Source organism: Amphibalanus amphitrite, unplaced genomic scaffold (assembly GCF_019059575.1).
Source record: "Amphibalanus amphitrite isolate SeventyFive unplaced genomic scaffold, NRLGWU_Aamphi_draft 000862F_arrow, whole genome shotgun sequence".
Lineage (NCBI taxonomy): Eukaryota > Metazoa > Arthropoda > Thecostraca > Balanomorpha > Balanidae > Amphibalanus > Amphibalanus amphitrite.
In genome coordinates this window covers 1-144,179 of record NW_024882356.1, presented here as the reverse complement: position 1 = coordinate 144,179, position 144,179 = coordinate 1, and the positions used below count along the sequence as shown (strand labels likewise).

The following is a 144,179-nucleotide window of genomic DNA, read 5'->3' as shown; positions in this document are numbered from 1 at the left end:
GAGGCGTTGCCCTATCTAGCTCTGGAAATATAGAAGCTATACAGAGGAAACGCCACAACGGGAGATGAGGCTTATCAATGAGATACGGCCTACGGGTATCGTACGCTTATGAGACATCACTATTCACTATGGTATTTTGCCGCTTCTCGACTGTCGCTGTCTGTGTGCAGGTACTTTGCCGTCTGCGCGCGCGTTTCCCGCTGGTTTCCCGACTGTCGCTGTTGTGTGTGCAGCTATTTGGCTGTTTGCCGCTGGTTTCCCCATTGCCGCTGTTCTGTGTGCAGGTATTTGGCCGCTTCCCGACGGTCGCCGTCGGCCGTGTGCCGCCCGGTGAACTCACCCGAGTGTCGCCGACCGCAGGCGCGCCATCAGCTCAAAAGGTTTCGCCAAACAACTGGGCGCCGTCCGACAGTGGCGCGTCACGATCGTTATCGGCGCCGCGGCTGCTCGGCGCGCAGCAGATGGCGTGTCGCAGGGCTGCACACATTTTTGCCATCGGCACGTCGACAACATGAGCTTCACAATGACTGCCGAGCAGGGGATAATCCCGGTACGTCGGAAAAACTGCCTACAGAGTAACTGGGGCCGGGAAAACAGCACTGCCCCGCTTTATTATAAGATTAACGAATGCCCAGTTGTCATTTTTGGGAATCTCCAAATGCCAGTGCTGAATGTTGTTCCTAGTAAGCGGTTTGTTGCCCATCACCACATGTTATACATGGTAGGACATGGTCGCCGCAATTCGATTCCTTCACGACAATGTTTTATAAGTAGATATAAAAATTGTTTGTAGAAACTTCATCATAAATGCTTCCAGTTCCACAAATATGGAACAAAAAGTTCAAACGGCAGATCCTCAGATAATCGCGATAGATGTCGATCTGCAATCCAGACATTTCTGTAACTGCAGTAACCAGTAGTGGCGGAACACCTTAGTGGGGGGGGGGGGGGCTGTCGTACTGACTTAAAAGTCACCGTCCAGCACAAGAAGAAGATCTATTCTGCTCTCCTCTACACCTTCCAGCCAACTAAACTCACAATCCCCCTCCTGGCACATCCACAGCTCGCAGACACACATCTCACATCATCACCAACCAATCGCGCTGTCATACGTCATATATCTCACATCATAACCAGCCAATCATGCTCCCATACGTCATGCCCGGCCCAGCTACTTGCAGGGTGTAACTCGGCCCTGCCGGCATCAGATGCCGGCGGCTATGACCAACGCTGGGTCACCGGTTCACAGCTCGACGCTGAAGCTGACTCACACTTATACGGCTCACATTCATCCTTGCGTCACGCTACATCACCCCCTGGTTCTGAAGAACCACATTACTCTACATGTTACATGTCATTCAATCAACGCATCAACTACATCCTCTGGCACACCATCGCCATATCTTTCCGGCTCTCTTCGAACACGCGTACCACGCCGCAGCGTCGCAGGCACGAACGTTTCACTCTCGTCTGCGGACACATCGGACCCGGTCGGTGGATCGGGGTCCGGGGACTGAGCGACGCTGGGCGGCCGCGTGTCCGACTCCGTCACATCACTCGGAGCTGGCGACACACACACGCCATCACACTCGCTGTCATCAGACCACTCCACCGTTGGCGCTCGCAGAGCCCCTGGCCTCGGACATTCAGGGACGGTCAACCGATGTCGGAGGTTTCGCACATGTCGTGGGACATTATCGACTTCGATTGTCTGGGCCGAAACGACGCCTGTCACAATACCCTCGTCTGACTTTACAAAACATCGGTCGCCCCGCCGCCGAACCCACACCTTGTCCCCTACCTGGTATACACCGGGTTTCTTCAGCGGCAGGGCGTCACCAGGCTCGTCTGAGGTTCTGCGGGGCGTCACGTCAACGTCTCGGCCAGGGTGTCGAAGCACCCCGTTGATTGGAGCTGTGGCCGGGTCACTGCCATCCTTCGGTGTCACGTTGTATCGATGGACTGCTTCAGCAACGGAGCAGGACTGCCGGGCCACCATCACTTTGATGGTACGATGATGGCGCTCGACGATGCCGTTCCCGCCGGGCTCGTAGGCAGCGCGGAACCGGATGGATACGTCCCAGCGAGCCGCGAACGCTAACATGACCCGGCCACGGAACTCTGTCGCATTGTCCGTGAGTATTTCCGCCGGGGCTCCACGCTCTAGAAACACGTTCTCCAGCTCACTCACAATCTCCAGAGCTCCTGCCCGGCGAAGCCGTCGCCATATGGCGTACCTCGACGGCCCGCAGTCCACCAGCGTCAGGTATGGGTGGCCGTGCACGTGGGTGACATCCATGGCCAGGCGATCCCACGTGCGTTCTGTTCCGAGTGACCCACCGGGCCAGCGCTCCGGCGCCGGGTCAATCGAGGCACACGTCTGGCATCGTCTGACCACGTCTCGCACAGCTGGTTTTGATACCCGCCTCACCCCCAGCTCACGTCGGGCGTACCACAACGTTCTCCTCACTCCTTGGTGACCGATGTTTTCGTGGATGGTGCGGATGTCACTCGCTGAGGCACTTGTGATGGCAGCGACAGCCACCGGTTGTGCTTTGGACGAATCAGTGGTTGGCTGGTCGGCAGTCTGCAGCCAGGCGTTGGGCACCCGCGTCACCTCATCAGCACGGTTGACCGCTGACGCGACCAGCTCGATAGTGACCTCCAGTTCGTACTCGATGACGAGCTGACGGAAAACAGCCACGCGCCGTCGGATAAGCATTTCGGACTGCGCCTTGGTTCGCAGCCTTGCCTTACCCGACAGCGCGTCACTCAGCCAGCGGTGCACCGTCACCGAGTCTGTCCGGAGCGTCAGGCGACGGAAGCCCCATGCTACCGCCAGGTTGACACCGTTGAGAGCGGCATCCAGTTCTGAGATATTGATGTGCACGTCCCTCTCCGATTCGGCACGCAGCCAGGACGCGTCCTCGATGATGGCGCCCGTGTCAGGGTCAGTGAGCACGACACCGCGGGCGATGGAGCTGGCGTCGGTCCACACCACGACGCTCGTCCCTGTCACACACCACTGGCCGCGTGCCGGGTCACATGCTCGAAACCGCCGTGACACCTCATCCACCTCACGTTGTAGTTCCTCGCTGACGATCGGAGTGTCCCAGTCCGGGCTGAGGCGGTTGGCAGTCCGCTTCATCCATGCAGCGGCCGGCCGCAGCCAGCCTGCGACCGGCACATGAGATGTCAGCTGGCCGGCCCACGCGAAGACAGATCGCCGCGTTAGCACGGGTGGAGCCTGCGTTGGTGACTCCCCGTCCCTACTCCACTGGAGTGCCGGCCCGTCGCTCTCGGCGACACGAAGGCCCAGCATACGTGCACCGGTCGCGACCCGCTCCGGCGGCTTGCATGTGAGCCCGAATCGAGCGAAGTGCTCGGCAACCTCATCAGCCGAGACCACCGCTTCGTTGACCAGCAGATCATCGGCGTAAGGCAGCACTGCCTCTGCCAACCCGGGGCTCTGTGCGAGCACCTTCCTGACCACAGCCTTCATGATCAGAGGCGCGATACTGAGCCCAAAGCCGACCCTGGTCAGGCAGTACCGCCGCCCTTGCACGATGACTGTCTGGTACGGCCACAGGGCCGGGTCCACACGAAGCTGAAGAAAAGCTTTCTTCAGATCCAGGACAGCGACCCGGCGTCCGTGACGTCGCCACCTTCGCAGCTCTTCCACGCAGACGTCAGCGTCGGATGTGTGACGTGTCAGGTGTTGATTGAGTTCCCGATAATCTAACACCGGCCGCACCTTGTCCTTCGCTGCCTGAGTAACCACCATCAACGGGATCAATCCCTGTGCGGGACCGTACATCGTCTCATCGTATTCGCGCAGCCAGCCCTCACTAATCCACAGCGCCAGCTCTGCATCGAATTTTTCACGCGCACAACTCGGCACACCGTACTGAGCTATCGAGTTTCCAAGCGGGGGCGGAGCCACGCCACCGGCCCATTTCCAACGGACTGTCCACACATCATCGAACACAGCCGTGAAGTCAGTCTCGTCAATCCTTAGCTCCGGCTCCGTGTCGACCGCTCGACACACCTCCCGCTCCGGCGGGACCTCACGCTGCACCACAGCAGCCGTGTCGACCGCACGACACACCTCCCGCTCCGGCGGGGCCTCACGCTGCACCACAGTAGCCGTGTCGACCGCTCGACACACCTCCCGCTCCGGCGGGACCTCACGCTGCACCACAGCAGCCGTGTCAACCGCTCGACACACCTCCCGCTCCGGCGGGGCCTCACGCTGCACCACAGCAGCCGTGTCGACCGCTCGACACACCTCCCGCTCCGGCGGGGCCTCACGCTGCACCACAGCAGCCGTGTCGACGCTCGCAACTGGGTTGTCGCTCCCGAAGCGAACGGATCCTCCACTTACACTCACGCCCTTCAGGGCGTCAATGCCGGTCATGCCCAGCAACACGTCTACGCCCAGCAACCGGGCCGGTACGACGACCGCCCGCACACTCACTGTCGCCCCGCGCACTCCAAGGCTGATCACAGCCCGCCCACAGCACAGCACCGGGCTGTCGTTGACAGCGACCAAGCTGGCGTCACTCCGCTCCCAGCAGGACACCATGCCCTTCCACACCACTGTCTCGCTGCACCCTGTGTCGACGAGTGCTCGGCACTTGCGCCCATTTACATTGATGTCGATGATGGGGGCTCTTGGGTCACTGCGGCAGCTGGCGACGGCGGAGCCCGTGGCGCTGATGTAGCGCCGTCGCCGTGCCCGTTTGGGCAGAGCCGGGCGATGTGGCCTACCTGGTTACAGGTCCAACACCGCAGTGGTGGACGGCGACCCGTCCCTCTGGCTCCCCGCTGCTGCTGTACATATGATGGCGGCGGCTGGACGACAGCCACCGATGCAGTCGCTCTCTCCCTGGCCGCCATCGCCAACGTTGACCTAGCGACGGCGACGGCTCGCTCCAAGGAGAGAGTTTCATCTCCAGCACTGTTACGTACTGTTAGCCGCACCTCCGGCGGCAGACCTTGCAGGAAGTGCGTCGTCATCACTTCGTTGGACACTGAACCTATGAGGGATATCAGCCGCTTGACTGATCCCAGGTAGGCATCCACAGACTCGCCCGGTTGTAGACGTCGGTGATACAGCTCATACATAGCCGCGTCGGGTCCCAATGCAAATGCACGATGCAGTTTTTGGCGGACGATTGCAGCATCCCGCTGCTCGGTGGAGGAGAGGGTGGCCCACACCTCGTACGCCTGGTCCCTCAGGCGTGTGGGTATGACAGCGGCCAGTGACACACGACGCAGGGCACACAGCTGTGTCGCCTGCTCCAGCCATCTGACGACGTCACCGCTGCCGTCGAACTCCGGTATTGCCCGCAGATCGAATGCAGGCGCAGGAAACTCTGGTTCCATGGTATTGGTACCAGCTACCGGTGCACCACTGCCCTCTTCTACGTCAGACATAATCACAACACTTAGTCGAGAAGGCCGAAATAGCTTGTCGTACTGACTTAAAAGTCACCGTCCAGCACAAGAAGAAGATCTATTCTGCTCTCCTCTACACCTTCCAGCCAACTAAACTCACAATCCCCCTCCTGGCACATCCACAGCTCGCAGACACACATCTCACATCATCACCAACCAATCGCGCTGTCATACGTCATATATCTCACATCATAACCAGCCAATCATGCTCCCATACGTCATGCCCGGCCCAGCTACTTGCAGGGTGTAACTCGGCCCTGCCGGCATCAGATGCCGGCGGCTATGACCAACGCTGGGTCACCGGTTCACAGCTCGACGCTGAAGCTGACTCACACTTATACGGCTCACATTCATCCTTGCGTCACGCTACAGGGGCACTGCCGAGTTTTGGTCCCATCCTTTCCATGCAACGCCCATAGGGCTAATGTTAAAATGCCAAAATCAAAGGGGGCACGGTGCCCCGGTGCGCTCCCGGCTCTGCCGCTTATGGGCCATGCAGTAACAGCAATTCTATATCCTTGGGACCAGCCCAATGTCGAAAAGGCATTTACCTATATACCTAATACTTGAGTTTCGGGAGATATTCAATTACCATATACAGGGTGTCCCAAAAGCTAGGTTATTATTACTCTTGGTCACATACGAAAAACGCAATGGACTAAAATAAAGGCCAGTTCATAAAGTTTCGTTGTGATACAAATATGAGCCAATGTCTTGCTAGCTCTCGTATTGACTGTGTTTATGCATGGCTCCCAGTTCGGGTCGCGTGCAAGAATGGATTGCGTTTGGCATCCTCCAGCATTCTGGAGCGAGTCTCTGGCGAGATACCGTTTATTCCTACTCCGATGACTCATCCTTTATCTCTGCCAGGCTCGCTGGGCTGCCCTCCAGGACGTGTGCCTAGGGAAAGAAATACCTATAGGGGTGGGTGTTAGATGACCGCGGAGGCCATACGACGACGGTGCGATGCGCTTGAACATCACCCGATCTCGAATCCACTGAGGACACGGCGGGGTCTTCATCCTGCTGACACTGCCGCTGCTGCAGTTAATGGTATCGGCACAGCGGTACTGCGGCGAGCTGAACAACCGCTGGACAACACTCCGACACGTCTCTTCTTTTGTCGTCACCAGGATTTTCCCCTGTCGTTCTCGGGACCTCAAAGGAAATGGGGCCGATGATAGTGCCTTGTGCACTCACCATACTCTGTTCTGATATCGTGCCTGTTGCGATTATCTTATGAATGTCTCAAGAGGAATGGGGAGCTGAAAGGATCTCCTTAGGGATGCGCTCATTTACGCCCCAACCACGGCGAAGGTAACTGAGACACTCCCGCGCGGGGGCTCAATCATAAATCCTCATCCAACCCTAGCCGAGCACGGTCCTACCAAGTACACTCGGGAGCAGATTGATGTTCTAAAACTCTTTATCCACCGGGTTCCTATGGCTCAGCATTGGCAGCAGCCGCCTGGTACCGGTAGACTGTGCCGCTTCACTTACTTGGACCGCCAATGACAGTATTGTGAGATTTGATCGCGTTTGACCGCAGCGACTGGTCGTTGATCTCGGCAGCTAAGTGGATACACGCTCGCTTCGTAGGGTGACCGGTTGGAGAAGCCCGGTTCGAACCGTCCTGAGTGCCCGACTTTTTGGCTCCTAGTTGGAACGGTTTGCTATTGGTGGCTGGGACCACATATTAGAGCAACAGTAATAGTCGGTTTAAATTGGGGCGTTGGCTGCGACACTTCTCATAAACCCCAGTTCCCACGTCTCTGGACGATTGCTGTGCGAAATAATAGACACCATTGAGCTCATTCAAGGCCTTAATACTTATCCGTTATAAACAATGCAGCTCCGCAACTCGATGCACGTGTGATATAAATTCTATCGGCTGTCCCAATACCACGTTAAAAGGTGTCGTAATGCGCATGGCAAGTATGATGATAGCCAGGCGCTGTCTTTGGCATAGGACATTTTAACAATTGTTTTAGCGCAATTGTTGGTAGAATAATAGCTTGACTTGGGGCTCGAATAGAGTGAGCGGAGGATGGCCAGCACGAGGAGGGAGGGAGGGGCAGAGGGGTGGAAGGAGACCCGAGTCGTGGCGCGCGGTTGACGGCCCGGGTCCAGGGAAGGGGAGGGGACCGGGCCGCGGCCGAGGCGAGATAAGGCACACACAGTACACACGGGGAGGGAGGGATGTGCCGCAAAACAGGTCGGGCAGTCCAAACCGCGAGCTCAGAGGCGGCGGACAGTGCAGAAGGGTGGAAACCAAGCGACAGGCTGTGGAAAATGGTCCCCTCCCACCCTCCCCAATAGCAACTTGCAATCCAAAGATACCGTCCTATAGACACACTCGTCGTCGGCCTAAGTCTTGTTATCGATTATGATATGAACAATAACACGATTTGAACATACGAATGGGGCAGGAAAAAGGCTGAAAAGCGCTGAAAACAATGTTTTGCTGATACAGCCATAACAAGTTCATTGAATTAGGAGAGCGGCACATCAGTTTAAAGCCATTCAGTTGGTGGTTTAAATGTGGTTTAAATAAGCACACATTCACAACCATTTCCCAATTCGCCTCCAACGGTGTCACAGGCCAAGCATACGCTGAAATACTAGTGTGTGCGTATGGTCGACTACAGAATGATGTTCCACTTTTCACAGGCAATTATTTGCCTGGAGTGGTAGGCTGTGCCGCATCACACGGGCTAAGTTCACAAATTATAGCTTTGTCCCAATGCTCACGATCGACACGCTTAATTGCGTGATAACCGGCACAACTTAGCGCTCCGGTCAACTGATAGCTTCTGAGAAGTGGAACATCATTCTGTAGTCGACTACAATAATAGTATACATAAGCAACTGCGGGTCCCTGTACCTGTCAACGAACTTTTGAGACACCCCATGTATATAGAGGTCTGTGGATAGGCTATGGATAGGCATTAGATACCTAAGTATGAAATATTTCATATTCGCTGTATGCACTCAAAACTGTAGCGCATTTACGCAATGGTGTACTACTTTGTGCTTGCGAAGCTCCTTGGTGAGGCAACCAGCGCGGCGTGCCCATAATTTAAACCGCTTGTGTTCCTACTATGCATTATCCAACTCATAAATGTGTCACATGTCCGCACTTTTCTAATTGAATGTGGTGGAAACATTTTACATTGTACCACCGAGGCACAGAATTACTCCCCACAACATAGCTTTGAGTATGTGAAAAATGTGTGCGTTCCATTCGGGTAGAGTCCCGGCCGCTGCTGACCGGCGGCCATTGTGCCGCCACTGCAGCATGATGTCACTGCCCGTCTGCAGCTCCTTTGATCTCTGAGCGACTCGCAATCGGAGACCGACAGCAAACAACCCGCCGTACAGCACGCTACACTGATGTAATTTCATCGAGCGAGGAAATTTCAAATTGGTGCTGGATCACGAACGGCCGCTGTTCGCCCGCCGGTCGGCCGGCGCCAGGGCACAGTTCGCAGTGCACGGTGGCACTTTTGCCGCCGCAGCCGATCACAATGTCGGTCCGCTGCGGACAAAGAGCTCGGCCGCGAGTCGCCGCGGCTGCCCAGTCAGTGCCCAGTGCCTCGGCCAAGTCGCCGAAGCCGCCCTGTGCCTCGGCCGAGTCGCCGCGGCTGCCAGCCCAGTGCCCTCACACGCAGCCGATACGCCCCTCTCACATTCACAGCACCGTAGAGGCCTCTATGATATAAAACAAGCGTCTAGTAGCCCAAAACATCCACTGATATATTTCGTGCCTCGAGCGCTTGGCTAAGGTGCGATTTAACCCTCTTCAGCCACGAGTTCCCAAGTCTGAAACTACCCAGCGTTCTGGCTTCTGACTGACTCAGTTTAGGGACTTCTGGAATCTGGACTGACGCACGCTTAGGGATGACGTCCTCCCTTCCGACGAGTCCGCAAGTTTCTACAGTATCGGCCTTGCACCGTAGTCGCCGAAGAATGGACTGAGACTGATTGCCCAAAACGTGTTCTTAGGGTACCAAGATAATATTCGTTGCATACAATATCATTCAAAAATGAAAGATCAAGGTCAGGTCAGGTCACCAAAAACAAAATATAAAAAAGGTTATGTGCGACACATGTTTTATGGGTCATTTTAGGGGAGAGTGGGGTAAGATGCCCAGGGTGGGAAAGAACCCCCTCTAGCGGCGAAACAATGAATCGAACCTGGAAATTAATGTTCATAGCGTAAAGCGGAAGCCTGCCTTGTTAACTGCACAAAAATTTGCGAAGCTCAGTTGGGCAACGGCTGGCTGGTGATTGCATGTTTTTTATTTGCTGCTTTCAAAAAATATTTGGTGTCAAAACATTGTAAATATCAAAGAAGATAGATAATTTTTGCGTCCCTTGTTATAGTCGTGATACATTAACATGCGTGTACTGTGTCCCAAACAGTTTGTTTCAGGGCGTAGTTTTATGGCTAACAAATTGTACTGATTTAATGTTACTTCGGTAGGTACCTTGGGGTAAGATGCCCCCTGTCCTGATGGGGAAAGACGCCCCCTAAATCCGTAGGCTGTCCTTCAAGCAGCCCGTCAAATCATTTATTACATACTTGTGATGAGAGACAAAAGCCGATCTGGGACTATTGAGAGTCCAGTACGGTCGGGTGCTCCCCATGCCGGTCTCTCGGCCCACACAGCGACTTTTGGGGCGGCATCTGACTCTGAGAGCCCTCACGACGGCCTCTGTGGGCCCCATTATTGGCTCCAGGGCCCCTCACGACATCCTTTGAGGGCTCCCACGTTGGCTCCACGGGCCGCGCTGGCATCTGGGGTCCCCACGATGGGCTTGAGGGCCCTCAAGCATCATGAAGACCTATAAGGGCCCCACAGTGGTCTCCGAACGCCACCACGGAGGCTTGTTTGGTCGCGCTGGACTATGATGGCCCTAACGATGACCTCTGAAGCCCCTTACGACTACTTTTGAGGGCCCTTACGATGACGTTTGATGTCTACTGCAGGCTCGAAGGGACTACTGATTCGTTCAGGCGATTCACGTGCCCATTTATGTCACTTATAGTGCAGGGGGACATCTTTCCCAACGCCAGGGGGCGTCTTTCCCACCCTGTGGGGTAAGATGCCCCCTTTCACTTCTTCAGGAAAATGCTTAATAGCAAAAAAGTTATCATATTTCAGGCGCGAAGGTGTGAAATTTTTGGAGAAAAATGATGTCGGCTTCCGTTGAAACTCGAAGTTTTTGCTTTCCGATCGTCATTTTCGAATAATATACGAGTATGACATAGTAAAACCCTGGGCATCTTTCCCCACTCTCCCCTATTCATAGAATTCAAAAGGCACACTCAATAAGTGATATTGACCTCTGGATGAATTTCAGGTCGAGGTCAGGTCAAGGTCAGGTCAAATGAGGTCAAATTTTGAAGTTGGTTGTTAAGGCCTAAAAAGGTGTCTATCTGATGCAATTTGTCACGGAGAATCGAATGGTGCTTTTTTTGTTTCCGTACGAGGTCAAGAACTTTCAAAAAAATCATTTTCAAAAATTTTGTGTGTCGTGACGTCATAAAATTTTGAATAACTCCCATATTTTTGACTGATTCTTCTAAAAATTGGTATGTAGGTGCACATAGAACACTTCTCTGACATATATTCCGGTTTTTTCGATACACTCAAAATTTTGGATTTTATGATTATTTTCCCAAGAGTCAGTTTTTTAGAAAAAATGGACCAAAATCCAAAATTAAAAAAAAACGAGATAGCCATTTGATAGACAAAGTAGAATCACGTATAACCTTTTTGTTACGGCTTGATTCCTTCAAAAATGAAAATGTTAGCGGCGTTTGAAATTTTGCCGTTTTTGAGGCGAAAATGGCGAACATGACGTCACTAAAACGTCATTTTCTTTTTTTTAAACCAACGGATTTCGCTAAAATTTTCCGAAAACGTCTTATATTGATGCATGATAAGGTAGAAGCTGAAAGTTTGACGTCGCTGGCGTAACGCGTTTAGAAGTTATTGGCGAAAAACGGGAAGGGGCAGATTCTGCCCCCCAGCGGGGCGCGGGTTAACCCGCGCGCCGTAGGTGGGGGGGGGGGGGGGCTGAAACGGCCCCTGTCCTTTTCCGCAGATATCTCCCAAGTGCAGATATCACCACCTAACTTTCAGGACCCCTCCAGGCATCAATTTTACACATTGTGACCGAACATTTTTTTCCAAAGGCTATAATTGGTTGGACGCAAATGACGTCAGAATGACGTTATTTCGACCAAAAAAGTTTCGCGGGAAGAGCTGTCAGCCCTACAGCTTTGAAGATACAGAAAAATATTTAAGTCATAGAAGGTGTAAAATAAACAGAGCTACAAAACTGCTATCTCAGATTTCAAAACTTTGGGATTTCAACCCCTGAAAACAAAAAAAAAAACTTTTTTTGAAATAACTGACAAAAATCCAAAAAGTTTTTCGAATTTCGAGAACCGGAATAGATATGATAGTCCCTACCGTGTTCTATCTACATACCAAATTTGAGATCGATGCCTCTTTTTTGACCAAGTCATAGCAAAAAAACTGTTCAAAACTGATGACGTCAAACTTTCAAACTTATTTTTTCGCAATTCTAGACCACGTAGCGCAAAACAAAGACCACCATTAGACTCCCCGTGACGAGTTGCATCGAATCTTAACCCCATTTTATGCAAAATATCAAGTTTGAAATTTGACCTAATTTCACCTGACCTTGACCTGACCACCAGAATATAGCCTTAACTGGTCCTTAAAGGCTGCCTGACCCACAAAATCGCATTTGTCATGTAAAAGGGACCATAAAATATGTTGTTGAATACGCTAAATCAGCAAATCAATTATATAGCCTTTACCGCCGCACTCAATACGGTCTAATTGCACTATTCGAGCGAGAAACAAACATATCTCTCTTGAGTTCCATGTTGCCGTTTCTTGAGTGCATAAATTCACATCATACAATTTGGAGACATTAGTACAAAGACAACAATAGGTAGGTACTATGAATTTAACTTCTCTCATACTCGATCTAACTTAAGAGGTATAAACAAGACCAACACTCTCACTACAAACAATAAAGGTCGTGTCCGTTGCCATAACATAATGCGTACTTCCATGAGTCTGCGGGGTTCAAATATTGTAAATACTCAACATAAAATATCACTTACCTAACTATACTCCATATTTAATTTAGCGCAACAATCTCAAGCTCAGACAAAAACAAAAATACGGAATTCGAAATTATAAAGTCGCGTGACAATTTCCTCGCGTAGATGCTACGGCAACCCTTCTACTTGGGCGGAGCCAACACATGTATCACACTACACTTTTGTATTGTGACCCTCAGTGACCTGACCTCTGTGACCTGACCTGGTATTAGCAACCTCAAATAGCAAAATATATGTCTCACGGACAATTCCCATTGATGATTTTCAATGGCATTCCTTTTTACTCGATTTTACAACAAAATTCCTGCAATGCCAATAAACGTTGAAAATTCGATCTTTGACCTGACCTATGACGTCATCGGCTAAGCGTAGGTCAATGAAATTAGGTCACAAGGTAGTTCTATCCAACGGGGCTATCCAACGCCGTTTGAATTGTGAAAATCGGCCGGTAACTTTCCGAGATCTTATGGGGGGAGCACTCCCCCCTAACGGGTGGTAGGGTCCGCCGATAGCCTTACGGGGCGCGGGTTAACCCGCGCGGGTTAACCCGCGCCCTGCTGGGGGGTGGGGTGGTGTTTGACCCCCCCTACGGTTCTTTCAAGGTCAAGTGATAATTCATTCGACTCGTCTTGACGAGAGGAGCACGATGCTGGTAAAAGAAAGTTCGTGCAAGGCTCGAGTCAGAAGTTATTGCAGAAAAACCGTTTCCGAAAAATTAGGCTTTTTGGCAGTCTTTGCCCCCTGCAGGCAAAACCAGTGACGGTAGGTCAAATCCTAGAGAATTGCTCAGAAAGAGCGTTAATAGGGCTATCAAATGAGCTTCTCAGCAGCGCTGTAGCTTTATTAGTTTCCGAGCTGTGTGTCGATTTGTTGAAAATTGTCGACATCTGACCTACAAATCGGCAAATTTTGGCCTTCAATGACCTCTGGTGACCTGACCTGTGACCTGACCAAAAAGTGACTAAAGTGATTTCTTCCTTATTTTTGACGCTCTTTCGAACACCGCCTTCCGCGTATCGCTACGTGGCCCAGGAGCCGAATGCCGAATTAGAAGGCCCCCCCCCCCCCCAGCAGGGCGTGGAAATACAGGACCTCCAGCCGGGCGCGGGTTAATACGAGCGAGCAAAGAGAGCCAAGTCTGCCCTGACACTAGCACGACTTTCAGCCACGATTTTGTCGTGGCAAGTCGTGCCATTTTTGGGAACGAATTGGGCGGCTCCAGCACTGCTAACGACTATATAGCTCCTGTTTGTTTGCATTACTCCTGTTTGCGTATTCAGGAACTGCTGTGCAAGTGTGTTTGAACCCGACCCTTAAAAGACATTAGGTCATTGCTTGACCTTTAGCCCACGCTAAAGCAGTAATCGCCACGCTTTGAGCAGTAATCGCCACGCACTTTCAGAATGTGGATCGCTCATGATTGTTCAATACAATACAATACAATACAATACAATACACACCAGGCTGCGGGGTGGGGTGTTTGAACACACACACCCTGCGGGTTTTCGCAGCTATCTCAAAAACGACGGCGCGTAGCGCCACCGTTTTTGGCACACCTGTTTGTGCATCTTTTTCCCACATGTTGTAAAAATTTCAGACCCAGGTCGCTCAAGGTCAGTTCACTAGGTCACGTCGAGTGACCTCACCTCAGATTTTTTTTTTTTATAAATTTAGCTCGAATGTTTGAATGGACGGATTGACAGAGCCGGAGTCCACGCTAAGCAGAGCTTGTTGCGTAGACCCCGACCCCTACCGTCCGATCGCGCAATTCCGGGTAACGGGAGAATTTAGATGCCAAAGTTTAACGTGCCCTTCAAAGCCGGACACGGCCTGTCCCACTCAACTGACTTCAACTGGCTGCGGCTGCTCCCACCAACCGCAGACCATCCCCGTCAGGAGTCTTATATATCGAGCGCCGGAGCGTCTCGAACCCGGGCTCTCACTACCGGGAGTCCGATGCTCTACCAACTGAGCTACGGGACAGGCATGCTCGTCATTAGAATGCTCGTCATAGCTACACCGAGTGAACGATTGCCTTGAACCTTTTAGAGATTGATAAGAGTAACATTATCTATTAACTATATATCTTGGAATTCTGATATCGATAACCTAGGGTCAAGTCAATTTTGTGGCCTCTCCATTATAAATCAATGGGAGAAAATTGAAAAGCGTCTCTTTTGCACGAACGCCGTTCTAGACAATCTCAAACATCGGGATGCAAGTAAAATTGACACCCTGAACAGGAAAATGGCACCTGTGACCCCTCGTTATGTCCCCGAGGTCATCACAGGTCACGAATAGTATCTAACAGTTTTTCGTTAACCCGCGCCGGGCCGGTGCTCTGAGATTCCGCGCCGGGCCGGGGGGTGTCTGAACACCTCCTCCCTTCTAACTCGGCTCCTGGGCCACGTAGCGACACGCGGTAAGCGGCAATCGAAAGAACGTCCAAAATAAGGACGACAACACTTCGGTCATTTTTTGAGTCAGGTCAAAGGTCAGGTCACCAGAGGTCACCAAAGGTAAAATGTTGACTATTTCAACATTTTGGAAACTGCCGACGGCTATCTCGGGAACCGATAGAGCTACAGCGCCGCGGAAAAGCGCATTCGATAGCCCTTTTACAGACCTTTCTGGATAATGTTCTCAGATTTGACCTCAGGTCAACGGTTTAGCCTCCAGAGGGCAAAAACTCCAAAAATAGCCGTTTTTACGAAAAGCGTTTTTTCGGCAATAACTTTTGACTCAAATGAGACATACATTTCTTTTGCCAGCATCGTGTTCCTCTCGTAGAGACGCGTCGAATGAACTATAATTTGACCTTGAAAGATCAACTTGAAAATTTGACCTCAGGTCAAGATCATGACCTGACCGGAAAAAGTTCATGTTACATATCAGTCGATCCACAACGTCGAGCCGAACACATTTAAGGCCTTTTCAGCGCTCTAGCACGCTTCTACCAGAAGTTATTAGCGAAAAACTGTTAACTTCTGTTCGTGACCTGAAATGACCTCGGGGATATAACGCGGGGTCACAGTTGCCATTTTCCGGTTCAGTGTGTCAATTTTACCTACATCTCGATGTTTGAGAGTGTCAGTGTCTAGAATAGCGTTCGTGCAAAACAGACGCTTTTCAATTTTCTCCCATTGACTTATAATGGAGAGGCCGCAAAATTGACCTGACCTTAGGTCACTGATATCAAAATTCCGAGATATACATTTTATAGATAATGTTGCTCTAATCAATCGCTGAAAGTTTCAAAGCAATCGATCAATCGCGATTGATTAATCGGTGTAGCTATATCGATGTACCGATTAATCGGTGTAGCTATGACGAGGATTCTTATTTTTTCTGAGGTGAGGTCACTTGGCGTGACCTGGTGACCTGACCTAAGGCGACCTGGGTCTGAAATTTTCTTATTAATAACTTATATAGGTTAATAACTTCTGATAGAGGCATGCTAGAGCGATGAAAACGCCTTAGATGTGTTCAGCTCGACGATGCAGATCGGCTGATATGCAACATGACCTTTTCCGGCCGGGTCATGACCTTGACCTGAGGTCAAATTTTAATTTAACCTTTCAAGGTCAACTTATAGTTCGTTCGAAGTGTCTCGACGAGAGAAACACGATGCCGGCAAAAGTAAGGTCGTGGCTTTTTTTGTGTCAAAAGTTTTTGCCGAAAAACACTTCTCGTAAAAACGGCTATTTTTGGAGTTTTTGCCCTCTGAGGGCTAAACGGTTGACGTGAAGTCAAATATGAGGGCATGTTAGCGAAAGAGCGCTAAAAAAGATATCGAAATAGAGAGAGAGAGAGAGAGAGAGAGAGAGAGAGAGAGAGAGAGAGAGAGAGAGAGAGAGAGAGAGAGAGAGAGAGAGAGAGAGAGAGAGAGAGGGAGAGAGAGAGAGAGAGAGAGAGAGAGAGAGAGAGAGGCTTTCGATTACGGAATTACAATCGAGCGTATCATTGCCATGATTCATGACACTCTGGTCTTTCTGGCATTGAAGTAATAAAGTAAAATGTTTTTAGATACAGGATGTGTCCTTATTTCCCACAGCCAACTGTTACCTTTCCTGTTGCCTCACGTGATTACTATGAGAAGGCAAAAATGATGAGTAATTCTCAGGCGAGTGTCGTAATGACCTCGGTTGAGCTTTTTTTGTGCTGGTGGCCATGCCACAGCGCCCCCCGAGTCCCCAGCTCCCAGCTGAGCTCTCAGAAACTGCCGAGCTCCTCCCTTCCTCCGGTCAGTCCGAGTCCTCAATAGCGTCATCGTCAATCACTACCGTTACTGCTGGTCGTCACTGACTGGACAGAAACTAATACCTACCGGACACTCCTGGCTTCTCATTGGAGGAAAATAGCACACACGAGCCACCAGACATCTGGTGTTCGGTATAGTGTAGGACGACAGCGTGGTCGTGGCCGTGGCTGTGGTCGGGTGACACCGTTGGTTGCAGGGTCCCGTTATATACTGAACCATAGATACCAGTAGAACTGTTATCTATGTTGTCTAGTTCCACTGTTACCTATGACTGTACCCAGTTGGTTATTATATTCCGCTGCTCACCGTATCCCGTTGGGGATTGTACTTCGTTTGTTATCGTATCCCGTTGTTAACCGTATCCCGTTGGTATTGTATTCCGCTGCTCACCGTATATCCCGTTGGTTTCTGCGTTCCGTTGCTTACTGTATTTCGTTGCTTTCTGTATCTCGTTGGTTAGCCTATCGCGTTGGGAGTGTATTTTTGTGATTATACATAGCTGCTGATCATATTCCGCTGGTGATTGTTTTTTTTTGTGATCGCAATACGTTACTGATCGTATTCCGCTGATTGTGTTTTTGGTGATTGTAATGCGTTACTGATCGTATTCCGCTGGTAATTTATTCCATTCGGCAGGCGCAATGAGTCACCGGAGACGGAGTGGCGGAATACATTCGACCGTGATGTCACGAAATGTGTCGCGCCGAGGTGTCACAGTTTGTGATGAAGGCTGTCCGGCACTCTCACCACGCCTACAGCTGTGTGCGGGATGACTGGCGCAGACTGTTTCCGCTGCGGTCTGCAGAGCTGGAGGCGATTCTTGGGAAATGGGAACTTAGGATACCTAGACATTATACCAAAACGTGCCTAACTTCTTCGAGGACTGAGGGCACTTTTTGTGTTTAAGTTTTTCTTTTTCGTCCGGCAGGGTATCTTGCTCTTCCTTATCAATTTGATAAAAAATTCCTGCTCATCCTTAACCAATCAAGGTGATCTGAAATGTTTTAGGCTATTCTAAAAACGTCTCGACTCCCGACAATTGTCTATATATGTTATGGCTCTCCCATGACACTCTCTTATTGAAACAACAAGGTTCCGAGACCTCAAGAAAGAACCGCCCCTGCCGCAGGGTTCGAGACCCTAGGTCAATATTTTGGGGTCGTTTAGGCACTGGTGCACGTCTTTTTTGGTAAGCCATAGGGAACAGAATGCATTTCAGAATGCCGCATTTGCACGCAGGAGTTCCGAACCACAATGAACTAAAAAAGCTTCTTTGAAACTCTCGATATTCACCGAGGACGCAGCGATATCCAGGCTCCAACAGGCCTTGGCCAGAAACGTAATAATATCCCAGACTAAAATGTTTCTTAAACAAGTGATACGCCCCTTTAGCTGTTTTGCGAGGGCGTGAAGCTCTGCCCTCGCGCCTGCCTCTGTCACCGATGAGCTCCCATCAGCAGTGAGCCGATTTACCTGCGGCCAGCCGCGACCCATGCTGACGTCACTGGCCCGACCGAGACGCCGTGCGAATACATAGATCGCCAGCGCTGCTTTACCTTCGGCTTCTTTCTGTATCAGCTATGATGTGCAGTGGAGGGAAGTCCAAGTTCGCTGTCAGCACCAGGAAATGTGTCATCAGTGCACTGAAAATAGTATTATAAAGCTCCAATGAATTATCCAGACATTATTCAACGGACTTCCCTTCAATTATGTGTGGGTACACGTTAGTGTGTAGGCGTGACATTTGCGCCTCATAACATGGAGTGCATAACATGGCGATGAGACACTGGCCCCGAACCTGACTATTAGAGTTTGCCCTAATAACTGCTTAAAACAATGTTAGCAAGGTCGAAGAATTCCCTTAAGAAGCTTACATGGTCTATTGCTCATGTAAAACGCAACGAATAACATTCATAGGCATGTCCTTACAGGCATTTTCTTCATTCGGAAACGCTATACCGGACAAATGGTGACTAAAGTCTAAAAAGACGCATGCACATTGCACACAGCTCTGAAGTTCTGCAATATTTATTTATTCATTACACATAAATTTTGATGAGCTCATAAAATGTATCTGAAGTGCTAGATCATGTACAGACTTGATAATGTTCCAGCACAACAACGTCTCAGTCATTCAAGGCTGCAAAAACACAACACGCGATGCAGCAATTAAATGCTGGATCACAAGTAAGCTATGTAAGACGCATGCCATGAATGTTTTCTCGTTGCAAACACCTGTTTTTATCGTGGATTAGCTTTTTCTGATGAGTTGCATCGGGTGTTCAATCAGCATAGATCACCCAACAAGGACACGGCATGTCCTTCCCGACCAGCCCGCAAGGACACGGCGCGTCCTTCCAGATCAGCCCGCAGGGACACGGCGCGTCCTTCCAGATCAGCCTGCAAGGACACGGCGCGTCCTTCCCGACCATCGGCGACTCGTGGTGACTCGTTCCCGCTGTGCACGCCGCGGGCGGCCGCCTCCCGTGCCATCCGCCTCCCGTGCCGTCCGCCTCCTCCTGCCGCCAAGTCTCCCGGGCCTCGAATTTGTCGCTTCCTCAGACCACGGCCGGCCTTGCACTGGCCGGTCGGCGGAGCAGCGCCGCAGGAGAAGACTGCCCGACTGCCCGACTAGCTGTGGCACGGGTCAACACGGGTCATCTGTGACAGCACGGGTCGGGTGCGAGCTCATGTTGTACATACAGTGCAGCCCAGCCGCCAGCCGGCGGCAGAGCCCTTCCCGAGCGGCGCCTGGCCACCGAGGACGCGCGGCGCCCGGCCCGCCCAACTCCCAACCACACAATACACCTGTCCCGGTGACCGGGCCCGGCGGGGACAGCCCGTCCGGCGCCGTACCCGGTCACTGGTCAGTGGTCACTGGTCACTGTTTAGTGGTCAGTGGTCAGTGGTCAGTGGTCAGTTGTCACTGTTCAGTGGTCAGTGGTCAGTGGTCACTGGTCACTAGTCAGTGGTCAGTGGTCAGTGGTCAGTGGTCGCTGGTCAGTGGTCACTGTTCAGCCGCCACCAGTACCTGTCCCGGTGACCGGGCCGGGCGGGGACAGCCCCCCTACGTCTGCAGCGCGGCGCCGCCGGCCACCCATCACTGGCGCACATACGTATGTATGTATGTATATGTATGTATTCACATCGTGCAATCGGTCCATGAACACATGGCTATTATGATTGACATGTCATAAAAACGGAACATCGGGATTCAGTTGCACAACTAACACACACACTCACGCACACACACTCAGCTCACATCACATTTGTACATCGCGCTACTCGTTTTGTTGTTTTGCCAGAAGATGTTTGCGGAGTTTTAGCCTGAACTCTCGCGTTCCCATGTTGTGGAAACTCGGCGGCAATTCATTGTAGCCCGTGACGGCAGAAAACAGAAATCGTCGGCGTCCCGATTCCGTCCGTATTACAGGTCTCTCCAGCATGTCAGCCTGTCTGGTCACACGGCGGTGAATGCTACCCCGGGTCACGAGGCTACTGTACAGGGTTTCAGGCTGGCAAGCTGACAAAATCTGTTTTAACATGGTCAGAGAGTGGTAGAGGTGCAGATTTTTTGCTGACAGCCACTTCAGCGTTCTCAACACGTCACTGATGTGGTCGTATTTGCGGCGGCCTGAAATAACGCGTGCGCCGAAGTTGAGCAGTTTCTGCAGTCTCGCCATTTGTGTGGTGCCGCACACACCATATACACTAATACAGTAGCGCACCGATGAGACGACGAGTGCCTGTACAATGGTAGCGAGCGTATCCGGTGGAAGCGCGTGCTTCTGTGGCTAAGTCCGCTTAGTAAGCCGGTGCATCGTCTCACAACGTCGTCCACATGTGCCGAAAAAGTCATATTTCTATCGAAAACTACGCCAAGGTTTTTGACAGTGACGGAACCGGTAATCGTAGCCCCCATAAACTGAACCCGTGTCGGAGGCATCGACCGGAGATTTTGACCTGTTCCGATGACGAGCAGCTGTGTTTTGTTAGCGTTAACCTTCAGTCCATTTTTACGAAACCATAATGACAACACTTCCAGGTTCCTCTCTAGTCTAGGGACCAGTTCACCGTCACTGGGCCTACCAAACACTGCCATTTGCACGTCGTCAGCATACTGCACGAGACAGCGGTCGTGGGCAATATCTGCATCGAGGTACAGCGGCATGTCCGCTGCGTAGACAGCGTACAGCAAAGGACCCAGCGCAGATCCTTGATACGTGCCTATCGGGTTCAGTAGAGGCCTCGAGAGCGTACGACCCCCATCCGGTGTGCTTATGAGGACCTGTTGATAGTGTCCCGACAGATAGCTCTCGAACCAGCGCACATCGACATTATACTGCATGAGTTTAGTGAGCAGCCGGTCATGTGGAATAGGGTGTGTCACTAATCGCAATGCAAGGTGCTCCATCGATTTTATTGTGCTCCACTCATGTGGAAAGGGCGTGGCACTGTTAATTTCCCGCAAATTTTAACCCCCAGGCGGCGCCGAGCGAGAGAAGTTTGCCCTATCTCACAACATAGGCGACCCTAGCGCCCCTGGCGGCTGTTTGCGAAACTAACAGGCCGTTGACTGTATGGGCTTATCCCTGCTCTCTGTAAGCGCGTCTAGGGACAAATAATAGTATGGGCAGATTGCAGAGAGTGCAAGCTAATGACGAATACCTATAATGAATACAATATATTGTCACAGGGGCCCAGGAACATTCTTCAAGTTGGGGTGCAAGCCCAAAATACCTGACATGACGCATATGAAATAGTAGCGTAGTCAGGGGGTCCCAGGAGGCACGTGCCATCTAGTCCCCCCCCCCTATCGCATTCAGAGGACCCTCGGGTCGGAGGGGCTCTGTGGCACCAGTTTACCGCTCAGGGTCTATGCTGGCCATATTTCGATTCAGAAAGAATAGGGCTCGTAACAGCACCTCGCGAGTCCAAAGAAGCCTCACTAAATTGTCCATGAGGGTTACACGCCGGCTTCTGAAGGCTACTGGCGGCCTTTGAGGGCCCTTTACCGGCCTCTTATGGCCGCTAGCGTGCCTCTGAGAGTCCTTGCCGGCCCAAGAGGGGCCATATCTAAGGCCTTACGCCAACCTGTAATCAGTAATGGCCTCACACCAATGTCTCTGACGGCCCCCATTACGACGACTGTGAGACTGAGGGCCCTCACTGGTGCTTCTGAGAGCCCACCCGGCCATAAAGACCCCTGCGGTACCAACTGACCTCTGAGGGTCCACGCTGACTATATTTCAGCTGAGAAAGACCTCACAGGTCTCGTAAGAGCACCTCATGAGCCCCTAAGTAGCCACACTAAGATCTCCGTCAGGGTCTACGCCAGCTTCTGAGGATCCCATAACGGAGACCGTGATGGCCCTCAGCAGGGCCTCTGAGGGTTCACAACCAGCACCTCTGAGAGACCCACACCAGTGGTTCTAAGGGCCCATAAGGACACCACTGAGGGTCCCCCAAGCCAGTGCCACACCATTTATGCAACCCTATATTGGTGGCTCTGAGGTACCCACACCTGCGCCTGTGAGGGTTCGGCAAAAGCATATCTGACGGCCACTTACCTGCAACTCTGAGGGCCCTACACCAGAGACTGAGGGCCGCACTGGCGTCTCAGAGTACCTTGTCGGTATCTAAGGACCCCACAGGGCTTCTGAAAATGCCGCCGGCCTCTGTGGGCCCCTTGCCGGTCTGAGGTCCCCCTCCCCGGTCGTTGAGGGCCCCCTGCCGACTTTTAAAGGGTTCGCACCAGCAGCTCTAAGGGCCATACACCCACATGTAACGGACCCACACCAGTGTCTCTGAGGGTCCACAACGGCGTCTGTATTCTGTGAGGACCCTCACCGGCGCTTATGAGGGATTCACACTAGCACCTCTGAGGGGCCACACGGGCGTCTGTGAGGACCCCACACCAGTGCCTCTAAAGGCCCCTAATTGGAGGCTCTGAAGGCCCTGCATCGGTGATACTGAGGGTCCTACCAAAGGCACAACACAAGCCATTAGTCTCCTTCTGAGTCCCACACGCCGCCCTCCCACCATAGGCGGCGGAACGGGGAGGGCACCGGGGCACCGTGCCCCCTCTGATTTGGGCATTTTAACATTAGCCCTATGGGCGTTGCATGGAAAGAATGGGACCAAAAGTCGGCAGTGCCCCCCCCCCCCCTCCACTTAATTGAAGGTGTTCCGCCGCTACTGCCTCCCACCGGAGCGAGTAAACCTGTATCAATCAACGACTTTACCACCGTTGTACGTCATAATGTTCTCATCACGCCAAATCAAATACCATCCGGAACCAAAATGGTCCAGTATAAAATCTGACCTACCAAAGTTATGATCAAGTTCAGATAAAATCAAAGTGGGATGACAATAGCAGGTGTTCTTAAATCGATGCCGAATCAGCAGAAACCATGCACATGCAAGAGAAATACCTTGTGCTTATGTTTATATAAAAACAGACATGTAGGTCCATAAAAGGGAGCAGAGATCCTTCATCGTTGCATCAATGTTGAGGGGGCGGCGCCCACTCGGCTCTCAAGTTGGAGGGAGGGGGGTAAGCGCCCCCACTGCCCCCCCCCCTGTTCCCCGGGGTCTATGCAGTGAACGACGCTACTGAAAAACATGTGACACCTAATAGCAGGCACTATAAACATGCGCTCGTACGTATCCCGTCAGACCAGGACGGGAATCGGGGGTAGTATTATGCAATATACATTAACACAGAACTATTTCGTGCTTTAAGATGCATAACATCACATTTTCACCAACATTCTGAGTGCCAGACAAGCCAACAGCAAGGCGTCATTTCGGTAAAATGCATTTAATGATTATCGTAAGCTCACAAAGCATAGCGAGCGTGTTAGTTCAAAACATTGCCGCTAGGGGCGCTGAGGTCGCTAATGCTGAGAGATAGGCCAAAGTGTCGGCGGTCGGCGCCGCATGGGTGTTAATATTTGGGGGAAATAAAAAATGTCACACGGTTTCTACGTGTCTGGGGCACGATAAAATCAGTGGAGCACCATGTTTTGCGAAAAAAGTGCCCAAAATGACACACCCTAATGTGGAATCACGTCAAAACATTTAGACATGTCTAGCAAACACAATAGCGCCATACCTACAGTCATACAGCAATGCGCGCAGTTGCAGCTACTAACCAGGGATCTCTGCATGGCAGTGGGTCATTGGCGTTTTTTACATTGCTGCCATTGCGAACATTATTGTCACGTCTTCTAACAGGACATTCTGTTTGAGGAAAACCGACAACAAAAAACGGGCTGGTCAGGGAAGAGCGTGTCAATTGTTTCCGATTAAGCAAATGAAGCCTTTTTGTTTTAATCCCAAAAAGACGCTGTGGGAAGCAAAAGTTGTTGGTAAAGATTCAGTAAAGTTTTATATAACATTTAATAAGACAGTTATTCAGAGAAGGACCTCGGCGCAGGTAAAATGTCACATATCACAATGATAAAATCCTGTAAAAATGAGGTGATTAGTGGGAGTTGACTCACGACTGAATACAGTGCGGTATTCCCCGGGGGCCAGCCGGACTGGCGGGCGCCACGGCCCGGTCGGCTGAGGCGTCACGAGTCACGACCCCGGTCCACGGCGCCCGGCGCCGCGCTCCCGCGGCGCCCGGTCCACCGTCCACGTCTGGTCAGTTAGGTCTGGTCGGCATGTCTGGACGGCTGTCGGTATCCGCTGTGAACCCTGTGTCCGCTGTGTCTGTCAATGTCCCCTGTGTTCGTCTGTGCCCCTGTGTCCTCAGTGTTCGCTGTGTCTGTCAGTGTCCGCTGTGTCCCCAGTGTCTGTCAGTGTCCGCTGTGTCCCTTGTGCCTGTCAGTGTCCCTGTGTCCTCAGTGTTCGCTGTGTCTGTCAGTGTTCCCTGTGTCCGTCTCTGCGTCCGTCTGTGTCCTTAGTGTCCGCTGTGTCCTCAGTGTTCGCTGTGTCTGTCAGTGTCCCTGTGTCTGTCTGTGTCCGCTGTGTCCGTCAGTGTCCCTTGTGTCCGCTGTGTCCGTCTGTGTTCGCTAGGTCTGTCAGTGTCCGCTGTGTCCCTTGTGCCTGTCAGTGTCCGCTGTGTCCGCTGTGTCTGTCAGTGTCCCCTGTGTTCGCTGTGTCTGTCAGTGTCCCCAGTGTCTGTCAGTGTCCCCAGTGTCTGTCAGTGTCCCCTATGTCCGTCAGTGTCCCCTGTGTCCGTCAGTGTCCCTTATGTCCGCTGTGTCCGTCTGTGTTCGCCATGTCTGTCAGTGTCCCCAGTGTCTGTCAGTGTCCGCTGTGTCCCTGTGGCTGTCAGTGTCCCTGTGTCTGTCAGTGTCTGCTGAGTGCTGTGTCTGTGTCCGCTGTGGCTGCCAGTGTCCCTGTGTTCGCTATGTCTGTCAGTGTCCCCAGTGTCTGTCAGTGTCCCTGTGTCCCTGTGGCTGTTAGTGTTCCCTGTGTCCCCTGTGTTCGCTGTGTCCGTCTGTGTCCCTCTGTGTCTGTCAGTCCCCCCTGTGTTCGCTGCGTCCGCTGTCTGTCCCAGGAGACGCTGTCCGTTGCGTGCCGGAGCCACCTTATTGATCGGTACCCTTCGACACAGCGACATTGGCATGTCCATGAAGTCGGCATACGAGCCCCTATTTACGGCGCGCGCGCGGCTGCCGGTGCCGGTTTTCGGAGTTGTTCACCATGCGCCACACAGCGACCCCTCCGACAGCGGCGTCCGCCAGTGCAGGCCCCATCTGTGTATATGCAACATGTCCTAATTCCTTTCCGCGCAGACTGATGTATTTTTTCCATAACGCGAGTGACTGGGGGGGGGAGGGGTCTACACTCTACAGAGCCCCTCTCCTATCTCCGAAACCACTAGGGTCTGATTTTCGAAATTCAAACAGCATTCGATATCCCTGAAAAAGTGTCGACCAGAACCTTAGTTCATGTATCTTGAAGCCACCAATGAGGTCACACAGTTCAGGTCAAAGAAGAAAATATCGACATTTGGACATGTTCACTCTTCGGGCACTGGCCACCGCCAAATAAGTCGTATCAAGTTCATATTTGTTTTACACACTCATGGATGCTAAAGACACCCTGTGGGTACCGAGCTTGTACTTACATAGTTACATGGTATGTTTCGGGTCAAAGCTAGGACAGGCGAGATCACAACTGATCGCGGGAATTGCAAGGTTGATCTAGGGCGCCATGTGGCACATGCTCTATGGCCCATGCTGGCCATATAATTCGAAAATAGTGTCGTCTGTGCGTTCCCAAGCTACTTTCAGCTGGTTATAGCAAAGGTCAGGTCGAGATGTTCAGTGTTCACGATCAGGCAAGACAGGAAAAATTTTGAGGCTCAAATTTTTCAACAAAAATCTGCCTATAAGATGCAGTTTGAACTCAGAAATACGATGGTGCTATTTGTTTTGGTGCGCGGTGCTTAAAACGTGCTGAAGATTCCATTTGAATTGATACCTAACCTAATGGTGATTACTAACTGACCACGTCAAAATGTGAAAGAGGATAGCTTGGCCATCTTGGAAGATATCGGGTATCTTCCTAGAGTAAGATCATCAGTAGGTATGTGTTTTCTTTCAAATGCTCCGTTTTTAAGCCAAAAATTGGTGAAAATTTATTAACTACATTTTTTAAAGATTTTATACGCATTAAATACAAATTTTTTAGAAATTATCAATCCGAGATGGCAGTTTGATAGACCTGTATAATCTTAGTCCTTTCATGCAAAGAGATTGGTTCTAGCTAAATAACAAAGCTCTTGAGAGTGATTGCCGTAAGTATGTTTTGCATCAAACCTGCACAACATGCCGTCACTCTGACGTCATTTACGACCGACCTGAGGTAGCCACAACGTTTTACTTTGGACACGAGCTGTCAAATTGATGTAGCCGAGGTTCCTAAAATTTTCATGCCGATACGTTCAGCGGTTTTTAGGTATTGCAAAAAAAGCGGGAGTGGGAGGGAGGGGGTTCCGTAGAGTCATGTGCGGTTTAAATGTCCTTCCCCAGTCATGTGCGGTTAAACAACAACGTCTCAAATCAACTCATCTGATCAGGTTGCGTTGAATGAATCTTTAGATAAGATATTTCATGTGACTAGGTAGGTATGCATTGCACATACTGGTCATGGTGGCATACGTTTCAGCTGCCATCATTTGGTCTTATCGAGAGGTCTTATCGAGACAGCACATTTTCGTAGTACGAGTCGGCCATCCCAATGCTTTGCTTTGCGCATTTGACAGACTGAGAGGTGTGGTGTCCCGAATATTGGCCATCACTGAGGAATATGCTAGCGGATAACAATGGGTTTTCCTGCATGTGCAATTGCATGGCTGGAGAGTGCACAACTCCCACTAACAGAATCAGTAGCTGTAAACTGAGCTTAATCATGGATGGGAGCCAACGGCACAGCTAGTTTTAACTCTAAATGATTTGTAAGACGACTGTTTGCACTTTCGGCGCGCCTGCACACCGTGTTCGGACGTCGATGACGATGTCGATGTTGATAGATCTGCTGGATGTACTGCGTGGCCTGTGGAGGTGCTGCCTCAGCACGCTGCACGTCTCGCTGACCGCCGACCCGCGTGCCGCAGCTGACCGCTGACAGCCCAGCCGACCGGCGCCCCTGCACAGCCGGACGTGTAGCACAGCGACAGCGTGTATTCATTCGGGTGATCACACACAGTACATCAACACTGATATCAATATGTAAAGCTATGGAGGAGCGCGGTCGCCCCTGTGACGTGGGAAGAGACGGCGCTCCACTCCCAGTCACTCGCCGTCACGTAATATCATATGCCGCCCGCCCTGACGGCCGGGCACGCTGCAACACACAGGCGACAAGGCAACGCACGTGAACTCGCTACATCCCACTTGGCAAACAAAACGATAACAAAACAAAACAAAAACACGTCAAAACGGACCTGTAAAGGCCAGAGTTGGGGACACAGCGCCGGAGTACGGGCCGGACCGGTCCGCCGGAGCGGCCGGCGGCCGGAGGACGGACTGTACCGGACCCGGCGCCGGAGGACGGACTGTACCGGACCGTATCGGACCCGGACCCGGCGCCGGAGCACGGACTGTACCGGACCGTACCGGACCCGGCGCCGGAGGACGGGCGCTGCCGACTCCGGCGCGACTCGGCGCTCCCCACTGGCTGACGGAGACACTATCACTGGTCGGAGCTGGCCGGCGCCGCGCCGACCTCAGCCGGGGATGGCGCACACACACGCCACCGTCACGCTGGTCTTGGTCTCGGTGCCGTCGCGCTGCTGCGTCACGGTGGTGTTGAAGGGCACGCAGCGCAGCTCGGGCCGCTGCCGGTGACACCGACAGCCCTCGGTGGGACAGGTGACGGGCGTCAGCAGGCCGCCGCTCCGCTCCAGTCGCACCGTCTGACACAGTGGCGTCAGCTCGTCGGCCGCGCCGGCGCCGGCGTCGGCCGGCGGCGGGCACAGCTCGGGCAGCGCGGCCGCCGCGGCCGCCACTACCAGACAGGCGGCGCCGAGCGCCAGGCACAGGCCGCCGCTGGCCGCCGGACGGGTTTGCGCCATGTCGCCGACAGCAGGAGGCTCGGCACGCTACTACCGGCCGGCGCGCGCGCGCGGTCCCTTTATAAACGGCGCCCACTCGTGACGCACAGGCGGGACGAGCGCGGCGTGGGCGCAGCGGCGGCGGCGGCGGCGGCGGCGCGACCAGCGACTCCACTCCGCCGCCGCCCCGCGTCACGCCCGGTTCCGCTAAATGGCGCACTCGGTTAGCTGAAGACACCCCCGCTTCGCCCCGCCCCGTGAGGTTACATAAGTTCGCCGGAATAGCCATGGGTCACCCGCCCACACTCGGTCAATGGGAGCGACTGAGCGGGGACTTACCGGGATGGGCCGCTTCAAAACAGTTCACTGACTATGGGTCTGTTCCAGTCGCACTTCCTAACGCCTCTAAACTCCTCCAAGAGCAAGATAGAGGAGGTTGGAGCAGGGCCCTCCTTAGCTTTGTAGGGGCTAGAGCTGCCACTGGAACAGGGAAGCAATCTTGGAGGAGTTTAGAGGTGTTATGAAGTGCGACTGGAACAGACCCTATCTCACCTCGAAACAGCTGATTAATTGGCCTCGTGACGTAGTGACGTACTTTGGTTCACAAAAAGCATTAACAAGTAGCTGCCAAATTTCAGCGGAAAATATCTACCAGTTTTGAAATGTTAGGTATACCTACTTCTATTATCTTGGGCGGCGTTGTTCCTATGACGACATAAGGGTCTTCCTTCACGAATATTTTTTTTTTCATAAATTTTGCCCCAACCTTTTGATTGGATTCACAAGGACAGAGCCCGCGCTAAGCGAAGCTTGTTGCGTTGATCCTGCCCTCTACCTTCCGATCGTGCAATTCCGGTTCTATGGCAGAATTAAAGGCCTGGCTACACTATGCGTTTTCTGCGTGCGTTTTTTTTTTGTTGTTGCAAGTTTGCGTGTTTTGCGTAATATCGTTCTAGAAAAAAAGGTTATTATTAATTTAACTTATTTAATATTTAGGTATATTGAAGTTAATAAAACGTTTATGTTAATTAAAAGTTTATATGAAAAACATATAACAAAAACGTAATGTCGTTTCTTTCTAGAATTATATTCCGCAAATCACGCAAACTCGCAAAAAACGCACGCAGAAAACGCATAGTGTAGCCAGGCCTTAAGAGTCCAACCCCGCGTTCGATATCTCTCGGACGGCGAAGATTCTACGCCGTCCGGCCAATCACGTTCCACAACCGCAGCCGAGCCCCCGCTGACCTTGAACGGGATTGGCCGGACGTCGTAGAATCTTCGTCATCAGAAAGACATCGAACGCGGGACAAAGTTTAACGTGCGCATATAGCCGCGCACGGCCGGTCCCCTCACTGACTTCGCCTGGCTACGGCCTGCCACCAAACGCAACCATGGGTCTGTCAGGAGGCCCATAAATGGTTCTGTTCCAGTCGCACTTCCTAATACCTCTAAACTCCTCCAAGATTGCTTCCCTGTTCCAGTGGCAGCTCTAGCCCCTACAAAGCCAATGAGGGTTCTGCTCCAACCTCCTCTATCTTGCTCTTGGATGAGTTAAGAGGTGTTAGGAAGTGCGACTGGAACATGCCCAATGTCAGGCGCCCGTCGCGCTTCGAATCTGGACTGTTTTAGCCGGGAACGCGTGCTCTCTCACCACGCGAACTCCAACGCTCTACCATCTGAGCTACGGGACCGGCTACGGGATATTAGCCGTTTTCACGACGGGCTATCCGGCGAATGCACCTGATTTGACCAAATCTGCACCTAATTTCTTTTACAGTAAATGTCTTCATTTTATGAATTTATTTCAGTGTTTTAATCGATGATGCTCTCTGATAATATGACAAAGCAGGCATATAAGCAATTAGTGCAACCCTAGCTGATAGCTGCTGAAAGACACACTGAACCTGATTTGACCAGATCTGCACCTAATCTGTACCAGATGTGCACCAAACGTGTACCAGATGGCCGTCGTGAAAACGGCTTATGTCCATAGTCTCTGGATTTGGAAGTAAGATATCAGATTCTCTTAGAAAATTGTCAGTATTTTTTAACTTCTCCGCCATCCATTAAAGGTAGAATATGACTTTTTTCCACAAAATCTGAGGTAGGACCATATTCTGATAAAACACAACAAGTTATAATCTACTATTATAAATCTTAAAAAGTCCGCCGCCGCCCACGCCCACGCCGCCGTCGGGGTTACTCCCAAAAAGCCTTATTGCGGCGCCGTCGGTGGACGCAGGATGGTGAAATTTTCACGACTCGTGGGTCACGTAAATGAACAGGTCGTATTAAATTTTGGGCACGATGCGTCCGGGGGTGCGCCCGTGGCGCGTGCTCATGTGCGCCATAGGGTTAGCATTAGAATCGGCAAAAACAGGCTATTGCTCGGGAACGGTAAGGGCTACGGGGGTGAAATTTTCGCTGTAAGTCGATCGCGTGCACTCATTTGTCGTATTAAATTCTTGAGGGGGTGGGTTCAGCGGTGTGCACGTGATGGGGCCGCGACCGGCGCCGAGCAGAGGGCACGTGCTTTAGGCTCAGTTGTTCGCTTAAAAACTGACTGGAAATAATCAGAGCCGGAAGGTCATTGACCTTTGACAACGAAGGCCGACACAAGGCACCGCTCGCCAAGGGGATTCGCCAGTAAATACGATAAATTTGTTTTTGCAATATCTCAGCCGTTTCTGGGCCGATTTAGCTGAAACTTGGATTGTCGGTGGCAGTGTAGGGTAGGGTAGGGTAGGGTAAAGTAGGGTAGGGTAGGGTAAAGTAGGGTAGGGTAGGGTAGGGTATGGGTAGGGGTAGGGTAGGGTAGGGTTGGGTAGGGGATTGTAGGGTAGGGTAGGGTAGGGTAGGGGATTGTAGGGTAGGGGTAGGGTAGGGTAGGGTAGTGTAAGGGTAGGGTAGGGTAGGGTAGGGTAGTGTAAGGGTAGGGTAGGGTAGGGTAGGGAAGGGTAGGGTAGGGTAGTGTAGGAGTAGGGTAGGGTAGGGTAGCCGTAGGGTAGTGTAGGGGTAGGGTAGGGTAGGGTAGGGGTAGGGTAGGGTAGGGTAGGGTACTACCATACAAAACACTTGAACACCCCGCACCTATCACCAACCCCTACAGTTTAATTAAAAAGAGCTACCCAAATCTATCCAAATAATACATCTTAAAATACAAGTCAATCACCCAAACTAATGCACCCGTAACATAATATAAATCAAAACATACAGTTATCGCGTAAACCTGTACCTCTAGTCTATATTATAAATCCTAAAAAGTACCCCGCCGCCGCCCACGCCGTGTGCGACGTAGTCACTTTGTAGCGCTTATTGCGGCGGCGTCTGTTGACCTACGGCCGTGAAATTTTACAGCGATGTGGGCCACCTTTACACGTAGGTCGTATTAAATTTTGGACATGATGCGGCCGAGGGTGCGCCCGCGGCGCGTGCTCGCGTGCCCATAGGGTTAACATTAGAATCGGCAAAAACACGCTATTGCTCGGGAACGGTAAGGGCTACGGGGGTGAAATTTTCACTGCAAGTCGGACGCGTGCACTCATTTGTCGTAGTAAATTTTCGAGGGGGTTGGTTCAGCGATGTGCACGTGGTGGGGCCGCGACCGGCGCCGAGCAGAGGGCACGTGCTTTAGGCTCAGTTGTTCGCTTAAAAAACTGAGTGGGCCGGCAGGTCATTGACCTTTGACAACGAAGGCCGACACAAGGCACCGCTCGCCAAGAGGATTCGCCAGTAAATACAATTAATTTATTTTTGCAACATCTCAGCCGTTTCTGGGCCGATTTAGCTGAAACTTGGACTGTCGCTGGTAGTGTAGGGTAGGGTAGGGTAGGGTAGGGTAGGGTAGGGTAGGGTAGGGTTGGGTAGGGTAGGGGATTGTAGGGTAGGGTAGGGTAGGGTAGGGTAGGGTAGGGTAGGGTAGGGAATTGTAGGGTAGGGGTAGGGTAGGGTAGGGTAGGGTAGGGTAGGGTAGGGTAGTGTAGAGGTAGGGTGGGGTAGGGTAGGGTAGGGTAGGGTAGGGTAGGTTAGGGTAGTGTAGGGTAGGGGTAGGGTAGGGTAGGGTAGGGTGAGGGTAGGGCAGGGTAGTGTAAGGGTAGGGTAGGGTATGGTAGGGTAGGTTAGGGTAGGGTAGGGTAAGGTAGGGTATGGTAGGGTAGGGTAGGGTAGGGTAGGGTAGGGTAGGGTAGGGTAGGGTAGGGTAGGGTAGGGTACGTTAGGAGTAGGGTAGGGTAGGGGTAGGGTAAGGTAGGGTAGTGTAAGGGGGAAGGGTAGGGTAGTGTAACGGTAGGGTAGGGTAGGGTAGGGAAGGGTAGGGTAGGGTAGGGTAGGGTAGGGTAGTGTAGGGGTAGGGTAGGGTAGGGTACAGTAGGGTAGGGGTAGGGGTAGGGTAGGGTAGGGTAGGGTAGGGTAGTGTAAGGGCAGGATAGGGTAGGGTAGGGTATGGTAAGGTAGGGTAGTGTAGGGGTAGAGGTAGGGGCAGGGTAGGGTAGGGGTAGGGTAGGGTAGGGTAGGGGTAGGGTAGGTTAGGGGTAGGGGTAGGGGTAGGGTAGGGTAGGGTAGGGTAGGGTTAAAATTGAGTAACATCCTAACTTATTAAGGGCTCGAACAACTCGCATGCATCACCATCATATAGTTCAATTAAAAGCAGTTACCCAGTTCTACACAAATAATACCAATAAAAATGCAAGTTTCTATACCCAAACTAATGCATCCGTTTATCATACATATCAAAACATACAGTTATCGCGTAAACCTGTACCTCTAGTGTAAATTAAAACCATTTTGCTCATATCAGTACCTTGCCGCCAATATCTCATCTTAAAGTCACGTAAGCTGGGAGCGCTGAAAATGGCCGTTGAACAAGTATTTTCTTTTTAAAAGTAAGTTCTGAAGACTGAACAAGTAAGTTCTAGACCTCGTACAGGAACAAAAATAGCACCATTCGAATCGTCGTGTAAAAAGCTGCTTCAGATAGAAACATTTTTGGGTCTTAACAATCAACTTCAAAATTTGGCCTTACTTGACCTGACCTCGACCTGACCTCGACTGAAATCATCCAAATGTGGTGCTATCACTAATTGGGTGTGCTCATTGAATTCTATAAATAAAATGACCCTTAAAACATGTGTCTCACGTGTCCTATTTTATATTTCGATTTTAGTGACCTGACCTGACCTTGACCTTGACCTTTGCATGGCATTGCATGCAGCGGATCTTGTCTTGGTAGCCTAAGAACACGCTTTGGAGAAACATTAACAATCCCAGTCCATTCTTCGCCAACTATGCTCCAAATCCGATGATGTAGCACCTTTCATTTGTACCCTTGACCTTACCTTCATCTCAATATATTCCTGCCCGGGGCCGGGATGATTCAATAAATGTCACCGAGGTTTTTTAGCGAAAACTCCGAGGGCCGTTAGGCCCGAGGTGATTTTGCTAAAAAAGCGAGGTGACATTTATTGAATTCCCGGCCTTAGGGCTGGAAGGTGTTTCCCATACCTGCCAAAAAGCTCACAACTATATGATAGTGACGTCAGCAGCCGTGTGGTTCAACGTGTTTAACCCACTGAACTCTAATATATACTGGAAGGACCATTGGTGGCTTGTTTTTGTCTATCGATTTCCGCCATGTTGTGTATACCAGAAATATAAATTGCATTACGGTAGCAGAGGTGCAGTTTAGTGAGAGATACACTTCTCAAAAGTGCTGCTGCTTCATGCTTGCAGTTTGATTGCAGCGATCAACTTTTCAAGACTTTGGTATACACAACATGGCCGAAATCGTTAGACATTCTGGCCCATATACGGCCAAGGCGAGTGCTTCCCCCTGGTTTAACCACACCCCTTGAACCACACGGCTTGTAATATTAAAGCATTGCATTAAAATTTGAAAAGTTTGGTACAGTGCACGTGCCGTTTAAATGCCTGGATGTCTCGATTTAATCATGCAATGTAGCAGGTATGGGAAACCGCTGACCTACTTAGGCAAAAAAATGGCTCCAAAGTTCCGTCTTATTGAGAGCTTTCGACTGCTGCTTTCCCCGTCTTTCTACAACCATCGGTTCGGAAGTTAGACAGGGGGAAGCAGAATCCTATGACCCCCCCCCCCCCAGCAGGGCGAGTATGGCCGAGTAGCACAGCGGGGCGTGGGTTAACCCGCGCCCCGTAGGGCTATCGGCGGACCCTACCACCCGTAGGGGGGGGGGGGGTTCGGCCCCCCGGAAATTTACCGGCCGATTTTCAAAATTCAAACGCCGTTCGATAGCCCCACCGGGGAACTACCTTATGACCAAATTTCATTGACCTAGGTCAAACCGATGACGTCACAGGTCAGGTCAAAGGTCGGATTTTCACCGTTCACAGGCATTTCAAGAAATGTGTTGTGAAATCGAGTAAATCGGTACGTTATTGAAAACCATCGATGGTACATTGTTCGTCAAACACATACTTTGCTATCTGAGGTCACTGATACCAGGTCAGGTCACAGAGGTCAGGTCACTGGGGGGTCACAAATCAAAATATGAAAGTGTCGTGTGATACATGTTTTATGGTCCATTTTAAATGACAAATGCGATTATGTGGGTCAGACAGCCTTTGGGGCCAGCTTAGATCACTTTCTGGTGAAGGTCAGGTCAAGGTCAGGTCAAATTAGGTCAAATTTCAAAGTTGATATTTTTGCATAAAATGGGTATTGATTCGATGCAGTTCGTCACGCGGAGTCTAATGGTGGTCTTAATTTTGCCCTACGTGGTCTAGAATTGCCAAAAATTGAGTTTGAAAATTTGACGTCATCATTTTTGAAGTTTTTTTTCTCTATAGCTTAGCCAAAAAACGAGATATCGATCTGAAATTTGGTATGTAGATAGAAGACGATGGATACGATCACATATATTCCACGTTTTTTGCGAAACAAAAAGCTTTCTGGATTTTTCTGCTAATATAAAAAAATACTTTTTTGATTTTTGGGGTCAAACCTCGAAAATTTCAAAACTCCGAGATAGCAGTTTCGTAGCCCTTTTAATTTTACACCTTTTATGTTTGATCTTTTTTTTTTGTATCTTCAAAGCTGTAGGCCTGACAGCTCTTCTCGCGGTCTTTTTTCGGTCGAAAATGGCAAAACATGACGTCATTCGGACGTCATTTGTGGCCAACCTATCATAGCCTCTGGAAATGTTTTTGGTCACAATGTGTAAAATTGATGCCCGGAGGGGTCCTGAAAGTTTGGTGGCGATATCTCCAGTCGCTTAGGAGATATCGACGGAAAAGGACAGGGGGGGTCGTTTCGGCCCCCCCTCCCCTACGGGGCGTGGGTTAACAGACGCCGGCCCCTAAATGGCTAATGGTAGGATAGACTGGGGCAAGACGCCCCGCCGAGGTACAACGCCTCACCGATGTTTCTCGGAACTGGCCAAGTTCGGAGGAAACTTCTGTTCTATAAAACGTTTATACACTATACCTAACCTATACACGAGCCATTGATCAGACCTGAAGGAAGCTTTGGTACCTTTTGTTGGAGATATAGCCAAAAAATAATTTTCTGTATTTCATTGTCTGATCATGCATCAAAACGCTATTTTATGGTGCACATAAGCGTAACGACTTTTATCAATTTTGAAAACTATTGTCTAACGTTTCTAACGCCGGGCTCGTTCGTGTTATATTAAATCTGGCTCGAGCGCACAGAGCTGTTCTCCGACCGATCAGCGTGGTGGGATAAAACGCCCAGTAAGTAGGCCGCGGGGTAAACAGTCCAGAGCTGTTCTCCGACCGATCAGCGTGGTGGGATAAAACGCTTAGTAAGTAGGCCGCGGGGTAAACAGTCCAGAGCTGTTCTCCGACCGATCAGTGTGGTGGGGTAAAACGCCCAGTAAGTAGGCCGCGGGGTAAACAGTCCAGAGCTGTTCTCCGACCGATCAGCGTGGTGGGATAAAACGCCTAGTAAGTAGGCCGCGGGGTGAACAGTCCAGAGCTGTTCTCCGACCGATCAGTGTGGTGGGGTAAAACGCCCAGTAAGTAGGCCGCGGGGTAAACAGTCCAGAGCTGTTCTCCGACCGATCAGCGTGGTGGGATAAAACGCCTAGTAAGTAGGCCGCGGGGTAAACAGTCCAGAGCTGTTCTTCGACCGATCAGCGTGGTGGGATAAAACGCCTAGTAAGTAGGCCGCGGGGTAAACAGTCCAGAGCTGTTCTCCGACCGATCAGTGTGGTGGGGTAAAACGCCCAGTAAGTAGGCCGCGGGGTAAACAGTCCAGAGCTGTTCTCCGACCGATCAGCGTGGTGGGATAAAACGCCTAGTAAGTAGGCCGCGGGGTAAACAGTCCAGAGCTGTTCTCCGACCGATCAGCGTGGTGGGATAAAACGCCTAGTAAGTAGGCCGCGGGGTAAACAGTCCAGAGCTGTTCTCCGACCGATCAGCGTGGTGGGGTAAAACGCCCAGTAAGTAGGCCGCGGGGTAAACAGTCCAGAGCTGTTCTCCGACCGATCAGCGTGGTGGGGTAAAACGCCCAGTAAGTAGGCCGCGGGGTAAACAGTCCAGAGCTGTTCTCCGACCGATCAGCGTGGTGGGATAAAACGCCTAGTAAGTAGGCCGCGGGGTAAACAGTCCAGAGCTGTTCTCCGACCGATCAGCGTGGTGGGATAAAACGCCCAGTAAGTAGGCCGCGGGGTGTAAACAGTCCCGGTGGGACCTTTTACCTCATGTGTTGTTTGTACCATCCACTTCCTAACGTTCGGCAGCTAGCGAACAGTAAATTTATATGCATTTATGTGTATCGCATTAACAGCTGAACAGTAATGCTAAGGTGTTGCCTGCGAGTCCCGTGGGTGCCTCTAGTGGCCGAAGTAATGTCCCGGTGACTGTTGCCTCGTGACCGGGGAGGAGAGCCGCGTTCTGAAATTTTACAGCCGAGTGGGTTGGGCTGCGCACGCTCGCCAAGTATCAGCCCGGAAAGACTATCAAAGTTCGCGTCCTTCACTTGCAGACCGTTAGTCCCAAGTACGCGCCCAGGTGTTGAATAGTTGCGGACAATGTCATACGGGACTTATAGGCTGAGTCTCTTCCAGGGCACCGTGGTCGCAGAAGCACCATACTAACCGGAGCCGCCATCTGGGCCCTCCCATCTGCCGCCGGGGCCCTGTCGGCTGCCGCCGGGGCCCTGTCGGCTGCCGCCGGCCCGTCGCTCCTTCCGGTGTGGCCGGCAATAGCGCGCCGCCGCCGCCGCCGTTGCCGCCGCCGCTGGTCCCATTGTGTGGCGGCACGAGCAGGGCGCGCTCCACTGGCGATGGCCAGTGGCCACCGATACCAGTCCGCGATGGTATCGGCCCGCGACACTGACACCGGAAGCCTGCGCGGGCTCCAGGGTGACACGGCAGCTGCCTGCCGGCCCCCAGTGCAGCCAGCCACCAGTACCGCTCCAGGAAGGGCTCTCATGTGCACCGCAATGACAAATGTAAATGCATGTTTCATGGGAGGTGCATAAATGTGTGTAACTGAGCGGTACATGATGACATCATGCTCGCCGCCGACCACTGAACGATCTTTAAAAAGGACGAGCCTCATTAATATGTACATTTGCATGGTGCCTGCTCGGTGTCGTGTTTCCGGTTTGCACCAAACCGTAACAGAACGAGGTAAATGTTTGCCACTTTTAACGTAGGTGAAAGCTTACAGAGGTCCAATGCTCTTTTCACTTCCTCGGTTTACATAGGCATTTCCACGCGGTGTAGAATGGAGAGGTATCATCGTTAAAATGTTAAAAAAGGTCATCGTTAAAAGGTGCAGATTTGGTCAAGTCTGGTATACATTCGCCAGAAAACCCGTCGATCTTCACGAAGGCCACTTGGGACACATTTGGTTCACATTTGGTGCAGATTTGGTCAGATTAGGTTTATTGTGTTTCATAAAAGCTAGATATCAGTTTTGTTTCCATAGTTGCTTACATACCTGATTTCCCAAATTATCAGACTTCTTCGAAGCACGTAAGAATTATGATACCTATAAAGAAAATAACCAAACTGCTCATAGGTAGATAAATCTTTTAAGCGTATCGCCTATCGGCTCGACGTTTAAAAGATTTGTTCTACCTACTCGCGGTTTAATATATAATATTAACTTTCTACTAATAAAAACACGCCGGGTGAACTACTAAATTAGGTTACTAGTTAGTTCATAAGGTCTAGGTATAGAATATCCTAAAACATTATCTTAAAAAGTTATGGATGTTTATCCTATCCCGCACCGTAGGCAGTGTTTACAATTGCTTCACGTGATAAGAGAGAAAATGATCAGATGTCGTTTTACTGATTTCTTAAACGTCTAGACGATTAACAAGCTGTTAAACGTCTAGTAGACATTTCGTCTAGGCTGAATTAGGTCGTATGTTTTACATGGAATGTATTTTTTACCTTTAAGCGCCCGAAACATATCGGCAGTACGGGATAAAATTATTAAACCACTCGTAGGTAGAAAAAATATTTTAAACGTTCGAGCCGACCCGTACCGCCAAAAGCCGTTTTCACGACGGGCTATCCGGGGAGTGCACCTAATTCGACCAAATCTCACCTAATCTCTTTTGCAACAAATATCTTTGTTTTATGAATTTATTTCAGTGTTTTAATCGATGATACTCTCTGATAATATGACAAAGCAGGCATATAGTTTTTTTTTGTACATTTAACACTGGCCTTTTACTGACATGTGCTACTATGCTACAGCCTGTGTGTCAGACCGCTTTTTACTTTTTCTTCATTCGCTTTTATGTAGGGGAAGCCGGGGGAAGCCCGGCATAGTAAGCTCTTTTTCATTTTTATTACATACCATACGTGCTGTATAAAATGTTGATATCCTGCTAGCTAGCTAAGTTCATTGGCCGTGTCTCCCCAAAAATTCGGTTTCGTGGAATCAGTATAAGGTTGAGAAAATCGAGTTTTAAAAAAGTGTTGATTTTTCTGGGGTAAGCCCGGCATAGGGGTAACGCCGGCCACCTCCCCAGCGCTTTACAACGAGTTGATGAAACCTTTATGTGTTTTCCAAATATTAACGGAAAGTGAAATATTAAGGTACTGATTAGCTCTGGACATCTTAGAGTTTATGTCACTACTGGTATTTTAGCTAGCGTCTACTACATATACAGTACAGGTCGATGAAAATCGTGATGCAAAATTGACAAAAAATGTGTATTTCAAAATTCCTTAAAATTTATTTTTCTTTTTACCTTAATGCATCATATTGCATATCATTCGACTCTGCTGATGAAGAAGAACACAACGACACCATTTTTGAAGCTCTAGCTTCATTGTCTGTCGCGTTAAAGCTGCAAAAACGTAGTTTGACCCTAGTTGACCTTAAGTGACATGACTGGCTTTGTCTATGATAACATGTTTATTTTCGAAATTTATCTTTGATCTAGGTGTAAACCAAACCTGCTCAGTACCTATTATCTCATGGAAAACAGTGGTTTAGTGGCATTGCTCTCGGTTGGGGGTAAGCTTGGCCACTCGCCCGGGGTTACCCCAATGTGCTAATTTTTATTTTAGAACAGCGATATTCGAAAAAATGTCATACTTAAGCCAGCCTGCCTCGTCACCCCTCACTACAAACACTTAAACGGTCCGTACATAACATTCGTATAAATATTAGTACTGTATGGTATAACATTAACAGTGCATGATATCTCATTTTTTAGCTAAAAACCCTTAAAATTTTGCGCTATAACTTTAACAATATGCAATTTTTGTCAGCCTTAACTTTTTTGCTGGCGTTACCTTAGCTGCCACGCTGAAAGGACAAACAGTTGAGCATTTTATTACGGAGCGAGCGAAGCGAGCGGAGTCTTACGTAGAATAACGGAAATTTCTGAGTATGAGCGGCCGGCCGGCCGGCCGGCCGGCCGGCCGGCCGGCCGTGCGGACGCTTTTGCGAGGCTTATATCTCAGCAACCACTTGACCGATTTACATGCGGTAATTTTTGTAGGGTAGCTTCATTCCTTCTACCAAGTATTGGACTATTCCCGATGCATGTGGGTGACCCCTTATGCACGTGCCACGTGCAAAACGAAGAGGTGTCACTTTTGTAATTGTTGCAATATTTCGGTAACTACTTGGCCGATTGCGCTGAAAGTTGGCATGTAGGTAGGCACCCACTAGGCACTGCATATCCATGTGCCAGAGTTGGGGTGCCGCTGCACGTGCGCACGTGCAGGGGTCGTTTCCAGATCTCGAGAACGGCTCGACCGATTGCGCTCAAATTTGGTACACAGTTAGGGACCGGTTACTAGGGTGCCGTGCACAAGTCAGTTGGGACCCATTTTGCACGTGCGCACGTGCAGGGTGCCGCTTCCAGATCTCGAGAACGGCTGGGCCGATTGTGCCCAAATTTGGCACATCGCTAGAGACCAGTCAGTAGGGTGCCCTGCACAAGTCAGTTGGAGGTACCCCCTCGAAATTTCGCACGTGCAAGACTCACCCGCTCGCTCGCTCCGTTAGTCGCCCCAAAAGGCGCTATACTGGTTGTTACGGAGCGAGCGAAGCGAGCGGAGTCTTACGTAGAATAACGGAAATTTCTGAGTATGAGCGGCCGGCCGTGCGGACGCTTTTGCGAGGCTTATATCTCAGCAACCACTTGACCGATTTACACGCGGTAATTTTTGTAGGGTAGCTTCATTCCTTCTACCAAGTATTGGACTATTCCCGATGCATGTGGGTGACCCCTTATGCACGTGCCACGTGCAAAACGAAGAGGTGTCACTTTTGTAATTGTTGCAATATCTCGGTAACTACTTGGCCGATTGCGCTGAAAGTTGGCATGTAGGTAGGCACCCACTAGGCACTGCATATCCATGTGCCAGAGTTGGGGTGCTGCTGCACGTGCGCACGTGCAGGGGGCGTTTCCAGATCTCGAGAACGGCTGGACCGATGGCGCTCAAATTTGGTACACGGTTAGGGACCAGTTAGTAGGGTGCCGTGCACAAGTCAGTTGGGACCCATTTTGCACGTGCGCACGTGCAGGGTGCCGCTCCCAGATCTCGAGAACGGCTGGGCCGATTGTGCTCAAATTTGGCACATCGCTAGAGACCGGTTAGTAGGGTGCCGTGCACAAGTCAGTTGGAGGTACCCCTCGAAATTTCGCACGTGCAAGGCTCACCCTCTCGCTCGCTCCGTTAGTCGCCCCAAAAGGCGCTATACTGGTGAATAATTTAGCCGGAAATGGGGTGGCCGGGCTTCCCCCGCGCCCGGGCTTCCCCCGGCTTCCCCTATATTTGTAGCGGGTTTATCCGAATTGTATGACGAGGGCTCATAATAGCCACTTCTTGTGGACGAGTGCCGATGCTGTCAAATAAATAAATAAATAAATATAAGCAATTAGTGCAACCCTAGCTGATAGCTAAGTTAAGAGACACACTGAACCTAACTTGACCAAATCTGCACCTAATCTGCACCAGATGTGCACCAACTGTGTACCAGATGGCCGTCGTGAAAACGGCTAATATTGTTCTGACGCTGAAAGGTAAAATACATTTTACATAAAAATATGACATATTTTGGACTAGACGAAATGTCAACTAGATGTTTAAAATTTTGTTGATCGTCTAGACGTTTAACAAATCAGTTTAACGACACCTGATAACTTTCTCTTTTTGCACGTGAAGCAATTGTAAACACTGTCTACGGTGCAGGATAATCGCAGATAATATGAGCTAGAGCATTTCGATTATCGGCTGAAAACTTAGGTAATAATCGCATGATCACGTGACACTATCATTGTGTATGCTCCCTGTTCAGGCATTGTGCCAGAGAGCTGCAAAGGGTGCCTTCTACTGCCGGCACCTTCCCTACTCATGTCTTATTTCTGGGAATTCAGGTAGTACGCATTTATGTGTGGAATAGCTGATCACCAATCGGCTTTTCCATGGCGCCTTTATTGCAAAACTCGTCATGGTGCTGTGCAGTGTGCATCAGCAGATGGCACAGCTGTTTGGTGTCAGTGATGTGCGCGTCCTCGGTAGCGGGAGCCACGGACCGCGCCGAGCAGAAACGAGCAGAAACGAGCGGGAGCCACGGACCGCGCCGCGCCGAGCAGGCCAAGAACGCTCACACGAGTCGCGTTCTTGGCCTGCCTGTGTCACCGTTCGGAATGGCTGGTGAGCGTTCAGCAGTAGGTGCCGAGCGAACAGCAGGCGTCTCCGCTCCGTATACAGCAGCGCCCTGCAAAAACTAGCCAGGTACATAATCACAGAAGGTGATGTAAATATTTGCAGGCATGCCGTCAATCACCATGTGATTGTACAAAACTGCCAGCTCCCTTAGATCGCTATCAAACACGTTTGACTCTATCGCTCGCTGCATCAGCAAATGTGATTAGGTGGTAGTCTGGCCACTTTTCATTTTATGTATTTTTGGCATGTTCACAAAGGTCGAGTGCACTGATCACAATCACACCACTGATGCAGACTTCCCGTTAAACATGCCCCTAATGACTGAAAAACAGCAACAGAAAACTCTACACCATGTTCACTGAGTCAAAAATGAATGCTCAATTACTATAAAACCAGTAGGTATATGGACAATGGACATTCCAATACGTACGAATCAGTAGAAATAGGCACCATGTCAATTTCATCAAAACTCTGAACCTTTACTTCGTCGCTGTTGGGTGGAAGCCTTACCTACGGAAGACGCAATTTCGTCAAATATCCAGTGTCCTCGGGCTACCATATCAGGGGTTTCCTATATTTATCTCAACAATTTGAATTTATTTTTGAATGAAGTGCGCTCACTTGCAAATGGCATAACTGATAGGATGTTCGGGGTAAATCCTGGCAATTTCTCTGTAATACTTTGTGCATGCTGCTTAGCAGACATTGGATCCCAGTAATCAACTTGTAATCTCAGTGGATCTCGAAGTGAGTTGAAGGTCCGAATTTATGATCCTATTCATGGATCGCACGTGGAAAATATACAGTACCCATGTCCTCAGCTCACGGCCCAGTGAGTCGCACGGTGTGGGCATTATGTTTCGTAGCCACTAGCCAGGCCAACTCTTACTATTTTAGTAACATCTTATTTGTTAGGGCGGTGCTTTGTTTGTATGAATATGAGTATGAGTATGAGTATGAGTTTATTGTAGAGACTATCCACGCTGTGGCTATTCTGATCTCACGTCAGATGATACATTACTAAAACACAGGATTAAAACACATAGGGTGAATAGGTCAAAAACGCCCCCATTAAGCGCGAAACCTTCTGACACTCAACCCAACACAGATTACTCAAACCTTTGGGCACCATCATGTAGCTCATTCTTTTTACTACGCTTTGAGACCAAGAAAAGACACCTGCGTGTGGTATTTAACTCTCCAAAAAGGTTTTCGCGTACCCTTACAAAAGGGCGTTTTGCCCCACACCCTGGGTAATACGCCCACACCCATGTGCAAAGCGCCCCCACCCCATCCATCAACAGAAAATGACGAACATGGCAGAGCTTGACGTCATTCTGACGTCATTTGTGGTTAACCTATCATAGCCTTTGGAATAAAATTTTGTTGCAATGTGTAAACTGGATGCCCGGAGGAGTCCTGAAAGTTTGGTGACGATACCTGCAGTCGTTTAGGATATATCAGCAAAAAGGACACGGAGAGGCCTTTTCGGCACCCACCTACAAGGCGCTACCCTGCACTCTCACCACCGTGCAATACGCCCCCCTATCAGAAAACTGGGGGCGTCTTGCCCCATGCATCGAGTAGGCGTCTTTCCCCATCCGCTCCATTTACGGTCAACAAAATATTGACAAAAAAACGCGCCACTAACGCCGCAGCATAATAAATTCAACAGAATGACAATAAAACACAGTTTTTAGTGGTGTGCACAATAGCAAGTTTTGTGATATAAAGAGGGCATCAAAATATTAGGAATCTTCTGTAAAAACAACAAAAACAACACCTAAAACCAACATCAGCACCTACCCACGCTGCTCCTCAAGACGCAGAACCGGAAATAGAGACCTACGTAAACAAGCAGCTGACTGTTCTGAAAGACAGTATAAAACACCTATCCGTCGATAAGAAATACGATTTTCTTAGGTGAGGCGTTTAACCCAGGGGTGCGTTTTCCCCACAGTTACCCTACCTAAAACACCAGGCTATTACATTTTAAAGGGAGATAATGACCTTTTTCCACAAAATCTGAGTTAGGACCATTTTCTGACAAAACACAACAAGTTATAATGTAAATTAAAACCATTTTGCTCAATTCGGTATCTTGCCGCAAATATCTCAACTTGAAGTCACGTTAGCGGGGAGCGCTGAAAATGACCGTTGAATAAGAACTTACATCACTTTTTGGTACTTGCATGTAATTTTGTAAAATGAGCGTATTCCTTACATTTGATCTTCATCACATCTAGTTAGTTAATGGTCGTCTATAGTGCCTTCAAAAGATATTCATGGTTTGGGGGTGGTTTATGTCTAAATTTACGCAACTATTTTTCCTGTTCATCATCTGACGCCATATGCTGCTATTTTAGTAGCAACGACTCAATTTTGAATCGGTCCCGCCGACTGCACAATAAAAGAAGATAGATACAACCACGGTGACTATAAATAGATACAACACTTTTGCGGCATCACTGAAAAACTTATGCAGTACTGTTATCGAAATTTTCATAACACCGTTCGACAAACCTGAAGTCTTTTTGAAATAAATATGCTTGTATTTTTCGCTTCAGGCTCTGACGCCAAAATAATGAATTTCGTAGTCGCAATCGCAAGATTTGGCTGCGTTTCTGGCGCATGCCGTTCATTTGTGCCGCATGCCGCATGCCGAAACAAAGAAGAGTAGGCACTATGTACCCCCGAATTAGAATCTAATTAATTCTAAACCGAATTAACTCTAATTCAAATTAGAATCCTTACAACCAAGCAACGACAAGGCGATAACATAAACAAAAACCCAAGCGTCGCTGTTTGAAACAAAAGCGCCATATACTGCGACTTTTTTATAGAGAAGGACAACGCATTTCGGTGGGTGTTACAAGTACTGCAAGTACTGCTTCTTTTTTGCAAAAATAAAAACCTTTTTCACATACGAAAATGTGCTAGGAAATTTTCATAATTTATAGAAACTACAGTAGAAATAGTATAGATGTCGAGTAATTTTTATTTAAGAAAAAAGAAAGCTCATTATCTCCCTTTAAAAGTAGAGTAAATTAAGCAGTAGGTAAACACTATAAACACGTTAAAACACCAGATAAAAGAAGATGAGGCCTATGAGCGAGTGAGTGAAATGAGTGGAGCACTACAGTGTTGTCACATTTTGATTTTCTGACCGCCGCCTTGAAGGCGCAGAGGGTGGGCATGCCACGGACAGACTGTGGAAGTCCATTCCAGGTTACCGCCCAGCAGTATGAGATGGCTCTCTGGCTCGATGACAGTCTGCAGCGCTGCACATGCAGGTCGCCGCCATCGGAGCCAACTCCGGTCAGTATGGCAATGCATGGTGCCCTTGGCGTCGCAGTAAAGGCAAATAAGAGATTGAGCCATGTTTGATGAGCCTTTTCATGCGTATGGAGTACAGTAATGGTTTATGCTTTATTGTCAAGGGCTCCGCCACCGGGGGGGACGGGTGGGACATGTCCCCCCCCCAACCAAAATGTTGGGTGGGATATACTATCTTTTGTCCCCCCCAATAATCGGCTCTCCCGCTGGTAGATAAATCGACTCTTGTTCCTGGCACCGAATACAGAACATAGGTGCAAAAAATCTCCGAAGAAAAAACTGTCGTCGATAACTATATTGTCGCTGTGCTTTTAGTCTTTTTCTGTTATGGGGGCCACGGATTTCAGTTTTTTAGCAGACCATATCGACAGGCGTTTTCGCGTTAGGTATATCAACGTGAGTCTACTGACGAATGTTCGCAATCACACGTTCCATTCCGATGATGAATCCAGTAGGTATATCCAGCAGGTAATCCAGTAGGTATATCAGATAAGGATCTCTCAATCAATTAAACGCTCAATACGGAGATTTTTCTTTCGGGTAAAAGCGTTCGTTCTTGAAACTTCCATCGGTCAAATAAGAATATCGCAGAACTGTAGGATGAGAGAAGCCAGTGGCGGATCCAAGGGGGGGGGGGGGGTCACATGGGTCATGGCCCCCCTTGAGGCCCGGGGGCCCAAAGACCTGCCAGGGGCACCACCGGCCTATCAGGGGTATCACAGTCCTGACAGGGGCACCACAGGACCGCCAGGGGCACCACAGGCCTAGCAGGGACACCACGGGCCTGGTGCCCCTGGGCCCTGACAACTGTAACGCCCCTGACAAGCCTGAAGTGTCCCCGGCAGGCACGTGGTGCCCCTGACAGGCCTGAGGCGCCCCTGCAAGGCCGGTGGTGCCCCTGGCAGGCCTGTGGTGTCCATGGCAGGCCTGTGGTGCCCTTGCTAGGCCTCTGGTGCCCCTGACAGGCTTGTAATGCCCCTGGAAGGACTGTGGTGCCCCTGGGCCCTGACAAGCCTGAGGTGCCCGGTCATGACAGGCTCGTGGTGCCTTGCTAGGCCTGTGGTGCCCCTGGCAGGCCTGTGGTGCCCCTGACAGGCCCAAGGTGCCCCTGCGAGGCCGGTGGTGCCCCTGGCAGACCTCTGGTGCCCCTGGCAGGTCTGTGGTGCCCCTGGCAGGTTTGTGGCGCCCCTGGCAGACCTGTGTTGACTGGTGCCCCTGCTAGGTCGCTGGTGCCCCTCACAGACCTGTGGTGCCCCTGGGCCTTGACAAGCCTGAGATGTCTGGCTATGACAGGCTCGTGGTGCCCCTGTTAGACCAGTGGTGCCCTTGCTAGGCCTGTAGTGCCCCTGGCAGGCCTGTGGTGCCCTTGCTAAGCCTCTGGTGCCCCTGACAGGCTTGTGGTGCCCCTGGAAGGACTGTGGTGTCCCTGGGCCCTGACAGGCCTGAGGTGCCCATGACAGGCCCGTGGTGCCCTTGCTAGGCCTGTGGTGCCCTTGCTAGGCCTGTGGTGCCCCTGGCAGGCCTCTGGTGCCCCCGCTACCCCTGCGCCCGGAGAGGACTATGGTGCCCCTGAAAAGCCTGAAGTGCCTCTCGACAGGCCCTTGGTGCCCCTGGGCCCTGACAGGCCCAAGTTACCCCTGCGAGGTCGGTGGTGCTCCTGGCAGGCCTCTGGTGCCCCTGGCAGGTCTGTGGTGCCCCTGGCAGGCCTGTGTTGACTGGTGCCCCTGCTACCCAGCTAACAATTTGCCGTTGTTACAACGTCGTTTAAACGTTGTCAAATGGTTACCACAACGTCCCGATTTATCGTTGTGACAACGTAATTTTGTAGACTCCAGACAACGGCGTGACAACGTCATCCGACCATGCATTTGAATGTCATCACAACGTTTCTGTAACGTGGCCGTGACGTCCCAAAACTGTTCTTACAACGTCCCGCCAACGTTATGAAATGTTTTCTGTAACGTACCAACAGTGTTTCTGGAACGTTGTCACCACGCTTCCGCAACGTGACTACAAGGAGTATAGAACGCTTTGGTAACGTCTCTGCGACGTTTTTATCACGTGCGCACCACGTTGTCGCTACTTCGCATTGCCGTCCCTGCGACCCTGAGTAAACGTCCTAAACATTTTCGCAACGCCCTCTCAACGTGTTCGCAACATACTCAGAATGTGTTTCCGACGCTCTCTTCCCGTTCTCTAGACTTGTAAAAAAGGCATGTAAGAAGTGTATATTTCAATACATCATACAGGTCAATTTACAACAAACAAACAAAACGACGGCGGCGGCATCGGTGATGGGGCATGGGGCCCAGGGGCGCCCCCATGGGGGCGTGGGACGGAATTGGGTTCTACCGGCTCTGACACTAGCCGCTAGCACGCCAGAACTGGTGGAAGTTCACTTCTTTACTAACCCTCGCTGGGAGGATCACTCGGCGGACCGTTAGGCACCGGCTCATTTGCGGCCTCGATGTCCCCAGGCAGCTGGCAGTGCCCGACAAGACGGTCTGCGCACCCCCCGTTCCGGTCGCAGCTTCCGGACAGCCACTTCGCTACCGCATTGCCGACGGTAGGCCTGCCGCAAGGCGCGCTGACGAGTTGCAGGACGTCTGCGGGAAGACATGAGGGAAAATCAGACATTCAATTCATGAAAAAATCACAAAAAAATACCTGCACCACTTTCCGTAACAGTGCGACAGGCTAGATCAAACTGAAACATGTCAACACCTTAGAGGCTAGAGCTACAATGAACTATAGCCTAGACCGCACGATATTACAAGGCACAATCTTGCAAATGCTACTCGTAAATGGTACTTTGACTTACCAGTCAAAACAACAATCGCATCAAACGCAGACAACTGGCGCTATCTTTCATCTTCCAGCTATCTCAGCCGCGCCCGCCGCCGGCCCTCACTGCTCGCTCGCGCCGCGTAGACTGCGGCTCGGCCGGCTGGCTCTGAACGCCGGCCGGTGACACTGACGTCACGGCCCCTCAGGCGAGGTCAGGGCGCGAGCCACCGTTCGCCTGAGTGGCGGCCCGCGTGGCTTGCTGGCAGCCGCGGATAACAGCCGCGTTTACATAGGGATAGTTGCAAGCCTCTAGCTCCGCCTGTGATGTTGCAAAACATGCCAATGACGCTTTGCAATTTACACTGTGATGTTGCAAAACATGCCAATGACGCTTTGCAATTTACACATGTTATATATATATATATATATATATATATATATATATATATATATATATATATATATATATATATATATATATATATATATATTAGAGAGAGATAGGGAGAGAAAGGTATCGGAATTTACTTGTAAAAACACCGCTAATTATTCAGTACCTATAATGTCAAGGTTGTGAAAAACCGTTTTAACAACGTGTTGGCGACCACCAGCTGACAACGTGAACAGTCCAAGTGTTAAAATATGTCAAATTTAACGATGAAAACTGAATATGCGCATTGAAAGTCAAAGGAAATGCATTATATGGCCATATATGTCACCATGCATTATCAAAATATAATGCTGCAAGTGCGCGGTTGCTGCAACGTACCAATAAAACGTTGTCACGACGTTTTACCACGACTTTCGGACCAAACCATGGCTTCACAACGTTCAGAACGTTGCTACAACGTAATTAAAACGTAATTTCGCAACTTACCGAAACACGACGTTGTGACAACGTTGTAGTAACGTTTCCTGTTAGCTGGGTAGGCCGCTGGTGCCCCTCACAGGCCTGCGGTGCCCCTGGAAGGACTGTGGTGCCCCTGCCCCTAGGGGTGCTCATGGGCCCAACAGGCCCGTTGTGCCCCTGACAGGCCTGTCGTGTATACTTGCTAGACCTGTGGTGCCCCTGCTTCCTGGCAGGCCTGTGGTGCCCCTGGCGGGCCTGTGGCGCCCCTACAAGGCCGTAGATGCCCCTGACAGGTTTGTGGTGTCCCTGGAAGGACTTTGGTGCCCCTGACAAGCCTGAAGTGTCAAGGACAGACCCTTTAGACGCCAGGTTCAAGTTCGTCGGACTGACAACGATTCGCTTACCTGATAACGTTCCTGGTAAGTACTCACTACTCAGCGTCCACAACATATATACACATGGCACATTCATATACTTGCTTACAATTGGTAAATGTGGTTGTGGCTAAGAGTTAAGATAGGTACTGACTAAAAATAAAAAATAAAAATAAAAAAACTGAAAATGGGGGCACCACCAAAATGAAGTGGACGAAATCCGTTGAGTTTTTAATTTTGGCCCCTACTTGTAGGTAGGGGCACCACTTCGATTCATGACCCTCCCCTTGGAGTTTTCCTGGATCCGCCCCTGAGAGAAGCTGTTTGTTTCCAGTGTTTGACAGGTTAACCCTCGTTCTTATGGTGGGTCGGATTGACCCACCCCTCAGTTCTTCGCAAGTAACTCGCGTAAAAAGTGGTTTATCGTCACGAAACTATTATATTTCCCGGGAATTTTACACATCCTCTGAAAATTTCGTGATCCTAACCCCCATGGACCATGACTTTTGGGCCTGTGGCCTATTTTTCCAGACCATGTCAGGCCGAAACACCGATTCGGTGTATATTAGCGCACATTATCTATACGTTTCCAGACTTGTTATGTCATAAAACCGAGCCAACATGCGAAATGACGGTAGACACATGCATTATGGTACGTGTCAAGGTCACGTGAATATCAGGTCAAGGTCATTACCGTTAGATGACTTTGGTTCACTTTTTCGAGTTATGCATGTTATTCATTTATATTTATTTTGCACCAAACATTGGCAAATTCCCGACAGCTGATAACAAACAATCATCAGAAATGACAAAATCGTCATGTGTCAGCAAGGAGCTTAGGTCACAGGGGTTACGGCCCCCGGTGGGACGTAGCAGGTCAGCAGTCGTAGTAGGCGACGCGAAGCTTGGCTGTTGTCCCTCATCAAGAAGCGGATGCTATCTGCCAGTCCGTCTGGGTCGCGCGATGGCGTCACCCTGTGACTGCACGACCGTCCGGCAGCTGCCTCGAGCACGGCAGAGAAGTCGTTTCCGCACATGCGGGACAGTTGGAGAAGAAGAGAGTCGCCAAGCAAATCGGGGCACATGGCCAACTTCGTCAGGCCCGAGAGGAATGCCTGCTGGAGACGGTGTTCGGACCGCAGAGCACCACTTGCAGCCCGGAAGCATGCCGACCGAATTAGTTCATGTGCAGGGGCTATACCGGCAGCAGCGAGGAGCGCTGAGTGGTGGCCGCGGCGAGGCAGCCCCAGCGCCTCGCCGCGCCCACCGCCGAAACGCGCCCGCCGCGTTTCCTTTTATAGGAAACTTTTTGGAAATGATGTCGAATTAAGCATACATTTGAACATTGAGAACTAGTTTTGGTACCAATGCAACATGTTACGAAGCTGTCTGTGGTGGTTGACACCTTCTTTGAATAGCCGGCGGGACACGCACTTGTTGATCTCACCTAAACTGACCCGACCCTCGCCAAATGCTAAAAATGGATTCAGATTCAGCGCAAAACTATGAGCCAGATACCATTAAAAAAATGAAGTTTGTTTTTCAAGTTTTCTTTTTCTGTCTGATGTGTCAATATCATAAAGGTGCAATCTAATATTGGGTAATATTGCATAGGTCAGATGGCCTATCATTTCTCTATTATTATTTTTTTTAGTTAAAAATCATCGTATCAGGGCTATGACGAAAAACATGTGGCCTAAATCCGATGAGAAAACTGGATTTGGGGGTACCCTAGGTTTAGAGGAGACACTAGGGCGATGGGCGAAGAGCAGACCGTCCCCCCCAACCAAAAGTCCGTGGCGGAGCCCTTGTTTATTGTTCTTGCCTTTCAATAAGAAAGGAAAGCATGTTTAGTATTATCCATTAGGGAAGCTTACGATCGGTTCCGATAGGACGGCCAATGACAGTTATAGGTAATGATGAAGAAACTACGAAAAAAGAAGTGTAACATGTTGCCCCATATCGTGTATCAAGTTGCCCCACAATTTTTCAACTTACCCCAAAAATCTTGCTTTGGTTTTCTGAATTTCACATTAAAGTGAATAGTCGTAAAGAAGTGAAAGTTTTCATGTGCTTTCCAAATTGATTCAGCTAGCATGTGACCAAATTTGGTGCAATTTCGTTGATTAGCTTGGCCACTAAGTGCAGAAGACCAAAATTCAAAAAGTGTAACGCATAGCCCCACTCTCCCCTACCTACAATGATAGTATCTTCATATTTCCCGAAGGTGGCCCTTTTTCTTCAAAAAGTGCTAGATCTGCGCTGACGTCACAAATTCTAAGGTGGCGTTCAAATGCATAAGCCCCTTAGAATCTGAAAACTGCTGACTTTGAAATGGAATTAAAGCATTTCTCGATGTTGTGAGTGCCCAAACCGGTAATTGCAAGCCAGGGACCCCAGTTTGTCTATCTCAACTCAAAGCTAATGTTAAGGTGGGATGGTCACTTTAAATGAACGGTATGTCGGCGCTGATCAGCGTGCAGGTCTACTGTCGGCTCGTGTCGCGGGTCGGGGGCTCACCGTGGCGGCCGGCGGCCCGAGACTCACCGGGCGGCGCGGCGCCGCGCGCGGCCCGAGCAGGCTGCGTGCCCGGGTGCACGGCATTCCTGCACAGCCCGCCAAACAGGCACAAATTGACGGGACATTTTTCGGCCGCCGGCGACATCATACTCGTTGTTATTGCACGCCAGCCGTGTGATAGCCATTTAGGTGCGGCAGCGATGTGGGCAGCCGGACCGCATTCCTTTCCCGGCCGAGAATGCAGCTCCCGTCTGTGAATACCCTTCTGATAGACCAATCGATATTCGCAATGACAAACTACCTCTTCTACGGCCTTGAAAACTACGAGTAGGCTTACGTTCAGCAGTTGAGCAAGGCGGTACATTCAATATTGTATAAGAGGTGTTGATATTTTCGAATGAGGTGTAGCACTTTCTTTGAGGGCTCCACAAGTCCACAGTATGAAAGATCCCTTTGTAAGAAGTGGCCAATGGGCGTCTTTTTATTTTCCAACATGATAAACATTCCACTAATAAAGTGTACCTATCTTATACTTATCGGTAAAATGTTAGGCATAACATAACATTCGACAAAACCTACAATAAAGAAGACAATTAACTCGCGCGTAAAATGCGGGGTGGGGTGTACGTACACTGTACAGCATTTAGAGATTTTCACGAGTATTTAAAAAAAAAATGTGGCACTTGCGCACGTTTTGATGTATCCTTTCCGGATAATTTCACACTTCAGTTATACTCAAGAGTGATTGCTCTAGCCACAGCTCAAGTCAAAAGCCATAAATTTACAAAGTAAGGGAATGTAGTGTAATTTCACCCATTTTTCTTCTTTGCTGTTTTGACGCCATATTACAGGGAACTCAAAATTAATTCATATACCAAATGTGAGCTTGATCTCTTGCATTCGTCCAGAAACTTTGCAATATCTCGTGATACATGCTCATTAACCCACGCCCAAGTGTGGGGGTGTTTGACACCCCGTCCGGTTTTTCGCAGATATCTCAAAAACGGCGGCTCGGAGCGTCGCCGTTTTTGGTACACCTTATCATACATCAATTCTACACATGTTGTGAAAATTTCAGACCAAGGTCAGTCAAGATCAGGTCACCAGGTCACTTGAAGTGACCTCACCTCATAAAAAGTTTCAATGTCTGCCGACTGCCATAGCTACACCGAGTGACCGATCACTTTGAAACTTTCAGCGATTAATGAGGGTAACAGTATCTATAAAATGTATATCTCGGAATTTTGATATCGGTGACCTAAGGTCAGGTCAATTTTGCGGCCTCTCCATTACCTAATAAGTCAATGGGAGAAAATTGAAAAGCGTCTGTTTTGCACGAACGCTATTATAGACACTCTCAAACATCGAGATGTAGGTAAAATTGACACACTGAACCGGAAAATGGCAACTGTGACCCCTCGTTATGTCCCCGAGGTCATCTCAGGGCACGAACAGAATCTAACAGTTTTTCGCTAATAACTTCTGATAGAGGCGTGCTAGAGCGCTGAAAACGCCTTAGATGTGTTCGGCTCGACGTTGCGGATCGACTGATATGCAACATGACCTTTTCCGGTCGGGTCATGACCTTGACCTGAGGTCAAATTTTCAATTTGACCTTTCAAAGTCAACTTTATTTCATTCGACGCGTCTCGACGAGAGGAACACGATGCTGGCAAAAGTAATGCCATGGCTCTTATGAGTCAAAAGTTATCGCCGAAAAACCGATTTTCGTAAAAACGGCTATTTTGGAGTTTTTGTCCTCTGGAGGCTAAACCGTTGACCTGAGGTCAAATCTGAGAACATTACTCAGAAAGGTCTGTAAAAGGGCTATCGAATGCGCTTTTCTGCGGCGCTGTAACTCTATCGGTTCCCGAGATAGGCGTTGGCAGTTTCCAAAATGTTGAAATAGTCAACATTTTACCTTTGGTGACCTCTGGTGACCTGACCTTTGACCTGACCCAAAAAATGACCCAAGTGTTTTCGTCCTTATTTTTGACGTTCTTTCGATTGCCGCTTACCGCGCGTGTCGCTACGTGGCCCAGGAGCCGAGTTAGAAGGGGGGGGGGGTGTTCAAAGTTCAAACACCCCCACACCAGGTCGTGGAAAATCCAGACTGACACTGGGGCGCGGGTTAAAGAAAGAATAATACAGGTGTTACACCAGAACGTATTTTTCCGTTCCCTGGCTAATCGGATATTTCCGTTTAGGCTGAATGACTCATGTAAAAAGGGTAATTGATCAAATTACCCCATGGGTGGCTTAAGATGATCCACTCTCCAGGGCGAGTTGATCAATTGGCCCTGAAAGAACCGTTTTAAGACCGATTTTGAAACGCATCGCAAGGTATGATTCCCGGACCTATATATTCCCTACTTTAGGTAGAGTAAGATAAAGATTAGTATATTTAATATTTCTGACATTTTTTAGGAATTACAGGCTTTCTTAGTGTTGAAACTTTGTCTGATAGATATCGAAGAAGGCAATAAAATTTGATATGTCAAACCTGTTGATTTAAGCTATGCTTTGAGCCTTTATTTGTTTGCAACACAATTGTGACAGGCTTATTTTTTGTAAACATTGATTTGAATGAGCTGTTGGGGTAATACGCCCACTTTGGTGTGGAGCAAAGCGCCCATCATGAGCCAATGGGACTTATACAGTGCGGATAATTGCGAGCATTTTGGACTCAAAAAGAATGGCGGGATACCTTTCTAATGCTCAGGATTCTTATCCAATATGCGATTTTCTGGTTAGTATCGTCTGGAACAATTTATTCGCAAGATCTGAGCTTTCCTCCCCAAGACAGTGAGAGGCGTTGGCTGAATAAGGACTGGGGTGGCGACAGCAGTGTTTAAGATGTTTTTGATAATGTAATCTGTCGAGTTGAGGTCTAACGAAATGAGGAATGGATGAATGCTACATTATTTTGCCAGAGTATCAAAATTGTGATGAAACGTTCAGGACTGGGCGTAATGCCCCACTCATATGCGCGTTATGCACCACGGGTGGAGCAAAACGCCCGATCTGTAGTCCTCTCAAAACGGACGGCACATATAAAAAAAAGACTGTGGATGCCACACGTTCCGGACGTGTTATTTGAAGAAAGCTTAGGTAATGAGCTACCAGATCAGCTAACTGGTTGTTCTTCAAATTTGCAAGATGGGGAGATACTGGGGCTGGAAAGTTAGTGTGAGCGCTTTGCTCCACCCTACCCTATCGTTATTTTAATCTAAGTTTGTAATGCCGGCAAATAGCAAAAAAAGTTATTTATAAGTTTTTAGGGCATAATAAATCACACTCAGAAAGTTTCTTTAGATATCAGACTTAAAATAGAACGAAACTAACTTCTTAACAAGCATGTAGGGGAAGCGGGGGTAGCACCGCCATGTGGGAAACACCGCCATCCTCTCTATCGGCAAAACTCTGAATTGTAAATGTAAACACCCGCCATTTCGGTGTCCGAACGGAAGCGGGACGCCGCGTGAGGTAGGTTTCGCTAAGATTTATTTGATTTTGAGATCGCAATTGCCCATTTTGTGAATTTCAAACCATCGCTGTAATCATTTGGCATGTTTGAGCAGCAAGTAAGTGGTCATTTCAAGTCAAAATGCCTTGATTTTTACGTTAAATTTGAGGGCATGAAGTGCTCTTTGTTGAGAAAGGAATTACAGAAGCATAGGCGTAGGAACAGGGGGGGCCAGGTGGGCAAGTGCCCACCCACTTTTCGAGGTGGGGGGGCCAACCATGTGTTTTGGCCCACCCACTTTTTACTCGAGGCCCCTCGTCTCGATTTGAGAGGACGTCGTCACCTTCCAGAATAAACAAACTCGGTAAAAATAAGTTCCACGAATCCCCACGCACGGACTCCAAGGGGCCGTGATGGATCCAAGGAGGCCCTCTGTTCATACTTGTCAGTCGAAGCCCCTGAGACTGATGGCCTGAGAGGCCCTAGTGGATCTGAGGCGGCCCCAATATCCACACTGGTCTGGGGAGGCCCCTGACACTGGCGGTCTGGGAGGCCCCTACACTACATACACTAGTCTACACTAGTCAGAGGTTTGAGACTGGTGGTCTGGGAGGCCCCTCCATCCACACTAGTCAGAATAGGCCCCTGACACTGGCGGTCTAGCCGAGGCCCCCTACCTTCACTAGTCAGAGGAGGCCCCTCTATCCTCAATAGTCAGAAGAGGCCCCTGAGACTGATGTCTGGGAGGCCTATCCATCTACACTGTAATCAGAGGAGGCCCCTGAGACTGATGACCTGAGAGGCCCTTATAATCACACCAGGCAGAAGAGGCCCATGATACTGATGGACTGAGAGGCCCTTCTATTCATACTGGCCACAGGAGACCCCCAAAACTTTCGGTCTGGGAGGTCCCTCAATCCGGCACCAGTCAGAAGAGTCCCCTGAGATTGATGGCCTGGGAAGCCCTTATATTCACACTAGGCAGAGGAGGCCCCTGAGACGGATGGTATGAGAGGCCCTCATATTCACACCAGTCAGAAGAGGCCCCCGAGGCTGATGACTGTGAGGCCCTTCTGTTCATATAACTGGCCACTGGAGGCCCCTGAAACCGGTGGTCTGGGAGGCCCTCTATCCACACTAGTCAGAAGAGGCCTCTGAGACCGATGGTCTGAGAGGCTCTTATATGCATACTGGCCACAAGAGGCCCCTGAGACTGATAAGTCAGAGAGGTCCACTCGTAATGAATCTGAGGGGGCCCTCTATCCACATTTACACTTTTCTAGGGAGGCCCCCGGGACTGATGGTCTGAGAGGCCCTTTTATTTATACTGTCCACAGGAGCCCCCTGAGATCAATGGTCTGAGAGGCTCTTCTATTTATACTAACCAGAGGAGGCCCCCCCCCTAGGATTGATGGTCTAATAAGCCCTTCTATTTATACTAGCCAGAGGAGGCCCATGAGACTGATGGTCTGAGAGGCCCTTCTATTCAAACTACAGGGTCTTTCATAATGAATGTTACTTTTAAACATTTAGTTAGGAGCTCTTAATTTATCACTTCCGCGTGAATTTTATATGCGTATTGTTGCAAATTGATTAGGGTTTTGTCCCAAAAAATAAAAAATTCACAACGCCAATTTTCCTTCACGGAAAAGCAGAGTATGTCGACACCACTAAAACGCATTACGGATTACGGTCGACGGACAAGTCTTCATCCATTGGCTCTCCCCTGGGTCAACACCGAACGGGGTGGCTTACCTCAGGCTGCTCAAGGAATGCTTCTGCCTCAGGTCAGGGACAAGGTTCAAAGAGATGACCTGTGGTTCCAGCAGAATGGTGCCACAGTGCACACCACGGCAGCTGTGCGCCAGTGGCTGATCGAAAATTTCGAAGAGCGCGTTATCAGCCGCCTCACCGAGCGACCATGGCCACCACGGAGCCCTGAAATCTCCCCGCTGGACTACTGGTTTTGGGGAGTCGCATTGGCAGATCTGAGACAAAACCCTCCTGCAGCCATCCACTGCGAACCACAGTGGAGAGGCTTGCTGGAAGCCTGGACCCAGACGTTGTGAGGCGCGGGGTGCGACACCTTCGTCAGAGGGCCGAAACGTGTGCCTTAATTAAGGGCGATAGAGTGGAAAAAATCCTGAGAAGCATTAAAATGAAAGCTGTGTGTGTAAAAACGCTAATGTGTTTCTGTTTCATGTGATGGTACATATTACATGAGGAACATATATGTCCTGAGAAATAGCCCTTTCAAAAGTAACATTCATTATGAAAGACCCTGTAGGCAGATGAGGCCCTTGAGAATGATAGTCCGAAGAGCCATGCGGCGGCAACTGGCCGTGGCCATATTTTGGCTCGGTAGGGCCCCACAGAGCTCATGAGAGCACCTCAAGGGCTCCTAAGTAGACACGCTTATCCCCATAAGGGTGCCACGCTGGCTTCTGAAGGCTCCTTGTAGGCATCTAAGGGCCCTTTCCGGTCTCTAACGGCTCCATCCGCCTGTGATGGCTCCACATCAGTGTTTATGAGCGCCACACAGCGGCGCCTTTGAGGGTCATACTAGTGTCTCTTAGGGCCCTATATCGGTGGCTCTGGGGGCCCCACACCGGCGCCTCTGTGGGCCACCACACCTGTGCATCTCAAGGCTCTATAGGTACATCTGAAGGACCCACACCGACACCTCTGAGGGCCCCATACCAGTATCTCGGAGCTCTGAAGGCCCCACACCGGTGACTCTGAGGATTTACCGGCTCCTGAGAGCATCATGTTGATGTCTAACGGCTCCACAAGGCCACTGAAGGCACCACACAAACTCTCACTGAGCTCTAATGTCCATGTACCGGCCTCTGAGGGATTTAAGCAGCGCATTCATAGCCCCACACCAGCAATTGTAAGGGCTTCACAATGAAGTATCTGAGGGTTCCACACCGGTGTCTCTAAAGGGCCACATACCGGCATCTCTGAGGGCCCCATACCGGCGTCTCCGAGGGTCCACATCTGGCGGGCACCCATCAGCGACTGAAGGTCCCACACTGTCGACTCCGAGAGCCCCATCTGCGTCTGGGAGCACCATGCCGTCTCTAAGAACCACAGCGACTCCTCCGTACGAAAGATGGGCGTCTGGATGCCAAAGGGGAGCGGTTCTGAGACAGTAGGGCACCTACGTGCAATAGAGGGGCGCCTGTGAAGCCCATAGGGGCGCCTCAATGCGAAAGAGGGGCGCCTCTGAGGCCTACATATATGGGCGTCCACATGCAATAGAGGTCTGCAAATTGCAATTGATCAATGCCATGGGGGTGCATTCATAAGAAACAGGGGCGCCGGCATGGCAAAGAGAGGCGCCTTCAAGTGTCCATAAAAGAGAGACGCCTATGATAAGCGCACATTGTATGCGACAACGGGGCGACTGTTGGACATATAGGGATGTCTCTGATGACTATACACAGGGCGCTTATATGCCAAAGAGGGCGCCTATGAAGCTAATGGGGGCACCTGGGAAACGAGGAAGACATTTGTGTAAGGGTTTTCAGGGGTCATGCGCCGTTTGCGGCAAATATGTAGATTTAAAAAAAAAATCGGAGGGGGAATAAGTTTTAAAAATGATGCGGACTTTCCGCACTGTTCGCTTAAGCGGTTACGCCCCAGGGTAGGTACATCTGCCCGATCTCAGAAGCTAGATTTGGAGGTCATACTTGAAAGCAGCCAGCAGGACGAGGCAAAAGTTGGAGGCCCCTGAAAATAGGAGGCCCCCTGGAAAAGGAGGCCCCTTGACAGGGTGGCCCACCCACTTTTCATGACGTTCCTAAGCCCGTGTACAGAAGAATCGCGTCCCGGCTTGTTTTGCTGTCGGGGCGTTGTCGGTCCATGACTGTGAGTGGGGTAACACCGCCATGCTCGGCGGTGCTACCCCAAGGGGTGGCAAAATGGATAAAGCCGCAATGATGATTCACTCAGCTCAGAGAAGAGCTTTAGTTAGGCCGCAAACGTCGTCTGTTTTTTAACCTCACGTTTGACTTCACTGGATGTTTCGAAATAAACGTGAATTTGTCATGCTTTGTATGCATATTGTCCGCAACAAACAGTCTGATCTGTGACAAACTAACAACCAACTCTTGTGTGTCTTATATGAGTTTGAGTTACTATTTCAGACAGCAGTAACGCTTCCAAGGGTGGCTGTCACCGTAAGGCCGATCTATGGATAACATCGCCATCAGTGGCGGTGCTACCCGCACATTTTTTGGAGGACGAAAAATGCAGGACTTGTTTTCGACGTCTGTAAAGTAGCGAAATTTTGTAATGGAGCGCTGGAAACTATGCCAACATGTAGGAAAACATTCCTACTTTCACATGAATGCAAAAGAGCTTCGTTTTTACTACGCATATCAGCTCGGTGAGCAGAAATGCTTAAAGGGACCCTCCCACCTTCAAAAAAGTTAATGCATTGGCATGAAAGTGATGTCGCTCGGTTCAGAAAGAGCAAAAACGAATATCTACCAAATTTCATCGAAAAATATTCACCGGTTTTCAAGATATTAGACTTTTACTTTTGTTTACTTTTTGGGATCTCCGCTGTTCCTAGCGACTTTATTTGAAAGTGTGGCATTTGTTGCGCGCAAAGCAGCATATACCACCGCGTGCTACAAAACGTTCTAGTCAAACATTTAACGGACGTTGGAAAGCCTGATGACGTCATCAGATTCCCGTAATGGTTAAGAGATAGGGACCACGCTGGTCCCACCCTGCAAGTAAAGGGAAGAAATTTCTTGAACACCATAAAGCTGCGGGGGTTGCGACCAGGATAAATGGTGGTTTCTGAGCCTGGCCGCAAACTTGGCTATCTCAACTCAAAACTAATGTTAAGGTGGGAGGGTCCCTTTAAGGTGGCGGTGCTCCCCCCGCTTCCCCTAACAAACTTAGGAGGTTTCAGGCATAAATAAAATTTAAGCATAGTGTTGGCATTTGCGTTAGAACATGGCTCATCTTGCCCCACCTACGACTAAATTCACATAATTATACTTACAATAAAAATAATTTGATTCGAAACCGTCAAGTAGCCAACAAGAAACTCTGGCGATATGTAGGGTGCCCAACAAAAGAAATGGCAGCCTGGTTCGCTTTGCATAAGCAGCAGGAAAAAAAGTTGCAAATCTCGATAGTTTTTTCATGGGCTAGAAAAGTTGTTTTCGTTCCTAGTTATGAATAGTTACCATGAGTTCAACCAGATTTACCACGAAGGGTTGGAACACTAATGTCGACTTGCATGGCAAAACGGTATAGATTTAAAGGAAATAGTTCACTTTCACGAAATTATTTTTTTTGCAATGGATTTATGATTTTTTATGTTCAAAATGATCAGCAAAGAAAATAAAACCTATTCATAACAAAAGATTATTTTCTATATTTTGATATAAGAAGAACTTTTCAGTTTCTGTAAGGCACAGGCGATCCAGTATGAAAAGAGCATGGGTTCCGAAAATTATTCAGAAACTAGAGAAATTATCGCGGCCACCGGCATTTGGGCGATCTGCTGCTGCTGAATGTCCTTATTGATCAGTACGAGAATTTCTCTTGAGTTCTCGTAGATAATTTCACTAGTTTCTGAAGAATTTTCGGGACCCATGCTCTTTTCATACTGGATGCGAATATATGCAAGGCACACATCCTCAACGCAATACACCTTTTTCGGGACGAGAAATAGAATATCTTTGCCTAGGGTGATCGTTGGGCTGTAAAAGCTCCTGATTTATGCTCGTCTCAGCCCAAGCTACGGAACTGCTATTCCAGTTCAAAACCCATGTTAAAAAGTGAACTATTTCCTTTAAAGGGATTATCAGGGTTTAAAAATTGAAAGGAATCGGCATAAATTTCCAATCAATGAACTCCCCAGACTCTGCCGATTCTAAATATATGCATAAAATGTAAATCGGTACCAAAATTTGCGAGATATAGCCGTTTCAAAATTGACAAAATTGTACTTACTCACGCAAAACAAGTACTTGGGCGGCCAAGTTGGCCCATCACTAAAATGTAAACAAAGAGCAGCCTTGGGAAATTTCGCCAAGGCCGCCGCACCGCACTGTCGATTTCCACAAGACGGGCCTTGTCTGTTTTGTTTTTGTCTGTTGTTTTTAGGGCCTTGCAACAAGATTTCAGTGCTTGGCATTGAATTTGGATATGAACAAATTGAAGATTTGCTTTTCAATAAGACAGCAAGAGTTATCAACATTGCCAAAGTTATTATTTTGATTTGGGTGTGATTTGAATAGCTTGAGCTTGTTTGCTGATCATCAAATCTTGATTAATATCATTTAAATGTCAACAATTTTCAAGGGTAAATTTGAGTGTTTTATTTCAATAAATTGAAATGTAAGTGCATCAGGCACAAGAGCTAAGTTGAAGTTTCAATCTGATTATTTTGTCAAGAGTGGTCAATCTAATGTAACGTCTTGCGAGAAAGCTTACCTAAGTGACTGAAGAAAGCGCTACCTACAGTTTTTCAAGATCTATGTTGATCTGTTTTTTCGAACAACAGGTTGTACAACATGATGTTGTGACATGACCTCTGTGTCCTGTACGTCTCCCCTGCTGCTGCAGCAGAGCCCCGGCTTCAACTATAGTTTGTTATGGGTGGGCTCTCCGTGAACGTCTTGGTGCGTTTCTACATATTGCTGCTGTGAAAGGACGGTACATGAAAAAATATGTAACTTGTATGTTTTTTATTGCCCTGGTACCTACTTAATGTATATTTTTGTTGTTTATGAGTGATAAATGAATATATTTTGAGGAAAATTGAGGCATTTCAGTTTTAGTTTGTGGAACAGAACAGAAGAAGCTGCTGAGTGCGGATCATGCTTCAATTGAGAGAATCATCCTCAGTTATCTACATATAGGCATGCTTTGTAAGCTCCTTGCATTTTGCCAGCTTCTACTTGCTAGTCAAAGTTGTAAGAAGGGTTAGGGAGAACAATTGGTACACATGCCACCATGTGCAATCACCAAACGAATGAACGTGAGGGCCAAGTCCTTCACACAGCATGGATGCTGATAGGTACTGCACTAATGTATAATGTTCATTATGTTCATATTAGCAACTCACCCAGGCAGCCTGCCTTGTGGTATTTCTGAGTTTAAGATTTTGTAAGACTCACACTAATCATAAGGTAAATTATATTGATATGTATGGATGAACAATGTGCAAAGGGGTCGCACGTGCCTGCTCAGTGCTCAGCCATGGATGCACGTGCCTTCTCAACAATGGGCGTGCTTGCAGACATCTCCATGGACGAACAATGTGCAAAGGGGGGGGGGGGGGCGTGCCTCCGCGGCCGCCTGTTGGCTCAGCCGCTGCTGCTGCTTGGCGCCGCTGCTGAGCGCTGCCGGAGACGCCGCTCGCTGCCGGAGCTGCCGGAACAGTCACCGGAGCTGCCGCCCGCTGCCGGAGCTGCGGGAGCCGGGCCCGCCGCTCATCTGTCAGGACCGCCGGCGGCAGCACGCCCGTCTGTCAGGGTCTGTCAGTGCCGGCAGTGGACGCGCGCGGGTGCGGGCCGGGTACGGACGCGCGCGGGTGCGCGCCAGGTACGGGTGCGCGCCGGCTATGGACGCGCGCGCGCTTGCGTGCCGACGATGGGCGCGCGCGCGTGTATGCCGACCATGGCTGCCGCCCGCTGCCGGAGCTGCGGGAGCCGGGCCCGCCGCTCATCTGTCAGGACCGCCGACGGCAGCACGCCCGTCTGTCAGGGTCTGTCAGTGCCGGCAGTGGACGCGCGCGGGTGCGGGCCGGGTACGGACGCGCGCGGGTGCGCGCCGGTACGTGCCGGGTACGAACTCGCTTGGGTGCGCCCCGGCTGTGGACGCGCGCGGGTGCGCGCCGGGTACGGACGCGGCGTGCTCGCCGGGTAAGGACGCGGCGCGCGCTTGCGTGCCGACGATGGGCGCGCGCGCGTGCATGCCGGCCATGGCCGCGCGCGTGCGCCCCAGCCATGGACGCGCGCTAATGCGCGCCGGCGATGGGCACGCACGTGCCTGCTCGGCAATGGATGAGCGACGAGCGTGCCTTCTCGGAAATGAGTATACATGCAGACATTTCATGGATGAACGCTTTCAATATGTTCAATGTGTTGAGACGGATCTGAGTAAACTGGAGAGAAACTAGGATAGTTTTAGTCCTGCTCAACTAGTTCTGCCAATAAGTACAAACACCACCTTGCTGCCAACTGCTTACCAAATACCGCATCTGTTGTACCCTTGCATGATGCATATGTACATACAGAAAAAAATACAGTCTGTTGAAATCTGAAAACATACACTGCTGAGCACTGTGGATGAATCTGTATGAACCCTGTGGCTCAGCGAAACCTTCTGGCCCAGGTTATAATTGACAGTGAATTAGGAATCAATCCTTGCGAAGAGAAAATAGATCATTGTGCTTTAGATGAGCATAATGAAGAAGCGTTCCTGAAGTTGAGTTAGTGACTTTCCATCATCCATGCCAGATGGCCAAAACACACCATTTCAATACTGTCCCAAAAATATATTTCAAAACACTTATTGCATGGCTATACACACCAGCTTACTCAGTCACCACACTCAAACCAAGGCCATATAAGGGTAGTAGTATAGCAGGCGTCACACTTGTTTTTTTTTTTTTGCAACCATGAACGAACGAAGAGAGGCGCTGTAGGTTAGGTTTGGTTTGGTAAGGTTTGGTGAGAAGGCATCTCTGGGTATAGCGCATCTCCTTGGTTGCAAAAAGAAGTGTGACGCCTGCTTTATGACTACCCATATAAGTAGACTCAAACACAGTCTACTGATACAAACGTCACTGGTCTCAAGTCTGCGCTCAATGCACCAGATGTACACTACTCACAATACGTCAGGACTCAACGTCAGCCACCAATTTTCTACATCAAAATTCACATCAGGTTTTCAAAGTAACAATGTATGTGCCACTTCTGTACTTTGTGCTACAAACACAGAATAAATGATATCAGTCAGCAATGCATTGCTCATTGTCAGCCAAAGTCTGCAAAGTCAGTCCGCAGGCTTTGCAAGTAAGTGCAAAGTCTGCGGAGATCAGTTGCTTTACACACCACCAATATCATGCTGCAATGTGCTCAAAACATGCCTATACACCAACAACAAAGCACATCCATGAAGCACCACTGATAACACTTAACCTCAAAGCACACAACATGATAATTTATTTATTTTGAGTACCTACAGAAACAGAATGTCTCAAGGCCACTCGTGCTCACTCCGAAATCTGCCAGTCGCTCAGCCTTGAACATTGACATTATTTCATCTGAAATCTATTTTCTTCACTTGATCAAAGTTGATCTGCGTCATACATCTTACAACGGATGTCTCGAATTATTGGTAACGTTCAGCACTTAGCATTAAAAATGATAGGTAACTTTGATTCAATACTAGTTCCATCCAAGCTTCTTCATTGCTTGAGCTATATCACTTTCAAGTTTAATTACTTGAACTAAGACATTCTTGAATTACACTCGGGATGAGCTTAGTTTGAACGCACACAACACAATTTTTTAATTTGAATTATTTTGATAACCCACAGGATATCTAGAATGAGAAGCTGAGAAGAATGAGAAGAATGTTGTGTTCGTTGTGTTACGGACCTATGCTATATTTCCCTATTTTGTCTTGGGAAAATATAATGGAGCATGTTGTAATCCATTATATTTTCCCTAGATCCATTATATTTTCCCTAGATCCATTATATTTTCCCTAGAAATATTTAGAAAAGTCTCCGCTAATGTAAACCCTATGGGCGTTTAGAGATGGACCACCAAGTACTCGCAAGTTTACGCGGCTGGCAGCCGCGAAAACTTTGGAGGCCCACCATTGGAAAATTAGGCAATTTTGAGACGAATGACGTTGGATTGGGGCTTCAGTCACCTTCTTCTACACGTTTCACTGAGTAAGTCCGAAATTTTGGAAAAAAACCCTGATAATACCTTTAACCCTCGCCGGCCGAGGGGGGGGGGGGCGGGTGCCGCCCCCCCATAGGGTTTTTTCGCGATAGCTCCGAACACGCCGGCGATAGAGAGCTGAAACTTGGCATACCTGACCTTTGATCCAAGCCGCATCTTTTGACACCAACCGCATTTTTGGGTCAGGTCAGGTCACTGACCTATGACGTCATAAGTGAACCTCTGCACGGTCTTCAGATGTCGCAACTTCGCAACGCCCTCACTGCCAGAGGAGATGTCACAGGGAAATGAAACTTGCAGGATCTAGTATCCATTATGAGTCTCACAACTTGTATATCTCGGATTTTTCCTAAAGGTCATATGAGGTAAGGTCATTTTCGTGACCTCACCATTATAAGTCAATGGGGAAAAATCCAAACTGCTATTCTGGCGCCGGGAACGATCTCCAACTATCTCAAGCACACAGAATCGTGGTTTGATGCACTCCTTGCAAGGTTAGATGCGTCACTTTTGCAATGTTGACCTTGCGTGACGTCATTTATGACGTCATCAAGGTCATATTAGTTTTTCGTCAATAACTCTTGATCAAATTGAGCTAGCGAGCCGGGAAGGCCACCAATGGGCTCAGGAAGACCTACCGAATCGAATGATATGCGACATGACCCCTTTCGACCAACTTCGTGACCTTAGGGTGCTGACCTGACCTTGACCTGAGGTCAACACCCCAAGTTGACCTGACCCGAACAAAAAGTATATCATTCGACGCGCCTGAGCGAGGCGAACACGATGCTGCCAAAATCGCGGCTCTGCGGCCATTTTCCGCGAAGTTATTCACCAAAAACTGAACCGTACCTTTGGGCACTTGACCTGACCTCAGAGGTCACCGGTTGACCTAGGACCTTAAAATCGAGTACCAATCTCTGCGTCTCGTAACGGCGCACACGCTCGTTTTTTTCCGCGACGCGCTAGCTCCATCAGGGGCGAAACGGCGAGGGGGGGGGGTCGTACCCGCCCCCCCCCCCTCGGCCGGGGCGTATGTAGAAAACCAATAGGTCCGGCGAGGGTTAAGCCATAAAGGCCAAGAAATCGGCATGGATCATCAGTGCTCACACTCAGACTGCACTTCCCCTAAACGACATGGTGCTGGCAAGAGATTTAATTAACCATAGGCGCGGGAACCGGGGGGGCAGTGGGGGCAGCTTGCCCCCACAACTCTGGGGCCGTGGGGGCGGTCCCCCCAACTTTGAGACGGAATAGGTACCCCACTTTTTATGCAAATGTTTCTCTTCTTTTTTGTTGAAAAAGTCAAGGGATGGAAAATAAGTGGCCTAAAACCGGTGAGAAAACTAGATTTAACCCGGCAGGCGGTGGGCCTAACAGCCACCTTCCGCGCGGTGGGGGGGGGGGGGGGGGCACTTTTTTCCCCCCCCCGTATCTCCGAAACTACTGGACGGATCCGGAAAATTCAAACGGCGTTCGATAGCCCTGTCAAATTTGTCGAAGAAAACCAAATTTCGTTGACCTCGGGGTCACCGATGACGTCACAGGTCAGGTCAAAGATAAAATGTTTCACCGTTCACGGGGCTTCTAGCGAAAGCGCTATAACACCGAGGAAAACGCATTCTGTCGAAAATCAGCGATAAGGCGTCAGTTGTCTAGTACATATGTTGCTATTAGAGGTCACTGGTCATACCAAGTCAGGTCACAGGTCAGGTCACCAAAGGTCACCAAGGGTCACCACATGAGACCAACTTTACTAAAGGTTATGCGAAGCATGTTTTATGGCCAGTTTTTCATTTCCAACTCAATGGTGTTAGTTATAAGACCATCAGGTACGGTTTAGGTCACTTTCTGGTGGAGGTCAGGTCAAGGTTAGGTCAAAAAAGGTCAAATTTCAAAGTTGACATTTTTGCATAAAATGGGTATTGATTCGATGCAGCTCGTCACGGGGAGTCTAATGGTGGTCTTTGTTTTGCGCTACGAGGTCTAGAATTGCTAAAAATTGAGTTTGAAAATTTGACGTCATCAATTTTGAACAGTTTTTTCGCTATAACTTGGCTAAAAAAAGAGGTATCGATCTCAAATTTGGTATGTAGATAGAAGGCGGTAGGGGCTATCACATATATTCCATTTTTTCGAAACTCAACAAACGTGTTGAATATTTTGACTATTGTATGCAAAAAAATCTATGTTTTGATTTTTGGAGGTCAAAATCCAAAAAATTCGAAAAACCGAAATAGCAGTTTTGTAGCCCTTTTAATTCCACACCTTTTATGTCTGGAACATTTTTATGTATCTCTAAAGCTGTAGGCCAGCTCTTCCCGCGAAACCTTTTTTTGGGTCGAAAATGGCAAAAAGGACGTCACTCTGACGTCATTAGCGGCCAACCTATCATAGCCTTTGGAAAAATTTTGGTCACCATGTGCGCCAGCTGCTCCCGGGAGGGTACTGAAAGTTTGGTGACGATCAGCGCAGCGGTTCTCGAGATATATCGAAAAAACTAAAGGGGGGGCAAAAAAATGCCCCCCCCCCACCGCCTGGAAGGTTAAGGGTACCCTAGGTTGATGTCTATCGTGGTGTGCCCCCCTCCCCCCAGTCTGAAAGTAGTTCCCGCGCCCCTGTAATGAACTTTTAGCGACTGATAAGGACGACAGAATAATTATGTAAGGCATATTTTATGTGGCTGAATCGTGAACTGAATCAGCATAAAGAAGCAAAATTCGTATACCTATATTCCATCACGGATCTTTGTCAACTGATCACTGTTGACAGTGATCCGTTGGCAAGGACCACGGTTGACAAAGATTCGTGATCGAATCGAATATAGCCGAAATTTGTTAATTTGTTATTACTCGTATATTCTGATTCAATTGAGGATCCTATCACTTAACCCTCGCATGTGTGGGGGGGGGGGGTCGGATGGACCCCCCCATGGTTTTTCGCGAATAACTCGCGTAAAAAGCGGCCGATCGCGACAAAAACTTTCAGTACCCTCACATTGATCAATTTTACACCTACCCTGAAAATTTCATGACCCTGACCCAAATGACCTTTGACCTGTGACCTCTTTTCCGAGACCATGTTTGGCCGGAATCGCGATTCGGCGTACGTCGGCTCGCATTAGCCGCGCGTTTGCAAGCTTTTCGTGGTTTCAAACGTTCAAACATGTGATATGATGTTGCTCCCATGCATTAGGGTGGGTGTCAAGGTCACCTGAAGGTCAAGTCAGGTCATTGACCTTTGGTGACCTCGGGTGACCTTGGTTCACTTTTTCGAGTTTTACATGTTTCTAGGCTAGTTTTTGGAGCTGAATTCGAATTTAGCAACCATTTGAACATTTACGAATTAGTTTTGGTGCCTTCGTAACATGTTACGAAGCTGTCAGAGGCGGTTGTCACGTACTACGAATACCCGTCACGACGCCTACTGGTTGACCTGACCTGACCTGACCCGACCTGGTCTAAATGCTCAAAGACATCATCTGTGATCAAAACTAACACGATATTCGTGATCAGCACCCCGAAAAACCCCTTAGCAGCCACACTTTACGACTTTCTAATAGGTCCCGATTTTCCCGACTTTGGGGTCATTGACCTGACCTGGAAGGTCAACCAATGACCTAGGACCTTAAAATTGGGTATCATCGGCTTCCTCTCGTCACGGGCAACACGCTCGTTTTTTCCGCGAAGCTCTAGCTCGATCAGGGGCCAAACGGCAAGGGGGGGGGGTCCAACCGACCCCCCCACACACATTAGAAGCTGGAAAACGCCGCACACATGCGAGGGTTAAAATGCTCTCACAACGTTTAATTCTTTGAAAAAGGACGACAGAATACATTAATTGTATGTAGGCAGCTCTACATAGAATTATTCTTTAGTGTACCTGATGTCATGAGGTCAATTTAGGGACCTATCCGTTATAAGTCAATGGAAGAAAATCAGCTACACCTGTTTCGGAGGAAAGTCGCATTCCACCACCGGCTACCTATGGATTTCAATTGAATGCTAAAATGAAACATTGCACCTATGACGCCCCTTCTGGGTCATGTAAAGCCATGCGAGGTCGCCAGCATTTTTCAATAACTTTGGATTGAGACGTGCTTGCGCTTATTAAACCTTTGACAAAAATGGAGAGCTGATTTTGACTGATCCGGTTACCGTAAATTAATCCTTGCTGGTTTTATACACATGTGACATGTATTGGGGGTAGGTATACGTTTGCGCCTTGTGTTTAACCCTGATCCTAGAAGGGATGGCGAGCCTTAGTCCCAGTATCTCTATGGGACATTGGGAACGGAGGTCCATCTATAAGACTGCAGACAGCTGTGCTGGAGGCCGGTTTACCGATGGTCCAGGTTGTGTAAGTGAGGACCGACCGGCGCGGCCACTGGGGCCCGACAGGCGATCATGGCAGTTTACTGTCACATCCCGGCATTAAACTGCCACACACGGCACGGACGGCTGCTGAGCTTTGCGCTCTCTGGCCTGAGGAGATAATACGGCGGCGTTCAAAGGGCTTATCGCTGTTTATGTACTGTTGTTTGTGTGATGGCCAGCCACCACGGAATAGCGTCATCAGCTTCCCCCTCCAAGCTGCCTTGCTGCCGACGACTGGCTTCATCGTTGTGAAGAGCAGACGGCTTCAGATGAGCCACAAGATCGCCGTTACACTTAGCATATGCGATATAGGCACTACCATGGCATGTGCCATATGATATAGTACATACCATACACCCGCTTTGTGTATTACAACACGAGGCCCATTTTGATAAAAACGAATGAGTCGTGGACATCAAAGGCTTCAAGATTCCGACTCTATGTAGACTCAGAAACGTCATTGCTTTGACCCAATCCATTTTTAAGGTGGTACTACAGCGAATGTCATATAATTTTCACCCAGCTGTGTATCGCTGACGCAACATTTTCGTATCAATGCGAACCGAAAAAAGTAATCGCCTGGTCAGGAGCTTTTCCAACTCGGATCAAATGTCTCCGACAGGTTTAAGTGCCGTTTTTTTTCTGCCACCATCAATTGTTATGGTGAATTCAGCGAGTCAAATGGGATTAACAGATTTGGGAAAAGTTGCGGGCACCGTTTGTGTTTGATCCACAAATTCCTGGTCGGGTTCGCTAGGAGAGCTTGCGGTGAGATCACTGATCAGATGCGATCTAGAAAAAGCAGAGCCGCCGGATAGCTACAGAATGCAAAGAGCTGTTGTGTTAAAACAACGCCTCTGGTCACTGCAGCCTCTGGACGACCGACAGTTTACCCGTGCCCGGCTGCCGTATTTGGAATAACACAGACGACCAGGGTCATACATGATGCACGGGGAGGGTGATAAAGAGTAGAGACAGAGGGCAGGGCACAGGGCGGGGACGCAGTGCAGGTCAAATCCGCAGCGGCTACGTCCCAAGTTTCGCGAATAGCTCGGGCAAAAATCGGACGACCGCGACAAAACTTTCAGTACCCTGGAGCTGATCAACACCCACTCTGAAATTTGCATAACCCTGACTCAAATGACCTTTAACCTGTAACCTATTTCTCGAGACCATGTTTGGCCGGAATCGCGATCCTGCGTGTCAGCTCACATTATCCGCGCGTTTTCAGTCTTTCCGTGGTTGTAAACGTTCAAGCATGTGAAATGATGTCGTTCCCATGCATTATGGTGCGTATCAAGGTCACGTGAAGGTCAGGTCAAGGTCATTGACCTTTGGTGACCTTAGCTTCTATTTTTTTTTCGAGTTTTACATGTTACTAGGATAGTTTTTGGAGCTGATTTCGAATTTAGCATCCATTTGAACATTTACGAAGTAGTTTTAGTGCCTTCGTAACATGTTACGACGCCGTCATTGGTGGCTTACACCTACCTCCTATGGATAGCCGGCAAGACGCCTGCTGGTTGACCTGACCTGACCTGACCCTACCTGGCCTAAATGCATGAAGACATCATCTGTGATCAAAGCTAACATGACATTCGTGACCAGCACCCCCGAAAAAAACAGCAGCTTCTCTTTACGAAGTTCTAGCAGGTCCCGATTTTCCCGACTTTTGGGTCATATTGACCTGACCTGGAAGGTCAACCTATGACTTAAGATCTTAAAATTGGGTATCACGGGCTTCTTTTCGTCACGGGCAACACGCTCGTTTTTCCGCTCTAGCTCAAACAGGGGCTAAAGGGCACGGGGTCCAACCGACCCCCCACCCCCACCCCCTACAAGTTAGACACTGTGGCTAACGCCGCATGTATGCTGCGGCTCCATGCATGCGAGGGTTAAGATATAGTATATACCCTGGTCCCAGTGGTCCCTGCGACAATAGGGACATCCTGGAGCCTACCACAGGGCTGAAGTATCGGTACACTCGGGGGCAGATTGATGTTCTACAACTCTATCCACCGGGTTCCTATGGCTCAGCATTGGCAGCAGCCGCCTGGTACCGGTAGACTGTGCCGCTTCACTTACTTGTCAAGCGGCACAGCCTACCCACACCGTATGACACCGGTCTGGGTCGGTGGCTGGAAGATGATGTGGGCCGCCTGTGACGTCAGCGCAGCGGTGAGGGCCGAGCCCGGAGGCATGGCTCGGGTCGGCGCGGCGCGGCGGCTGGCGAGGGCTGGGGAGTGAGGTGGGGTGGGAGCACGGACATCGCGCGGCTGAGCGAGTGTAGTTAACTTAAAAAGCAGTTGTTAAAATGTCCTATCCCCAAGACAGCGCCTATCATCATACTTGCAATGCACATTACGACACACTTAAGCGTGGCAATGGGACAGCCGATAGAAGTTATGTCACTCGTGCATCGAGGTGCGGAGCTATATTTTGTATAACATATTAGTATTTAGGCCTTGATTGAGCAGATTGGTGTCTATTGTTTCGCACGGCAATCGTCCAGAGACGTGGGAACTGGGGGTTATGAGTAGTGCCGCAGCCAACGCCCCAATTTGAAGCGATTATTACTGTTGCTCTAATATGGGGTCACAGCCCCCAATAGCAAACCGTTCCAACTAGGAGCCAAAAACTCAACCACTCAGGGGGTTTCGAACCGGGCTTCTCCCACCGGTCAATTCACGACACGAGCGTTTACCCACTGAGCTACCGAGAATGGTCCTCGTCTACAGTCACAAAACAAAATGACATTTAGCCGCTGACCGCCAATGACAGTATTGTGACATTTGATCGCGTTTGACCGCGGTGGGTGGTCGCTGGTTTCGACAGCTCAGTGGATACACGCTAGCGTCGTAGGGTGACCGGTTGGAGAAACCCGGTTCGAACCGTCCCAGGTGCGCGACTTATTTGTTCCTAGATTGAACGGTTTGCTATTGGTGGCTGCGACCACACATTAGAGGAACACTCAGAGCTGCTTAAAGTTGAGACGCCGCGCTATCCAAAAACTCCAGTTCCCACGTCTCTGGACGATTGTTGTGCGAAATGATAGACACCAATGAGCTCAATCAAGGCCTTAATGCTTATCTGTTAAAAACAATGTAGCTCCGCAACTCGATGCACGTGTGATATAAATTATATAGGCTGTCCCAATGCCACGTTTAAGTGTGTCGTAATGTGCTTGGCAAGTATGATGATGGCGCTGTCTTGGGGATAGGACATTTTAACAACTGCTTTAGCACAATAGTTAGGTAAAATAATTGGCGCCTTGAGACGCAAAAGTTACCTACACGCTCAGCCAGAGGCGGATCCAGCTCAGAGCTTTCGGGGGGGGGGGGGGCAAACCATAACAATTTATCGATTCTTTCCATGCCTCGTCCATAGGCGTAATGTTAAAATTATGCCGTTTGGGAGGGGCAAATGCCCATTTTGCCCCCCCCCCCTGGATCCGCCACTGCGCTCAGTCGCGCGATGGTCCGTGCTCCCACCCAACCTCACTCCCCAGCCCTCGCCAGCCGCTACGCCGCGCCGACCCGAGCCATGCCTCCGGGCTCGGCCCTCACCGCTGCGCTGACGTCACAGGCGGCCCACATCGCCTTCCAGCCACCGACCCAGACCAGTGGCATACGGTGTGGGTAGGCTGTGCCGCTTGACAAGTAAGTGAAGCGGCACAGTCTACCGGTACCAGGCGGCTGCTGCCAATGCTGAGCCATAGGAACCCGGTGGATAAAGAGTTGTAGAACATCAATCTGCCCCCGAGTGTACATACGTAAAGAATAGGCTTCATATCGTTAAAAAGTACATGCGTCAACAACTTCGGTTTTCGAAAGCGGGATTTATGAAACCCGTCGAACCCACCCGTGTAGACAAACACGTGCGCGCAGTGCCAGTATAGCAGCTCGCAGTGCCGGGAGGGAACACAGTAATGGCGAGCAGTGGCAGCGCAGCCACCCAGCTCGGCGTCACGTACGGCCATTCACAGGGTCGGGGGTAAATCGGCGCGCCGTCGAGCTACACGCCCGGCGACCAGCGGGGGTAAATCGTCGCGCCGTCGAGCTACACGCCCGGCGATCAGCGGGGGTAAATCGGCGCGCCGTCGAGCTACACACCCCGGCGGTCAGTGCACGCCGTTCCCCGGACTCCGATGCGGCGTTCGATAAGGCGGCTGCATTGTTTGGACTTTGGGCTAATACTACAGTGCACGGACCGGCCCTTTCGACTTCCGATCCACGAAATAAAATACAGCAGTGTACCAGGTGTTTAAACCCATTCACCATTTGACAGGGCGCTGAGGAACAATGGCTCCGTGCGGCACATTCACAAGAAATACCAACTGTCGCCAGAAAACTCCGTCCCAAGTCGCTCGGAACACTGGATGATCCCGATCGAGCCCAGAGCAGCTGGGGATGCCTATCTGCAATCGCGGAGGTGCCGTGCTTTCCGTTCGGGCCTGAGTGACACGACTGCTCGCCTCTGTGGCCTGTGCAGAGAGCGCGGCACCGACGCCAGTCTCCTGGGGCTCACCTCACATGCCTCATACGCCGCCGGATATTCCGTGGCGAATCGTTTCGGAGAAGTGCCGATATCGGTTGGCTTGCATGTCGCCGGAGGCCAGCTGCAGGTGGCGCCGGTCCGGCTGATGTGGGATGAAAGCCGGCCGCATCGGCGCCCATCGCTGGGTTCGGCACTCCCCGCTGCATCCGGTGACCGGCGCGGCGGCCCGGGCGGGGCGCAGGTCCACTGAGCCACCGAGCACGAACACGGCGCACTGGGCCGCGCCGGCGACACTGGCGGCGCAGCGGATAGCCCGCCGACGGACAGCGCCGCGGCAGCCCACTATGCCTCCCTAAACGGTGTCCCAGCATTCACAGAACATTGCTGATCAGCGCGCAAGATAGGGGAAACATTCAGCTGTTTCTTCTTGTAACATTCAGTTGTTTCTTCTTGTTATCGTCCGATGTATGTACAGGGTGGAAAGTAATTAATAATTATGTGAACATACTTTTTGTCTTGTAGCAATAGAAAAACGGTGGTACTGGTGACATGAAAATTTCATCTGTTTATACATCTTTATTTGTGTAAAATGCTCTAACAAGGAGTTCCGGCACGGCTGACATAAGGATATCAAGCACTGCTGGCCAAAGCTTAGCCAACGTCTTCTGGAGCCGCCAATGGCGGCAGTTAACTCGCGCATGACTGGGGGGGGGGGGGGGGGCTCTACACAGCCCCTCCCGTTTTTCGACAATATCTACCGAACAAAATCTAATTTTGAGCGCAGTATCGTTAAACCAACAAGTGAAGTGCATGACGTTCAGCCATGCAGCGTTAACTCCGACTCCGACTCCAGGCAGAACTGTCGACTCCGACCGACTCCAACTCCGACTCCCACTCCGACCCCGCAGCCCTGGCGTTTTACTGGTTTTTAATGCATATTTGGAACGCACAAGGAATCGTTTCAGGCAAGATAAGAACATCTCCATTATGAACATCAATATCATGATATGCATTTTAATAGAACCAGCCGGAGTCGGAGCTGGAGTCGGAGTCGATTTTTGAAGCCGGAGTCGGGGTCTGAGTCATTCCAAAATCCATCGACTCCGCAGCCCTGGGTTCGGCATCCTTTCAAACATTGCCAAAGCAGCATTACTGGAGTAAAATTTCATAATTATGACGACTTTTCGTCTTTCGAACACCGCGTGGCCCAGAAGTCAAGTTGGAAGGGGAGATCGAACCCGCGTGGAACCTACGAACCACGCGTCACTTACACTTCCGGCTCTTGTTACGGCCGGGTCACCGCCCGGGCGTGGAGCAATGCAGTGGCGGATCCAAGGGGGGGGGGGGTCACATGGGTCATGGCCCCCCTTGAGGCCCGGGGGCCCAAAGACCTGCCAGGGGCACCACCGGCCTATCAGGGGTATCACAGTCCTGACAGGGGCACCACAGGACCGCCAGGGGCACCACAGGCCTAGCAGGGACACCACGGGCCTGGTGCCCCTGGGCCCTAACAGGACTGTAACGCCCCTGACAAGCCTGAAGTGTCCCCGGCAGGCACGTGGTGCCCCTGACAGGCCTGAGGCGCCCCTGCAAGGCCGGTGGTGCCCCTTGAAGGCCTGTGGTGTCCATGGCAGGCCTGTGGTGCCCTTGCTAGGCCTCTGGTGCCCCTGACAGGCTTGTAATGCCCCTGGAAGGACTGTGGTGCCCCTGGGCCCTGACAAGCCTGAGGTGCCCCTGACAGGCCAGTGGTGCCCTTGCTAGGCCTCTGGTGCCCCTGACAGGCTTGCGGTGCCCTTGGAAGGACTGTGGTGTCCCTGGGCCCTGACAAGCCTGAGGTGCCCCTGACAGGCCCGTGGTGCCCTTGTTAGGCCTGTGGTGCCCCTGGCAGGCCTCTGGTGCCCTTGCTAGGCCGCTGGTACCCCTGCGCCCGGAGAGGACTGGTGCCCCTGAAAAGTCTGAAGTGCCCCCCGGCAGGCCCGTGGTGCCCTTGACAGGCCCAAGGTGCCCCTGCGAGGCCGGTGGTGCCCCTGGCAGACCTCTGGTGCCCCTGGCAGGTCTGTGGTACCCCTGGCAGGTCTGTGGCGCCCCTGGCAGACCTGTGTTGACTGGTGCCCCTGCTAGGTCACTGGTGCCCCTCACAGACCTGTGGTGCCCCTGGGCCTTGACAAGCCTGAGATGCCTGGCACGGCTCGTGCCACAGACCTGTGGTGCCCCTGCTAGGTCGCTGGTGCCCCTCACAGACCTGTGGTGCTCCTGGGCCTTGACAAGCCTGAGATGCCTGGCACGACAGGCTCGTGGTGCCCCTGATAGACCAGTGGTGCCCTTGCTAGGCCTGTAGTGCCCCTGGCAGGCCTCTGGTGCCCCTGCTACCCCTGCGCCCGGAGAGGACTATGGTGCCCCTGAAAAGCCTGAAGTGCCTATCGACAGGCCCGTGGTGCCCCTGGGCCCTGACAGGCCCAAGTTACCCCTGCGAGGTCGGTGGTGCTCCTGGCAAGGCCTCTGGTGCCCCTGGCAGGTCTGTGGTGCCCCTGGCAGGCCTGTGTTGACTGGTGCCCCTGCTAGGCCGCTGGTGCCCCTCACAGGCCTGCGGTGCCCCTGGAAGGACTGTGGTGCCCCTGCCCCTAGGGGTGCTCATGGGCCCAACAGGCCCGTTGTGCCCCTGACAGGCCTGTCGTGTATACTTGCTAGGCCTGTGGTGCCCCTGCTTCCTGGCGGGCCTGTGGCGCCCCTACAAGGCCGTAGGTGCCCCTGACAGGTTTGTGGTGTCCCTGGAAGGACTTTGGTGCCCCTGACAAGCCTGAAGTGTCAAGGACAGACCCTTTAGACGCCAGGGTCAAGTTCGTCGTACTGACAACGATTTGCTTACCTGATAACGTTCCTGGTAAGTACTCAAGTCACTACTCAGCGTCCACAACATATATACACATAGCACATTCATATACACTTGCTTACAATTGGTAAATGTGGTTATGGCTAAGAGTTAAGATACTGACTAAAGATAACAAATAAAAAAAAAACTGAAAATGGGGCACCACCAAAATGAAGTGGACGAAATCCGTAACCGTTGAGTTTTTAATTTTGGGTATAGGTAGGGGCACCACTTCGATTCATGACCCTCCCCTTGGAGTTTTCCTGGATCCGCCCCTGGAGCAATGAACTATTTATTCAATTTATTCCCTAACATTACAGTGCAGGTTGAGCTGTCCATGAGCTGTCCTATATTGAGAGTAGTTACACGAAATGCTTATGGCGACATAAGGTGTTTTTTTTTGCTATATTCTTCACTGCTATATTCTTCACAGTCATTTCTAGCACCAAAACAAACCCATCGCAATGCGTAATCACTTTCAATTTAAGCTTACGGTCCACCCACCCAGCCAACTTTCTAATACTCGTAGTGCAGCTTCGCCTATCCGTAGACCGTAGCAGCATGATCCTCCGAGGGTAACCGTTTGAGCGACTGGTTGGCCTGTCCCTCGCGCCGTGGCTCTCCCGTGCCAACGCGATTGGATCAGTAACTGCTCGCGGCGCACCATTCGGTGGTCGGCATATGCCCCATTTCTTCCTCGCATCCTCTCATCTCATGGCCCTAAAATGGTTTGAGGTGACCACCGGCCTAACCCAGCAAAAAGAAAAAAACAGATAAGTAAATAGTTTTACTGCCACTGACCCCTAAATTTCGAAGCGTTCTTTCCGACAATCAAAATACTTAGGCATTCTTCCACACATTGCCTACCTATAACATACACATATTGTCGATTGGATTTACAACCAAACTGTTGCCATGCCGATTGCCATTAAACATTCACCTCAAGACCAAGCTGCCTGGCCCACTGTTGCGTTGTTTTTGACGTCTGAAGTGGAGCACCTCTATATGCCTGAGCAGTGAGCATAGCGCGACTTCTGGACTTGCAGCAGTTATGGTTTTTAAAACGGAACCGTTCATGGCCGTTTGGTTCAGGGCATCAGTTCTAGTCTTTTTAGAATATTACCCCAGTGGCATTCTGCATTAACGGTCATCTTTCGGGGCACCACCTGAAGTTGAACGAGTGCACAGTGGATCATAAGGTCTCGCTTCGATTTTTTGACGGATGTTTAGCCGTCTCCGCTGCTATAGTGCGTTGCTGAATGCTGCCAGCTGACGTCAACGGCAACGCACGGCTTTTTGGGGCGATTCAAATGGCGTAATACCTCAAACAGATATTGGTAGGACAAGAGGCGTTCCAATAGACTTTTTTGTTGAATATGTTATTATTTTTGACTGGCTTGTCGTTTGGTCGTTTGGCAACCACCCGCTCAGCGACTACGTGCATTCTCTGTTTTGGCCGCGCACAGGCTTGTTAGTCAGGTTATCTCTCGCTCTCTCTCTCTCTCTGGCTGCGCTCGCCATGGTATAACTGCGTTCTGCAGCTGCCCACTGCTAGACGCTAGCTGCTAGCTTCGGAAAGAGCCATGTCGAAATCCCGGAACCAAGTTCAGAACTGAGCTCGATTCACCGCGATTGCTTATTGGCAGTTTGGGCTAACAACGGAAAGCGCTCCTTGCCGATTATGGATTGAGCATTGAGTCGAGTCGTGACCGCTCACCAATGGCATACGGTCGTCCAGTTTAACAGCCAAGGAACGTCGTAAAAACGTACGAGCATGATGCCCGTATCTCATAATAATTTATCGCAATAGCACCTACTGTTAACGGAAAATAGATGTTCGGTCAATCCTGGGACACCGGACTTGCCGTGCGCGCGGGGGTGAGCCCACGCGCTGAATACGGCCACCCGACTGGTCTCCGGCAGCAGTCGTCGGGCCATCACCAAGGCCACGAGCCATGTCACATTTCCGTATCGGCCTGCGCTGTTACATGAACCACGTAAGGAGCTCAGATGGTGTATTTATTGGCAATGGCATCGATAGGTCCGGTGTTCGCTCGTCCAGAGTTGAGGGAAAACCGCAGGCGACAGCACTATGAACTTATAGCCAGTACCTTTGAGGAGATGACAGCATACTTGGACCACTGACAGCAGGGACACCTGGTCACTGGGACTCCAGTCCGAGGGGAATCCTTACCCGGACGTCAGAGGCCAAGGCAGCACCGTGTCGTGCCACCCTCACCGCAGCTGGCCCGACCCCCATCACCTGTTGTCTTTGTAACTCGACTGGGACTCCGGAGTCGGGGCAGGACTGACTCGACTGTGACTCCGGAGTCGGGGGCGGGGCTGACTCGACTGTGACTCCAGAGTCGGGGGCGGGGCTGACTCGACTGTGACTCCGGAGTCGAGGCGGGGCTGACCGTCCCACGCGCCTCCCCGGGGGCTCTGCCGGCGCCCTCTCCGGCTCGGGCCGGGCCCCACAGACGCGGCAGGGCGGGCCGAACTCCCCGGAGCCCACGACCCGGCCCCAGCGTCGGTCACACGCCGTAATCGGCCAGATGCACGGCTGGCGTGTTCGCACGCCATTTGGGAGCCGGTCACCGGGCGCAGACAGCCACGTCGTCCGCCAATGGTGCGACAGTCAAGTGGCTTTGATTTCGCAGTACTACGGGCCGGCGACACGTAATTGGCAATATGGTTGATACCGCTTCATGCAAGCCCCCAAGATGGTCGTCGGCCCGGTATTCCGCAGAAATGCAGCAATATGGACCACCAATTATTTAGGTCAGCTAGCGACTTCCCGGGCAAGGTCGACATTTACCTTGCCGAGCTGCTAAAAAGCCGATGTTTATAGCCGCAGTCGATGCAGCAGGAAAACAATCGCACACCTAGCCGGTGGTGCGGGCACACCTCGGTGGCTAGAGCCGTTATAGCGCTAATTATTGCACCTAAACACGCGCGGTGGGACTGGCCCCCGGCCGCTCGAATCCAAAGGTCACTATCTGTATGACCTTCACAGACTAGCGCAGGCTGACCATTCCACCTCAACATAAGTTTTGAGTTGTCAGTTGAGATAGCCAAACTGGGGTCCCTGGCTCACACTTACCGATTTTGGCAGTCACAACATCGAGAAAGGCTTTAATTCGGAGATATTTAATTACAAAGTTGCAGCACTATTGATTCAGAGGGGCTAATGCATTTGAATGTCTCCGCTGAATTTGTGACGTCAGCGCAGACCTACACCTAGCGATTTTTAAATCTTTGGTTTACTAAGTACTTACATCTTTCTAAAGCAGTGGTGGTATATGCTATATTTGCACGCAACATTTGCCGCAAGTGTCGCACTTTTAAGAAGTACCAAATTATTGCTTTCAAATGACGTCGTGGGAACAGCGGAGGTCCCAAAAAAGTAAACAAAAGTTTAAGTGCAATATCTTGAAAACCGGTGAATATTTTTCGGTGAAATTTGGTAGAGATTCGTTTTTGCTCTTTCTGAACCAAACGACATCACTGTTATGCCGATCCATTAACTTTTTTAAAGGTGGGAACAGGGAGGGTCTCTTTAAGGCTGGATGTTACCAGGAACTCCGGGAAGGACCAGGAGCTCCTGGTGCGTGGATGGAGAGCGACCAGGTGATGGGTCCAGCTCCTGGTCAGAATAGACCACACTTAAGGAACATACTCCTCCAGCCAAACTGAAAATCCCAGCCCTACAAAGCTCTTGCATGACTGATGACACCCCAGTAAAGCTCCCGTTAAAAAGCAGCACCGAATACAGAATGGTCGCCAACAGGTACGAGCATTCCTATTTACTGAAACTGTAAAAATACATAGCTTTCCAATACATCGCGTGACGCTGGGCCGAATTATTTATCAAAACATGTCCACTAAATGCCGTTCAGCTGGGAACAGTTTAGTACAAAAGAATGTGACCATCAGTTATGCCGGAGTTGGCGGCACTGGCGTGCCTGGCCTTCCTCAGCCTTCACGAAGAGAGCCGCTTGCGGTCACGGGCGCCCGAGTATGTGACGGGCGGTGAGTCAGCTCCGCGGCGCCGAGCCGGCAGCTGCAGCCGATCTGCTGGCCATTGTTACCGGGTCGCCAGGGCAGCCGGCCATCCGGGAAAGCCCCGGCGGCGGCCTCCGCGGCGCGGCGCGCACCGCAACACGCCGCGCCGACATCCGCCTCCATTTGGCCCTGCAGTAAAAAGGTGCCCGCGCCGTGACGCACTGGCCGCCGCCGGGGAAGCACCGCCGCCGCGTCTCCGGCGCCCAGGAAAACCGGCACGGCTACGCCGCGCGCCCACAGCCGCCAGGAATGGCAGCTATTTAGAAAACAGGCGGAATGCACTTGAACAGTACCGTGATGTCACAGGGCCACAGCGAGTCGCCGAGTGACGTGGGCCGAATATTTGTTTCGCTAGTTTTTCAGTCGGCGTAGACGTGACGGCCTGCGGTCAACTGACACTGGAAACTGATCTCCGTTACGTAAGCAGATGGGAGCCCCAGGGGCTCTGTAGTACAGTTGTAGGGTCTTACTGCAACACGGGAACGAGGATATGTATTTTGAGTTCAGGCCTACGAGGGTCCATGTCCATCAGATTACTCTATTTGATCTTGAGTAACGATGACAATGCAGGATATTTCCCAGAACGCTCATCAGCGAAATACAACATTGAAGGGAAAGAAAAGTTGTTACCGTGCATTTATTTACGTCATAAATGCACAGAGTACCTGGAAATCGATGCATGAAAAACAAAAACATTAATCATCACAGCAGTTTTGTATGGGCCAACTCAGGACCACGAACTACACTGCCACGGGTTTATAATCCCAGGGCGAAAACAACCGACCAAAACCTGGTCACGCATCAACACTGCACCATATCGGACATAAAACACCGCCCCTCGGTCATATAGATCGCTCCGACACGGACAGACCATCGAACCCGGGACCCATGGCGAAGGCAAACCTTCCGGGCTGAGCTCCTCAGTCGTGGCACGGCTGCGGAATGTGTCCGTGCTGGTGCGGCGTGGTTTCGGCTGCTGTGGCCCTCCGGGCGCGGCGGTGCTCAGAGCCGGCCGGCGGCGGCGGCCGCTCGCTCGATCTTCTGCTGCCGCAGCTGCCGGTAGGCGGCCACCACGCGCTGCCGCTCCTCCTCCAGCGCCGCCCGCTGGTGCAGCGACTTGGGCGCCGTCGAGCTGCGCGCGCCCGCCTGGGCGTCCGTAAACAGCCGCTTGAGCAGCAGCGACTTGCGGCCCGGCTGGCGACACAACCAGAGGCACCGGGCGCGCGTGCAGATTATATCAATTCCATGTTTTACGTTACACCCCGCGACCTGGTGGGGGGGGGGGGGCTATTTTTTGCCCCCCTCCAGACTTTTCGATATATCTCCAGAACCGCTGCGCCGATCGTCACCAAACTTTCAGTACCCTCCCGGACATCAATTTTACACATTGTGACCAAAAAATTTCCAAAGGCTATGATAGGTTGGCCGGAAATGACGTCAGAGTGACGTCATGTTCTGCTGTTTTCGACCCAAAAAAGGGCTTCGCGGGAAGAGCTGTCAGGCCTATAGCTTTGCAAATACAGAAAAATAAAAAATAAAAGCTGTAGAATCAACAGGGCTACAAAACTGCAATCTCGGATTTTTGAAATTTTTGGATTTGGACCCCCAAAAATCAAAAAATAAATTTTTTGGATATAATGATCGAAAAATCCAAAAAGTTTTTTGAATTTTGCAAAAACCGGAATATATGTGATAGTCCTTACCGCCTTCCATCTAGGTACATACCAAATTTGAGATTGATACCTCTTTTTTTGGCGAAGTTATAGCGAAAAAACTGTTCAAAATTGATGACGTCAAATTTTCAAACTCAATTTTTAGCAATTCTAGACCCCGTAGCGCAAAACAAAGACCACCATTAGAGCCGTGACGAGCTGCATCGAATCAATACCCATTTTATGCAGAACTATCAACTTTGAAATTTGACCTTTTTTGGCCTGACCTTAACCTGACCTTGACCTGAACTTCACCAGAAAGTGACCTAAGCCGTACCTGATAGTCTTATAACCAACACCATTGAGTTGGAAATGAAAAATTGGCCATAAAACATGCATCACACAACCTTAGTAAAGTTGGGCTCATGTGACCTGACCTGTGACCCTTGGTGACCTGACCTGTGACCTGACCTGGTATTGTCAGTGACCTCTAATAGCAACATATCTACTAGGCAACTGACGCCCTATCGCTGATTATCGACAAAATGCGTTTTCCTCGGTGTTATAGCGCATTCCCTAGCAGACCCGTGAACGGTGAAACATTTCATCTTTGACCTGACCTGTGACGTCATCGGTGACCCCGAGGTCAATGAAATTTGGTTTCCTTCGACAAATTTGATAGGCCTTTCGAACGCCGTTTGAATTTTGCGGATCCATCCAGTAGTTTCGGAGATACGAGGGGGGGGGGGCAAAAAATAGCCCCCCCACAAGGTCGCGTTATAAACAGACCCCACCAGGGCGCGGGACACCTTACGAAAACCGCACTATCGCTTTCATAAATAAAAAAGTTTTAAGGACTGTCGAACTGCCTATAACTCACATATCACTGAACATTAACCGGAGAATTTATGCGCCACGAAAGTTCGTCTTTGTTTATCAGGATATATAATGAAGGTCAACTGAAGCTCGGACTCGATATAGCGAGAACCTGTCTACCAACCTATGTACTAATAACACGAACGACACCACGGCCTCTGGACCGCCCGGAGATGACTTACCCTGGACCGCTCGTCATCTACCGGTGCCTTCTTGGGCGCCACCTTGAGCTCCGGCGGCCTCTGGACCACGTCACCGAACTGCACCCGGTCACTCAGGTGGGCAAAGGCGTCCTGCGCGGCGGACACGGGCGTCAGAGGCGTCCAGCGGACAGGACACGGGCGTCAGAGGCGTCCAGCGGACACGGGCGTCAGAGGCGTCCAGCGGACACGGGCGTCAGAGGCGGGCACGGGCGTCAGAGGCGTCCTGCGCGGCGGACACGGGCGTCAGAGGCGTCCAGAGGACACGGGCGTCAGAGGCGGGCCGCGCGGCGGACACGGGCGTCAGAGGCGGGCCGCGCCGCGGACACGGGCGTCAGAGGCAGGCCGCGCGGCGGACACGGGCGTCAGAGGCGGGCCGCGCGGCGGACACGGGCGTCAGAGGCGTCCAGCGGACACGGGCGTCAGAGGCGTCCAGCGGACACGGGCGTCAGAGGCGTCCAGCGGACACGGGCGTCAGAGGCGGACACGGGCGTCAGAGGCGGGCCGCGTCCAGCGGACACGGGCGTCAGAGGCGGGCCGCGTCCAGCGGACACGGGCGTCAGAGGCGGGCCGCGCCGCCGGGAAAAGGCCACACCGCTAGATCCGACGATTGCAGCACGGTGTCCAATCCGGTCGCACGTGTCCATAGAGGGCACGGAGTGTACGATACACGTTAACATACAACAACGAAAAAAATATCTCGTATCTCCCTCATCAACTCATCTGTTTAGGTGACAAGTACTAAAAGCCGTCACACCCAGCTGCTCACTGTGAGTGTACGACATATCTTGACAGCCCTTTTAGGACAGTTTGAGCTGACAGACAGCAATGCTCAACAGAACAGCTGATCAGGAGCAAAGCGATTTCAATGATTTCGGTTTTTATGCTGGCACAACTCCCCTCCGATAGGCGCTGGAAACATGGCGCGACAACTGTAGCTGGCCAGCCACTCTGACTCAGAATCAGGTATAGAGTGATGCCTAAAACGCAGGCGTCTGACACGCGCCATTTGAAGTTAGCCTAGTAATAATAGCACGCACACCGCACGGGGGTTTTGCCGAATAGTTTTGTTGTAGGCTAGTCGACAAACCTAATTTAGTAGCGAATCGGTTCCATTTGCCCAAATTTGATCTGCACATCGAATGTGTCAAATAAAAAAGAAAGTTCTTAAAAGAAGCACACGTTTGGCTCTAGCAGGCACACTAACTGATGGTTTTCGCCCGGTAAACAGCTACGCCATAATCTGGTGACCAAAAGCTGGGGCGCTGAGCCGTCAGTCAGGCAGTAGCGCGTATGGTCACCGTCTGCTGAAGGCTGGTGCATGCCGCCGTGAACATTGATAACGATTATGAACGGAACGCGCATAAAATCTTTGACGACGTGCATGCCAATACTCGACAAATTTTTGACCAAACGTTTAAAGGTAGTGTGCCACCTTTGAAAGTTTTCCCATTTTATTTTTCCTAGGATAAGAAGCTTCTGTTTTTACCTAATATCGCAAAAGAAATCAAAAACGGCCTGGAATTTTCGCCTAAAAGTTTATCGGTTTTTCGATATGTTTAACAACTGTAGTGGGCTGAGCTGCAAACAGGCGTCGGCAACAATCGCGAATGCGGCGCACATGTGACAATAAGCAAAGGTCATTATAGAGTTACGACGTACGGGAATGAGTTATCAGCTGTCTAATCGTAGACAACACAATGTCGAGCCTTAAACTGTAAGCCTGTATTGGTATTGTTTCTTTTATTTGGCTGTCGAACATTATTTATGGTTTGAAATATGATTTTATGTAAAATAATTGATATGAAAAAGCCGTCTCTTAAGTTATGACCCCATTTCACCACACGCAAGTGGCAGAAATGACAATGATCAGCTGACGCATTTTTCTTGGCCGAAGTCAGAGCGCGCAGCCCGACGCACCACCACCGCACCACAAAGTATGAGCAGAAGCCGCGCCCAAAGCCAGGGCCCCGGTAACGTGAGGTAGCCGAGTCGGAGCAGCGTGCGCTGACCCAAGCCGGGGCCGCAGCTTTGGGCGCGGTCTAGCGCATCCCCGCGGGCAATCACATGCCACCGGGAGGACGCGCGGCCCCGGCTTGGGTCAGCGCACGCTGCCTCGACTCGGCTACCTCACGTTACCGGGGCCCTGGCTTGGGCGCGGTCTACCGCACCACCTAACAGGCGTGTTCGAAACCGCAGGAGATGATGATGAACGGGTTTATCGAAACTTGATTGGATGAGCATATCGGTAATAGCGATTTCAGTGTGTGCATTTATTGTTCATAGTGGTGTGAAATGTGGTTGGGGTACGACCGACAACCCGTCGGGGCGAGTTTCGCACTGGGGGCGCCGCTTGAGCCCAGCTACGACCCCGCCTTGTGATACGCAAAGAGACACCTTGTGGTTGCTAAGACATTCGCAGTACAATTAATGCTCTGTAAATGACTTTTATTTCGGGTAAAATCCTTCCATAACTCATACTGGTATCGGTCATGTGATGTGCAGATCGACGTGCACCCACGACGCTGCGGCGTCAGCTGGCCGGCGCCCGCCTGTGATCTGACAATCGGTGCCCCTCCCCTCGGGGATCGGACACCGCGGGTCGGGCGGCCTCTGCCTGGGCCGGCGGCCCCCCCCCCCCCCCCCTGTGGCGCCGTCCCTGTCTGACAGCCGGTGCCCCTCCCCTCCGGGATCGGACACCGCGGGTCGGGCGGCCTCTGTCTGAGCCGGCGCGGCGGGCGCACTGTAGGCCGGCAGCCCGAAAAAGCGCTAGAAATTCCCCCAAACTGACTGTCCGCAATATGAACAAAATAGGTATCATTTAATCCCAAATTGATCGAAGAATACGATTCCGATGCCATTTTTGCCCTAAGGTCGAAATTGAGGTGGTCAGTTGTCACCAAACACAAGACTATTTAGACTCGCTAGTGGCCACCACATTTGCCGATTTTAATGCTAATCTTTAGTTGATATTTATTAGTTGACCAGTTGTCGTTTTGAACGCAATTTTCTGTCAGACTAGTTCAGGGCACTGTTGTTCACTGTACCAACAACATTCTTACATATTGCATGGCTTTTCTGCAAGATAAGCTAGCTTTTTGCAAGCAGCTGCAAGACCTAAATAAAAATCATATCTAAATTTTTAAATAGACTTTTAAAAAAACGTTATTTCGAGCAGCTAAAAATAAACATCTTATACTAGCCGCTGATTACTCATCTTTCGTTCCATATAGGTACTTTGCTGCTTTTCCCTGCTACTTTTCGAGATATGCGCCAGTAAACCTCATGATGTAGGGGCAATTGTCACCTCGCCGCTCTACTGGATGCCCGGCGCTCTTTATAGCGCTGGAAGTTGTGAAAAACTAAGGCTTATAATCTGAATAAAATATATGTCCCTGAGCTCAGAATTGATCAACGCACACAATGCTGTCAAAATTTTTGGGCCAAACTAAAAAATTCAGTCATTATTAACCCCCAAACACAAGTAAGTGATAATCAACAACAACTTGCTCTTAAGTTAGACTTTTTGAGAAATGTTATTTCGAGCCGCTAAAAATGACCGTGCCATACAAACCACTAATCATCTTTCTGTCATGCCCTATTCGCGATTTTTGCTAATGCCTGCTACTCTTCGAGGTCACGTGACATCACCATTAAAAGTAAATGGGGAGATAAGGAAACTGTTGTTTTTGCGCATGGAATGATCTCAAACTATCTCAAGCACACGGAATCGTGATTTCATGCACTCCTTGCAAGATCCGATGCTTTACTTTTGCATTTTTGACCTTCCGTGACGTCATTTATGACGTCACTACGGTCATAGGAGTTTCTTGTCAATAACTCATGATCAAATTGAGCCAGCGACTCGGGAAAGCCACCAATGGACTCGGGAAGACCTCCCGAATCGAATGATATGCGACATGACCTCTTTCGACCAACTTCGTGACCTGGGGGTGCTGACCTGACCTTGACCTGAGGTCAACACCTTAAGTTGAACTCACCCGAACAAAAAGTATACCATTCGACGCGCCTGAGCCAGGCAAACACGATGGTGCCAAAATCGATGCTCTGTGACCATTTTATGCGAAATTATTTACCAAAAACCAAACCCTACCTTGGGCTTTTTGACCTCACCTCAGAGGTTACCGGTTGGCATGGGACCTTAAAATCGGGTATCAATCGTTCCGTCTTGAAACGGCGCACACGCTTGTTTTTTCCGCGAGGCTCTAGCTCCATTACGGGCGAAACGGCGAAAAGGGGTCGTACCAACCCTCCCCCCTCGGCCGGCCGAGGGGGGGGGGGGGTCCGACAACAGGTCCGGCGAGGGTTAAGCAGCCCCACTTCGTTTTTAGCATGTTTGCTTGTCGCTGAGATCAACAACTCAATCACAAATAATTTCTAGCACTTTTCCGGGCCCCCGGCCCAGTGTGGGGCGGCCGGCGCCGCGGTCTGGAGCACAGGGTCGCTCCCGTGCCTTCAGCACTACCAACAATGGAACCAGCCGGGAGCAGCCATCAGCTGCTCACGCAGGTCTTCAACGAAAATGCACAGGCAGGGTAGTGTGGGGCGATTTGAACATATTTTTTACGTCTTCTCCGTTGTACCAAATTTCAGCTCAACCCTAGATGAAGAAAAACTGCTTCAGTAGCGCAAGTGTCACTTGCTTTCACCATGCAAGCCTCATTTTTGGACGAGCGGAGCATACCTTGAATGGCATAGCCTCTTTTCTCCACCAAGTCACGGTGTGTTCAAATTGCCCCGCCGTGGGGTAATTTGAACATACTGCCTTTACCTGTCAAAAAAAAAAAAAAAAAAACGATAGTCTCGCCAGCACCGATGTTGTTTGACCCATAAACAAATAGGCAGAACAATTCTAAACATACCTTCACTTGAAAAATCAACACAACAACAAAAATTACAGTTGCAGAGTATCAATATCTGCACGCTACACACCGGTCAGTTGACAGAAGTCGCCTCTCTTCAATTAACAGAACGTCTATCATTTTTGTTCGGTAAAAACTCTCCCAACCTTACTGCATCTGTTATAGTGGTGCCAACCGAAACCTGGACATTTGGAGTTCTGATTTTGTCCAATGTCCAATTCGGAATTAGTTGGACAAAGGTAGCAGACTGGACAACATTGGACGATGGCTTGCTACACTTCAGCTCATTTTATAAAGTAATCGTGCATAGCATTCATTGGCGAATGGAAAGCTTGTTAAGCTCTCAATATAATGAACACTTTCCGGCTGGTAAAATTACATTATAAGCCATTTAAATGACAGTTTTGAGTGTTGATTAATGCGTAACTTTCGGACATATTTGGACAAATAGCTGACTTTAACATTTTTGAACGGAAATCAACGAAAATGACTGACACTAGACGGATATAGACGTATATTTTTTTATAAAACTGGCATCACTAATCTGCTACTGCTTTGGGTCGAAAATATTGGCAAAAAAAAAACTGGGAGCGTTGTTTTTTCGGAGCTATCCCTGTCTTCACTAAAATCCTCACACTATGTTCAAATTACCCCACGCTAAAAGTTATTTTGCCATATTTAAAAACAGGTTTCGAAAGCAAATTTCTTGGATTGAAGGCAATGATTAGGTCATTGTACAACAAAAGCCGTTGCGTATTAGGCGCTAGCAATGCAAGATTTTGCGCTGCAATGAAGTTGCAACGACGTGTTTTGAGGCGTTTTTACTTGCGAAATTGATTTTTTACAATGTGCGTCAACATCTTCATTCCCTGAAACTTTAAACCCCGTTCATATGATAGCCCTTTTAGATACGATAATTTCCCTCATTGGTCTTATTATCGTGCCACTTACGGATTTTCCGTAATTTTGTGTTTTTCACACTATGTTCAAATTACCCCACCCTACCCTAATGGACTGCTTACGGAGGCCTTTCCGCCAATCAGCGTTGGGTGTCTCGAGCGCTGATTGGCTGGAAACAGACGCGTCATATGTGGGTGACTTTTTTGGCGTTCAGTGGGCGCGTTATTTATTAGACGGCAGCCTACGGAGAGTGACACGGGGAATTGAAGGTCAGCGTTTTATTGCTTCGTACATGTAAAAGAAGGTGTTTGTCTGGGTATTTGAGTAGCATTTAAAGTGACCATCCCACCTTAAAATTAGTTTTGAGTTGAGATAGCCAAAATGGGGTCCCTGGCTTGCACTTATCGGTTTGAGCACTCACAACACCGATAAATGCCTCAAATCGGAGATAACTATCTAATTTCAAAGTTGCAGCACTTTGGATTCAGAGGGGCTAATGCATTTGAATGCCCCCTCTGAATGTGTGACGTCAGCGCAGATCTAACGATTTTAATTTTTTTTTTACTAAAACGTTTGGTAGCACGCCGTGGTATATGCTGCTTTGCGCGAAACAAGTGCCGCACTTACACCTGCCAAATTATTGCTTCCAAATAAAGTCGTTAGGAACAGCGGAGATCCCAAAAAGTAAACAAAAGTAAAAGTCTTATATCTTGTAAACCGGTGAATATTTTTCGGAAAAATTTGGCAGATATTCGTTTTCGCAGTTTCGCTCTTTGTGAACCCAGCGACATCACTTTCCAGGGGCGGATCCAGAAAATCTCCAAGGGAGGGGCCATTAGAAACCAGGAGGCCCCCCCCATAATCCCACCTGTTGGAGGCCCCATCTTCCCACTTGTTGGGCCCCCCCCAAAAAAAACTGCGTCTATTGAGCTTATCTAGCTGTTCAGGCAACATCTCAACATCTGTGCAGGCTTGGAGGCCCTCTGTGCAGGTTAGGAGGCCCTGTAAAAGTGGTCATCTCTGTGAGTATAAGAGACCTCCAAGTTATGAAAAGCTTTACCAATCTTCTAACAAAGAAGTCTTCTCAGCTAGTCTTCTAAGAAATAACTAAGTGGGTAGGTTAAAAAAAACTCATCGGATTTCGGCCACTTTATTTTCAGGAGGCCCCCTTTTCAGCTTTTTAACTTTTTAACTTTTTATTTTATTTTTGAAAAAAAATCGGCCAAGGGGGGGGGGGCCATGGCCCCCATGCCCCCCCTTGTATCCGCGCCTGTCACTTTCATACCAATTCATTAACCCGCGCCCCGTAGGGGGTGGGGGTCGAAACCCCCCTGTCCTTTTCCGTCGATAACTCCTAAACGACTGCAGTGCAGATATCGTCACCAAACTTTCAGAGCCCCTCCGGGCCTCAATTTTACACATTGCGACTTTTCCAGAGGCTATGATAGGTTGGCCGCAAATGACGTCAGAATGACGTCATGTTCCGCCATTTTCGACAAAAAAAAGTTTCACGGGAACAGCTGTCAGGCCTACAGCTTTGAAGATACAGAAAAAAATGTTCAGGACATAAAAGGTGTAGAATTAACACTAACAGCGCTACAAAACTGCTATCTCAGATTTTTTTTTTTGATATCGGCCCCCTAAAATAAAAAAGTAAACTTTTGGATATAATACCCCCAAAAAAAAACCGAAAGTTTTTCGAATTTCGAAAAACCGGAGTATATACGATAGACCCTCCTACTTTCTATCCACATACCAAATTTGAGATTAATACCTCTTTTTTGGCCAAGTTATAGCGAAAACACTGTTAAAATTGATAGCGTCAAATTTTCACTCATTTTTTTTTTTAGTAATTCTACACCACGTTGCGCGAAACAAAGGCCACCATTAGACTGCCCGTTACGAGCTGCATCGAATTTATACCCATTTTACGCAAAAAGATCAACTTTGAAATTTGACCTAATTTGACCTGACCTTAACCAGAACATAATCTAAACTGGTCCCAAAGGGTGCCTGACCCACAGTGTACACTGTACAGTAGGTCTACAAAATAAGTCCTCTCCGTATCCGGGCAGGTGGCACCTGAGTAGCGCTCAGGCGCTAACCGCCCGCTGGTGACCCGCATAGTCGCATACGGAGAGGGCTTATTTTGTAGACCTACTGTGCAGCCCTCAGCAGACTGCGTGGTAGGTGCCTTGTGTGGCAACAAAATGCAAATGTTTGTTTTTGGGGCAAATATAAACTTTTTTCCGAACTAGAAGGAAAATGAATACGGTGATGATGCTAATCTAAGGCGCGGAGTCTTGCGCGTCTTACTGTTACAATTTGCGAATGACCGATAGCTTAGTATTTGCATTATTCTCGTTTTTGTCGAAAAAAAGAATACTTCCACGCAGTTTGCAGAGGGCTGTGTTAATGTCGTAAAATGTCGATCAAGTCTTAGTATACAGTAGGCAAACTTTACTCTGGTGTTCACAAAGCGGTTCTCCGCTAGGTTAACCCGCGCCGTGCTGGTGGTTGAACTTTCCGCCGAGTGCTGAGTGGGGGGGGGGGGGGGGGGGGTTCACGCCCCCCGTCTACCTCGGCTCTTAGGCCACGTAGCGACACGCGGTAAGCAGCAATCGAAAGAGCGTCAAACATAAGGAAGAAAACACTTGCGGAGATCCTCTCGTCGAGGCGTCATTTTTAAGGTCAGGTCAAAGGTCAGGTCACCAGAGGTCAGCAAAGGTCAAATTTGGTCCATTTCAATAATCTTGGAAACTGCCAGCGGCTAACTTGGGAACCAATAGAGCTACAGCGCCGCTGAAAAGCGCATTCGATAGCCCTTTTACAGACCTTTCTGAGTAATCTTCTCAGATTTGACCTCAGGTCAACAGTTTAGCCTCCAGAGGGCAAAAACTGCAAAACAGCCATTTTTACGAAAAAATGTTTTTTCGGCAATAACTTTTGACTCAAGAGAGCCACGACATTACTTATGGCTGTCAGGTCATATATATCAAAAATCCGAGATGTACATTTTATACATACTGTTACTCATATCAATCGCTGAAAGTTTCAAAGTGATCGTTCAGTCGGTGTAGCTATAGCGAGTCTTTGAACTTTTTCTGAGGTAAGGTCACTTGACGTGATCTGGTGACCTGACCTTGAACGATCCGGATCTGAAATTTTCACATGTGCGGAAAAGAGGTATGAACAGGTATACCAAAAACGGCTTGAGATATTTGCGAAACACCTGAGGGAGGGGGGCGTAAAAACGCCCCCCCTCCCCCCAGCACGGCGCGGTTTAAGGGGTAGGGGTCACCTTGGAATGTGTGTCATTGTGTTTTTAATATCAAATACAAACTGAGATGCTTACCTTTTTCTCCGCAAGCTTTTCCTTTCTTTTTAGCTTCATCGCCTTCTTTCTGTTAATCTTCTTGGGAATTTCCTCTCCATCCTCCCCTACCCTCCTTTTTTTGTTCCGCTTCTTTTCGTTGTCACTTTCTCGGCTGATCATTTTTGTTTGGCCGGTTTCTGGATCGGGCATGATATCCACATTATACTTGTCTTCAAATCGCGACTGGTGGATACGTTCCTGCGAAAAGAAAATAGAACTAGCAGCGAAACACGAATATGATTGAGGAGAGTTGATGGAGCGCGATGGCTGAGCTGCGCTCGGTCTCCGCTCAGTCCCGGTACGGACGTCAGCAGACGAACCTTGAGCGGCCGCGCGCGTCACGGCCCCGTGCAGAAAGCCGATCCAGCTGCAGCGGGACGCGCCGCCGGCAGTGGCACCCGGCGCCACCGCAGGCCACTAATCAGACCCTCACGTGCACGGCGGCCACCTTCCGTGAAACCGACCATACAGCACATCAGCCGCCACAGGTCGGCAGCGTCAGCAATGACCCACAGTGGCGTCCCGGATCAAGGCTAAAAATATCGGGTGCACATGGAACGCACTGCCGAACACCTGCTATACCACGGAAACGTGCGGGTGGCCAGACAGTTTGCTGACAGGCACCGGCTATTATTTTTGCGCCAATATTTCCCGAGCAGTCTGAAATTTAATCAGTCGTAATTTTACACGGGCACTTACAATAACCGACGTCACGCAGTGTCACTATTTTCATGCCTTCAAGTCTACATGAGGTCACACAGAGTGTTCATCCCTGACCATGGGTCAGAAGTAGAGGTGGCAAAATGTGGACCCGGGGACCCGGTCTATGGACCCGGTCTGGACCCGGATGGGTCCAGACCGGGTCCCCCAAAATATTTGGCCGGGTCCAACCGGGTCCTTCCATGGACCTGTACTAGTTACATGGTAAATCTAAATTGGTAATTGTAATTGGTAAAAATATTGAGCTTTTACAAACATCTTTGATTAACTTTTATTAATTCCAGTTCCAGTTTAGATGTTCCAGCAGTTAGGGCAAGTTATCTGGTAACATACTGGTCAGTGGTCAGTCTTGCTTCATTTCCCTTTTTTCCACCAAGTGCTAACAACTAACAAGAAACAATTCAACAAATATTTCACATGAACAAGACACAAGACCCAATAATACCTACTGGGAGCTGTGGCTGGAAATCTAATATTGATAACACAGGTAGGCATTGGTGTTTGGTAATTGGTAAGTATGATTGGAATCCATTAGCAGTGGACCAAAATGAAATTTAAGCGTCTTGCTGATGATAAACTCATACCTCAGAGATCTGGCTGATTCTGTCAATTTATGATACACAAAGTTTGAGATGATTTCTTAGTTCATACTTCTTACCTGCCTTTTTCAAATATTGAATGGGCATACCAAAATCAACATGCCAACCAGAAATCAATGTTCAAAGTTCAACCTTTAAAATAAGTGCATTAAATAATACACTCAGCTTCGTAGTTAGTTATATCACAACCAGATCACCACAAAACTGACCATGCGGCAACCCATGCGGTGTGTTGTTAATTGTTACGAAAACGGCGCATTCGTGACAGATGTGACACTTTAGTCTTTACGCACGCTAAACTACTGCATGAAGTTTTCAGTTTTGGAGCGCGTTCGGTAAGAAGACAAACTCTCCACACCGGCACATACTCAACGCCCGAAGCAATATAGATATAAAAACTACGCCAAAAACCAGCATTTAACGTCAGGCTAGGCTCATGAGTCAGCCCAGGACCCGTGGTCTTAACTTTTCCCCCAATCTCGGTACACTACATAGCCCTACTATGAAGCTAAGAGCGAAATGTAGTTTTCCATCTTACGAGTGTTTTCCTCTTGTCCACCTCCACAGACTGTTAGACAAACCCTTTCAGCACGTGAGATCTTTATTTCTTTGGGTACGTTTGTATGATGCATGCATCACAAATGACACAGCCTCTCTCTATGTATCTAAACTACTTTCCATGCTCCAACATTGCAGATAACCATTCACTTCTCCAGTCACCCTCACCACTCACTACACGACAGAACGAAGGGTAAAATAAAGGTAAAACAAACGTTAAATGTGATTCGTGAACAATAATAAATTAACAAAAAGCACTTCAACCCTTGGCTAATGCACCAGACACATCACAAAGACGATTGTCAATCGCCATACACTTTGCTGAAAGGCGCAAGCAGTGAGCCGCGCCAAACAGACTCGTGAGACTGAGAAAGACTTTCATGACTAAATTGAATGATACTCCAGCATCTAATCCCTCTGGTCTCAACCGACTCGACTCTACCGTCTTGTTACTCCAAGTCGACTACAGTAGCCATGCCCATGTTCGAGCTCACCAGGTCCCGGTTCTGTTTGATGAACAGCAGAGCGTCGACACATTCGGCCGAGAGACGGGCGCGACGCTCGTCCAGCGTGCGCCCTGCCAACGAGTTGGCTCGTTCCGAAGCGGTGTTGGCGGCTGGCGCTCCTAGCTGCCGTCGTGCGACCCTTGACAGCATGGGGTAGACGTTTGAGTGGGTGCGCCAGAACTGGAGGACGTCGTCCACTGCACCAGGGTGAGTCTCCATGTAGCGGTCCACTTCCCGTGCCGCCCGGCACTTGCTGTCGCTGGGCGTTGCGACTGCTTCCAGCGGGAGCGGGTCATCGACATCCTCCAGCTCCAGCTGGACGAGGACCCTCGAAGGGCCCGCCTCCTGCGGTCGGCGTCGTGGCTGCTGCCGCACCGCGTCTGCTTCGGCCGCTGCCGCCTCCGTCATGGCATTTCGTACCGCAACCCGCTGTGGCTCCTGAAGGAAGCTGAACTGTTTCAGTGTTCGGTACTTTGGATGGAGGGCAGCGCAGAGAAGGTGCCATGGCGATACGGACACCTTCTCTTTCACAGCCTCCAGAAGCACAGATTTGAAGGCGGCCTTCATCCGGCTGTCCTGCGCCTCAGGACTGAGATGACGCATCGCCAACTGGTACACGACGGGTACCAGATTTCCAGTGGGCGTCTTTGCGCTCTCCAGCTGAGCGCTCACGGAACCGAAAAATGACAGCACTTCCGTCAGGTCGGTGATCTCAGACGGAGAGACGACCATAAGAAAATCGTCCACCTCTTGCCTGTGTCTGAAGTCTTTCAGCTCATCATAGATGGCAAGCACAGACTCCAGCATGATGAGGTCCGAGTTCCATCGAGTTGGAACACTCTGTTTCACAGCTGAAGAAAGTGCCTTGTTGAGGCCACTTTTCTTCGCGAACTTCACCATCCGCTTGGTGCTGTCCATGATCGTGCGAATTGGACAATCTCTTATGTCTTCTTTTGTGGCCTTTGTCACCGCCAAGTTTATGGCATGACAGACACATCCGTCCCAATCGTGCTCTTTGAAGGCAGAGATCATGTTGGCTGCATGGTCAGTTGTGAAGTGCACGTGGTTTTTGTACCCAAACTCATCCAGCACTGCCATGGTTTCTTCACGTATGTTTACAGCGGTGTGACGGTCCTCACTCATGCGCATAGCCATGAGCCGATCGCACATATTGAAGTCACTGGTGAGGTACTGCGCAGTTACAGCCATGTAGGATTTGGTGGTATTTGTGTCAGTCCAATGATCCACCGTTACTCCGACACTTGGCTGCCCTTTCAGCTCGACTGATAGTTTGGTGCGCAGGTCCTCCGCTATCTGCTTGACATATGCTTTCACAGTGTTTCGGGTGGGGAGGATGCCCTCTTTTCTGACATCAACTGCACCGAGCTTTGCACCAACTGACACAAACGCCTCAGCTTGAAGAGCAAAACCCTCACCTTCACAGCTGCTCAGAGGACGTATATCATACGCCGTTGCCAACGCCACAGCACGAGCCACGTTCTTCTTCATCTTTGATTTCAATCCGTCTGGTACCTTCTTTTTCAGATAGCCGGAAAGCGAGAGTTGCCCAACGGACGTCTTTTGCTTCTTGTCATGCATGGAAAGGTGCTTTCGCAGAGTAGTGGTGCCAGATCCATCACCTCCAGTGGTGAAAGACAACAGAGTTTGACACTGCATACAGCTAGCAAACCCTGCATCTTGCCCGTCGACTTGCACTACACAAAACTTTTCCCATACAGAGGACCTTCCCCCCTCTCTAGGAACAAGTTTTACTCGATCGCTGTCCTCTCTCAGCAGCTTTTTTACGTCGTCGGCCGAAACCTTCGGACGCTTCGCAGGTGGTTCACTCATGATTCACTAATCACTTCCCAGTTTCGTTTCCAGCACTCATCTGAGGCTTGCACTAGCAGTTAGCACTGCCTCGAGCGCAGCCCAGACTCCTGAGTGTCCCCAATTTTCAAAACACGCTTATGCGTGACGTCTGTGACGCATGTGTTCTTCATCACACCATGTGGCCAATTTTGCCTAATCAGATGACATTTCGTGCAATATCAACTTTTGTAAGAAATCAACGCAAAATAAGGCCGACGCAGGCCGTCTCCAGTAAAATAAATCATTTGATTTTTTGTTTTTGCCAAACACCAGCATTTGTGTTTCAGATTTAAATTTAGAAATCACAAATTGTGCAAAATGTATGCAGAACAGTAGGCCATTTAGCATCGGGTATCCGCACGGAGGAATTGTATGCCATTTTCACATATTTGAAGCTATTTTGGGAAAGTAAATACTACGACAGTTTTTACCTAGATTTACTTCTGGATATGGGCGACTAACACTTTGGCGATCATCACTGTTTTGCAGTACTTTAGCGCCGATCTGACTTTCCTCGCAAAGCAGCAATTTAAAATCCTTGAATTCGTACACGTGTCGCGGATTCTGGAAAGTACCTCGCGAAATGTTTCTTTTTTAAACTTTTATGGCTAGGGACTGGGGCTCATAGTAACAATTTTTTGTAATGACTAATTTTCTCATACGTCGAAGCGGAGTATCTTTTCCCAAGAATATTTTAATCCAGGTATGTATATTGGGCTTGTTCTGTGCTGCTAACCTTGCTCCGTTTTGACTCTGGTATTGTCTGCAGCTGTAGCAGGGGGCTTTGCATGAAATTTCATGGTTCCTACTTCCTAGACATTCATATATGTTGCGTAGTATGCTAGTTTTGTTTTCAGCAATTGACAAAACCTGTGACATGTTAATTTCAAACTGACGTTGAAGCATGATACTCTGAGTTCTGACTCTGGAGTCTGGGCTGAAACCCGCTAGCAAGCCTATTTAGTTAGGCCAGGTAAAATAAAGGCAGGCAAGTTAGCCATTATCAAACACTTCCATCAATGTGTTATTATTTTCTACTTCCTGGGCCCGATTTCACCAAGTGAATATATTCCATTACGGCGGCGTACATATTCACTTTTGGCATATTATGACATATTCAGTTTCACTAAACTCCGTACAGGGATACTTATTCAAGACAAAGACAAAGTATGACTGCATAAGTCCGTTGTTTTTTGGCATGCTATTACATTTGAGGTACTTCTGGTACGCCGATCTGCTTTTTCAACAGCTGTTTGCCGAGTTTGCTGGCATTGAAAGTATGCTACTTTTTGTGGCATACTTTGAGAAACAGCTTGGCATACATCAATTTTTTTGTATGATAATGTTACAATTTTAATGACTTCGTCGATGCAACGTATGATAAAAACATGCCACAGGCTACTCAAAAAGTTTTTGATGTCATAATGGTTATTTCTTGCTGGATATATAGGGTACCGTGTGTCAGGGCTTATATTGAAATTAAACCCCAGAAGAGCTATTTTTATAAGGCTTATCTCATCGTGGCATCACTGCGATTAAAATCACCCCATCATGCAGAAACACAAAAGGGAATTCCTTTTTTCATTCGCATTCCCGATTACATTGAGTTTTCCACTTAAAAAAAAACGACAGTTCACATTGTATTTTGATAACACAAAAGGCCAAAAGCGTTACAAATCTATCTCACCGTGATTATTACACCGTGCTCTTTATACAGCGTTTTACCGAAGAGAAAGTAAATAGCTGGCGAGGGCGAGAGGAAGGACTGAAGTCCAGTCCAGCAACGCCTTGTTGACATGCCCAGCATGTTGCATCACAAGTCACAACGCATTCGTTTACATTCGTTTTCATCGCCCACTTTTGCTATTTCTTTGCAGTACCCATATGCTGTCCAATGTCCATATTTTTTTTTGTGTGTGTTGTGGCCAAATGATTCAATTTATCACCGGCTTCCCGCTTTCGTTCAGGTTCAGTCTGCCGAATGATTCCGAAATATTCTCCATATTTGAAGTCGTCGGTAGACCCTTCGATTATTTAAAAACTTGATTCAAGTAATATTTCAGATAACTTGTCGGCTAGTCGGCCGTGCTCCTTGCTATCGTCAGTGATCGGTAGTTAGATAGGTATAAGATAGGTGCCTCAAGTAATGCCATTTCTTGTTCGACTTTATTTATATTTGCTTTGAACCACTCCAGAATTGCGTAGAAGATGTGAACAAATATTGAAACAATATCTAATGAGAAGTAACTTGGAAGAAAAAATTAATATCAATTCAAAATCCAACAAAACCCACACACGCCAGTAACGTCAACTGTGCTGCGCGGCTTGCTGCCGATTGTTTACATTTTTGGCTTTGGAATGTCGTGCTCCCAGCAAAAATCAAGAGCATTATTAGCAATATTTGTTTAGGTACTTCCTCTTGTATGATCAGCAAATTTAATTCTTATTAGCGTAGCTAGAAATTTTTTCCATAATATTGTATATCTGAGCATTTAAGCTCGTCGACTTTAAATACGGAAAAATATAGTGACTGCATGTCCCCGACAAGAAAAGATATATGCGCGCGCTTCCAAAGTACGTAAAGCGGGCGTATTGAATATATTCCTGTGGCGAAACCGAATAGTATTATCGTCGTACTTTGTCGGTGTACTTTTCCAAAGTACACCAAGAATATATTCACTTGGTGAAATCGGGCCCTGGTTCCTAGTACCTACCTAAACCTACCTACATTGATATTCTAAAATCTGACCTGAATCTAATTCTGATTCCAAAAGCAAATTTGAATGTGAACAGCGAAGTAGGGTGACCACTGACCTTGTCATGATGTTTCTGCTTTGCAAATCGCAACTCATGCCTGTGCAATTGGGAAGAAAGCATTTTATACCTGCCGTGCCACTGCCCTCAAATTTTGTTTATTAAATTTTGATTTTTTTTTGGAACGGGTCCATCTGGTTCCAACTCTGACATAGACCGGGTCTGACCGGTTCCACAAATGGGTCAGTCAGACCGGGTCCGGGTCCGGTTCCCAAAATTTTCCAGTTTTGCCACCTCTAGTCAGAAGTGAAAATAAAGTTTCGGACATTTCTTAAGCCGCTTTCCATGATCAGACGACCGGGAGTTTCCTTGCAGCAGTCCGAGGTTCGAGGCGCGACGGGCGCCCGATGTTTGTGAGCCTTCTGGCGGGTATGGTTGCGGTTGGTGGCAGGCCGTAGCCAGCTGAAGTCCGTGAGGGGACCGGTCGTTAACCCGGCAGTTGCTGGGGTATTTCGCCACCCACCGTTTGCTGGGGGGGGGGGGGGGCGTTAAACGCCCCCAGCCGATAACTCGAGAACCAATAGGCGCAGCGAAACGTACGAGGCGGCAAACGAAAGAGCGCAACGAGACGCTTCAGATGAGTACTTTAAAGTTGAATTTTGAGGTCACAGGTCGGGTCAAGGTCAGGTCAAACACCTGAAATCGGGCTTTCAGTAGCATGGACTTCAGGACTTCGCAATGGGCGCCTCTCGCCATAAACTCTGTCAAAACGGTGCACAATCCACCCTATAAGGCCTACAAGAGTTTCAGCTCCATATAGGGGTCAGTCAAGCATAGGTCAGGGTCAAGGTCAGGTCAACCGGGTAGGCACATATCCCTGAAAATCAAAACTGATATTCGCAGCCTGTGACACATGTTTTATAGGTAATTTGGGGCGTAGAACACGATGGTGACATTCATTTTATCATATGTGTACGTGTTTGGCTCAAAAACTTCAATTTAAGAAATTCATGTATCATGGTCGTGAAGTAGTCAAGAAAAATTGCCAAGATTCAGTTCAAGATTTTGGAAAATGCGGAACGATAATCAATAATCGAAGATATGCATTTGATTGATCATGGTATTGGCAGTCTAATGGCGTTTACGGCATGTCTGTATGTCTATTCTGTGATTTTATATGATTTTTTGAACATATGCCGTTTTTGGTCGAAAACTCAGAAATCATGACGTCACTAAAACCTCGATATCTCAAAAATTTTCCGACCGATTTTTTTGAAACTTTGTCACAATAAACTTCAATCAATTCCCTACAGGTACCCAAAATTTGGCGCGCCTGCGGCGCGCCGTTTTTATGCTATGGCCCGGCGAAAAAAGTGGGGGCGTTTAACGCCCCCCCCAGCAACTCGCGGGTTAAAGGGACTATCCCACCTTCTAAAATGTTGTTAAAACCAGTTAAATTGTGCCCGACTTTATAGATTGGATGACCAGGAAAACGGTTCTGGCATTTATTTTTCATTAAACATCTTAGGCTTCCCATATTCCAAACACAAACTTTCAAATGTGTGACGTCACAGCCCAAAATTACCTCCTTCCCCAGGCCACATTACTGTCATAAAGCTGATTCTTTTTGCTCTGTAGGCACCAAAACAAAGTTCAGACCAAGTTTTAAGCGATTTTTCAACGAACAAACCCATTTAAATCAGAATGACTAAACGAGGTAACGTCACACTAACGGTCGCTCCATGTTGAAGATAGGGCCTTGCACAAGGCCCATTTTCAAATGAAGGGAACGAATTTCTTCAACACCAAGAGGCCGCGGGGGCTGCAACCTAGATAGATAGTGGTTTCTGAACCTCGCCGCAAACTTGGTTATCTCAACTCAAACCCCATGTTAAAGGTGGGATAGTCCCTTTAATGTGCGCACGTTTCACTTCGGACAATAAATTCGGTCATATATCAGGAATTGCGTGATCGGAGGGTGGAGGGCAGGGTCAACGCAACAAGCTCTGCTCAGCGGGGGCTCTGTCCTTGTGAATCCCTCCATTCAAATGGTTGGGATTAAATTCATTAAAAAAAAAATGCTCTACACAGTGGCTACCTCGAATCTTCGAAAAAAAAACTAAGTCCTTGATCCAAAACTTTGATATGGGAACCAATCAAAGTTTACTTATTACGAGCGAGCGAGCGCAGCGAGCGGAGCGAAGTCTTTTCAATATACCTACCGGAAAAATCTCAGTATGAGCGGCCCGGCCCGGCCCGGCCTGTAACGCTTTTGAGAGGCTTATATCTCAACAACCGCTGGACCGATTGGCCTGCGGTCTTTTTTGCTGGGTAGCCCCATCCCTTCTACCCCGTAATTGACTACTTTTGATACATCTCAGTGACCGTCGTGGCACGTGCCACGTGAAAAGTCAAGGGTGTTCAAGCTGTTTTGCAAAAGTAGTGATTTTGAGAGGCTCATATCTCAGCAGCTGCTTGGGTGATTGTCTTGCGGTAATTTTTGTAGGGTAGCTGCATCCCTTCTACCAAAGGTCGGATACTCTTGATCTATGTGAGTGACCCCCACTGCACGTGCAAAATGCAAAAAGAAGAGGTGCCAAATTTGTTCCCATTTCAATAACTCGGTAATTACTGGGGCGATTTCGCTGAAACTTGGCATACAGGGAGGTAGGCACTCACCAGGCAATGCATTCCCATGTGTTGCGGTCAGGGTGCTACTGTACGTGCGCACGTGCAGGTGGCGCTTCCAGATCTCGAGAACTGCTGGGCCGATTGCGCTCAAATTTGGTACACGGTTGGGGACCGGTTAGTAGGGTGCCGTGCAAGTCAGTTTGGATCCCGTTTGCACGTGCGCACGTGCAGAATACCGCTTCCAGATCTCAGGAACGGCTGGGCCGATTGCGTTCAAATTTGGCACACCGCTAGCGACCGGTTAGAAGGGTGCTTACTGCTTTGCACTAGCCCGTTGGAAGTACCCTCTCGCCCTTCCGCACGTGCAGGGCTCACTATCTCGCTCGCTCGTTCTTCGCCCCAAAGGCGTTTTACTGGTATTAACTTAATATACTTTGATTTATACTTTAACTTATATAGGTACTTTGATGAATGGACTTTTCCCATACCTATAGGCATATGTGTACCTATATTATCGTGAGCATTAACAGCAATGCATGCTGTATCTTAATGAGCGGCGGGGCTCCAGGGCTCACGTTTCGGAAGGCTTTCATTCGAGACCTCCCGGGAATGCAAAGATGAAATTTGACGGACACGTTACCGCGCCTCGCTTGAAGGAGGGGGGAGGGCAGAATCTGCCCCTCCCGCTTTTCGCAAAACATTTATATGGATGGTTGTTACATACATCCCACATTCTACCACGTCTGTGTATGAATTAATCCTATTGATCCTTCTTTACTCTTTTTGGGACTTATTTGAATGGCAATTTTCCACTCTCATCGCCTTTTTGGCGACGCATTTTCCTCATCCACGCGCCAACATACAATTTTGAGACACTGCAGCTGATGCAAGCCTGCTGATGCAAGAGGTTTTATGTTCATATAGAACCCCTTTGCTACTAAGGGACACTTAATGGAAAGGGGAACCCGACAGATGGGTTCATATAGCCACCCTTACACACCGGCACCAATGTTACGAAATGTGGCACTTTGCAAAAGTGACAACTGAGCCCTGGGCCACTCCCCCCCCCCCCTGAGCCTTTTGGCGCCGGGGACCGTTGTTCCGTGTCCTGGGCCCCTCGCCCCCCCCCCCTGGGCCTTCTTGACGCCGGGGACCGTTGTTCCGTGTCTGCTCCGGCAGTTGAGTGGCCTCCGCCAGCCCGTGGTCGCCGTGTCATTATGCCCTTATCGATGGTCGCCCATTTGTTTATTTCTTTCGGTCAAGTTTTTGAGCACCGGTTACTGGTTCCAACAAAGTGGCTTATGTCGCATTGAAAAGAAAGTAGTACCTATTTGACAGCAGGCTAAAACGCGATTAAACGGTTGTGGTCACGCTGGCGATTAGCCACGGTTGTGTGCGCCTCAGTCGGCCGGCAGCGGGCGAGAAGCAGCAGAACGGCACGGCCACACCGGCCGCTGTTCGGCAGCCGCGCTCGGTTCGATCGGTAGCGATCCAGCTCCGTCGAAGCCGGGCGCGCGCTCGCCCCAGACAACAGATATCCCATATCACTGCCTGAGAGTGTCCCTGTCATTTGTCAAAGGCATGTATTCACCTGATCTGCTAACGCTAGTCGAATAAACTTATTTGTCCTAGAAAATCAAATTGAAAACTTACTAAAGTCGAGAGCATGACCTGACCGGAAAATGTCATGATGTATACCAATCGATCCGTAAAACGTTTTCATTGTGTTTTATCACTCTAAAACACCATCAAAAGTTGTTGAAAACTGCTATTTTCCTTTCATGACCTAAGTCCTAAGACGACCTCAGGCGTCTAAGGTGGGATCATGGGTGCAATTTTCCGCCTCAATTTGCAGTATTAGCGTATGAAAGGATTTTTTTTTACAGTGTTTAGCATGGCTTTCGTGCACAGGGTGTCCTATACGTTCTGTAGCACCTACTCTTCACGTTACTGGCCAGTACCACCACTCAGAGAACAACGAGAAATATGATGCCACTATTGGCGTAAGGCTTTATATGTCTCATATAAGAAGCAGCCCTTTTCACCACCCCCCCCCCCCCATGTTATGTCAGAGACGGCCCCGGCTGGTCGATCCCACACTAATTTTCAATCATAAGCATGGAGTGGTGAGAAACAGCCAGGGGCGCGGGAACTACCTTCAGACTGGGGGAGGGGGGGGGGGGCACACCATAATAGAGATCAACCTAGGGTAACCCCAAATCTAGTGTTCTCACCGGTTTTAGGCCACTTATTTTTCATCCCTTGGCTTTTTCATTTAAAAAAAATTGCAAAAATGTGCGATATTCCGTCGTAAAGTTGTGGAGGCACCGCCCCCACGGCCCTGCAGAGTTGGGGGGGGGGGGGCAAGCTGCCCCCACTGCCCCAACCCCCCGGTTCCCGCGCCTATGGTGAGAAAGCTCACAAGTCGGGAGTCGGGAAATCATGCCGACTACGTGAAATTGGCTCATTTGAGGGTGGTGAGAGACAGATACTATAGTTCCTTTTTTCAAAATGTGTTTGGCTCCAAGTTAATTATTGAAGTTCTCACGTGAGTTTTGGCAAGTTCAGCGTCTGGCTAAGAATTTCTTACCGCTAAAATGTTCAATTTCAAATTGATCTCGGTAAAGACATGAAAATTGTGTTTTCAAAAGTGAGCATACCATGATGACGTCACTTGTGGCAGATGGCACCAAATGTATATACGAAAGCACAAATTGTCAACGAATTTCAGCCTCCGTTTCGTCGTTTCCATCATCAGGACATTTAAATCCTTCTCCTCCACGCCGCCACCCTCAGTCCAAGCAGGACAGACACATTTATCTCATGCGGGCTGCTCCCTTGGAGCGGCGTCGCTGCTCTCGGGTTAGCACATCCGTGGTCGGGTTCAGCGAGTATACCTACCCAAAGGACAGGCTGGTCGGCCTGTCCTTTGGGACGGGCTCAGTCCCGGTGACTCGCTAGGGTGCCTGCCCAGTGCCCACACCAATATCTCCCACTAATTCTTATCATCCTTCAGGCTCTGAAATGGCCCTGTCAGACTAGAAAGGCCTAACCCAAAAAAAAAAAAAAAACGAATTTCAGGAAAACTTAGTTTTTCACTGTTACTGAGGTCCGAATCTAGTAAGCGGTTCTGTGAAAGGCAGTTCTAGTTATATATTGAATTACAATGCAAGATCCACAGCATGACATCACCGATTCACCAGTGTTCTAATACCTAGCTCCATAACGCACACATGGAAATTATCGGGAAGAAAAGACAGAAAAGACATGTTGAAATTAGATGACGTTCGATTTTTTCAGGTTCAGTTTTTGATTAAGTTTAGCGTTATGAGGAAAATCATTGTTAACCCGCGCCCCGTAGTGGGGGGGGGGGGGGGATCACGGCCTTTTCCGTAGATATCTCCCAAACGGATGCAGATATCGTCACCAAACTTTCAGAACCTCTCCGAGCATCAATTTTACACATCGTGACCAATTCATTTTTTTTCCAGAGGCTATGATAGGTTGGCTGCAAATAACGTCAGAATGACGTCATGTTCTGCCATTTTCGACCCAAAAAAGGGTTTCGCGGAAAGAGCTGTCAGCCCTACAGCATTGAAGATACAGACAAATGTTCAAGACATAAAAGGTGTAGAATTAACGTGGCTACAAAACTGCTATCTCGGATTTTTTTATTTTTTTTATTTTGACCCCCTAAAATGAAAGTCATTTTTTGGATATAATAGCCAAAAAATCCAGAAAGTTTTTCGATTTTCGAAAAACCGGAATATATATGATGGTCCATACCGTGTTCTATCTACATACCGAATTTGAGATCAATACCTCTTTTTTTGGCCAAGTTATAGCGAAAAAAAACTGTTCAAAATCGATGACGTCAAATTTTCAAACTCAATTTTTAGCAATTCTAGACCATGTATCGAAAAACAAAGACCACCATTAGACTCCCCGTGACGAGCTGCATCAAATCGATAGGGGAAGTTGGGGGAACGCCGAAGACTTTTTTTTCTGACGCCCGTAGCACGCAAGGTAGACAACATAAGCTATTCTTGTTGGCGTCATTCGAGAGGCCAGTCTTTTGCCTTTCAAACATACCAGGCGCATTTGATGAATTCGCATACCGTTAAGCGCACAAACTAAAAATATCAAAGAAGTGACTTTTTCGGCGTTGCCCCGGACTGCGGGGAAAGCCGAAAATGGGAGAAATGATCTACGGGGAATGCCGACATTGATGTTTTGCCATTTTATCTCAAACTTTATCCAGAATTCATCAAAGCTGACACGCGTTTTAAGAGCTTGAGGACGCGGTGCACACTGGAAGTTATAATTGTGTGATATAATAAGAAAATGCCAGGTAAATCATTCCTTATAGGTAACAGGCCGTTGTGTCGGTTGAAAGTGTAATTTGTGTGACTAAAAATACGCGTTGCTATTCTACAGCAGTAAAGTCCACTAGCGTGCTTTTAACACGTGCGTAATCGCACGTTTTCGGCATTACCCCAGCCAGCCATACTTTCATTTGCAGGCCCATAACTTTTCAACGTGCTGTATAAATTTCAAATAGGCAGCACACTTATGCAAAGACATGCTAAAGATTACTTGACCGAATTGGCCAGACAAACGGTAGCATAATGAGTAAGAAATGCAGCTTCAAAGGCGCATGTAGTACAAGGGAAACGTACCTTGAAAACGCTCTTGGCGCCCTCACAGTCGAAGTATTCCGAATGACGACTCGTAACAAACATGCGATAATTGTAGTCACTTAAGCTTCAGAGCATCACTGACAGGTGGCATCCATGTCTTACGGTTTTCGAAATATCTCGAATTTCGGCTTTGCCCCAACTCCGGCATTGCCCCAACTTCCCCTACCCATTCTATCTAAAAATATCAACTTTGAAATTTGACCTAATTTGACATGACCTTCACCAGAACGTAACCTAAACTGGTCCCAAAGGTCGCCTAACCACATTATCGCATTTGTCATGTAAAATGGACCACAACACATGTATCACACGACACTTTCATATTGTGACCCTCAGTGACCTGACCTGGTATCAGTGATCTGAAATAGCAAAAGATGTGTTTGACAGACAATCCCCCATCGATGATTTTGAATGGTATTCATTTTTACTCGATTTTACCGCACATTTCTTGAAATGCCTCTAAACGGTGAAAATTCGACCTTTGACCTGACCTGTGACGTCATCGGTTAAGCAGAGGTCAATGAAATTAGGTCACAAGGTAGTTACCTGTAGGGGCTATCCAACGCCGTTTGAATTTTGAATATCGGCCGGTAACTTTCCGAGATCTTAGGGGAGGGGGGGGGGGCGACACGCCCGCCCCCCCCTACGAGTGGTAGGGTCCGCCGATAGCCCTACGGGGCGCGGGTTAATACTGCATGAGTCATTTGACCTTATCCTCAATTCTTTAAGTAAACTGTAATGGCAAAAAAATACAATACAAAAGCGATATATTTCGAGCACTATTCTTTCTCAATCGGTTCGCAAGTTAGTATAAGTGCAGAAAACGTCTCACTTCAAAAAAAAAAAAAAAAACATTTCGTCACATTTGCCACTTTCCAGCCCGAAATATCATCTATCGCGTGGCAACTACATAAATTGCCCTCCCATACCAAAGCACACGCTATATTACCCTTCATATCCTACACGTATTAAAGATGAACACCGGTATGAATACCCATATTCATAAGCCTCTATCAAATTCACGTTCAAGTTTCACGTTCACGTATTCACGCTCAAGTTGTCTGTCACCCTACATATTCACCGCCCACTATGAAAGACTTTTGCCACGACACTGTGTTGTAGCTGATTTTTGGGCCTATGCTCACGAATTCGAATGGATTCTGTGATTTTCCTGTCTGCTTCATCCCTACATTCATGATACGAGCTGTTAACCTGGTGTCATCTGGACAGCTTGACGGATGTTTTTGCGCTACATGGTTTTTGCGCTACAATGTCGTGGCAAATTCATTCGTGGGCCGTGGCAAGCTTTAAAAGCTATTAAAAGCTAAAGATATAGAGGATTCTTCATGGCTCCGAGTGGAAGATAAGGATATCTTTTCCAAGCGGGTTGCTGAAAAACCGAGCGACGAAGGAGCGAGGTTTTTTTGTAACACGCGAGGAAAAGATATCCGATCTTCCACGAGTGAGCCATGAGGAATCCTATATCTTTCTACGTTGAGGTTTATTCTTAATTAATAAAATATTATATTTAAATGCATTCATCTATGTAAAAATAGATTCAGAGTAGTTTGTTCTTTTCATAAGTTTCATCCATAAACAATTCATTAAAATGTCGTTCGGTTATTGACCCATCATCACATGAACTCTTGATTTTTCGCTATAAACCCTCGAGACCTTATCTTTGCATCTCAGAGGGATGCAGATATAGCAAATTCTTATCTTTGCATCTCAGAGGAGTGCGAGATAGAAATATCCCTGCACTGTAGACCCAATGGCAAATAAACCTCAACTAGAAAGATTAAAAAAAGCTTATCATGGATTCACTATATACTGAAGGCACGGCAAAGCGGTTACCGTAAGGTGGGGCTATTTGGGACAGTGGGGATATTTGAGACAGTATGCAGTGAAATCGGTATAAAATGAACACAGTTTGATTTTTTTTTCTCATTTTTGCTGAGGTTGCCGTGGAACCGAACGGTGAATTACTTGAGCAAAAACGACAAAGGAATCTCAAACGGTTTCCACTTAATAGCGATTTTACTATTATAGACCACTACATACTGTCTCGAATAGCCCCACCTTACGTAACGGTACTGTTGAACTTAAGCGAACTAATGTTCGGTGTAAAAATATTCCCATTTCCCACACTGCAATCTAGTTTTCATTGGAAAGATTCGGAAGCGTTTCGGCTTCCTTCGTCGGTGTAAAGAGCCGCAATGTAGTAGAATAATCGCAAAACTGACTGTTAGACGAATTTCATCTTTCCTTGGTTGACAAAGGAAAATTAAACGTTCCGATAACTATGTAGAAGCAACAAAAATCTAGGGAATGTGGAGTGTGAACATTCAATAAAACATCAAACATTAGCCGCGCACTCTGCAATCTGCATAGCATTAAGGTACCCAGTGCAGATGTGTGAACACTGAACAATGCAGTGCACAAAACGAACGGCGGCGTATTGGCAGCCGCTACTCCGCCAATAATGGACATTTGCTCGTGCCCGCCGGAGCTGTTAACAGGATCGAAATCTGCCTCTCAAGATCGGTCTACCTTCCATAAATGCACCTCGCACAATAACGAATTCCATCTGAAATGCGCAGGCCGCGGTAAGATCGGTCCCAATAATAACGAATCGATACAGGCAGATCTCCCGAGGTATGGTAAGCTGACCACAGAGTCATCCAGAACCAGAGCCGCTGGCAGCGAGCAACAGGATCAGCGCGACACACACGGCAGTTCAGCTGTAAAACACGCCGTATCGGACAGCGAATCGCCACGGACAGTTCTCGGCAGCAGGGACGCGGAAACACGCGAAAAACTACTCACAATGAACTAACGGGGCACAGAGCAGTGGGCATGCATGCACAATTATGACGTGACGGTGATGCGACTTTTTCGGGAGCCCACACGACCAGCTAATAACAAAGAGCGTGCCCGTCGCCGCGTGACTGGGTGGGCGCCGACTGAGCTCTGCAGCACACCTACCTTGGTCAGCTTCTCCACGCGGCGCAGGAATCGGCCGTCCGACTCGCCGGGCCCCTGCTCGAACAGCGGGATCGGCTTCAGCGGCCGCGTCATGCCCCTCTCGGCCGCCTCCGGGCGCACAAAGTCCCGCGACGAGACGCGGCTGAAACACGCGGCACCGCTGTTACAGCGAGTCGGCAGTAGTCAGTGATGGGGCCAGTTGATAGCTGATTCCCTACAGACCCCGCCACCATCCCGGTAGGTCACCCCAGGAGTCAGCGGTCGACGCCGCGGATCGGGCGCCGCACCCACCTCGGCTCCACCTACCCGTTACTCAAATGTTTCCTTTTCCGGGGCCGGCTGGTGACCTTTTCTCCATTGGCGATGCGGTCCACCAGGCTCATCATGGACTGCACCTTCTTCGGTACAAACTCATCATCCGGGTCCGCTGGCTTCTTGTTGAAAATCTGCCCCCGCTCTCTGAAACACGAGAGCAGACAATGGATGAGTGATGATGGCCCTGTCACCCATCCAAGGCGTGACCGGGCAGCGAGCTGTGGCCTTTCCCGTTTGGAGAGCGGATGTCCGCCGTTGTCCGCGAGAGGAGCCTGGCGGTGGGCTGGGCAGTGTCCCGTGGGAGCGTCCGGGGGGCCCGGCCGGCTGGCGTGGCACGCGGACCGCGACGGAATGGACGACACCGCCACCTACCGCACGGTGGGAACCGACCGCCACGCCACCCTCCGATCGGCACGGCAAACGGCGTAGCTGACCGGCCCGTCACAGTATATATGTTACAGTTAGTATGCGAAATCCGTTAGTTTGTAACGCAACTAGTTTCGTTGCAAACTACCTGACCGGCCAGGTAGTTTGCAACGAAACTAGTTCCGTTGCAAACTAACTGACCGTCCAGTTAGTTTGCAAACTAACTAGTTAGGATGCAAACTACCTAGGTACGTTGTAAACTACCTAGTTACTTTGCAACGGAACTAGGTGTGTTGCAACGAAACTAGTTGTAATGCGAAATCGACGAGGCAGTGGCTCTATATGTCGGTTATATTCAACTTTTATGTAAATTTTAACAACACAAAGCTGTGTTTTTCTAACGGGTGACACTAGACATAAGACGGGTGATCACATTTAGGACAGAAACAGTGAATTAACCGGATTCGACTACATAACGTTACGATCACTAGCGGATCCAGAGTGGGGGGGACGCCCGAAATCGCTCCGCCATCCTCGCAGCGCCCGAAAGTGACAAATATTTACTTATGAGAATGAAACGAAAACTGAACAACTTTTATAATCAAATACTTGTTTTCACTGGCGGATCCAGAGGAGGGACAGTTCCGGGGGGCATTTTGGTATTTTGATTTTTTTTTGCGACACACACTTACACCAGTCACCACCGCCGCTGCACAGAACAGAACTGAACTGTATTGTCCCTTGTCCCGTGGTCCGGGGTAAGCGTGCAATCAAGAATCTGTCTCACCGGCCGACTCCTACCACGCGACTTGCCTAGCCAGGTGACCTAGCGGTGCCGGGTCATTCGGTAACAGCCAATGATCAAAGGGCAGGTTGCGTGACAGACTGATCGTTTGTGGAGGTAGGAGCTCGCGGCGGCGCGGTTCTGGAATATTCCGAAATCGGCAGCAGAACCTTTACTTTCCGCTTATGTCTTCGCATTTATGGTGATCACTAGCGGTTCCAGAAAGATGGCCTTAACCCGCGCGGGACTGGGGTCTCCAGCCGAACGCGCGGGGCTGGGGGTGGGCAAATTTCCCCCCCCCCCCCTGTTATCTCCCGAACTAATGGTTCGATTTGGAAAATTCAAACGCCAATCGAAAGATCTCATCACGAACAACTTAAAACATGCACTTAATTTAAAGTTTGAGCCTTGAGGTCAAGGTCAAGGTCAGGTCAAGGGTACAAATTGCAAGTTTCTACAGTATCGGCCTTGCACCGTAGTTGCCGAAGAATGGACTGAGACTGATTGCCCAAAACGTGTTCTTAGGCTACCAAGACAACATTCGCAGCATAAAATATCATTCAGAGGTCAAGGTCAAGGTCAGGTCAGGTCAGATCAGGTCACCAAAAACAAAATATAGAAAAGGGCATGTGCGACACATGTTTTATGGGTCATTTTATTCATAGAATTCAATAGGCACACTCAATAGGTGATATGGACCACATATGGATGAATTTCAGGTCGAGGTCAGGTCAAGGTCAGGTCAAGTGAGGTCAAATTTTGAAGTTGGTTATTAAGGCCTAAAAAGGTGTCTATCTGATGTAGTTTCTCACGGCGAATCGAATGGTGCTATTTTTGTTTCCGTACGAGGTCTAGAACTTCCAAAAAATTCATTTTTCAAAATTTTTGTGTGTCGTGACGTCATGAAATTTTTAATAACTCCCACATTTTTTAACCGATTCTTCTAAAAATTGGTATGTAGGTGCAAATAGACCACATCTCTGACATAAATTCCGTTTTTTTTCGATACACTCAAAATTTTAGATTTTATAATTATTTTCCCAAAAAAGTCAGTTTTTGGAGAAAAAAAATTGGCCAAAATCCAATATTTTCCAAACACCGAGATAACCATTCGATAGACAAAGTAGAATTACGTATAGCCTTTTTTGTTACGTCTTGATTCCTTTAAAAATGAAGATGTTAGCGGCGTTGGAAATTTTGCCGTTTTTTAGGCGAAAATGGCGAACATGACGTCATTAAAACGTCAATTTCTCAAAAATTCTCCGACAGATTTTGCTCAAATTTTCAGGGAACGTGTCAAATTGATGTAAGAAAGGGTACTGAAAGTTTGGCGACGTTGCACGACGCCGTTTTTGAGTTATTGCAAAAATTCGCGAGGGTGGGTAAAATTTACCCCCCAGCCCCGCGCGGGTTTAACGTTGCGGGAGACATAATCCCAAAAAGTGTCTCCTTATTCCAAAAACCTTTCGGATTTTGATTCCAATAGTCTAAAACAAGTATTTGATTATAAAAGTTGTTCAGTTTTCGTTTCATTCTCATAAGTAAATATTTGTCACTTTCGGGCGCTGCGTGGATGGCGGAGCGATTTCGGGCGTTCCCCCCCCCCCCACTCTGGATCCGCTAGTGATCGTAACGTTACGTAGTCGAATCCGATTAATTCACTGTTTCTGTCCTAAATGTGACCACCCGTCTTATGTCTAGTGTCACCCGTTAGAAAAACACAGCTTTGTTTTAACAACCGTTGTTAAAATTTACATAAAAGTTGAATATAACCGACAAATAGAGCCACTGCCTCGTCGATTTCGCATTACAACTAGTTCCGTTGCAACACATCTAGTTCCGTTGCAAAGTAACTAGGTAGTTTGCAACGTACCTAGGTAGTTTGCATCCTAACTAGTTAGTTTGCATCCTAACTAGTTAGTTTGCAAACTAACTGGACGGTCAGTTAGTTTGCAACGGAACTAGTTTCGTTGCAAACTACCTGGCCGGTCAGGTAGTTTGCAACGAAACTAGTTGCGTTACAAACTAACGGATTTCGCATACTAACTGTAACATATACATACGCATGGCAGGGTGGCGCTAGTGAGCCAGAGCCGCCGAGGGCGGTCAAGTTTGAGGGCCGCTGGATCGCCTGACCCTTGGGGCGGGGCGGGGCGGGAAGGGGAGGGGAGGGAGGGACGGACGAGCAGGCGGGCGGGCGGAGGGAGGGAGGCAGGAGAGGCACTTAAGTAATAACCCTTACGGAGGCGTCGCGTCAAACTATGGTGACCGCACGCAGTTTCACCAGGTATCACAAGTGACCTCTGAGTGGTGTTTCGCTGGACGCTGCTACCACGCTGCTATCGCATTTCGCGAGCTGACGTCACACTTGTGGTAGGTAGTGTTGGAGCAATAGGCTTGTTGATGTCTGCATGGAAGCCCAATCTGACACGTGTGATAGCAGCGTGCTGCCATCATCGGTGAAACACCACCCTGGTTTCACGGGCAGTTGAGTGGATGAAGATAAGAGAAGTTATGCGAGTCCAGGTCGATATCACCATGATGCCACCTAGTAAACTATTCTATTTTTCTTCCTATAGGAAAATATTGGTAGTCGTAAAGCAGGCGTCACGCTTTCGCTTTTGCAACCAAGGAGAGGCCTTCCCGAAGATGTAGGTTGTACGGCCCTCCAGCTAAAGAGTGGTTGGTTAGCCTATGTGCTTTTGGCATAATAGCTTTAAATGACAGAGACACTCCTGTAAAATGACTCAATAGAAATGAGAAGAGGGTTTGTGCACACATTTCGGCAGTGGTTTTCAACAGCCATTAGACGTATTCATCAATGCAGATCGATTATTGTGATGTTGGCAAGTGGCAACCAACCACTAAATACCTGGAGGGCCGTACATAGGTCCTCTAACGATGTGCCGAATCTGAGCACAATCGGCCTAGCCGTTCTCGAAATCTGGAAGCGGCACCCTGCACGTGCGCACGTGCAAAATGGGTCCCAACCGACTTTTGTACGGCACCATACTAACCGATCCCTAACCAATTGTACCAAATTTCAGCGCAATCGGTTCAGCCGTTCTCGAGATCTGGAATATACCACTGCACATGCGTACGTGCAGCAGCACCCCAACTGTGGCACATGGCCTAATGAGTGCCTACCTACATTCAGCGCAATCGGCCCAGTAGTTACCGAGATATTGCGGTTGTTACAAAACTGACACCTCTTCGTTTTGCACGTAGCACATGCATAAGGAGTCAACCACATGCATCGGGAATAGTCCAATACTTGGTAGAAGGAATGAAGCTACCCTACAAAAATTCCCGCATGTAAATCGGTCAAGTGGTTGCTGAGATATAAGCCTCGCAAAAGCGTCCGCACGGCACGGCCGGCCGGCCGGCCGCTCATACTCAGAACTTTCCGTTAATCTACCAAAGACTCCGCTCGCTTGGCTGGCTCCGTAATAACCCACGATGACTCTTTAGTGCCCTGCCCACGATATTGGTTGATTAACGGCGTAAATGGACATTGTTAGTTGTGTAAAATTGATGTCCGGAGAGGTACTGAAAGTTACAAGTCGAAATTCGCAGCTGTTTCTGAGTTTTCTGCGAAAAGCCACAGGGGGCCCTTTGGGCCCTCCCCCCCCCCACAACGGGTCGTGGGTTAATCTACGAAAGACTACGCTCGCTTCGCTCGCTCCGTAATAATAAACATTGAAAATATAGCAAATATCAAGCCACTAGCCAGTGGCGGATCCAGGGGGGGAGGCGGTCACATGGGTCATGACCCCCTTGGGGCCCGGGGCACCACAGGCCTGCCAGGGGCACCACTGGCCTAGCAGGGGCACCACAGGCTTGTCAGGGCCCAAAGGCACCACAGTCCTTCCAGGGGCACCATAGGCCTGTCAGGGGAACCACCGGCCTCGCAGGGAAAACACCGGCCTCGCAGGGGCACATTGGGCCTGTCAGGGGCACTTCAGGCTTGTCAGAGGCACCACAAAGAGTTGTCAGGGCCGAGGGGCACCACTGGCCTAGCAGGAGCACCACAGGCCTGTCAGGGGTACCACAGGCCTGCCAGGGAAACCACCGGCCTCGCAGGGAAAACACCGGCCTCGCAGGGGCACCTGCAGCCTAGCAGGAACACCACAGGCCTGCCAGGGCCTCGGAGCCCCACAGGTCTAGAAATGATACCACAGCCCTAGAAAGGACACTACAGGCCTGTCAGGGGCACCATGGGCCTGTCAAGGGCTATGGGGACCTTAGACCTGTCAAGGGACAGGGAAACCCCAGTCCTTCCAGGGGCACCACAGGCCTGTCAGGGGCACCAGTGGCATAGCAGGGCACCAGCCACCACAAGCCATGAGAGGCACCACAGGTCTGTCAGAGGCACAACTGGCCTAGCTGGGCCACTGGGGCACTACAGGTCTGCCAGGGGCATGGTACCACAAGCCCAGCCTGGGAACCATACCTAAGCCTGCCAGACCCAGGGGCTGTAAATGCCTAGCAGGACTGACCACAGGCATTTATGCTTGTCTCTTTTCATGATTTGTTGACAAAAAACTAGACATAGCATATTCACATATTGATGTACCTACTTGCTTAAAATTGGGACGCCGGTGAAAACAGGGCGCCGGAGGGCAAATTAGTCACGTGACATTTTGAGCTTCTCCCCCTTTGTGGGCTTTCCACATGCTAAATGTCACGTGTGAATTTCACGAACCTTGATCAAATCGCCCCAGGCGCCCTGTTTTCACCGTCATCCTAAAATTGGCACGTTTGGTTGTGGCTAAGACACTGACCAAAAAATAGAAAACATAAAAAAGGGCACCACCAAAGTTACATGAGCATTTGTTCTGTTGTTGTTGCTTGTTGCAAAAATCTGGGTATTCTCTTAGCAGACGTCACCCGAGCTGCCATATCCAGTTAGGTAGGTTGGTAGGTTAGGTTGTAGGTTGGTAGGTTAGGTTGTAGGTTGTAGGTAAGGTTAGGTCAGGTTAGATGCACGTGAGATGTGGATATGGCAGCTTGGGTGACATCTGCTAAGAGAGTACCTATTTCCTGGATCCGCCCCTGTATCAAACAATAGAAAGCTAGGCTGAGGCACCAACCTTTCTCTCCTAATCGCATAAGGATCCTTGATCTTGTTTGCCTTCTTTCCATGATTGCGTTTTGCCATTTCTATAGTAAAACATCAAAAACACATTCAATATCTGAATTCCTTCACACTCCAGTCAGACCCATAAGCTAACTAAGCCATGGATGTCAACAACCCAAAAGCATGATTAACTTCCACCGTCGGTAAACATGTGGACCCACTCTAACTCGAGGCCCATAGACCCAGACTGAGACCCGCTGAGACCCACTTATGCACCCCATACACCCACATGAACCCGCATCACACGCACACGCGGCCACACGCGGCACGCGTATTTACAAATTGCAACCGAGCTCCGCCGTAGGGTATTTTATTTCCGCCGTAGTGTATTTCACTTGGGGGATTTTCTACCATACATCTGCCTGAGCTTAGGGTAATTACAATTTGTCGGCGACGTTAAAAAATGATGCACTTTTTTCGCAGTATAGGATATCGCATGTGCATATTTCTGCCTTTTTGGGTGCGCTTTATGATTTATCGGTTTTTCGTGAGTAACTCGCGTAAAAACCGTCCGATCGCGACGAAACTTTCAATGCCCCCGATTTTATCAATTTTACACCTACCCTGAAAATTTCATGACCTGACCCAAATAACCTTTGACCTGTGACCTATTTCTCGAGACCATGTTTGGCCCGAATCGCGATTCGGCGTATGTCGGCTCGCATTAGCCGCGCGGTTGCAGTCTTCACGTGGTTTCAACCGTTGAAACATGTGATATGATGCTGGTCCCATGCATTAGGGTGGGTGTCAACTGTCAAGGTCACCTGAAGGTCAGGTCAGCTCAATGACCTTTGATGACCTCGGTTCATTTTTCGAGTTTTACATGTTTCTAGGCTAGTTTTTGGAGCTGATTTCGAATTTAGCAACCATTTGAACATGTGATTTAAGTTGGTCCCTTTGTATAGCCTACATTGCATCCTGATTATTTATCTGTTGTCTAGGGGATTATATTCTTCAATCTTTTACTCTATGTGCTGTCTAGGGGTATTACTGATGAAAACGCGATCGATATGTGTGTGTTTCTGGTTCCTTTCCCTCCTTCGTTCCCAACACCATCCACCATACAGACGTGAACATGAGTTAAAAGTAGATATATTGAAATGAGCCAAAAGATGAGGTCGAAACCAAAATGTCAAAAGGAAGCGATCGAGTCATTAAACGAGACAAGGCCGAAAATCAGTCCTGCACGAATAGCCGTTGCATTAGCACAGGCTGATATCGAAGAAGACGGAAGAGTGTTGAAAGAAGACCGAAAATCAGTCCCACTCGAGTTGCTATCGCACTCGAGTGTGCCGATATTGGAGAGGCCGGAAGAGTGCCGAAAGAACAGCCTGCTGCCGCCAAGCCGAGCCAATCGGCTCCCTGGTCAGCGTCATGATGGCGGGCAGGCTGAAACACAAACAGCGCAGTGAGACCGGACAACGGCGGTCAACGGTCACCAAACAAAAAGCCGAAAGAGATAACCGAATGGTTAGCCGAAAGACAAAACAAACAGTTCAACCATATACCGAATAGTTCGGCAAGTTAAACGGACTTCCTAGAAGACGTCACGTCACCTTGTCCCCACAGCACAGCTCCAAGAGAGCTAGCTGGGGCAGACCGTCCGGTCTGAGTCATTCTTACGTAGGTACTTACTTGTGCATGTTGAGTGGAGTGTTGCAGAGTGGGTGTTGTCGAACGTGGTGTGGACTGTGTGAGGAGTGTCTCGCTGCTGCGTCTGGCGCCCGTTTTATACCTCTCCGACAGTCGTTTGCCCTTGGTGTGTCGTCAACCCATTTTTCACGATCTAACCCTCGCCGAGTGTTTTTGCTGTGGGCGAACGGTGGAGGTCAGCGAGATAGGAGCCGAGCGAGCCGCCGCCGGTTGGTCGGCCTTGGCCTCCGGGCCGACTGACGGGGCGCTTCCCGTCGCTGGAAATAATGAGTGTCGCCGATTAGCCGCTCAGAGCAGATGGAAACGATATTTCTCACATCCCTCCCATTTTTATGGCGAACGAAGAACTGTAACCTTAGGGGGTGAACGGGTATACGTACGTAATAATAGACTTACAGTCTGACTGGGTCAAACCGAGTTTGATTTGTAGACAATGGCAAATGCGGCGTCTTAAACTGTTTTAACTGTTTTGTGCCTTTCGACAAATATGACAATAGTGCAAAATACATGATCACTTAATAGCTTGATAGTTAGAGCACACGACTTTAGCTTCAGCTTTAGCATTGTTGCACCATGGTAGTGCTGCTGGATACAAAATCTTGGAAAAAGGCAATCACTGCACCTTTACATTTATATTATCCTGGGAACCACATCTCCTTGCTACTGACCTGTGGACTGTTTCTGGGATGGGAATTTCGTGGTTTACCGGAAACGATTTACAAAGGAGCATGTCGTCAGTCGTGCAATGTAAAGGGTACGCTTGTTAACGATTCCCAATACGGGCTTCGACTTTAAAAAAACTCACGAGTGATAACGTGATGGGTCCATCCGTCTGCTTTATGGCCGCCACACCTGGAGGAGATAAGTTACAACCGACGGGCGAGTGATCGTTTGCCTCCGTTAGAACAGAAGGATGCGTTTCCGACTTCTGGCAGCACTCAGCATCGCGGTGTTGGTCCTAAGGGCTCGGGTGAGGTGTTGAGGCTGAAGTCAATCTGACATGCCGAGAGATTGGTGGTGCTTGTAGACCTTTTGGTATCTCAGATACCTGTGTAGGACGCACTCTGCTGCTGGCTCCAATGACCTGAGGACATTGGGAGGGACCAGACGATGCGAGCATCGCAGCACACGAGCAGTTTGTCCTATTGTCTATGCCGGTTCTATGCCCGCGCATCTTTTGGTCTGCACAGATCCATGTCGCTGGATCTAGTTTCAAGGCAATGCACAAGATTGTTGCTTCACCACAACTTATACCTCGAGCACCAACTGACCCTTATCACGACCTTCATGCATACGCTGAAGCAGATTGTAGCAAACTCGTCTGCTTGACTTTAACAAGTGAGCACATGCCCGTTGGCTTTGATCTTTTGATCTCAAGGGTTGTTCTTACTTTTGTTCGTGACCCGACATCACCGTCGCTGGTCACTCACGAGACGGTGGCGCTCCATGCAGGGTTGGATAAATCCATCAGGACCTCCACTCGGCAGCGCGGTGTCTGTTGCAGACAATACAACGAAAGTCAACCACAGTAACTGGTACACCTTCCATTCAATATGACGTTGGCTCTTCGTTCAGCTTTGGGATTGCCAAATGATTCACATGAGTGCTGAACGAGTTCACATAGGATTGCAGGTTCTAACTGCATAGGCTTTCGGATTCATATTTAAATCGTTCCACAGGAAAAGGTGTGATCAGTTTGCACAGTTGATGCTACTCCAGAATCTTGCTATAAACATTAACCTAAGTGTTACTCGAAAGTCGAGACAACGAAATCAATCCAATATTTCGTTAATTTTGCATTGTCCCTTACCGTTGCGGTTCTGCTCGGTTTAGCTTTACCGGCAAGACCTTCCCTCGGGACGTTTCGTGCCTCGTACCTGCGCTGAAATCGAAACCTTTCGGCTTCAGTCAGCTCACTTGGTAACTGCTGACGGCCGAATTACTATTTTTCTTTGCCTTGTTATATCAACTGCAAGACCCACGCAGTAATTCACGATGAAGCAGGACATCAAGCATTTATGTCTATCTTCCTACTCTGGAGATGAGCCACGGGATGGACTCCTGAAGAGTTTTGCACTTGCTGTGACTTGCAAAGTGCAGCTAAGCAAGGATTCGAGTCGTACTACCTCCTGCCATGGAATGGAGATAAAACGAGACGAAAACCACTTTCCGTCTTAAACACTATCTTTCCCTCTGCAGTCACCTGAAGTGTACTCACATATCAGCCGTTTGTCGGGTTTGCTGTTTCTGCAACATCTGTGCAACGAAGCACAGCAAACGAGTCACCTTTCTTATCGACGCTGCAGTCAACTTCTGAAACAAGTAAACTGTCGATCGGTTTGCTGCTTCTGCAACACCTGTGCAAATGAAGCAAAGCAACCGAGTCATCATCCTAAGACACCTTTCCTATCGATGTCATCTTCTGAAACAATAAAGCTACTGGTCAGGTTTGCTGTACCTGCAGCACCTGTGCAACAAAGTCGAGCAATCGAGTCGTCATCACCCAATAAGACACCTTTCCTATCGACGTCACCTTCTGAAACATATAAGCTGTTTGTCGGGTTTGCTGCTGGCCTCTCTCTTGTAGTCGCCGGAGTGTTCGACTCTTTATACTCCGGTAGCAGTGTATTTGCGGTGGGGTTTGCCGCCTTACACGCTCAAATGGTTCCGTTTTTCACATACTAGGAACACCTCCTCAGCATGGATTGTCGCTTGTGCCAGTGACCTGCTGCTCCCGTCACTGCACGCCCAGCCCTTATGCCTAGAGCGTAAGCTGACCGAGAATTCCACCCATACCCGGCCGGTGTATGTTCGGTGGGCATGGACCCCCAGAGGACCACCCTCTGCCATGCTACTCACTCTGGTAGATAGGTGGGGCAGGCCCTATCACCAGTTCTCCTCAGCTCCTACGCGTCCGGGCAGCGACTGCCGTCCTGCTCCACGCGAGCAGACGGTCCGGTGACGTCCTCCTCCAAGAGACGTCTGTAGGCTGCACGTCCTACCTAGCACTCGCCCTTCTCTCAGGGACGTAGGCAGACGGCACGACCTACTCAATATTAACGGAAACCACATTTCTGGCCCAGCACATCACCCGCCAAATAACAAATGCGTTTACCATTCTGTCAATACTTCCCAACTGGACGGGAGTATCACCAATGTTGACTGGGATTATCTTCACAAATCACAACCCTCAACTGACTGATGAGATGACTGTCTGTTTGAACCGAAGCAAAGTTAAAAGTATATTGCCATCCAATGTTAACCCGCGACCGCCTGGGTACGGAAATAGCCCAGGCGGTGCCGGGTTAACCAATAATGACTAATTAATACGAAATTTACCTATCAACTAGGGCAAAGTGTCTAACACAGAGAGAATTACTTCACCCGAATTCGACTTGCCGGAAACCTGCCACGCTCTGAAATGTTGAAATTCCTGTGTAAGAACTGATTAGATGTAAACGACGTTGTACTCTCACAAATAAATGACATCTCAAACTGTGAAACATTGAACCGATCTTATTCCACTGAACCTTGTCAACAACTCAGCCATGAAACAACTCCATGAAACAACAATTAAAACCCAAACAACAAGTAAAACCACAAAAGAATAACTAATCATGTCAGCGAGGCATCAATCCACTCAGTCACAATGACACTTCGGACTGTGTCAGGGCCATGTAAGGTTATGTCAGCGGACCTCTGAACTCCGGAAACCTTGATCATGGGATACTTCCGCGATCTTGAAAACACTGATCAAATCGCATATCCGGTTTGGCGATCAGATGATCGAACTCGCGATGTTTTACATATCTGTGGATGGTTATTGCCCCGAACACGCTAGCTGACCACTGTGCTGCCATGCACCTGGTCACTGACGTCCTATGGCAACTACCCCAAAGTTCAATGACACCAAGTCGGTATCATCAGAACGTGTCATGACAACGAAGTCAGTGTTGGCTCCCTAAAGCCAAGTCAGTAACATCTGAGCATTAAAGGTCAAGACAAATCTCAATAACACCAAGTCGAAGTTATCAGATCAAACCTACGGACCAGCTCAACAACACCAAGTCGGCATTATATGGGCACCTTATACCTTACCTTACCTTACCTTAATGTTGGCGGGACTATTGGAGGCCAGAGGCCTATTGGACCCGATCTCGTCGAGCTCATGCGGTACTCTTTGCTCAAACTCAGTTTATGGTAGGGATATCGTACATACGACTCGACCAGTGTCTGTCAAGGAGGTTCTTGAACCCATTCAGGGTCGGTGCGAGAACCACTTCAGCCGGCAGCGAGTTCCAGTCGTTGACCGCACGTACGCTCCAGTGGTTTCTTCGTACTCTAGTCAGAGCTCTTGGTTTGGCCACCTTCATCGTATGACCTCTTGTGCTTGCCGATGGAGCAGCCTGGAAGAAGTCTTCTTTCTTCAGGTTCAGAAGACCAGTCATGAGCATGTAGAGCATGATGACGTCTCCTCTGCGTCTTCTGTAAAGCAAGGACGGCAGCCGTAGCCTGCGCAGCCGCTCCTGATACGGGAGATGCCGGATTTCAGTGACAAGTCGCGTGGCTCTGCGCTGGACTCTCTCCACCAGTCGTTGATCTTCTTTGTTGAAGGGGCCCCAGATGATGTTGCCATACTCTAGGTGAGGTCGGACCAGGGTCTTGTAGAGGACTGGGAGAGTCTCGGAGTTGAGTAGCTCAAAGGAGCGTCGGATGACTGCCAGAATCTGGTTGGCCTTGCTGATGGCAACAGCAGCATGCTTCTTGAACTTCAATTCCTCGTCGATGAAGATGCCCAAGTCTTTCTCTTCTGTCACCGCTGAGAGTGGCTCCCCCAGAAGCGTGTACTGGAACCGTGGGTTACCTCTCCCGAGGTGAAGAACCTTACACTTCTTCAGGTTGAAAGGGAGAAGCCAGGTCGCTGACCAGTTCGCTGCGGCTACTAGGTCGAGTTGCAACTGGGCGCCGTTCGCGTCAGTAGGAGCCTGAGGCGGTTGCGACTGGTTTGGGCCGTACAGTTTTGCGTCGTCCGCGAACATGGCGATGTGGCTCTTGACACATTCTGGGAGGTCGTTTACGTAGATGACGAAGAGCGTCGGTCCCAAGACCGAACCCTGTGGGATGCCGCTCATGACAGGGTGTTGAATCGAGGTTGTTCCATTGATCGACACTCTTTGACCTCGGCCAGTAAGAAATGCCTCAATCCACTTGAGCACCGGGCCTCGGATTCCGTAGCCCTTCAACTTTGCAAGCAGACGCTTGTGCGGAACAGAGTCGAAGGCTTTTCGAAAGTCCAGGTAGGCAATATCAATATGCTCTCCATTCTCCAGCTGCCGAGTCCAGTCTTCCAGAGTAGAGAGGAGTTGGGTTGCGCACGACCTCTTGGGAAGGAAGCCATGCTGGGCATCGTTGAGCTGCCCGGTCTCCGTGAGGAACTCCATGATTCTGTCTCTGACTATGCCCTCCAGCACCTTCGAAAGCACGGATGTCAGGCTTACAGGTCTGTAGTTTGCTGGTTCCAGTCTGCAACCACCTTTGAAGATTGGAACAATAGTTCCCAGTTTCCACTCGTCTGGAAGAGAGCCGCTATCAAGGGACTTCTGGAACAGAGAGCAGACGGGAGAACTGATTGCGGTCGCGAGCTCTCGCAGGACCCTCGAAGGAATACCATCAGGACCAGGGGAGGTGGAGGTTTTGAGGCTCTCTAGTCTGCGCTGAACCAGTGCAGGACTCAATTCAACACGCTCTAGTGTTCGTCCTTCCCATGGAGACGCCAGGTCAGGCATGTTCGAACAGTCCTCCACGGTGAAGACACTGGCAAAGAACTCAGCAAGCACGTCCGCCCTCTCCTGATCTGAAAGTGCTAACGAGCCATCAGCCTTTCTGAGGTTTCCAATGCCAGGCTTAGTTTTCAAACGTGAGTTGACATATCTCCAAAAAGGCTTCACGTTGTCTTTGAGCGCATCAACCAGAGTCTGTTCAAACCTCCGCCTCAACCGCCTGGTGAGGCTTCTCAGGTCGTTACGCGCGCGGACAAAACGATTGTAGCACTCCACGTCTCGAGTTCTCACGTATTTCTTCCAGAGCTTATTTTTCTTATTTCTTAGAGTCCGGGCTTCTCTTGTTACATAGATGTTCTTCCTCTGATGGGATCGATGAAGCGGGATGTTCTCTGTCATCATCACCCTGATGGTCTCGGAGAAGAGCTTGCAGTGTTCTTCCAGCGGGACCGACTCTAACGAGGCCCACGACACGCTTTGGAGGTCATTCACCATCTTTGCATAATTACCCTTGCTTAGGTTCAACTTGGCTGTGTGGTTGCCTGCTCCAGGTGTGTAGCAGTGCAGCTCGAACCATAACACCTCATGGTCGCTGTTCCCGAGAGGAGGGAGGTGAGTGATTTCGGATATCATGCCCTCCTCATTAGAAAATATCAGATCCAGGACGTTGGGGGTGTTACCATGTCTGTAACGTGTTGGTCGCTTGACATGCTGGATGAGGAAGCTGTCTCGAACCGCCTCCAGAAACGCATGGGCCGGGTCAGACGGTGGACCAAGAGACATACAACAGCTCCAGTCAATAGAATTGAAGTTGAAGTCCCCCATAATGACGAGGTGAGATGGGTTAGCTCTTGTAACTTCAATGAGAAGGTCGCAAAGCTTCGTTGTGGACTGACAGTCGCTGGAGGGGCTACGGTAGATGCCACCTAGGATGAGCTCATCGGAGCCCCCCAGTCGTACCTTCAGCCAGAGTTGCTCTGAGAAGTCATTTGAAAACTGAACTTGGGTCACACATAAGTGCGCAGCCACAAAGAAGCATATTCCTCTCAATCCTGATGACCCCAATCGAGGAGCTGTTGGTTCAAAGCTGGTGAATGTCACATAACCAGGTAGAGCTAACTGGGAAGGGCTGATGGGCAGGGACTGGGCTTTGGGAATGACTTCTGTTATCACTATGATGTCAGGTCTAGTACCGGCGATGTACATACTCAGTTCATCTCTCTTGTTCAGGAACTGATCTGCATTCGTGTATACACATGTTAAGCCTGCCTGGGCCCTCCCCGTCCTGCCCTCAGTCAGTCAGGCCGTTCTTGGATTGGCTGCCGAGTTGCTCGCCCCTGAGGCTGCTTCAGCATCAGCATTCACAGCCGGCACAGGCCCGTGCCAGCAGCAGAGGCCTGACCGACTTCAGGTTCCGGTTCCACCTCCTGTTGGATAGATTCTTACGGGCAACCTCTTAATGAAGTTCAAGAATACCAAGTCCTGTATCATCCAAACATATTTTCAAGTCTAAGGAATCGAATGGATGTAATCAATGGCACATATCTGGGCATTCATTTATACCTCCTATGAAGTTAGGTAGCCATGTGCTGTCATGCCAACGATGCGAACGAATTAATTTACGAGGCATACGACCGAATAGCGTATCGCCAGAAGGCAAAGTAAGTAGACCCACAGAAGTAAGACTAACCTGAATCAAATGAACTTCAAGCGATGGCGACCTCGATGGTGTGTCCAATGTAGGATGTCGATGCATCATGCGAACCAACAATTGGCCTGACGAACCCAGTAGAGTCTGGAACTCGAGCCATTCGCCATCAAATAAAGGTAACTGGAAATACACAAATTTGACCAGTCAATTCATGTTTCACGAACACGGTGAAACGGAAAGTTTACGAACCACGAGCAGCAAGCTACACCAACGAAGATCCACGAATCATTCTGGAACAACAAAGAACCTGAAAACTTTACAAGCAAGAAGGGTTTATATAGCCTTGGTTCAACCCAGGGGGGTTCGCTCCCGTGCCTTCAGAGGGCTGTTCACGGGCCCTGTGTGCGGTCGGACCGCACACAGCCTCCAAGCTCCGCCCACTGCGTCCCTACGTCAGCCTTCCGTCACCGCACACAGCGATCGCTGTGGCCGGTCGGGACTGGCCACAGCGGACCGTCCACCGCACGCAGCCGTGACGTCAGAACCGCCTACCCATCCCCTACCCCCACGCCTGCTGGACGCACCGCACACAGCGCACGCAGCAGTGTGCGGTGCCCGTGAACACCCCTCTGCATTACGAAAAATGGCAACAACCCGTGAGCAGCATCAGCTGCTCACGCACATGTTCAGGGAAAACGACATGTAATGGACTGCTGACGACGGCTCTCTCCACCAATCAGCGCTCGGCATCTCGAGCGCTGATTGGCTGGTAGCAAACGCGTCATATGTGGGTCTCATTTTTTTGCGATCAGTGAACGCGTTATTTAATACACAGTGGCCTATGGAGAATGGCACGCGGAACTGGAGGTCAGTGTTTTATTGCTTCGTACATGCGAATGGGGGTATTTGAGTGGCATTTGACACCATTTTCGAAATCTACAGTGAATTTCTGATCGACTCATGTATATATTTTCATGAATTTGATAGTATTACTGCTACATATTTGGTGTTTTATGTTGGTGTTGTTTCTCTCGACCTTTGTCTTGAACTTTTATCACATCTTTTCTCGAAAATGCTTGCCATAACCAGGTCTAAACTGTATCTGTATAAAGGGAATATGTGTTGAATATGAGGAGAAAGTAGTAATGACCATTCTGCCTATCAAACTGCCAGAAGGTGTTCTTGTAAGGTGATTGAAACTGCAGTACGGGTTGCAGATGTGGGTTGACATTAGCATTATATTATTGTTGTAACCCCACTTGCTCTAATAAAATGGCAACATGGGGTTATGTACCCACTATTGCACAGCCTGGTATTAAGCTGGTTGATATGTGGAGGATAATGAAAGCATAAAAGCTTTTCTTAAGTGAATAGGAGCGTTGCGTCTTGTAACTAATGTCAAGTCATTTTAAATCAAATGATTGTGTGTGATTGTAACTTTTACTTCAATTATTATTGCTAGTTTTGACCTTTTTAATCATCAAGTTTTATGTGTACCAATTTCATATGCCTGTGTAATGTCTGGTGCGACTTTGTGCAGTGTGGTGTCTTGAAACAAACCAATTTATTTTGTACCTTTTTGTATTTCAACAAATGTAGGTATGTCAAAGGACAAAAATGTCATGCCTATTATCATTGACACTACTACAGCTAACTTTGCCTATATTCCTTTTCAGAGGCATTCAATTCAATCTGCTTTCCAGTGCAGTACCTAGGAGGCTGCAACTGAAACTCGCACAAAGGCAATCAAGTGTCACTTCATCAGCCTACAGTAACAGCCCATCTGTCATCAAGATATGGATGAAGGGGCATAGAAGAACAACTAGTTCAAACATGAAAAGATTGTATTTTGTTTTGGACTATTTCTTAGCATAACATAACAGTACACTTGCTGCTTTTTTATGTTTGCCCTGTGTGCAGTTTTGAATAATTTTAACCATGAGATGCTTTTGTCAACTATTATCTTTACACAAGCTTCCTTTGTCATGCATATGTGTAATTTTGAGTTTACATGCATGATGTAGGCACATTTCCCTTGGCTTCATAAAAGTTAAAACTACTTGCAAGCTTTGGTTATGGACATTGGTGCTATATATGATGCTTCAAATGTGTCCAGTAGTTGATGAGAAGAGGAGTAGGACAGCTGATAGCTATTACCAAAAGTATGTGCTTGTCTGCACTTCGGGCTGTTTTACTTCCTTGAGTTGAAAAACCCTCATCTTTTGTTTCTTTCCGGTGTGCCCATTGTTTCCGTGGTGCTATACATAAACGTCAAGTTTGAAGTTGGTATCCAAGTGAGCAAAATGTGTATTATTTCAGTCCGTCTTGAATCATTCGTCTTGAATTATATCCCTAACTGACATCCTGTTATTTGTCCTGCAATGTCTGTGCCTGTGTCCGCCCCAGGGTTGTGCTCGACTCAAAAAAATTTGCCGACTCGACTCATCATTCAACCTCAGAAAGCCCTGACTCAACTCTGACTCAAACAAGGAGCTGATTTTTTCCCCTTGACTCGACTCATGACTCAAGCGGCTCAATGAAAATATGAGTCGACTCAAACTTGACTCAAATTTTTTGTTGAGTCAAGTGAGTTGACTCAAAATTGACTCAGACAAAAAAGCCGTTGAGCGGGGGGGGGGGGTGAAAAAGTCCGGCAGCAGGGCCAGGGCGAAGTTATTAAGCGGGGGGGGGGACGGGGGGGATGAAAAGCTTGTTTCTGGAAAGTTGAGTCAGCTGACTCATGTTCCTAAATGTTTGACTCAACTCAATGTCAAAAGTTATTTTACTGACTCAACTCTGACTCAACTCAACGCCTTAATATTTTTGTCCGACTCAACTCTGACTCAACTCAACAGCTCAACAATTTATCCGACTCGACTCAAATCTGACTCATTTGAGTCAGAGTTGAGTCAAATTTCTGACTCGACTCATGAGTCAAGCACAACCCTGGTCCGCCCTTACCTCCGGCTCCAGCCTCCAACCAGCCCTGCTGAGCTCTGTCGCCGGCGCGGTGTGTCGCAACGTGCTGTTTCTCCACTCCAGCCGACAGCTGCTAGGAATCGTCCTGTGCCATGATGCGCCATGCGACACAGCAATTGTAAGCTGCAGGTCACATTCGGACTGATTGGCTCCGCGTATGTGCATCCGGCCGGGAGCTAGTCGATATCAGGGACGTGGGTCGGACTGTTGTGGCGGCGTACACTGTGCTGGTTGAAGTTGTATTTCTGTTAGTGAAAAGCATTAATACATAACCATGGCTGCAGCCCAATGTTATTGTGGATTTCAGAGGGAGTGGCCAGTCAGGAGGGCCCCATGTGGGTATGGATCCAGTGTCCAGTGGGATTGGCTAAGATTTCCGGCGATTGATAAACGCTTCTATGATAGTAAACCTATTGAGTTATGAGGGGAGGTCACGTGACGGACCTGACCTTACTAAACTCTTGTGAAAACACGACACATACGAACGGTAAGAAACCGACAGCTCTTCTTTCTGCCAAGTGTCATCTTTCTGTGAAGGATTTCTTGGCACTGAGTGTTCAGAAATGGCGTTGTTTTTGGACTGTGCAGAGGCTCACGAGCGACAACATAGGTCAACAACCTGACGTACCTTAAATATGCGACTTGTACCATAAGATCCAGCTTGATCAAAAGATAGGACATGTCAAATTTCATCTCTTTATCTCAAAAGAATTTTGAGCTATCGTAAAAACCGCCAGTGTGGCACCATATCGCCTCCCCGCGCGGTCGGAAGGTAAAAGTTCGCCGGCTCTAACTAAACAAATAGTCGTCGTATCGCAAATTCATTGACGGCGTTCGAAGCGTCGTTCAATTTACTTTCGAAACATATCCTAACATTACCATTTAACTGCCTAGCGCAATCACCAACAAGCAAAAGTTCCGCGCATCCCTCCTCATACAGTGTTAGCGGCGGCCGGCCGCCGGCCGCTGACCCACATTCGCGTCATCAGGGAATGCCGCAACTAATTTATTGTTTCCAACTTTTTTCCCGGAGCGTTCTACCTGGTTTATATAGCCTTGGTTCAACCGCAGCCGTAGTGCAAAAACCCCTGCCCACCTTACCCCACGGCGAAGCTCGGTTGCAATTTGTAAATACGCACGCGGCACACGATTCTGCGCCTGACAACGTCTTCTGCACTGTTAATGTCTTTATATCGAATTCCAGTTTTCTATAGACACCGCAACCAACAAATAAAAATGACGTCATTAATAAAGGAGTTTGATGTGTAAAGTAGTAAAAAAAGGAAGAGATCACTGCAATAACTTTTGTTTCAGCATACAAAACTGTAGTATTCAAGCTCCAAATGTTGAAAGTAATTTTATGAATTGGCTGATTCTCGAAACAATTGCAAAATCATATGCTAAGCCTCCTAGTTTCTATGACGCATTTCAGATATCTCTACAGGGTTTCGACACCCGCAGCGAGACAAATGAGGCCCCTGAGAAATCCGGATTTGTATGATTTGTAGTGGATTTGTATCAGCAGAAGCGACGGGAGACAAAATACAGTTGCAAATGATTGGGATCTTCCAATTTTGACCAGTGTAATATATCCAAATATCACCATTTGGTAGTTATTTTTTTCAATATTTGCTATAACCCTGGTCGCTGGGACTCTTGAGTAGATAAGCATTTGTTTCAGTTTGTTCCTTCGTCCCAAGAAACTGGGGCCTCTCCTTTTATTGATGTGTTATGCCAAAATTAGATTGGGGTTGGGCAATCTAGGCTTCTGGAGTAGGAAATGAAGGGATCAGCCATTCAATTTTCAGGGTTGGTCATTATCATGTATGGGCATAGAATCAATTTTTTATTCACTTTGGTGTGCTCTTTTGCCTTCTAGCGACTGGTATAGTTTGCAAAAGGAACATATAAGTCATAGGTGATATTTTTATAATAAAGTACAAACATGTGAGCTTGCAAACCAATTAATTTAAAAATTAAGTGGGCTTTATATCAACCATATGAATGTCGAAGAGGGGGAGCCACTGCCCAGCCCATCACGTAACAGCCACCATGAGAAAATCACATCAGGTGTTATATGTCACTCTAAGGGCTGTTAAGCTGTGCAGCAAAAATGAAATATGCTACAGCAAATATGCGACCATCCCAAACACAGGCACATCCACCATTAACATGAAGTGCATTTCGCAACCCATGTGCTGACTCAGCTGGAACCACTTGCACTTGTCCTATGATGAGCTGCTGAGCTCTGCTAATCAAGAGGAACACATTAACACCCTTTTTAAGCTGGGCCCTGTTTCACCGGTGATAGCAGCACGCTGCATTTACACGTGTCAAATTGGGTTTCCATGGAAACATCAACAGGCCCATTGCTCCAACACTACCACAAGTGTGACGTCAGTTCGCGCAATTTGATAGCAGCGTGGTAGCAGTGTCCCGTGAAACACCGCCCTAGTTACCTACATGGTTCTGTTCACTGTGTGCCAAATTATTTGTGAGCACATTACTTAACCCCAGTTGACCCTAGCTGGCCAAACATTTGTGAACTTGCACGATCTTGCACCAAGAAAAGAATAGAAGAATTTTGTCAAATATTGTTTTTATGCTAATCTGTCAATTGCAGAAAATTTGGAAACTGATACTAAATTAACCTTCGCCCCAGTGGGGGGGCATATGTTACCACCCTGTCGCGTTTTTTGCGTATAAATAAAAAACTGCGGCGCGTAGCGCCGCGCCGCTTGGCATAGCTTTTTGTACATCAATTTTGGACAATGTGTGAAATTTTTGACCCCAGGTCATGTCAGGTCAGGTCACCAGGTCAAGTTAACTGACCAGGCCTAAAAAAAGTTTGCAATCATGTCCAGCCTGCAGTGTTTGTCAGAAAGGTCTTAAACTTGGTGGATTACATGATGTTATCGGCGCCTACAATTTGTATATCTCGGATTTTTTATATCCGTGACCTAAGGTCAGGTCAGTGGCGTGACCTTACCATTATAAGTCAATGGAGAAAAATGAAAATGCCTCTAGATCCGTGTGTACACATAGGAATAGTCCAAATATTTCAGAATCATAATGATTTGGGCCACTCATGATGACCTAGGTGTCATTTTTGCTGATAGCCTCTAGAAAGGTCATCCGAGGTCATTTGAGGCTACAAACAGATTTTTGCCAATAACTCGCGATTGGAAAGAGATAGAACGCTGGGGATGGCTTCATTGTGTTTGTCTTGTTAAGACGCATCGAATGATATGCAACATGACCTTTTCCGGTCAGGTCATGACCTTGACCTGAGGTCAAATTTTCAAGTTGACCTTTCAAGGTCAAATTATAATTCATTCGACGCGTCTCGTCGAGAGGAACACGATTCTGGCAATAGAAATGTCGTGGCTTTTTTTAGTCAAAAGTTATTGTCGAAAAACACTTTGCGTAAAACAGCTATTTTTGGAGTTTTTGCTCTCTGCAGGCTAAACCGTTGACCTGAGGTCAATTTTGATAAGGACCTTATCGAAAGAAGAATTCAAAAGCTATCGATTGCTTTTCCATGCGTTTTTCTAGCTATCATAGTTCCTGAGATAAAAGCATGTTTTCTGAAAAATATAATGACATTTGGTAAATTTTGACCTTTGATGACCTCCAGTGACCCCAATATTGCTCCCAGATGAAAAATGACCGAAATACTTTCAAACGTACGCATTGAGAGCTATCGACTGCTTTTTACCGCGTCTTTCTAGCCCTCTTAGTTTTTGAGTTAGAGGTGGGTGGTAACATATGCCCCCCCTCACTAGGGCGAAGTTGGCTGAGACCGCCACTGGGGCGCGGGTTAAATACCTACCTATAAAAAACGTGGGAATATACCAAAAGCTGGACAACTCTGAAAATTGAGACTTTGAGAGAAATGCCAAGTTTTTACCGACTCTAGAGCAGCTTATACGTTAGTGAGGAGTCATAATACCAGCCAAATACTCTGGTATCGGTATGCCAAAGAGTTTGTATCCGATTTACACATCCTATTGACTGAGGGAGTAGCTAGGTACAGCACAACAGCCACAAAATAGACGGGACATTTCTAATGCTTTCAGAAAAGGAGCACTGAAGAAAAAATCAATAGGTTTAACATTTTGACTAGTTACGAGGTCATGATATCAACAGGACCGTAAGTCATTGACATTGAAGAGCCCAAAATAAATATTGCAAAAACTTGGCGAGTTAAGCACACCCTGAAAGTTTGAATGAAAGTTCATGCAAAACTAGGCTGGATTGCTGCAGCAATTCTAATGAAACTCCACCAGGACATTGTTTCGGTTTTTGTGAACTGGCGACCTGAGCTTGGGAGTTGGGTCACTAGTGCTATGTTTTTTTTTTTTTTTTGTCAGTGAGTACTGAGTTTTAAAGGTTGCTGAAGGCGGCGCGTCTGCTGCTGTGTCCGTCAGGGAGATGGCATGGACGCCGGCTCGATGAGGGGCCAGAGGGGCGGTGGCGGGGCGCCACGCGGCCCGCGCACCGTCACCATCACCAAGACAGAGACCGGCTTCGGGTTCAATGTGCGCGGCCAGGTGTGCGAGGGCGGCCAGCTGCGCAGCATCAACGGCGAGCTGTACGGGCCGCTGCAGCACGTGTCCGCCGTGCTGGAGGCCGGCGCCGCGCACCAGGCCGGCGTGCTCAAGGGCGACCGCATCCTCGAAGTGTGAGTGGCGGTCGGAGCCGGCCGGCCCGACGGGGCGGCGACAGGGGCAGCGGGCAGGGACAGCGGGGCGGACAGGGACAGCGGGGCGGACAGGGACAGCGGGGCGGACAGGACAGGGACAGCGGGGCGGACAGGGCGGGGACAGCGGGGCGGACAGGGGCAGGGACAGCGGGGCGGACAGGGACAGAGACGGCGGGGCGGACAGGGACAGAGACGGCGGGGCGGACAGGGACAGCGGGGCGGACAGGGACAGCAGGCCGGACAGGGACAGCGGGGCGGACAGGGACAGCGGGCCGGGCAGGGACAGCGGGGCGGACAGGGACAGAGACGGCGGGGCGGACAGGGACAGCGGGGCGGACAGGGACAGGGACAGCGGGGCGGACAGGGACAGCGGGGCGGACAGGGACAGCGACAGCGGGGCGGACAGGGACAGAGACGGCGGACAGTGCAGGGACAGCGGGGCGGACAGGGGCAGCGGGGCGGACAGGGACAGCGGGCTGGACAGGGACAGTGCGGCGGACAGGGCGGGGACAGCGGGGCGGACAGGGACAGGGACAGCGGGGCGGACAGGGACAGCGAGGCGGACAGGGCAGGGACAGCGGGGCGGACAGGGACAGCTGGGCGGACAGGGCGGAGACAGCGGGGCGGACAGGGACAGGGACAGCGGGGCGGACAGGGCGGGGACAGCGGGGCGGACAGGGACAGCGGGCCGGACAGGGACAGCAGGCCGGACAGGGACAGCGGGGCGGACAGGGACAGCGGGGCGGGCAGGGACCGCGGGCTGGACAGGGACAGCGGGGCGGACAGGGGCAGCGGGGCGGGCAGGGACAGACAGCGGGGCGGACAGGGGCAGCGGGGCGGGCAGGGACAGACAGCGGGGCGGACAGGGACAGCGAGGCGGACAGGGACAGCGGGACAGCGGGGCGGACAGGGACAGCGGGGCGGACAGTGCAGGGACAGCGGGGCGGACAGGACAGGGACAGCGGGGCGGACAGGGACAGGGACAGCGGGGCGGACAGAGACGGCGGGGCGGACAGGGCAGGGACAGCGGGGCGGACAGGGACAGGGACAGCGGGCCGGACAGGGACAGCGGGCCGGGCGGGGACAGCGGGGCGGACAGAGACGGCGGGGCGGACAGGGCAGGGACAGCGGGGCTGGACAGCGACAGAGACGGCGCGCTCAGTGGCTGGTCAGCGAGAGTCCGATGAAGCGGTCAGAACAGATTAGTCACGGGGACACCTAAGTATGCACCCAGTGTAGGTGCTGTGCTGTGTGTTTCGGGGTTGTGTGCTGCAGAGGTCAGCCGATGTCGGTCATTTGGCTGCTGCCCCGACTCTGCTGTCTCAGCCGTGTGTCTCAGCCGTGCTGTCGCGGCTGTGCTGTCCCGGCTGTGTTGTCTCGCCTGCATTTTCTGCAGTGTTGTCTGCAGTGTTGTCTGCTGTGTCTGTCTGCAATGTTGTTTGCTGTGTTGTCTGTTGTGCTGCCCCAGGAGTGTTTTTTGCTGTGTTGTTTGTTGTGTTGTCTGCTGTGTTGTCTGCTGTGTTGTCTGCTGCGTTGTCTGCTGTGTTGCTTGTTGCGTTTTCTCTGCTGTGTTGCCTCGGCCGCTGACTGGAGCGTCTCTGCGCAGGAACGGCGTCAATGTGGAGGGCGCCACCCACAAGCAGGTGGTGGAGCACATTAAGTCGGGCGGCGACCGGCTCACCCTCACCGTCATCTCCGTCTCGGCTCAGGTGCGTCCGTCGGCCGGTCGGCTCACCGTCACTGTACTGTACTGCTGTCCAGTCGACTCACCGTCACTGTACTGTACCACACTGTATGTACACTGTACTGTAGCAGTACTTACAGTCGCCACTGCACTTTGCCGCGGTCCACCGCACACCGCTGCCCACTACTCACCAAGCTGCTGACCTGATCAGACTTGAGATGTGGCTAAATTTGACCTGATCATCCCTTGCGTGACCTGATCCGACCTGAGGCTACCGGCGTTGACCTTGCAAAACTTTGTGATATCCAGGCCCGTAGGGATGGTGACCTGACCTGTTCGGGGTATAGGGGCAGGCCTATAGGGATAATTCTGATAACCTTTTGCATGGGCTCAGTTGACCTAGCCCGTGTGTGTGTGTGTGTGTGGTGACCTGACCTCTCATCTGATGACCCGTGGTCTGGCCACAGGAGGCGGAGCGGCTGGAGCCGAGCGAGGAGGGCAGCACGTGCACGGCAGTCGACTACTCGGAGAAGCGCTCGCTGCCCATCTCCATTCCTGAGTACTCGACGGCCGAGCACCGCGGCGACAAGTTTATCGTGAGTGGCCGGGCGCGGCAGCTGCGCTCCGCTGTGTACTGTGTCAGCTGTACCGTACTGTGTTCTGAGTGTACTCCACTGTACTGCACTGCACTGTACTGTACTGCACTGTACTGACCTGTAGTGTACAGCGGTACTGTACTGTACTGTACTGCACTGTACTGACCTGTACAGCTGCGGTACTGTACTGTGTATGGTGGCACTATTGTCTGACAACTGGGTCAAAACAGGTGGAGGCGGGCCTGAGGTCATGCTCGCCTCGCTCTCCCTCGACCCCGTCCATCGCCCCAGGCGGATACCTGCGCCGCTGGGCTCACCAACCGGGCGCTCATTGGTCTGCCTCAAAGGCTCATTAAAAAATAGAATAGTTATTTAAGAGAAAACTATACAGGACTGGGAGATATATATACAGGGTGATTCATAGCCGCGTGACCTATTTTCCTTTGAAGAGGATTGCGTATTTGTGCGTGAAATTTCACGTCCTAGTGGAAAATGCTACGGAGTTTTGTTCTGTCCTGGGTCTGGTCTGTGTGTACCGGTCAAGATGTACACAGTGCACCAAAAAGTAAAAACATGTAATTTCTATAATTTAACGCAGTCCGTTAAGCAAACACAAAAAGATATTTCAGCACGTCTGAGGGCTTGCATGCACGAGAGAAGCTCCAAACAAGATAATACCTCATAGAAGTATTGATAAATTCAAAACCAGGGGGCACGGTTCTTTATGATAAACACGGCAGAAAACATTGTAACCGAAAAGTTGATTTCAAAGAGCGCTGAGTTCCGGTGAGCGCCACACTCGCGGGATCTCAACGCCTTTGACTTCTTCCTCTGGGGCGATGCAAAGTCCGAATTTTACAAAGAGAGAATCCCCAGGATATTCCGCGGCTGAAGGACGCCATTGCAAGCTTCATTGGCTCCATTCCCCAGACATATGCGCCAGCGCCATGCATCGCCAACTTTAGGGCTCGGGTGCTGGAGTGCATCCGTCACCGAGGTGGCCTTTCGCCGTTTCATATGGTAGTTGGCAATTGCATGTAACACGAAAGTATTTCCTGTAGTTTTCATTTATTTTCGGTCACGCGCCTGTTAATCACTCTGCTGGGATGCGTTCGCCGGTGCCCCCGCAACCAGGGATGCATTTAGTAAACTGTTGCAACTGGTGTCGTTCACGGGTTTCTTGGCTACACTGGAAAACGTCGGGCAGTCGCGACACTTTGTATCTGTCGATGACAGGCGAATTTTCAGCTTTGTAATGGAACAAATGTCCCTACCATAGCCTCTTCTGCGAGTGGGATGGCTCCCGTTGACACCCATTTACTGCCATCACAAGTTACCGGACGGCGACCTCCCCCCATCCCGCTCCTCGACCGCTCCCTTCGCCCTGCTGGCTGCGGCTGGTCAGGCTTCGGTCAGTGCTTTCAGTGGCCCTCAAACTTTTCCGCCCAGCCGCAGCTGGCACTGGTGGCGCCCCCGCCCCTCAGCATCTTTCATGAGCAAACTTTTATGAGAGACTTTACTAGTGACCGGCATCGCTGACGCGCTTTCTTGGACCACGTGGAGGTTTGCTTTGTTAGAGCGGGGCGGATCGCCTTTACAGTTCACACACTAAAGTGTTTTAGTACTTTGGTAGCTCAACAGTTCCTAAAAGCATAGGATTCCCTGAAAAAAGAAAGTGTTCCACCTCTTGCGCACGCCAAACCTATTCCCACGAGTTCGGAACAAGGAAACATTCAGAGTGCCATACATTTTACGTGTGAAGTGCAATTTTCGGACTGATTGCTCCGACCATTTGATCTCCAACCCTGGTGTACCATTGGGTTGTTGAATAGGTTACAGATATGGTTCACGTGCATAGAACGCGCACCTTTCACCCTGTCCTGTCCGTTTTTACACCACCATTTGGTGCTTATTATGTTCTGTTGATGTGCCATATTTGATGTCGCTAGCACAATTATCATCAGAACCAGAGGATCGCTCGTGTCAAGAAAGTATTGCGCCCAAGGTACGCGCAGCCTGGCCCTGCACCCCTACGCTATGGCATCCTATCAATGAAGCATTGTAACCTGGTGTATATCCCATCAAACGTCCAAGTTTCCTACCGATGTCATCTAGGTACCGTTTTTTTTTTTTTGCAGTCGTGACAATATTTGAGCGGGTGCATGAGGCATGCACGTGCATAGCGGGCGACACCGTTTTGGGGCCTTGCCAAGGGCTATCAGTGAACCGAAGGCCCTCTCGATATCAAAAACCCTTCTGGGAACTAGAGGATCTCAGTCCAAAATGGTTTTCTGCCCCTGGTACTTGCGACGTGCACTATTTATATATGAAACCCCCAATAGGTAAGGCTCAAGGTATTGTAGGTTTGTCCTGCAAGTATCGCTTTGCCCGTGACCCCGGATTGACCTATATCCCTAGTCCCTGACAAAAATCGTGTCACCAAAATGTTAAAAGCGGAATAACAGGCGACAAAGAGTACCGGGTGACTCCGGGCCCGCGCAAGGTTTACCTCTCGTCCGAGACGAATCGAACGGTGCCACCCCGTCCCGCTCGGTCCGCCTATTTGGCCTCTATGCCCAAAACGGCGAGCACACACACTGAGAACCGGGCTCGGCCGAACCTTTTGGAGCGATCGCCGAGAGGAATTCTCTGGATCTAAAAGCATGCTATTGCATGCCTCCAATGCCCGACTACCGTACTGTAGTGTGTGTGTGTTGTACTGTTGTACTGTGCTGCACTGCGCTACTGTACTGTACTGTACTGTACTGCTGCACTGCGCTATGTACTGTACTGTACTGCTGCACTGCGCTACTGTTCTGTACTGTACTGTACTGTACTGTACTGCTGCACTGCGCTACTGTACTGTACTGTACTGCTGCACTGCACTACTGTACTGTACTGTACTGCTGCACTGCGCTACAATACTGTACTGTACTGCTGTACTGCGATACTGTACTGTACTGCTGCACTGCGCTACTGTACTGTACTGTACTGTACTGCACTGTTCTGTACTGCTGCACTGCGCTACTGTACTGCTGTACTGTACTGTGCTACACTGCGCTACTGTACTGTACTGTACTGCTGCACTGCGCTACTGTACTGTACTGTTCTGTACTGCTGCACTGCGCTACTGTACTGTACCGTGGTGCTGTAGCTGACTGCACTGTTGGGAAGCCCCAGCTGACTGCTGACCTCTGTCCAGGTGTACAACATCTACATGGCCGGCCGCCACCTCTGCTCGCGGCGGTACAGCGAGTTCGCCAACCTGCACAAGGAGCTCAAGAGGGAATTTGTCGACTTCAGCTTCCCAAGTCTGCCCGGAAAATGGCCGCTCAAGTAAGGCTGTTCCGTCCGCTATGAATATGGAGCACTGCGCTCCGGCCGCCAGCACTGTAGAGTAACCCCAGCTGACTGGGGTTTTCCCCTAATCACATCATACTAGTTCGTTGAATAGGTAAGGTAAAATGTGCCATAGTTCAGTGATATCAAGAATTTTAGTTAAGTAAAATATGCCTTCAAAATCTTTCAATTTTTTTTCTAAACTGTCGCAACCGTTTTTTACATATGTATAGGAGTTTCCGAACCCATTGTCCGAACGAGGTCGGCATGGTAACATTGATGCAACTGCGTTCCGAGCTGAAAATTCCTGTTTTGTGAACCAAAATTCACCGCAAAACTGGCGAACTGATTCTGATGACGCTATAATAGTGAACAATGCTTGTTGGTTGGCAGTGGCCAGTAGGTTCAACGATTATAACAAGGACACAGTGTAAGAGACAAAATTCGAGGGCAGGCAGACCTGTGCTCGCAGGCTCCTCTGGATCTCGCTCAATCCGCAAAGTCGGCGAGCTTCTATCGTCCCACTCATGGTCTCCTGAGCTACATGGGCGCATGTCTCCATGGTTATCCCGCGTATGGCTCCTCTGATGGCCTTTTTGATCTCGTCTAGCGTGTGCGGCGCCTTCACGTACACGACGTCCTTCAGATACCCCCATAGATAGAAATCCATGGGGGTGAGGTGTCCGCGCACTTGCTGTTGAGAGACCGCCAAAAGCGTTTCAACACTGCCAGATAACGGTCTGAAGTCACCGTCTTCGAAGAAGATCGATCCGATTATGCTCCGGGAGCTAAGCGCGCACCAGACCGTCACTTTTGGAGAATGTAATGGGACTTCCAAAGTCTTCTCTGGTGGGTGTTTGCCCCAGTGTCTGTGGTTTTGACGATTAGGTAAGCCGTGAAGGTAAAAGTGTGCCTCCTCGGACCACCAAATGTTGCCGATGAAACTTGGGCAAGACGAGCACTTTCCTAAAAACCAACGGCAAAACTCCAACCGTTGTAGGCAATCAGACTTGTTCTTGTTCTTGAGACGTTGATAACATGTATGCCTTAAGCTTCAGGTCCTTCCTAAATCCTAAGAATCCGATGCGTGGAACAGCGGCTGAGTCCAAATTGTTACGCAAGGTGTCGCACGGACACTCCATACTTTTCCTCAACTCGCCGAATGACTTGTCCGATTTTCAAAGGTGTTCGGGCAGTTATCTTGCGGCCGCTGGTTCTAGTATTTTGATTTCCGACTGCTCCGTGGGCCAATAAATGTTCATTAAGCCGTTTTACTGTGTTTGCCGGCGGTTTCTCTCTTATTGTAGGGAAATGAGCCCTAAATTTCATCTGAGTAAATACCAGGGAACCGGTTTGAAGGTAAAATTTCACGATTATTTTCCTTTCCTCTTCACTTAGATAAGCTTTAATTTATGCTGACGTGAGCGCGTGCTTATTATATGCTGAAATATCTCCATTTTAAATGTGTAGGTACACTTTTTGTGAGACACCCTGTACAATGTACATGTGATGAACGACCTAACTAGTTCTTCGCATTTGTTAGTGTTGAACTTAACGAGGCCGGAGCCCACGCTAGGCAGAGCACCTGTTATACCTATGCAATGTCCGTTCCCTATCACGGCCCGCCCTCTCCGTCCGCTTCCTGTCCCTGCCCGCCGGCCCGCCCGTCCACCGGACGGCGCCTGTCCCTGCCCGCCCACCGGACGGTCCCGCCCGCCCGCCCGTCCACCGGACGGCCCGCCCGCCCGTCCACCGGACGGCCCCGGCCGCTCACTGGACGGCGCCTGTGGCCAGGATGAGCGAGCAGCAGCTGGACCAACGGCGCCGCGGCCTGGAGGCCTACCTGGAGAAAATCTGCTCGGTGCGCGCCATCGCAGAGTCCGACCTCGTGCAGGAGTTTCTCACCGACAGTGACGACGAACAGGTGAGCGGCCAGCGCCGCCGAAAACGGGGCAGACACACGCTCATAGCTACTACTGCCCTCCTCGGACAGGGATAAGGCTGACTGCTTACTCTCACTACACCGTTTTAGAATACTGATGTGCTTTTTCTTGTGATGCTCACTTTGGGATAACTTACCTTACCTTACCCTTCTTTACCGGTACAGAATTTTGTAGGCCTATAAGGCCTGTGGGGACCTGATTTCATCGAGCTCCTGTCCAGTGACAACCATATATCTTGAATTGGGATGCTGAGGGATGCATCACTCCAGTGAGAGTCGAGGCGGGCTTTGAAGAGATTGACGGATGTAGAGAGGAAAACAAAGGCAGGAAGCGCATTCCAGGAACTTTGACGATTATTTCCAGCTCTTGAGTACGAAACGGTGCCTTTCTTGCCTTTTTACATCCCACCACTAATATGACAATAGCACTTCCGATGAGTCCTCTGAAGTTTACTTTTTATTTCTCTGTCGCTCACAATGTGTGTTCGATACGAGTATTGGTGCCCCGCTCACAGTGTGTCCGGTATCGGTGCCCCCGCTCACAGTGTGTCCGGTATTGGTGCTCAGCGTGTGTCCGGTATTGGTGCCCCGCTCACAGTGTGTCCGGTATCGGTGCTCAGTGTGTGTCCGATATTGGTGCCCCGCTCACAGTGTGTCCGGTATTGGTGCCCCGCTCACAGTGTGTCCGGTATTGGTGCTCAGCGTGTGTCCGGTATTGGTGCCCCGCTCACAGTGTGTCCGGTATCGGTGCTCAGTGTGTGTCCGATATTGGTGCCCCGCTCACAGTGTGTCCGGTATTGGTGCCCCGCTCACATTGTGTCCGGTATTGGTGCTCAGCGTGTGTCCGGTATTGGTGCCCCGCTCACAGTGTGTCCGGTATCGGTGCTCACAGTGTGTCCGATATTGGTGCCCCGCTCACAGTGTGTCCGGTATCGGTGCTCAGTGTGTGTCCGATATTGGTGCCCCGCTCACAGTGTGTCCGGTATTGGTGCCCCGCTCACATTGTGTCCGGTATTGGTGCTCAGCGTGTGTCCGGTATTGGTGCCCCACTGTCAGTGTGTGTCCGGTATCGGTGCTCAGCGTGTGTCCGGTATTGGTGCCCCGCTCACAGTGTGTCCGGTATCGGTGCTCAGTGTGTGTCCGATATTGGTGCCCCGCTCACAGTGTGTCCGGTATCGGTGCCCCGCTCACAGTGTGTCCGGTATCGGTGCTCACAGTGTGTCCGATATTGGTGCCCCGCTCACAGTGTGTCCGGTATCGGTGCTCAGTGTGTGTCCGATATTGGTGCCCCGCTCACAGTGTGTCCGGTATTGGTGCCCCACTGTCAGTGTGTCCGATATTGGTGCTCAGTGTGTGTCCGGTATTGGTGCCCCGCTCACAGTGTGTCCGGTATTGGTGCCCCACTGTCAGTGTGTCCGATATTGGTGCTCAGTGTGTGTCCGGTATTGGTGCCCCGCTCACAGTGTGTCCGGTATTGGTGCTCAGTGTGTGTTCGATATTGGTGCCCCGCTCACAGTGTGTCCGGTATTGGTGCCCCACTGTCAGTGTGTCCGATATTGGTGCTCAGTGTGTGTCCGGTATTGGTGCCCCGCTCACAGTGTGTCCGGTATTGGTGCCCCACTGTCAGTGTGTCCGATATTGGTGCTCAGTGTGTGTCCGGTATTGGTGCCCCGCTCACAGTGTGTCCGGTATTGGTGCCCCACTGTCAGTGTGTCCGATATTGGTGCTCAGTGTGTGTCCGGTATTGGTGCCCCGCTCACAGTGTGTCCGGTATCGGTGCTCAGCGTGTGTCCGGTATTGGTGCCCCGCTCACAGTGTGTCCGGTATTGGTGCCCCGCTCACATTGTGTCCGGTATTGGTGCTCAGCGTGTGTCCGGTATTGGTGCCCCGCTCACAGTGTGTCCGGTATCGGTGCTCACAGTGTGTCCGATATTGGTGCCCCGCTCACAGTGTGTCCGGTATTGGTGCTCAGTGTGTGTCCGGTATTGGTGCCCCGCTCACAGTGTGGTCTCTCGGTCGGCCAGGGCCACGTGGTGGTGGGCCTGAAGGTGCTGCTGCCCGACCAGGAGGTGGTCTCCGTGGCCGTCACCAAGAGCGCGCGCGCCGGCGACGTGTACCGCGCCGTCGTGCTCAAGACCGGCATGCAGCCGGAGACGGCCGACGCGTTCGCGCTCTTTGAGATAGTCGAGTACCATTTCGGTGAGTGCGGCCGCTGGTCCTGGGGTGGTGTGTGACCGGACTCGCTACGAACGTAGAAAAGTTAATTGACGAAAAGACAGGAGTTCTTGCCGGTGATAGAAGGGTTCTCGCCTCTCTGTCTCTGTGTCTGTATCTGTATATGTATCTGTATATCTGCCTGTCTCTCTTCCGC

At 49.6% G+C, this 144,179-nt stretch overlaps 2 protein-coding genes across 10 annotated transcripts; one reads left to right on the top strand and one right to left on the bottom strand.

Annotated features, from left to right (window-relative positions):
- Nucleotides 1–82,285: 82,285 nt before the first annotated feature.
- LOC122367302 (coiled-coil domain-containing protein 137-like) lies at nt 82,286–126,890 on the bottom strand. 9 transcript variants are annotated; one of them, XM_043340288.1, is made up of 7 exons: nt 117,709–117,760; nt 117,433–117,502; nt 111,181–111,333; nt 110,875–111,016; nt 93,529–93,747; nt 84,373–84,483; nt 82,286–82,856 (listed from the first exon to the last, which is right to left on the bottom strand). In XM_043340288.1, the coding sequence occupies exons 2-7, from the start codon at nt 117,498–117,500 to the stop codon at nt 82,665–82,667; spliced, it is 885 nt and encodes a 294-aa protein (XP_043196223.1). In that variant the 5' UTR covers nt 117,501–117,502; nt 117,709–117,760; the 3' UTR covers nt 82,286–82,664. The 9 variants fall into 9 exon arrangements, with proteins under 9 accessions (XP_043196223.1, XP_043196225.1, XP_043196227.1 ...); XM_043340290.1 differs by having other exon boundaries at nt 117,730–117,760; XM_043340292.1 differs by lacking the exons at nt 117,433–117,502; nt 117,709–117,760 and adding an exon at nt 126,603–126,890.
- Nucleotides 126,891–131,244: 4,354 nt separating this feature from the next.
- LOC122367301 (sorting nexin-27-like) lies at nt 131,245–144,007 on the top strand (the record flags this gene model as incomplete). The annotated part of the gene is made up of 7 exons (XM_043340286.1): nt 131,245–131,268; nt 133,973–134,226; nt 135,854–135,956; nt 136,399–136,527; nt 139,730–139,863; nt 141,661–141,790; nt 143,833–144,007. Coding segments are annotated over exons 2-7 (916 nt in total), but the record flags the coding sequence as incomplete, so codon positions are not given.
- Between the last annotated feature and the right edge of the window lie 172 nt (nt 144,008–144,179).

What these genes read in the sequence shown, in the direction of transcription:
- LOC122367302 (XM_043340287.1), bottom strand. Translation starts at nt 117,500, where the DNA reads ATGGCAAAACGCAATCATGGAAAGAAGGCAAACAAGATCAAGGATCCT. An exon ending in TATGCGATTAGGAGAGAAAG is followed by an intron (nt 111,334 to 117,432) that starts GTTGGTGCCTCA and finishes CTCGTGTTTCAG; the next exon opens with AGAGCGGGGGCAGATTTTCA. An exon ending in GCGTGGAGAAGCTGACCAAG is followed by an intron (nt 93,748 to 110,874) that starts GTAGGTGTGCTG and finishes TTCTTTTCGCAG; the next exon opens with GAACGTATCCACCAGTCGCG.